At 42.3% G+C, this 144,179-nt stretch overlaps 4 protein-coding genes and 3 long non-coding RNA genes across 8 annotated transcripts; 4 read left to right on the plus strand and 3 right to left on the minus strand.

Annotated features, from left to right (window-relative positions):
* Positions 1-5,924: 5,924 nt before the first annotated feature.
* six3b (SIX homeobox 3b) lies at positions 5,925-8,002 on the plus strand. Its single transcript, XM_056430042.1, has 2 exons — positions 5,925-6,630; positions 7,274-8,002. The coding sequence occupies exons 1-2, from the start codon at positions 5,936-5,938 to the stop codon at positions 7,410-7,412; spliced, it is 834 nt and encodes a 277-aa protein (XP_056286017.1). The 5' UTR covers positions 5,925-5,935; the 3' UTR covers positions 7,413-8,002.
* An 8,764-nt stretch (positions 8,003-16,766) lies between these two features.
* On the plus strand, positions 16,767-54,198 carry prkcea (protein kinase C, epsilon a). Its single transcript, XM_056429354.1, has 15 exons — positions 16,767-17,889; positions 37,185-37,248; positions 41,811-41,976; positions 42,062-42,096; positions 42,926-43,014; positions 43,282-43,411; positions 44,355-44,497; positions 45,322-45,424; positions 45,948-46,141; positions 47,404-47,577; positions 47,677-47,831; positions 48,148-48,286; positions 49,170-49,358; positions 51,217-51,363; positions 52,376-54,198. The coding sequence occupies exons 1-15, from the start codon at positions 17,545-17,547 to the stop codon at positions 52,520-52,522; spliced, it is 2,220 nt and encodes a 739-aa protein (XP_056285329.1). The 5' UTR covers positions 16,767-17,544; the 3' UTR covers positions 52,523-54,198.
* Positions 54,199-54,661: 463 nt separating this feature from the next.
* On the plus strand, positions 54,662-59,764 carry epas1a (endothelial PAS domain protein 1a). Its single transcript, XM_056430404.1, has 9 exons — positions 54,662-54,687; positions 55,582-55,748; positions 56,015-56,271; positions 56,355-56,439; positions 56,618-56,718; positions 56,785-56,948; positions 57,331-57,437; positions 57,523-57,691; positions 58,007-59,764. Exons 1-9 carry the CDS (start codon positions 54,662-54,664, stop codon positions 58,059-58,061), a joined length of 1,131 nt encoding a protein of 376 aa, XP_056286379.1. The 3' UTR covers positions 58,062-59,764.
* Positions 59,765-66,143: 6,379 nt separating this feature from the next.
* Positions 66,144-82,792, plus strand: glud1b (glutamate dehydrogenase 1b). Its single transcript, XM_056429637.1, has 13 exons — positions 66,144-66,672; positions 69,730-69,810; positions 70,544-70,599; positions 71,116-71,179; positions 72,481-72,575; positions 73,896-74,075; positions 74,832-74,969; positions 75,098-75,235; positions 75,356-75,436; positions 76,193-76,316; positions 78,518-78,609; positions 80,115-80,177; positions 81,860-82,792. Exons 1-13 carry the CDS (start codon positions 66,276-66,278, stop codon positions 81,896-81,898), a joined length of 1,548 nt encoding a protein of 515 aa, XP_056285612.1. The 5' UTR covers positions 66,144-66,275; the 3' UTR covers positions 81,899-82,792.
* LOC130203460 (uncharacterized) lies at positions 76,323-101,929 on the minus strand. Of its 2 annotated transcripts, none has more exons than XR_008833500.1 (3): positions 101,838-101,929; positions 101,533-101,676; positions 76,323-77,077 (listed from the first exon to the last, which is right to left on the minus strand). It is a non-coding gene; the product is annotated as an uncharacterized LOC130203460 (long non-coding RNA). The 2 variants fall into 2 exon arrangements; XR_008833501.1 differs by lacking the exon at positions 76,323-77,077 and adding an exon at positions 99,630-101,425.
* Positions 101,930-122,756: 20,827 nt separating this feature from the next.
* Positions 122,757-124,324, minus strand: LOC130203461 (uncharacterized). Its single transcript, XR_008833502.1, has 3 exons — positions 124,241-124,324; positions 123,937-124,080; positions 122,757-123,834 (listed from the first exon to the last, which is right to left on the minus strand). It is a non-coding gene; the product is annotated as an uncharacterized LOC130203461 (long non-coding RNA).
* Positions 124,325-128,891: 4,567 nt separating this feature from the next.
* Positions 128,892-130,299, minus strand: LOC130203462 (uncharacterized). The gene is made up of 2 exons (XR_008833503.1): positions 130,003-130,299; positions 128,892-129,531 (listed from the first exon to the last, which is right to left on the minus strand). It is a non-coding gene; the product is annotated as an uncharacterized LOC130203462 (long non-coding RNA).
* Positions 130,300-144,179: the final 13,880 nt, after the last annotated feature.

A 144,179-nucleotide genomic window follows, 5' to 3' on the forward strand; every position in this document is an offset into this window, starting at 1 on the left:
AAAGAACACAAATTTGATCAGCAAAATTTATAATCTATAAAATGAATTGTTTTTTCTTGACTTTTTTGGTGTCATATTTGACCAAGTGATTGTGTATGTTGCATGAGAAATCAAAATAAGTAACTATGTGACTGAGAAATAAGTGTAGTAAAGTAAAAAGTCCAACAATTACCTCTGTCATGTTGTGCAGCAGCAGTATTATTAAGATTTAATTAGAAATACACATAAGTACGAGTAAGTATTTAAATAAGAGTACGTATTGACATTACACCACTACCATCAACTTGCTGAATTGGCACACATCTTCTTTTTTTACAGACGTGTATGATCCGTAAAGGATGAATCTTGATGGCTTTTCCCGAGCACCAGCATGAGATTGACATTTGTGGTTTTGCATAAAATATCTCAACAGCTAAGGCACGGATTGCCGCGACATTTGGTTCCTACATCTGTTGTGCCCAGAGGATGAATGCTGCGGACTTAATTGAATCCCTTAGTTTATTAATCTGGTGTCATCATTAGGTCAAAATTTCAATTTGTCAGATATTTATGACCGAATACCTGCCAAACCAATGACATCACCATCAGCCTCTGCTCTGTTTGTTATTTAGTGTTAATGTGTGAATGTTTGCCTGCTGACATTCTACCTGCGCGTAAAGCGTTGCTGGCGTGGCCGTCGACTCTTGTTTACCGTCATAAACGCATCGTGTATTTTCAGACTTGCCTTTTTCTTATTTCCCACTTTCAGCAGCTTGTGTGAAAAGCTCAGAGCTTCTCATTCTACGACCTGTGACCTGGAGCAGTTGTTTCAGAAACTCCATTTACAGGCCACACACACACACATGGCAACGCGGAATAATACATGTGTATGTATTGCGGCGGTTCCAGCATTGTGTTTATTCCATCCTCCGCTGATATGTTCAGGACCAGTGGTTGTTTGTGCACTCTCCATCTCAAGGTCGGCTGACCTATTAGACCCAGACATGCTCAAAAACAACCGATAGAAAAACCAACAGCTTTGTTAGCAGGTAGGAAAACACTGGCGGTGTTTCTCTTTCACCTTTTTTCACCCCAGCTCCCATGCTCTCACTCCAGTTCTTCTTATTCTCCTTCCGCCCACTCCTTCTCGTTTAACAGCGAAAGGATTTTCCGCCTGTGGCCTTGACCTCGGGGCGGGAGAAATATCGACGACGTGATTATGCTCCGGCGTCACGTTTTGCATCTGAATTTGATTTGAAGGCTCTAAACGAGAGCTCAAAGTAGTGCATTATTCACACACGGTGAAATATAGTGAAATATAATATGCTGATGGCCCTCTGTTTGTGTTGTCTCAGCATATGATTTAGTGAAGTGGAGTAATTTAGCAGATGAGCATGTGGCCATTGTTAGAGGGATAATCTGGTTTTTGCTGCTCAGATAGGTTAACATGCAGCAGATTAGACCAGATTACCCCCAACCACACCAGACAGGACAGAGCTGGCCCTGCCTCCCCTTTCCACTGCCGACGAAGCCGTCCCTCCCCTCTATGCTTCCTCTTTTCACTCATAAGGACCCCAACTTCACTCCATTTCATCCTCTTGGCTTTTTATTCCTTCATCCTTGTCTCACTTTATTTTTTGTTGTATCTGTTTATTTCGGCATTTCTTATTTCTATCTACAATTATTTCTACCCATATTAATAATTTCTTCTGAAAAACACGTACACATCCGGGTTTCTGAGTCCAAAAATTGCGAACAGAAAAATCATTATGATGACTCCCTTGATCAAGTCATGTGTATTTTACCATTAAATTCATTACAATTATCAAACGTGTATCAAACACAGACCATTTATTTTAAAAGGAGGGAAGGAAAATAATGCACACAGGTACTATTTATAGAATATATTTAATTTGGTTCAACCTGCCAGTATGTCTAATTATGGGATTGAGAATGATAACATATGTTATATAAATGAGTAAATTCGGTTTTTCAACAACCTACACAGAACACACTTTCATAACTTCACCAAAAAATGACAAACCGATTAAATCCAATATAGGATATGGATTTCTACATATACCATGTACACATAACGACAAAACTACCAAAGTGTTATGCAGAAGCACTGAAGCAAAAAAATAATGCATAAGTTTTAAAACACATTAAATTACAAAACTATGTAGATTTTTTTTTTTATACACGAGAAATCTAGATTACATTTTATGAAAAATCTAAAATATATATAATATAAGTATGAACTCCTAATATGCCACGATGAGCTCCCTTACGGATGATATCATTTAAGGTAATATTTCTGATTATTGAAGTTGTTACAGTGAAGGGACAGTACTGTACATATATAGTCGTCTTGTTGAAAATGTGCATAAACAATATATTTGTAGATTAATTCAGTAATTGCTACTTGGATGGTGTCTTATAAACCTAAAAGAGGATGTCTCTTGTTCAGGAATAAAAACAAATGAACTCAGCGATTGATATGAACCACTGCATAGAATAAACTGAGGTCATAAGGTCATGTGTCTATCTGGATCCCTCAATAAACCTCCTGAAGTAGATTTATATATTTTATTTATTTTACAGATTTATTTCAGATACCCCCGGTGGGTTCCTGAATTCGGACTATTTTTCTTTATTTGCGTATCTTCAACTTGTGTGTGTGTGTGTGTGTGTGTGTGTGTGCGTTCATCTGCATGAGCGCGTGTCGCTGCCGTGGCGGACCGACAGTCAGACCTTTGCTGAGGCGCCAGCTGTTTGTATTTTTGGCAGTTGAGGTTTGTTTTTCAGGCAGCTGCTGTCTTTGTGTCATCAAGCTATTAATTAAAATGATGTGGTGAGATGACACCAACAAAACACAGGATAATGATGTAATCGCTGCTTCACATCTGGCCCAGCTGTCCTGTAGTCTAGAAAGCATTCCAGCACAGGAATTATTAGTCAAATTATCTGATTGTTTTGTTAGTTCATCTACCAGTATCGGGTGTTTGTGCATTAATGTCGCCGCTCATCTGTCATGTGTGGACGATTGTTTGTGAACAGCTGCGTGTGTCGCAAACCTGGTTATGTGTTTACATGTGTGTATTCATGTTTCTGAAAAAAAGAGTCAGCTGTTTCACTCAGCTGGACTAACGGTTCACTAATAAAAATAGCAGGATTAACCTTTGAAGTGTTGCGTTACAAACCAATTAGGCTGCAGGATTAGTCACTCAGGTACAGTTACTGAAGTACCTGTCCTCCTTTCTGAGACAGTCAAATGGTTAGCACACACACACACACACACACACACACACGAACAAGCAGTGGCACAATATTCACGCACACACAATGTAACTCAAAGCCATATCCATTTGTCCACAGTTGTAGCTGCTTTCCATTGAGCAATATTCTAAAATCTTAATATTTGAGAGGCCAATTTTCTTTTAATTATTATTTTAGGTATCATTCAACATTTTGGGAAATGTGCTTATTTGCTTTCCTGCTGACAGTTAGACACAAGAGTGGTGTCGACCTTCTCACCTGTGTTCTTGATATGAAGCTCCAGCCAGGAGACAGTTAGCTTAGCTTAGCATAAAGACGAAGCAGGAGGGAACAGCTAGCATGTTGGATAAAACAAACGGTCTATTTCAAGTTAATAAGTGAACTTTAGAGGCACTTGTAGACATATTTGTATTTGAGCCAGGCTAGCTGTTTCCCCCTGTTTCCAGTCATTATGCTAAGCTAAGCTAACTGACGCCTGGCTGTAGCTTCATATTTAAACAGTCGTATCCTCTAACGGTAATCCAATCCGCAGCTTGGACACAAATAAGTGCATTTGCTAAAATGTTGAATTATTCTTTGAAATTACATATTCATCATCATATTTGTTGATTACTTTCCTTGCAGCCAACTAATTGACTAGCCCACTATCCGATGCACTGCACAAGCCGACTCTCTTAGCATCTATAAAAACCACTGTCCTCCCACTCTTCCCACATCTCAAATCTCATCCTTCACAGTCCGCCACATTTTACCGCCCTTATTCTTGTTTTTTGGGGTACCATTGTGCTCCAAACTCTCCCGGATCCCTGTAGGAGCACAAAAGCACAACAAAGACTCAGGAAGTGATTAGTGGCTTGACGAGGAGGAGGCTTTGCAGGGAGTTAGGGGGGCTGCGCGGCCTCTTCCATGAGAGGAGGTGAGGGGGTTAAAGTTCCAGGGCTTAAGAGGTCAGTGTTAAGTTGTGGAGGTCAGTGAAGAGGTTAATTAGGAGCAGGGCTTTTGTTCACGGGGTATAAGGAGACGCAGGAGGCGATTCACTTCGGATCCTCGCCGTGTTCCTCCCGCCACCCTGGAAGTGTCATTTACCCGTTTTTAGCCAGCTCTGCTTTCCCTCCTCCTCTCCGCTAATTGTCCTGTCGCTGAAAGGAGATGTAGCTGAATTAACTTAATTGTCACCATTAAGACACACTCGCCCCCTCAACACCACAACACACACGCACACACGCACACACACCTACACTTCGAGTTTGTTTCCATGTGTGCTTCCTGCTTCAATGAGGAGAATGTCTTTCCAACTTGAAGGAGCCCTGCATGACTGTTGTGTGTGTGTTTGTGTTTAAACCCATGCAGAGAAACATGCTGCAATCCTCTGAGGACTCAAGTATCTCAAGTTGAGCCACTCAATGTGAATGTGGGAATGGAAGAGACGCTTAACTGACACTGAAACATATTTCTTGGCTGCGTCGTTCGTCCTTGTCGATCACCATTTATCAACTTTGCTTGTGAGTATAGCTGTCGGCTTGTTTACTCTTGGTCTGAGGTTTGTTTTGTTCAGCACATTGCTGAGGAGGAGCGAGTTTGTGTGTGAGTATGTGTGTGTCTCTGCCTGTGTGTGTGTGTACGTATGTGAGTGTCTATGTGTTTCTGTCAGTGTGTGTGTGTGTGTGTGTGTGTGAAGCGATGTATTAGTTTGCATGCATATCAGTGGAAGTTGTAGGGTAAATCATGTTTTATTAACAATTCTCTAATTATTTCCCCAATTTTTCCGGGTACCTGCTCTTTTTGTTTGATGAGAAGTAAACACCTGTAAATAACGCCTTGAAGGGTTTATTGTTTTGAGTTGTTTGACTGTTTAGCATTTTCCTTATTGATTTTGATGTATGTATGACTTTTATATTGTATTGTTTGAATAAATATAGACGTTTTATACTACTTCCGCTTAACAGATAAATCGGACTTTTATTTTGAAAGGTTAAAAGGAAGCGCACTTTTTTTTAGGTTAAAATGCGAACTTTATGGTATAGATTACGGACAGATGCGCATTTTATAACAAGTTTAATAGTTGATTTGACCCGTATGGGACTAACTCTGTTACGGTGGTGATGAGGTGGTGATAGTGGCCGAGTTTTAATTCATGTATTGTCACCTAAAAGAAGAAAATAAAGGAGAGTCACCAGCAGTAAGTCTTCACGCCAATTCATATGATCCGTTACAACGCTTATTGCTGTCAGAATACGCAGGCGAAACAACATATATAACAAAATAATAAATAAGACTAGAGGACGCTTTTTACAATTCATAACAGCATTGTAGAAAAGAGAGATAACAAACGGCAAAGATACGTTCATCAGAGACGTATTTGTAATTATAATACGTCAAATACAAACGTAATCTGGAGAGAAATACGTTTCATTCTAACGTAATTTGGAGAGAAATACGTTTGAGTCAAACGTAACTGCAAATTGCATTTTAGGTCTGGGGGAACGTAATTTTTGTGATACAGGGTTGGATTGACAGTGCTGCCATGACAACCCTGCCAACTCCAAGGTATCCAATGAGGAGTCAGATCCAGGGTCCCTCCCCGACTCCCAGGTGAGCAAAAGAGTCAGACTTCAGCAGCTTTCTGTCAGACGGTTTCCGAGACGCACTTTGTCCCTGGTCTCACTCTGACGTCCAGATGGTGTTCAGATCGCCACTAGACTTCTTCTCGGCCTCCCGGATCCTCCTGCCACACTTCGCGGATGGACCCCCTATTCTGGCGCGCTCACGGTCCCCGGAGGACCCTCCATCCGCCTGTCCTCCCCTGGCTCTCCCGGGGTTGTGTTTCTCAGCGGCGCAGATCGCCAGCGTCTGCGAGACCCTGGAGGAGACCGGGGACATCGAGCGGCTGGCCCGCTTCCTCTGGTCTCTCCCGGTGACCGCAGACGGTCGAGATTCCATCTCTGAGCACGAGTCCGTGCAGCGGGCTCGCGCCGTGGTGGCCTACCACACGGGGAGTTTCCGCGAGCTTTATCACATCCTGGAGACGCACCGCTTTACGCGCGCCTCGCACGGCAAACTGCAGGCGATGTGGCTCGAGGCTCACTACCGGGAGGCAGAGAAGCTCCGGGGGCGACCGCTCGGACCTGTTGACAAGTACCGCGTGAGGAAGAAGTTCCCGCTACCGAGGACAATCTGGGACGGTGAGCAGAAGACGCACTGCTTCAAAGAGCGCACACGGGGGCTGCTAAGAGAGTGGTACCTGCAGGACCCGTACCCGAACCCCGGAAAGAAGCGGGAGCTGGCGCACGCAACCGGACTTACACCGACTCAGGTTGGGAACTGGTTCAAAAACCGGAGACAGAGAGACCGGGCGGCAGCAGCTAAAAACAGGTCAGTGACTTCGACTTGAAATAAGTTGTTCATTAAGTGTCACATGCAGCTGCGACTTATAGTGAGGTGGATGAAACGTGCAGGTTTTGATGAGTTGCCAAAATTAATGTTTATTTTATCAGTATCGAAATATTGTTAAAATCAAAAAAATCGTATGTCCAACATGTAATCTTCTTATTGATTACTCTCTGTCTCTTTCAGTCCCTCGTTGAGGCAATTTCATCTCCACATGCAGCCACGGTTGTGCGTAAAGGAGCCATTCATGCGTAAAAGTGCATGGCCATTCAGCTTGTGGGTTTTTGTTTTCCTTCAGTCAGTCTGATCTGGACGGTCTTTCTTCCTTCCCCCTCTCCCTGTAATTTGCTTCAGGGTCAGTGTGTGGGTCACCGTCCTATTGGTGAGAGCAAAACGTGCATGAATGGGCGCAAATTGCTAACCACACTGCACTGGAGATTAGTTTTGATTTGACAGGTTTTCGAGTTCTAAATATTTATTTTAGTTTTGGTGAGGGCCCTTTGCTCTTTTCCCCCCACAATAGAATAATAAGAACTGGTTTGTTGTCAACTTTAAATCGTTGCATTCTACTTCATTTTTTGGACACTTAAGCGGACTTACATGAACTTCTTTCTCTGTTCATGTTCAGGTTGCAGCACCACCGGATGTGTCCAAACGGTGCACGGTCGTTCAGTGGAGGAGAGTGCAGTCCAGACGAAAGCGGGGAACGCGCAGATGGAGAAACTCTTCTCTCAGTGACGGACAGTGACTCTGACTTGGATGTTTGAGACTCGAATATGAAATGGACTTCGGGGCCTGAGACGGTCCGTCGTGGATTACCGGAGAGGGGAGGATGCATTCAGGGAAAAAGGCTGGTCAGATTTTGGGTTGCAATAAACTATCAGGCCATAAAAGAGATCCTAAATGTAATACCGGCCCACGGAACAGCTGATGTCACAGGTCACATCAAGATTAATTTTTTTCCTGACAAAATATTTTTTTTCAAAGTTGATGGTTGTTTTTTTCTAAACACCAGACCAACATTTTTTTTAAAACTACATCTGGATGGTGCCAGTGCACATCTGTTGGCACAGCTAACACCGTCGACCTGATTAAAACGGACATCAAGCCGTGGACCCCTGTTGGATTTAAACACAGAGACCCCCACACTGGGAGGACCTTTTACAGACTGAAACCTGCCAGTGAGCAAAACACTCTTATTTTCTCTAATTATGTGTCATTGTTACTTTGTTAAATTAAGCCGTTGGAAGACCCCTGGATGTCTACTGCTAGACAATCAATATGCACTGAAGCCTGCGGCTGTTCATATGTTCATGAACTTTTTTGTTTATTTACCTTTACTTTTACTTTATTTTAAGTTCACATCGTTCACTGATGTGCAGTCTGCTTGTGATCCATGTTGTACTTTATGGTCAATTTGATGCTATGAGTAAATGTTTTGGTATTTTATATAAATAAAATAATTTAATATATGATATTGTGCCTGCTCTTCTTTTACTTTTGTAACTTGTATGAAACATAAAGACACGGTAAACAAGTTGGTGAATTATTGACAACACATCAGTAAGTGATATATAGTGATTACAAATCATTACAGATGAGATGAAACATATTTACTGTTAAAAGTCACAAGTGCAACACAAAAAACACGTTATTTTTTCAGTGAGTTCTGCGTTTAAATTCCCACGTTGTCTTTGCGATTTATTTCAATCCATTCATCTGTTACTCAAGTATTCTATTTTAAGGTATTGATTCCATGTTGTGCTCCTTTGTACTTCTAATCCACTACAATTCAAGGGTAATATATTTTCTTTAAGTATAGCAAACTTTTTTCAGTTACTTTGCAAATTTAGATTAATTATATTTAATTAAGTCAACAACTAAATAAGCAACCCTGTATCACAAAAATTACGTTCCCCCAGACCTAAAATGCAATTTGCAGTTACGTTTGACTCAAACGTATTTCTCTCCAAATTACGTTAGAATGAAACGTATTTCTCTCCAGATTACGTTTGTATTTGACGTATTATAATTACAAATACGTCTCTGATCAACGTATCTTTGCCGTTTGTTATCTCTCTTTTCTACAATGCTGTTATGAATTGTAAAAAGCGTCCTCTAGTCTTATTTATTATTTTGTTATATATGTTGTTTCGCCTGCGTATTCTGACAGCAATAAGCGTTGTAACGGATCATATGAATTGGCGTGAAGACTTACTGCTGGTGACTCTCCTTTATTTTCTTTTTTTAGGTGACAATACATGAATTAAAACTCGGCCACTATCACCACCTCATCACCACCGTAACAGAGTTAGTCCCATACGGGTCAAATAAACTATTAAACTTGTTATAAAATGCGCATCTGTCCGTAATCTATACCATAAAGTTCGCATTTTAACCTAAAAAAAAGTGCGCTTCCTTTTAACCTTTCAAAATAAAAGTCCGATTTATCTGTTAAGCGGAAGTAGTATAAAACGTCTATATTTATTCAAACAATACAATATAAAAGTCATACATACATCAAAATCAATAAGGAAAATGCTAAACAGTCAAACAACTCAAAACAATAAACCCTTCAAGGCGTTATTTACAGGTGTTTACTTCTCATCAAACAAAAAGAGCAGGTACCCGGAAAAATTGGGGAAATAATTAGAGAATTGTTAATAAAACATGATTTACCCTACAACTTCCACTGATATGCATGCAAACTAATACATCGCTTCACACACACACACACACACACACTGACAGAAACACATAGACACTCACATACGTACACACACACACAGGCAGAGACACACACATACTCACACACAGACACACTCTCACACGCACACACACACAGACAGACACACACTCACACACGCACACAGAATGACAGACACACACACACACAGAGACACACACAGGCAGAGACACACACACACACACACACACATTTACACATGCACACACACGCATACTCTGCAGACTGACCCTTGACCTCCCAATTGTCTCTCAGATATAACCCTACTGCTTTATATTTAATATATTATATTTACCTAAATATAAGACTTTGAGGTCATGAGGGGAATCCCCTCCAAAACTTTCAAAAGAGAAAATTGTCACCGTGCCAATAACCCTTGTACGATCCTTAAAACCAGACTTTTAGTAAATGTTCATACTTTCAATCAACTTAAAGATCTGGATTCTTTTCAGATCCATAGAGGGGCCTCTGAATATGAATACCCTACAGTTTTGGACCGATAGCTCTGAGTTAAGGGCCCCAAAAACAGGTCCAAAGGGTCAAATTGGGTAAACATGTCAGAGCTTAGCTTTCTTTTCCAGGTTGTAGCCACTCCCAAATGGGGTAGAATACAATTGAAATTGTTCATATAGTACAAACATGTAAGGAGTTGTTAACCTTTGAAGGAAGGAATTTTGTTTTTCGGGTTTAAACCCCTCCCAAGCAGGGATGCTAAGTGCTATATGTTGCCAGCCTACATGGTTGGACCCCATTTGGGAGTGGCTACAACCTGCAAAAGAAAGCTAAGCTCTGACATGTTTCGAAGAAAAACAAGCTAAAATCAGCCCAAGCTCACAACAGGGTCTCAGATTTGTTAAACCACACACCCTCTTCAAGTCCTGGATTTCAGACAGCCAATTAACTCTTGTGGGTGTTTTGGAGGAAATTTCACCCCATCACCTCATTGTAGGCCCTGTCCTGAGTGTCTGTGTTCAATTTGGGATTTCCAGGACGAATATTTAGGAGATTATGGCCATTTTGCACTTGTCAAAAATATGCAAATTTAAGAGAATAAGGCCCAATTTGACCCTTTGGACCTGTTTTTGGGGCCCTTAACTCAGAGCTATCGGTCCAACGCCGTAGGGTATTCATATTCAGAGGCCCTTCTTTGAATCTGAAAAGAATCCAGATCTTTAAGTTGATTGAAAGTCTGAAAAATTAACTAAAAGACTGGTTTTAAGGATCGTATAAGGGTTATTGGCACGGTGACAATTTTCTCTTGTGAAAGTTTTGGAGAGGATTCCCCTCATGACCTCAAAGTATTACATTTAGGTCAATATAATATATTAAATATAAAGCAGTAGGGTTATATCTGAGAGACAATTGGGAGGTCAAGGGTCAGTCTGCAGAGTATGCATGTGTGTGCATGTGTGTGTGTGTGTGTGTGTGTGTCTGTGTGTGTGATTCTGCCTGTGTTTGTATGTATGTGAGTGTCTGTATGTGTGTCTGAGTGTGTGTCTGTGTGAGTGTGTGTGTCTGAGTGTGTGTGTCTGTCATTGTGTGTGTGTGTGTGTCTGTCTGTGTGTGTGTGTGTGTGCGTGTGTAAGAGTGTGTGCGTATGAGAGTGTGTGTGTGTGAATATGTGTGTGTCTCTGCCTGTGTGTGTGTGTACGTATGTGAGTGTCTATGTGTTTCTGTCAGTGTGTGTGTGTGTGTGTGTGAAGCGATGTATTAGTTTGCATGCATATCAGTGGAAGTTGAAGGGTAAATCATGTTTTATTAACAATTCCCAAATTATTTCCCAGATTTTCTGGGTACCTGCTCTTTTGTTTGATGAGAAGTAAACACCTGTAAATAACGCCATGAAGGGTTTATTGTTTTGAGTTGTTTGACTGTTTAGCATTTTCCTTATTGATTTTGATGTATGACTTTTATATTGTATTGTTTGAATAAATATAGACGTTTTATACTACTTCCGCTTAACAGATAAATCGGACTTTTATTTTGAAAGGTTAAAAGGAAGCGCACTTTTTTTTTAGGTTAAAATGCGAACTTTATGGTATAGATTACGGACAGATGCGCATTTTATAACAAGTTTAATAGTTGATTTGACCCGTATGGGACTAACTCTGTTACGGTGGTGATGAGGTGGTGATAGTGGCCGAGTTTTAATTAATGTATTGTCACCTAAAAAAAGAAAATAAAGGAGAGTCACCAGCAGTAAGTCTTCACGCCAATTCATATGATCCGTTACAACGCTTATTGCTGTCAGAATACGCAGGCGAAACAACATATATAACAAAATAATAAATAAGACTAGAGGACGCTTTTTACAATTCATAACAGCATTGTAGAAAAGAGAGATAACAAACGGCAAAGATACGTTCATCAGAGACGTATTTGTAATTATAATACGTCAAATACAAACGTAATCTGGAGAGAAATACGTTTCATTCTAACGTAATTTGGAGAGAAATACGTTTGAGTCAAACGTAACTGCAAATTGCATTTTAGGTCTGGGGGAACGTAATTTTTGTGATACAGGGTTGAAATAAGGATGTACTATTACAAGACACGTTTTGATTACTGGGGTATTTTCACATATTTAAATTAATAAAAATTAGCTTTAATATTCAAATAATAAACACATTGGTGCATCAATTATATTACAATATTCTGATCTTCATTATTCTAAAATGGTCCATTGTGCATGATGAGTTCTCTGATGCACATCATACGCTTTTAATGACATTTTAAAGTAGGACTTTTACTTGTTATTGTATTGCTATGTCGTATTGGTACTAAGTGAACATGTTAAGTGAAACTTTGAATAGAGTAACCTCCTATTTAAAAAAAAAGTAAATATATCATAGTTCACAAAACCAAATCATACATTATTACAAAAAAAAGAAAATAACTAAAAAGTAAAAAAAAGTAATTCAATAAAAAGTTCCAACATGCACATTTATTCACATGTGCATATAACACACTGTTATGTGCCACGTAAGAAGACATATTAATATCTGAAACTGGACTAAATGGATTTTTCTGGAGCGCTTTGTCCAAACTCTGTATCCACCACAGTGGCGCCACCCAGTGGCCAAAGTAGAGTCGACACACTAGAGTAAAATGTCCAGAAAATAAACTGTTAAAAACACGAGCCAAGCTCTGATAAAACCGTGTTGAAATTGAGTTTTTTTTCCAGGTGAAACCAACCCGATCCACTGGGTGGGCGGCCAAACCGGAAGTTGACCTGCAACGCACGAGGTGAGGACAATGCTAGCGAGTCTGATTCGCTAGTTTAATCAGAGACAAGCTCATACAATTGATAAAATATGTTGCACAATGCTTTGGCGGACACATGAATATCATCTGATACTGCAATAAAGCCAGTAAAAAAAGAAGAAGGAACAAACAAAGAGAAGGAAAGAAGAACAACAAGTGGAGAGAGTCTGAAGGGAACTCAGGTAAATAAACATCTTATTAGTCAGGAACAGTCTGGAACATGCGGTTTGATTGGCTCTTGGTAAATGAAAAGGTTGACAGTCAAAACGCAACTCATGTGACCGAAAAGGAGAAGAAAACAATCTTCTTTTGCCCTTTTCTCAAAACATAAATGAACAGTAGAACGAGACGGTCTGCTGCTTACAGTTCAACCATGAAGAAGCAGCACGAGAAAAGAATCAAGAACCTGGTTTACCTGACACCTCGTTTGGCTTATAGACTTCCTTTATACATTTCTTGGGATATTTGCAAACCTCTTTAGATCATTCTGTAGAGATTTTAAGTTTTCCTAACATCTAAATACATTGTGCAATACACACACATGCACTATCATAAATCAATGATAAGATGTAACTTGTAAAAGAAGTATATGACACGCTTCTTTGAAATGTATAACTCTCTTTTACATGGATAGATAACATCTTAAGATATAAATGTATCATGTGTTCGGCATGAAAAAAGAAGAAGAAGTATTGCAAGAAAGTTTACACAAAGACATAACAAAACTCCCAATCTGCCCAATCCACCAGATATTGAACAGTGGTACTTTCCCTGTTTGACATTATGAAGGCTAACTATATGTACTCAAGTACTATGCTGATGATTATTCTGAATGCTTTGTACACTGCTTGATTTTAAATCCCACAACACTCCAGATGGAAATATCTTTACATGTATATATATATATATATATATATGTGTTCGACAGATAAAGATTGAAATACAAATTCAGCCATCAGTTAAAACAAACTACGATGCATCGACAGCTTTAGAAATAGTTCAAATGATCACTACTTATGTTATAATTACATGATTAAAGTGCTTTTTACACATCCATAAACCAGAGGAATACAATATGATTGAGAACTATTTGTAGTATTTAAGTAGCCTACGCTTTGCTGCTCACCCAAATATACTTTTACAATCAAATGATGATGACATGATTAGCATTTTATTTTTATTTTAGCTGATAGACATCTATATTTATGATAAGCTAAACTCAAAGATGATTTCTTCTCGCGTGACAGATAGTCATTCGATCACCGTGGAGACATGAATCTACGAGGAGCGCTTGAACGCAGCGTTCCGTGACGTTACGTCACCGTTCTTGCGATACATCCCACGAGCCAGCAGGTGGCGCAGCTGGCCAAATACTGAGTTACGATGCTCACTATTTTACTAAAGAGTAAGATTTTTTCCACGTTGACGTATTTGCAAGTGCAATACAAGTTGTAAAGACACGTAAGACAGAAATTAATAATCATGAATGTTAATTAACTTCTGCATGCAGAGTTTTTATTTTATTTTGAGATTTACTCTGAGCAGGAACATTTATTTCTTCAAAGCTGCATACTCTCCTCATATTCCTCACATGCAAACACACATCACAAACAGAAACTAAAATCCGAAACACAAATTCAGCGCACACATACATGTGGATGTTGGTGTACAACCCCGTTGCTCACATTTGTCATTACAATAACAAACTTCCATGTTCTTCCATGTGTGTGTGTGTGTGTGTCTGAGAGTGAAACATCTGGACACACTCGTGCCACACAATTCATGATGGAGAGTGACGGTTGCTATGGCGACCCCCTTTCATTCGTTGTGACTGCGACCAATCAAGCGACAAAAAGTGGAGGATCAGGGTGATGACCTCCATGGATCCAACACATGTCATGTGTATGTTTTGCAAGATGCGGTACTGAACTAAAGCCATGACCATACTCTAAATCTAAATAGAGTATAGGTTATAAGGTACTTCACTCAAGGCAACACATTAAAACCCGTCTGGAAAATGAATTAATATTTTTGTCTTGTGATTCATGTCCTTATGTGAGAATGAAAAAATCATTTAATCCTTGGAAGAGGGAAAACAGGAACAGACACAATTAAATCTTGTAAAATAACATAACGCATATGAAAATATTGTTTTTAAATCCAAAACTTATGCTTCTTACCATAACCCTCATGCAAGTTTAAGTTTATTTATTTGCTCATTAGGTATCAGAACAGCAACATGCTCCACAAAAAATAACGTTCACAAAACTGCAGCTGTCTTGTGTAAATATATAACACACAGAAATGTAATTGCAACATATAAATTACAATGAAACATATGGTATAAGTTACTGCATTGCAAATACATCATTTAATTAAATTAATACAGCTATTGATTTGACATTTTAAATAAACAGGTTCGTTGTGGAATTCATGAAAGTATCCTATAACACTAAGGATGAACACAGAGATAAAGACATTATGGTGGGCCATTTTGGATCTAAGGTCTTCCCCTCAGGCTCACACAGTGTGTTGCAGCTTTCTGTTGCAGCAACTCTCCCTGCTGACCACCACACCACCTCACCACCTCACCTCTGTCCCCAGGAGCTGCTGCTGGGAAGGACACAGAACATCAGAAGATAATCAGATCCCAGCAACTTGCATCATAATAGTGTCGTTCTCAATTCAATTCAATTCAGTTTATTTGTATAGCCCAATTTCACAAATTACAAATTTGTCTCGGAGTGCTTTACAATCTGTACACATAGACATCCCTGCCCCAAAACCTCGCATCGGATCAGGAAAAACTCCCAAATAACCCTTCAGGGGAAAAAAAGGGAAGAAACCTTCAGGAGAGCAACAGAGGAGGATCCCTCTCCAGGATGGACAGGTGCAATAGATGTAATGTGTACAGAAGGACATATTTAGAGTTAAAATATATTCAATGAATATGACAGAGTGTATGAATAGTTCATAGTAGGCATTTCCACGATGGAGACCTCCACGATCCATCAGGCAGATGGCGGTGGGGAGGAGGAGTGGGCGGAGTCTCAACAGTGGGCGGAGTCTCAACAGGACAGTGGCGTGGTGGTCGGTAGCAGGAATTCCACGACCCAGACCTCGATGATCCATCAGGCAGATAGGATCTATGCCGTCTCATAGGGTCCGATGACCCCATGAGACGTGAAGTCAAAAGGACTCCGGGGAGAAAGCAGAGTTAGTAAGGTGTGATTGAGAGATGAAAATTCATCCCTAAGGAGAGAAAGAAGAGGAGATAGGTACTCAGTGCATCCTAAAACGTCCCCCGGCAGCTATAAGCCTATAGCAGCATATCTAGGGGCTGGACCAGGTGAACCTGATTCAGCCCTAACTATAAGCTCTGTCAAAGAGGAAAGTCTTAAGTCTACTCTTAAACGAGGTGACTGTGTCTGCCTCCCGGACTGAAGGTGGAAGCTGGTTCCATAAAAGAGGACCTTGATAACTAAAGGCTCTGGCTCCCATTCTACTTTTTAAGACTAGGAACTACAGGTAGCCCCGCATTTAGTGAGCGCAGTTCTCTAGTGGGGCAATATGGTACTACAAGCTCCTTAAGATATGATGGTGCATCACCAATCAAGGCTTTGTACGTTAAAAGAAGAATTTTAAAAGTGATTCTTGATTTTCTCACATTTGTTCTTCAGACTCTAATGTTCTCTGTCTGTGTCTGTGTGTGTGTGTGTGTGTGTGCGAGTGTGTGTGCAGTCTGTGCCCATACATAATGACTGACTGATTGACTGTCTGGCCATGACACGCGCGCACACACACACACACACACACACACACACACACACACACACACACACACACACACACACACACACACACACACACACACACACACACACACACACACACACACACACACACACACACTATGCCTGCGGGTGAATTCCATCCCCCTCTTCGTCTTGCAAAAAAAAAAAACTCTTCTTTCTGCACGCATAGTCTCTCTCTCTCTCCCTCGCTCCCCCTCTCCCTCTCTCCCTTTTCTCATCCGGCGCAAGAGCCCAGCAGCGCGGGTGACGCGTTTTGCGCATTTCCTGCAGCTCGCGCTCACTCACGGATTCAGGAGCGAGCGAGAGGGGACGGGAAACAGAGGGCGTGCGCAAGGACCGAAAGGAGAGAGAGAGAGAAAAAAACGAACGGCAGCGGAGCACCGTAATGTATTTGGGGTGCTCGCGAGCCCCCAACACACTGCAGTGAGGGGGCAACAAGGCATCGCTTTCCGAAAGTACGCGCAAAATATCGCGGTGCCGGGAGGTCGAAGCAAGGAGATTATCCCGGAGAAGAGGGAAGCGAGAGGCTGGTATCGGAGCACCGATCCCGGATGGCTAGGCGCGGTTGCTCGCGCTCTCTCCCACCCTGACCCGGGAGAGACACACACGGACCGTGGGGACGCTCCGGGGCTTCACGGGAACCAAACCGGAGCTCGTAACCCCCTCCGCCCCCCACACTGCTGTTTTAAATCTCGGCCTGTCTCCGATCTTGTGGCGCACGGGACCGACCATAAACAAACAAGGCAGCCGCTCGGGTGTGTTCAGCAGAGCGACCTCTGAGGACTGTGAGTCTGCGTTGTGACTGTGTTATTCAGCCCCTTTCAGATCAGCTGGGCTGTGTGTGTGTGTGTGTGTGTGTGTGTGTGTGTGTGGATAACAGACATGGCTGTACTACACTGAGAGTCCAAGGAGCCAGCGGCATTATGGGATGTAGCAGGACTGTGCAGTGACCCGCTCATTGGAAGGAAACACTCTGTGTACAGGAGCAGGAGCAGGCAGACTAGCCTAAACACACGCACGAACGCACACACACACACACACACACACACACACACACACACAAAGCCTGCAGCCATGCCTGTGTTCAGTGGCCTGTTGAAAGTGCGAGTGTGTGAGGCAGTGGACCTGAAGCCCACACCTTGGGCACTGCGTCACGCTGTGGGGAAGAGCAGCTCATTCCTGCTGGACCCTTACCTGGCCCTGAATCTGGACCAAGCTCGGCTCGGCCAGACCGCCACCAGGACCAAGACCAACAGCCCTGCCTGGCACCAGGAGTTCTGCACTGAGGTCCGCGAGGGACGGAGTCTGGAGCTGTCGGTTTTCCACGACGCTCCCATCGGATATGACGACTTTGTGGCCAATTGCACCATCCAGCTGGAGGACCTGCTGCAGAACGGGACCCGGCACTATGAGGACTGGGTATGTGTTCCATGTGTGACTGTCTCAAGTGTGTCTGGATCGCCCACGGAGTCCCCAAAGTCACAGGTGTGCGTGTCAATGTGTGAGCAATGTGTTCGTGCAGGTGAAACTAAATTTGATTCCGGACCCTCGCTCCAACGAGGCCCGCAGTGGGACCCCACCGCTGCATCGATTGCTTTGCATATTTGGGGTGCTCAATATATTCGACTATTTTCCTCTTCGGGGAAACATTCTGATCCCTCATTTCCGGGCTCACTGACACTGAGCACCGATCAGATACCATTGACGTCTTTCTCCCACATTTAAAATCTACACAATAACTACTTTAGTGCATTACACTCACCGGGAAGATGACAATACACTTGTTACAACATCAGTGGATTTCATAAAGACAATGAATATCTCATATTAGGACCTCTGGTCAGTTCTGCTGTTGTTGTTCACAGCGTTTAGTACTTTTATTCTGCAGCTCCTCCTCTTACCGGCCACAGAGGAGCTGTTTGGACGTGCAGCTGATCGGATCTCCGGTCCAGCCGGTCGTCGTCCTCCAATCCCTCACATTCCTCATGATGTGTCCATCCTCGTCTTTCCCCCTGCAGACACTACATGTACAAAGCAAACACACAAACAATGTAGGTACTGTGAGCCTTCGCCACAACCTGGCTCCACAGAGTCTTCAACGAGTTCCCGCTCACTGCGGCTCAGCCGCTCGACGCCTTCCATTCGTTGCGGTTTCTCGTCAGTTATCTCATTTGCGTCGAGACCGCGATGTTGGACTGCCAGCCGCGCGTCTGTAGAGGGGATAAAGAGCTATTTGTTTGGGGTCCGTGAGGTTTGTCTCCAGTTCCAACATGTGATCTTGTTCCACTTTGTTTTATTCCCGTCTCGCTCGACGTCGGATGAAAGGCGGATCAAGGACAAGCTCTTCTGGTCGCTGTGGACACGCATTTTAAATAACCGCTTGTGTCTTTTGGCTTTTCAACTTAAAAATATGTGCACTCTGCAGTCAACCATTTTCCAAAGCGTAGTCAGTCAGTCTATGAGAGTACACAAACAATAATAACTTATTATGATGGTAATTCATTACAGTGCATGTGGTACTTACAACATTATTACAACTTCTTCCGTCAAAATGGCACGTTTGTAACATGGCAGTACTGTTTTGAAAACTCCTCAACGCCCGATTTTGTAACAGACTCCGCTCTCAGCTGCATTAACATATGACTGTGACATAATGTAAAAAGAGAGGCAACAAAATGGTCATTGTGGTGAGTTTTCAATCTCATATTTGAATTCTTAGGAAGCTTATTTTTATTCTGCAATGCTGTTACAGTGTTATGAAGCGTTGCTAATGTATATATGATGTAAACGTACATGTGATTGGTTGTTGCTAGACGGTTTAATTGATATTATGTAATCCTACACTGTATATGCATACAATTGGCATATGAATAGAGACACACGCACACACACCTCGCCCCTCAGACATCCAGAGTGAGGTCAGTGCATATGGATCACTGTGTTGATCGATCACATCCCATTGATCAGCCTGCCGGCTCGTCAATACATCTGCCTCACAGTCCTTCCCACTTCCATTCTGCCCCCTCCCCCCTCATTACTCACCACTTCTGCCTCCCGTGTCTCCCTCATCCCCCCCTCTCCAGCGGTGATTCCCCTCTCATCTTCCCTCCTGCCATCATCTCCCTCCTTCCTGCCTCGCTTGTGTACCTCTTTCATCTGCTGCTCCTCCTTTCATTTACTCCCCGGTCTCCACTGACGGATGTAGAGTTCAAACTCCGCAAGGAAACGGTCGGAAGTATAATATTGTAGTCAGCCGAATCCTCTTCAATATTTTAGTCATTTATTTGTACTTTAAATTGCGGATAAAAATTGTTCGTGCCAAACATGTTCAGCTCTTCCCCCCCAGTGAACCGGTAGTACTCTAATAAGTGGACTGAATATGAACATGTGATATATGAACTGACCAAATATCCTCTTTTCTTCCCTGTCGTTGTGGTTATTTCCAAAAAGAATAACCTGTTGTAGAAATAATCCAGGTAAAACCTAAAATCGAAACCTTAAAAATATGTGTTTTTCAAGGGGAATAATTATGCTTGGATGGCATTTACAATTTTATTCTGTTAGTTTCCATCTTTAAACTTTCCAGGATCCAAACTGACGTCTTCAAATTGCTTGTTTTGTCCGATCCGACGGGGCCGAAGTCCGAGAAATGTCTAGAAGGAAATAAAACAAAGAAAAGAAGCCACGTTTCACATTTGAGAAGCTTGAAAAGGCCTTGAGAATGTTGCCTTCAGAAATTATCAAAATTGTTGTCAATTGCCAAATGATTCATACTTGTTTCAGAACCAACCTTTATGTACACGTCTGTCTGGTGGTTCGTCACCACTTCGGTCTGGACTCAATTAAACCGTCAGATGCGTTGCCGTCCCACAGTGCCTCACTAGTACAAAATTGATAAAAAAACAATACAAAACGAGTATTAGCATACGGGTGAGATTCCATAGTTATGCCATAAAGTTGTATCAGACGGTAACACTGAGGTTGTGTACCTCTGCTCTGTCCGTTTCACTTCCTCCTCCCTTCCGCTGCCCCGCTCTTCTCATCCCCCCCTTCCCTCTCGCCTCAGCACCGTTACTCTCACCCTCTCCGCTTCCTGTTCTCTTTTGGTCTTCCACCACCTCTCCGTGATACATCTCCTGTGGACCCGCGCGCTGTGGGCCAGGTTGCTGCTCGGTGCCACCGGTGAAATATTAACCAGGCTTTGATGCTTAATAATTGTCCCACTCAGTAATTGAGATGCTCTGTGGACACCATCCCCATGGCGACAATGACAGCCCGTCCCCTTGGTGACAGCCTCTCACCCACAGAAACACCAGAGAGAGAAATGGGTAGGTGAGAGTTGGGGGAGTGTGTGTGTGTGTGTGTGGGGGGAAGATAAGAAGAAAAAAGTAGCGGGAGTAACGCCTCGATGGTTCTTTGAGAAGTCAGAATCATTTAATTTCAAGGCCTTCAAAGGTAGAGCAACTTAAAAGGTTTCTTGTCTATTCTTTAAAGGACATTCCCTTTGACTCACCAGCATCACTGAGGAGCTTGTGTTCACAGCCTCTCACATAACAAGCTGCACGCCGTTGTTTAAACTCACATTTGTTCTATGTAACAAGTTAAATGTCTCATGGTTAAAGCCGTGACACGTAAAGCAATTTATTCCAAATATTTATTTATTATATATATTCTGTGAGCTATCATATTACGTACTGTAATGTAGTCGTGTTTTCTCCCCCTTGTACCTTTAATGTGAAGCACATTGAGTTTACTTATGAAATGTGTTGAATAAATACAATTGCCTTGCTCCGCCTTTATATCGAGGTGAACCACACACCACTGCAAACACCACCGTGTCTCTGCGTTCCTGTGGTGACTATGGGAGAGCAGTGGGAGAACAAAGAAAAGGACGATGACAATAATGTTGATTTCACTTTTCACTCCTAAATAAGCTGTTTGGATAATTCAATTCAATTCAATTCAGTTTATTTGTATAGCCCAATTTCACAAATTACAAATTTGTCTCGGAGTGCTTTACAATCTGTACACATAGACATCCCTGCCCCAAAACCTCACATCGGACCAGGAAAAACTCCCAAATAACCCTTCAGGGGGAAAAAAAGGGAAGAAACCTGGAGGAGAGCAACAGAGGAGGATCCCTCTCCTAGGATGGACAGATGCAATAGATGTAATGTGTACAGAAGGACAGATTTAGAGTTAAAATACATTCAATGAATATGACAGAGTGTATGAATAGTTCATAGTAGGCATATTCCACGATGGAGACCTCCACGATCCATCAGGCAGATGGCGGTGGGGAGGAGGAGGGCGGAGTCTCAACAGGACAGTGGCGTAGTCATGAGCAGGAATTCCACGACCCAGACGATCCATCAGGCAGATAGGATCTATGCCGTCTCATAGGGTCCGATGACCCCATGAGACGTAAAGTCAAAAGGACTTCGGGAGAAAGCAGAGTTAGTAACGTGTGATTGAGAGATGAAAATTCATCCTTAAGGAGAGAAAAAGAGGAGATAGGTACTCAGTGCATCCTAAAACGTCCCCGGCAGCTATAAGCCTATAGCAGCATATCAAGGGGCTGGACCAGGGCAAACCTGATTCAGCCCTAACTATAAGCTCTGTCAAAGAGGAAGGTCTTAAGTCTACTCTTAAACGAGGTGACTGTGTCTGCCTCCCGGACTGAAATTGGAAGCTGGTTCCATAAAGAGGAGCTTGATAACCAAAGGCTCTGGCTCCCATTCTACTTTTAAGACTCTAGGAACTACAAGTAGTCCCGCATTTAGTGAGCGTAGCTCTCTAGTGGGGCAATATGGTACGACAAGCTCCTTAAGATATGATGGAGCATCACCAATCAAGGCTTTGTAGGTTAAGAGAAGAATTTTAAAAGTGATTCTTGATTTTACTGGGAGCCAGTGCAGAGCAGCTAGTGCAGGAGTGATGTGATCTCTTTTCTTAGTTTTAGTGAGAACACGAGCTGCAGCATTCTGGATCAACTGGAGGGACCTAAGAGATTTATTAGAGCAGCCTGCTAATAAGGAGTTGCAGTAATCCAGTCTTGAAGTAACGAACGCGTGAACCAATTTTTCTGCATCTTTTTGAGACAAGATGTGCCTGATTTTTGAAATATTACGTAGATGAAAGAATGCAGTCCTTGAGATTTGCTTTACGTGGGAGTTAAAGGACAAGTCCGGATCAAAGATAACGCCAAGATTCTTTACAGTGGTGTTGGATGCCAGGGCAATGCCGTCTACAGAATCCACATCACCAGATAATTGATCTCTGAGGTGCTCAGGGCCGATTAAAATTACTTGGTTTTGTCTGAGTTTAACATCAAGAAGTTGCAGGTCATCCATGTTTTTATGTCTTTAAGACATGCTTGAATTTTACAGAGTTGGTTGCTCTCCTCTGGTTTTATCGATAAATATAGTTGAGTGTCATCTGCATAACAATGAAAGTTTATGGAGTGTTTCCTGATAATATTGCCCAAAGGAAGCATGTATAAGGTAAATAAAATTGGTCCAAGCACAGAACCTTGTGGAACTCCGTGATTAACGTTGGTGGTTATCGGCGTCATCGTTTACAAATACAAACTGAGATCGATCTGATAAATAGGATTTAAACCAAATTAGTGCCGTGCCTGAAATGCCAATCGACTGCTCCAGTCTCTGTAACAGGATGTCATGGTCAATGGTGTCGAATGCAGCACTAAGGTCTAACAAGACCAGGACAGAGAGGTCCTTTATCTGCTGCCATTAAGAGGTCATTTGTAATTTTCACCAGTGCCGTCTCGGTGCTGTGGTGTTTTCTAAATCCTGATTGAAATTTCTCAAATAAACTATTATGATGTAGAAAGTCGCACAACTGATTTGCGACCACTTTCTCAAGGATCTTGGAGAGGAAGGGAGGTTAGAGATCGGTCTGTAGTTAGCCAATACCTCTGGATCCAGAGTGGGCTTCTTCAGGAGAGGTTTAATAACAGCCACCTTGAAGGAGTGTGGTACGTGGCCTGTTAGCAGAGACACATTGATAATATCTAATAGAGAGCCGCCAATTAAAGGCAAAACGTCTTTAAGCAGCCTCGTCGGGATGGGGTCCAAGAGACAGGTAGACGTGTTCCAAGTAGAAACCGTTGAAAATAATTGGTCACGGTTGATAGGAGAAAATCCTCAAATATACACCAGGGCATACAGCGGTTTCCAAGGCCATTCCACTTGAGGACAGATTGGCACTGGTTATGGGCAAGAGATTATTAATCTTGTCCCTAATAGTTAAAATCTTTTCATTAAAGAAGTTCATAAAGTCATTACCACTAAGGTTTATAGGAATGCTCGGCTCCACAGAGCTGTGACTCTCTGTCAGCCTGGCTACAGTGCTGAAGAGAAACCTGGGGTTGTTTTATTTTTCTATTATTGATGAGTAATAGGCTGCTCTGGCATTACGGAGGGCCTTCTTATATGTTTTAAGACTATCTCGCCAAACTAAGCGGGATTCTTCGAGATTAGTTGAACGCCATATGCGTTCAAGCTTTCGTGACGCTTGCTTCAGTTTGCGGGTCTGAGGGTTATACCAGGAGCAAACCTCCTCTTCCTCACTGTCTTCTTCTTCAGAGGGCTATCGAGTCCAGTGTCATTCTCAGAGAGCCTATGGCACTGTCAACAAGATGATCAATCTGGGACGGACTAAAGTTAGACCAGGAGTCCTCTGTTATATTGAGACGTGGTATCGAATCAAATACAGAAGGAATCGCTTCTTTAAATTTAGCTACAGCACTATCAGTTAGACATCTAGTGTAGAAACTTTTGACTAACGGAGTACACTCCGGTAGTATAAATTCAAAAGTTATGAGGTTGTGGTCTGACAGAAGAGGATTCTGTGGGAAGACGTTCAAATGCTCAATGTCAACGCCATAAGTAAGAACAAGATCAAGCGTGTGGCCAAAGCTGTGAGTGGGTTTCTGTACTCTCTGACAGAAGCCAATCGAGTCCAACAAGGAGATGAATGCAGCACTAAGGCAATCATTATCAACATCCACATGGATATTAAAATCTCCAACAATAATAACTTTATCGGTTTTAAGAACCAAACTTGATATAAATTCTGAGAATTCAGATATAAACTCAGAATAAGGACCTGGTGGCCGGTACAGAATCACAAATCGAATTGGCTGTAGTGTTTTCCAGGTTGGATGTGAAAGACTAAGAACAAGGCTTTCAAATGAGGTGTAGTGTAATTTTGGTTGAGGATTAATTAATAGGCTCGATTCAAAGATGGCTGCTACTCCACCTCCTCGACCGGTGCCTCGAGGAATGTGAGTATTAATATGACTTGGAGGAGTCGATTCATTCAGGCAGACATATTCTTCATGGCTCAGCCAGGTTTCAGTTAGGCAACATAAATCAATGTGATTATCTGATATTAAATCATTTAGTAACACAGCTTTAGATGACAGAGATCGAATATTTAGGAGACCACATTTAATAGACCTATTTTGTTGCACTGCTGAAATAATTGTGTTAACTTGTATAAGGTTATTGTGTACGACTCCTCTTCTGCTTACTTTTGATTTATTTAATTGAAGTGGCCGTGGGACAGACACAGTCTCTACTCTAAAGTCAAGGGTGGGTAACTGCTCGAATGGAAGAGCAGAGAAGGGTGTTAAACTACAACTCTGCTCCCGGTTCCTGATCTGAACCCTGGGTTGTCATAGATTAAGTCCGGTGATCAACTTGGTCATATTCGCAGAAATGAGACGCGCTCCGTCCAACGTGGGATGAATGCCGTCTCTCCTCATCAGATCAGGTTTTCCCCAGAAAATAAAAGCCTCGTATGTGGCTGCTCTCGCATTGTGAAGCTGTCGGTTGAATCCGACGTGGCCACAATGCCGCTAATGATTAAAAAACGTTTTGTGTGTCATGCCATGAAAAAAAAGGACATAAAATATCAAATTATCTTGGACAAAAAGACATTATAGTATATGAATTCATAATTCCTGTCCAATTGAATACAACTGAAAACATATTTCGACCAGATCTGTCATTATTTTTGCTGTGTTCCTGCCTTCAGCGAACACTCCTAAAACATTGTCATATATATGGTTATGGCTTTCTGTTATCAGTAGATTCATATCTCTCCACCAACCTCCGTGATCAAATACGTATTTATTGGAGGGAACACGACCAAATGAAAAAGCCACATGATCCAAAAAATGATCTGATGTCATTATTGTGATGCTTACTATGCGATGGACATTTTATGCACGTCTGTAGTAAATAACAATTAGCATTTTATTTTCACTTTACAAACAAATAAAGAAATCATATGGCAGCCACATCTTTGAAGTGGCACCAAAGATATGAACAAAGTATACAAATATGAGTCTTCTTCGCAACATGATATAGTATTTTGTGTATTTTTGATGAAGGTTTAATAGACAGAAAAGTAGAGAGAAAGCAGAGGATACATTAAGAAAAGGAGATTTGGCTTGGTGAAACAAATGAAAATACAAAAGGAAGGAAAGAGGAGGAGAAGGCTGTAGAGAAGAGGAAGATGGTGATGAAAGAGGGGTATCAGGAGATGAGGTGTAGAAATAAGCTGTGTGTACATATAAATAAGTCAAGCTGGAGGCTGCTGGGAGCTTCTTGGACATGATGACCGCACAGTGTAACGTTTCCTCGATGTCAGCCGGCCGCAGTCGGACACTTGGCATCAACACACACTCACATGGTGAAACTTACAGCTGCCAGGATTCATGACAGAAGGACGAGAATGAGAGGCCGGTCTCCATCGCGCCTTCTGTGTGATTTGTTGCCAAATGACGATATGTCGCTAAATTTATTACACTAATGTTCATAGAATAATGATATTTTTACACTTGAAATCAATGTTTGATTGAATTACAGTGGGTGTGATGTTTTTTTCTTCTTCTCCCATTTGTCTGCCCATTATTATGATGTATGATATGATATTAATTATCTTTTTTTGCAATGCGATACCATGGCCGGTGTTGGTCACCCACTGGCTTGTGAATGCCGGATCACACCTGCATTTAAAACGGCTTGATTTCACTGATTAAATCAGTTCATCATCAGTGGATGGGACGAAGTCAAGATGCTCAATTCTTAAACGTTGTCATAAACTTTGGTTCATAACCCGGACAGGCACATTATGAGATGTGTTTTTTTAACAGGAGAGCACTTGTTGTGACTGACGAGTGTTCGTATCCTCTGTTTGCTCACCAGCTGCAGCAGTCCTGTAACTACGTCACCACACCTTTAGCGGAGGCTATTCTGAAAACACAGGTGGACGAACCTTTCTGAAGTTAACAATATATTGTCATCATATATTGTCATGAGCCCGTTCCCACATCGGGACAAGTTGCATAGGACGGACTGGATTTAAGATGCGCTGTTTCCACCGTGACAATACACACACGCACACACACACGCACACGCACACACACACATAAAAGATAAGCACGGTGCTCTGCCCACTGGTGCCAAATCAGGTCAACCTTTGGTGTGTGTGTGTGTGTGTGTTTGTATTCTGGAGGGTGTTTGATGCATGTTGTTGCCTGTGATAAGCAAGAAATCGGAGGATATTTGAGAGCTCTGGGACAGCAGGTGAAATACACACTCTCTCCCTTTGTGTCTATTTTTCCATATCCACAAAGAAGATTTTAAACAAATGTTTCTTTTATTTTAGTCTTGGAAAGAGAAGGGATGACAAATATATTTCTTAACTGAATTCACAATTTTAAAAACATATGATCCAAGATTTCAATTGTAATGTAGATTAAATTTGATTCTTAACTATAAGATTAAAGAGGTGAAATAAGGTTTTATTGACAGCTATGTGTCTGTAGCACAAAGTAACTTCCATGGACTGAAATTTGGCATTTTTCTTTTTTTAGGAAGATTAAATAACTGATAATGTTTTGTCAACATTAACTATTTGAGAACTTTGTAAAAAAAAATAATTAATGAAATAACGTGTTCATTGAGCTAAGCTCTTGGTTGTACTTTCTTATTTAATGTCTATACCAGAAAGTTAATAAAGTTATTCCTCAAAATGTAGAACTTTATGCTTTAATCCAACAAAATAGAGGCAGTCTTTGTCCGTCTGTCCTTTTTATCTCTCAACAACCGTTCATCCCATCGACTTCCCTCTTGGCGGGCGTATTGCTGAGGACCCGACGAAGCTCAATGACAAGTGTGAAATTATTTGGATGAGTGTTTCTTGAGAAAGCTGCACGCAGCACCACCGATGACCATGATGTCATCTTTTACTGCACCCTTTTTCTCTTTTAATTAACCCTTGTGTTGCCTTCGGGTCAATTTGACCCGATTCAATGTTTCACCCTCCTGTCGCCTTCGGGTCAATATGACCCGATTCAATGTTTAACCCTCCTGTTACCTTTATATTTACTAACATATTTTACCCTTGAGGTCAATATGACCCCAGCTATTAAAATCTCCAGAAAATTATTAGAATTAATATTGTTTTCCAAGTTTAAGTGTGAGGTACTTTATGTTTGTTTGTTGACTCCCGAAAGAACACCGACATTAAACATTGAATCGGGTCAAATTGACCCGAAGGCGACAGGAGGGTTAAATATTGAATCGGGTCAAAATGACCCGAAGGCAACACAAGGGTTAAACAAATTAAGTTTGCGTCCATACTCGACACAGGCTCGCTTAATACTATTTTGATATGCCGAGAGTCCCGTCATGGATAGAAACAGGGCTTCCTTCACCAGCGCGAGTCTTCATGAAGTGTGTTTTCATTTTGACAGCATCGACTGTCAGCAGCTGCTCAACAGGCCGTCTGGGCGTCACGCGTCTAAGACGACTGAACAGACAGGAAGATTTGTTCGGTAATATCCATTCTCGGAAATCAAATTCTCCTCCTGTTGTGTTGATGCTACTGGACGGTTGGACCTGTCACTCATGGCAAGGGGGGGGGGGGCTTTGTTGAATCTCCTCCATCCTCCCCCCTTTTCACCACTGCCGCTCAGCTCAGCTCCACTTACATTATTAGCCATCTGTGATGTTACATTAAAGATGCATGACTCTCGTGCTGTCACACTCAGCATGGGCCTCCTGAGTGTGTCTGCAGGCGGACGCGCTCACACACCACTGAGTGATAGGAAGAAGGGCAAGCACACACACACACACAGAAACACACATGTTATTGTGTGAATTTGGTCGAGATCTCTCAAAACCCGAAATGTGTTCTTTGACAGATGGATGTGGGAGGCTGTCACTGAGACTAAACGGTCCTGAGAGAGACGGAGAGCTGTCTGGTTGGACAGAGATAGCGAACTAGATGGAGGAAGAGTGGGAGGGGGTTAGCTCCACAGTATTGATATAATACAAGCTTTGAGTGCCCCGTCTGCTTGGTTGAGTGCTTCTCTGTGCTTCTGCATACTGTGTGTGTGTGTGTGTTGGCCTTTGTGTGTGTGTTTGTATGTGTGGTGAAGAGACGAGCGCAAGAGAGAGCTTGTATGTGTGTTTAACGCTAACTTCCCTCCGAAGTCCATTTTAAAATCCCCAGACATGCACACTCAAGCTTTGTGTGTGTGTGTGTGTGTGTGAGAGAGGGTTTGTGAAGTTATCCGTCTCCTTGGCTGTATCGGTGTTCTAATTGGACTAACAAGATTAATGAGGCGAACTAGATTCTCCAGTTCTCTCTCCTCCCATCTGTGGTTGTCGGGCAGCTCAGTGCATGTGTGTGTGTGTGTGTGTGTGTGTGTGCACACAGTTTAAATCAAGTCAAGTTACAGGTACAACGGGTGGTGCTGTGGATAAAAGTCTTCTGTCGTTCTATCAGTGCTGAAGCTATTAGGCATTAATCTACTGGACTGATGGGAATTAGATCAACAGTTTTTAGGAAGTTGATGGTTTTAGGCCAAAGTTGTTTCTCAGTTTAATATAATTTTAAGTTAAATATCTTTTGGTCTTTTGGGCTCTGGGAAATTGTGGCAAGCCTTGTTCACCATGTTCTGACGTTTAATAGACTAAACAAGTATTATTAGATGCCGCCCTAAATATTTAATAATTGAGCGCATTCTCTGTAAATGCCATTGTAAAACTGTTGAGCTTAAAGGGGGAATGATATACCTGAAAGGTTCTCAGTGACTTGATATTCTAAATGCAATATTGTCAAGAAGTAATCATTAATTCACCGTTTTGCCCACAGCGGTCCAATAAAAGCACAGATATTTAAAGTTGTATTAACTGAGTCATCTGACCATCTGATTTATGGCATATAGCTCAAATAAGTTTCGTGAAATTGTTATCCAAAAGGCGAATATTTACTCGACCAGCCGTTACGGATCATCATTCATTTGGAATCATGTTTGAGGTCACCCGATGAATCTTTTAGCTCTGTTTTTGGTAAATAGGTAAATATCTCTTGTCTCTTTAGCTGCTGAATAGTCCACTAAGTTCACCAGTTCTTTCCAGAGTGGTAGAAAAGAAGAAGAACACAATGCGGTAAAAGGCTCTGAGGTGAACTGCAGAACCAGGTGATCATTCTCTGAGTTCATCACAATATTTATATTTATCATATTAAATACTTCACATTTGTCATTTGATCCATTGGGAGCAGTGCATACAAATATTGATTAGAGCAGCCTGTATAGCAAACTCTCGCTTTGTGTTGTCTCATTGCTCGATGCTGACCCGCATGAAGAGGATTTTGCATGATTAAACTATTTGACGCACCTTTGCCAGGCTAGGTTCAGCCCTCATTTGACTTGATTACATTTAGGCACGGCACTAATTTGGTTTAAATCCTATTTATCAGATCGATCTCAGTTTGTATTTGTAAACGATGACGCCTCGATAACCACCAACGTTAATCACGGAGTTCCACAAGGTTCTGTGCTTGGACCAATTTTATTTACCTTATACATGCTTCCTTTGGGCAATATTATCAGGAAACACTCCATAAACTTTCATTGTTATGCAGATGACACTCAACTATATTTATCGATAAAACCAGAGGAGAGCAACCAACTCTGTAAAATTCAAGCATGTCTTAAAGACATAAAAACATGGATGACCTGCAACTTCTTGATGTTAAACTCAGACAAAACCGAAGTAATTTTAATCGGCCTTGAGCACCTCAGAGATCAATTATCTGGTGATGTGGTTTATGTAGACGGCATTGCCCTGGCATCCAACACCACTGTAAAGAATCTTGGCGTTATCTTTGATCGGGACTTGTCCTTTAACTCCACGTAAAGCAAATCTCAAGGACTGCATTCTTTCATCTACGTAATATTTCAAAAATCAGGCACATCTTGTCTCAAAAAGATGCAGAAAAATTGGTTCACGCGTTCGTTACTTCGAGACTGGATTACTGCAACTCCTTATTAGCAGGCTGCTCTAATAAATCTCTTAGGTCCCTCCAGTTGATCCAGAATGCTGCAGCTCGTGTTCTCACTAAAACTAAGAAAAGAGATCACATCACTCCTGCACTAGCTGCTCTGCACTGGCTCCCAGTAAAATCAAGAATCACTTTTAAAATTCTTCTCTTAACCTACAAAGCCTTGATTGGTGATGCTCCATCATATCTTAAGGAGCTTGTCGTACCATATTGCCCCACTAGAGAGCTACGCTCACTAAATGCGGGACTACTTGTAGTTCCTAGAGTCTTAAAAAGTAGAATGGGAGCCAGAGCCTTTAGTTATCAAGCTCCTCTTTTATGGAACCAGCTTCCAATTTCAGTCCGGGAGGCAGACACAGTCACCTCGTTTAAGAGTAGACTTAAGACCTTCCTCTTTGACAGAGCTTATAGTTAGGGCTGAATCAGGTTTGCCCTGGTCCAGCCCCTTGATATGCTGCTATAGGCTTATAGCTGCCGGGGACGTTTTAGGATGCACTGAGTACCTATCTCCTCTTTTTCTCTCCTTAAGGATGAATTTTCATCTCTCAATCACACGTTACTAACTCTGCTTTCTCCCGGAAGTCCTTTTGACTTTCGTCTCATGGGGTCATCGGACCCTATGAGACGGCATAGATCCTATCTGCCTGATGGATCGTCTGGGTCGTGGAATTCCTGCTCATGACTACGCCACTGTCCTGTTGAGACTCCCCACTCCTCCTCCCCACCGCCATCTGCCTGATGGATCGTGGAGGTCTCCATCGTGGAATATGCCTACTATGAACTATTCATACACTCTGTCATATTCATTGAATGTATTTTAACTCTAAATCTGTCCTTCTGTACACATTACATCTATTGCATCTGTCCATCCTAGGAGAGGGATCCTCCTCTGTTGCTCTCCTGCAGGTTTCTTCCCTTTTTTTCCCCCCTGAAGGGTTATTTGGGAGTTTTTCCTGGTCCGATGTGAGGTTTTGGGGCAGGGATGTCTATGTGTACAGATTGTAAAGCACTCCGAGACAAATTTGTAATTTGTGAAATTGGGCTATACAAATAAACTGAATTGAATTGAAAAGCCTGAGGGATGTTCAATCTTACAATAGTACACGTGTATTCATGTTTGTTTTGTCTTGAATTACCTGCTAAGAGGTTGGGTTTATGTGGCAGTTCAAATAGAGACAGGTGAGCTGTGAGAATCACAGGAAGGGAGTCAGCTGAATCCTGTAGAGTTCCTCAGAGTGGATTTGTGTCAGAGAAAGAAAGACACAACTAATAACACTAAAGGACTACTTTACCCACAAAATGACCATTCGCATACGCAGTACTCATCTTGAATTCTTTGAGAAAACTTTATTTTTCTCACATGCCTCCACAGTGAACGGAGAATCTGAAAATGAATTGAAGTAAATTGTTTAACAACAGCAAAACACCCATGGGTGAACTCTGACTCAACTTGTGCAGTACAATCCAAGTCGTATTTATCCAGTCGTATGCTCACCACGTACCAAACGCATGTTAAAACACTTTGGACGAGTCCAAACTCGCAGTCGTGCGGCTGAGCGTGTTCTTTGTTCAGCGTGGAGACTCGTGGGGAAAGTGTCTTCACAAATACAAATTCAAATGGTCATTGTGTGGGTAAAGTATTCCTATGTTAATGATAGCATTATTATTATCATTAATATTATTTCTTATTTTTCTATAAATATTGAGATAACATATAGCTCTCATGAATTCTTACGGCCGTGATAATCATGTAGTGAGAATCTGTTTTGTGACAACATGAGTAAGCAAAGCCCAGTTACTGTACTGTGGTGCTCACTGACAACAATATTTTGGCCTTTTTATGATAATCACATGTCTGCTGCTCTGCTGTCTGTCCATTCCTCCTTAAAACCCAAATAACAAGAAATATATATTTTCTATTATTATTATACATTGTATAACTATTTTCTACCAATGCAGTACAGTATATTGCAACTGTGCACTGTGGATTAAAGAGACAGTTCACACATACAGTAAATAGCACTACAAGTAAGACGAAAAATTTGTATTTTTTTAAATATTGCCTGCCACTATTTTATGTTGTATTGTCTGAAACTTTGTGTAATGTGTGCTGTGCTGACACTCTTGTAACACTTGTTTTTTAAAGATTTTTTATCTCAATGAGGCATTTCCTGGTTAAATAAATTCAAAATAAAATAAAAAAATTCAAATAAATTGTGCCTTTAAGCTGGTTGTTATCACAATACCACCTTTAATAACAGTACAAAATAAGGACTCGCTTTCTCTACGTTATCTAATTTATTGAACATTTATTCATTGATTCTAAGCAATTTTCAGTATTTTACAAGCTCCCACCAAAAGCATAAAGCAGCATTGCAGCCATGGAAACGTCTGTTGCTAGGATACATGGTTACACTGTAGTAGAACGGTAACCATAGGAATATCTGCAGAGTGAACGTCATTCTCAGATATTTGAAAAATAAGAATTTGGATCGAAGATGTGAGCTTGCAGGCGACTCACAGCTCAAGTGTCCAGTAATTAGTGAAGTCAGAGCAGTTCCGGGTTTTTTGGGGGCTGGCATGCCACTTCAGGATGACGAGCACCACGTCAATGATGGTGCTGTCTATTTGCTCCACCCTGTTCCAAATCACTCTGAGTCCATCTTTCAGCTGAAATCCCCGCCGAGATGCAGCGTTATGCAAGAGGTTACATTTGGGGATTAGCACATCATTTTCAAGGGGAGACATCAAGAATCCAATGGCGTTTATAAATCACAAATCCCATGCAGTGGTTATGTGTTATCCATGTCACGAAAGGATGATACTGCACGTATGAGCGTCTGTGCTACATCCTCTGTGCCTTGTATTATATTTAGCTTCATATTCCTTAACGTAAGGGATGCAACTAATGATTATTTTCAGAATTTTACTGGTTCAATAAGTAATTAAATTGAAAGATGGCATCAAAACATGCCAGAGCCCAGGGTTTAATAATATATAAAAATAATCAAAGGTATTCACTGTACAAATGATTAAACGACAAAGTAAGGCAGCACATTGACATTTATCTCTGTTTTTGCTGTAATTTTTTTTTAATCAATTATTGTCAAAATAGCTGCAGATAAATCTTCTTTCAACTGGTCAATCGACCAATCACTTCCACGCTACTCGACATGAATCGCACCACACAAAGCTGATGTAGTAACTTTCTTCGTATCATTCAATTTGAGATAAATAGTCATATAAATGATTGCAATAAAGGAATACATTGTATATTGTATTTATTTGATGCCAGACTGTTGTGTTTGGCTTTGCAACTCGCTGCCATGTCAAGTGGTTCTTGTCTGTTAATTAATGAAGAAGGATGTTTGATTTCATCTTCAAAAATTAATATGCAACGGGGACTCGGCCTGCTTCGGCCTCCAGGCGGTGGATGAGAGGAACGGGGGAGAACGACCCCCAGGGCCGAAGGTCACCAAGAACCCCCATCACTTCCCCCAACTGGAGAAAAGCTCGACCACTTACATGCTGCCTCGGCACTAACGCCACTCATTCATCCAAACATTTGAATGTTAGTTATCTAAAATAAATAACTGGATTGGAGTGACAACTCCAGCATAACTTGGTCTCAAACCAGCGGATGCAATCGCACCTCAGACATTTTTCTGTTTGTTGGCACATTTGCAACATTTTCATTTTTCTGGACTGCGAAATCCAACATTTATGCAAAAATGGTCGCGATCAGCTCAAATAAACGGGATCAGGCGATTATGTAATGATTGCGACAGGTCTATTAGTTGACAACTTTATTTTTACGCACCAAAAAGGAAAATACAGCTTGTATAATTATAGGGAACTGAAGGTATAAGACAATATAAGTTACAATAAGTGTGTTTTAATCCTCTGGAGCTACACCGCAGCAACACACATCCAACCAAACACCAACAGAACATCGTCTCTTCTTCCTCCTCCAAACACAGCACAGTTTTTCTTCACCTGCAGGTGTTTATGTGTGTTCCAGTTATTCATCTGATTACGTAACTCATTTCAGCGTTCATAACGGAGGTTTCATATGACCTGCCATACGAGTGCTGGATCCTGCTGCAGATCTCACTGGATTCCTCTCCACGTGACTCTGTGCCTTCACCGTGAGATGTATGCAGCGTGTCTGACGCCGGCGTCTTTGTGTCTCATGTTCAGCAATGCATGGACATGTATGTGTGTGTGTGTGTGTGTGGATCTCGCTGTCTGTGTGCAAGTCTGACTGTTGCATAAGAGGATCTGCTGCTGTCCCAGAGCTTAACTGAGGATTTAAACCTCTTTCTCACTCTCTTGCACTCTCTCTTCTTGTGTCGTCTGTCTCTCTGTTGCACTCCCTCTAATCTCTCCACTTGGATATTGAAGGGGGGTGATGTCATCATTTGTTGAATAAGTCGTGTGCGTATGCAGGTTGTGTGTTTGCTTATCAGGTATTATGTTTAATCGTGAACATTTATTTTTGTCCTGTTCACAGAATAAATGAGCCTCCATTTTGATAACACCTGCTCAAACAAAAATAACTCTTTGTGACTGGTAATGTTTGAAAATAAATATCTCTTTTATAAAATGTCAATGAATAATAAAAAATTCTAATATGGTGATTTCATCACCTTTCATTCCTTTCAGTTGTTTTGTAATTTATGCCGTATATATATATAATATATATATATATCATATATATATATATGATATATATATATACGGTTCATATATACATATAAATATATATATATATAGTATATATATACGGTTCATATATATATATTTATATATATATACGATTCATTTTTATATACAGTTTATATATATAAACTGTATATAAAAACTGTATATATCACCCCTGTTCTACAGCAACTACACTGGCTTCCCATCAAACACCGCATTGACTTTAAGATCCTGCTCCATGCATTCAAGGCCATCCACAACCTCGCCCCTCCATACCTGTCTCACCTCCTCCAAATCAACATCCCCACCCGGTCTCTCAGGTCTGCTTCCTCCATCAACCTGACCGTCCCCCCAGCTCGTTTGTCCACCATGGGGTCACGAGCCTTCAGCCGCTCTGCCCCTCGCCTATGGAACTCCCTCCCCCCTGACATCAGAAACATTGACTCTATCACTTTATTCAAAACTCACCTCAAAACTCACCTTTTCAGGCAGGCCTATGGCTGACCTGTTCCCCTCTTGGTTGCTCTGCTGCAGACTGTTCTGCTTTTTAACTGTTTTGCTTTTTAACTGTTCTGCTTTTTAATTGTGTCCATTTTTAAATATGTTGTACGGCGACCTTGAGTGCCTTGAAAGGCGCCTTATAAAATGAATGTATTATTATTATTATTATTATTATTATATATATATATATAAATAGAGGATTGACGGATTATAACTCAGATACTTCCTCTTCAGTTATCCCCCAACAACTCGTCTTTTTGCCAACTCTTAACGTCCCCGGGAGGATAACACAAGAAATCAATTGCTACCATTTAACAACCTCCCTGTTGACACGGAGAGAACTGGGCTCACTGGTGATCTAAAAATAAGAAGGTTGGATGAGACTCCACAAGCAATACATTGTCCAACATGCAATGCTGCAAACATGTTGGCTGCAGACTGCAGACTCCTCAGCACCAGAACATTTGGTCAAGAAAGCGGATTTGACTCTGTTGAGGAAATCATTTTTAGTTTTTCAAATGTATTTAGCTTTATTTTTGTTTTATTGCTGCTCTAGTTAAAAATGAAAGAATATCCGCTATGATAATATGCAGAAAGTTAATGTTATACTTTATTAATCTCTGTCTGGAAATGTTATGCAGAAAGGAGAACTGGAACTGTTAAATGATTGCAACATACACTAGATAGGTGGATGAATACATGATCTGACCTGTAATCATTAAATACTCGGTAGCTTCATCAGTTATAGTGACTTTGGCTGAGGAGGTAGAGCAGGTTGTCCACTAATGCTTCGATCCCTCCGGTCTGCATATCAAAGTGTCCTCGGTCCAGATGCTGAACCCCATATTGCTCCCGGAGGCTGTGCCCTCAAGCCTTAAAAAAGCCTTCAAAAGGCTAAGAGACGTCACGTGTCATATATTTAAAGTCTGCCAACTTCTGATGGAGGAATATTAATGCAGACGAGAATGGTGGTGGGGAGTCGGGGGGGGGCGGAGCCAATGACCTCTTCCATGTGCGGTGTTGTGTTGGTTTGTGCTGGAGGGAAGCCCCCCTGCTGTGTTCACCGTTCAGCTCACTGATTTTCTTTCTGTCTCTCTCCATTTTTGTGTCCGTTGCAGATTGACTTGGAGCCGGAGGGGAAGGTGTACGTGGTCATCGATCTGTCCGGATCCTCTACTGATGGTAAAACCACCACACCGACGCGCCGGTGAAGGGAAACCACGACCACACATTAAAACACACACAGACAAGTGGCCGGAAAGTACAATTGGGGAACCATTTACACATGCAGCCACGTGAGGAACATCAGCATTCAGGAGGAGTTGTGTTTCTTAATACCTGAAATCCGATCTTCACTTCTCTTTAAGCTCTGGTTTGTTTCTCTCAACTCTTGTGGTAAATATCTATCTCTTTAGCTTCTCAGTGTTTCCCCATGTGCACCAGTTTACGAAAGCGTTATTCCCTGAAAACAGCTGCCTCCTGTGGCCGACAACCAGAGCTGTGGGAGTGAGCCGAAACGTTTCAGTGTTGGGTCACATCCACCTGATGAACAAGCAGCTGTTCACCATATCAACCTGAATGCTGTTAACACGTTCATATTGTGGTCACCACTTGTTCCTGACCATGCGGTGTGAATGCACGGTGTGCTCTTTTTTTTCACGCTAATCGCACGGCGGTCCGTGTGCGATTACGGAGCGATGGAGAGATGACTTCTTGTTTTCCCAGAAAGTTACATAACAGAATTCAGAGAACTTTCTCCTCCTCTCTCTTGCTCTCTATTTCCTTTTCCTCTATTAGTTCGTACTCATTAAACATGGAAACAGCTCTCTCAATTAGCCCTGTCCCCACACATACACACACACACACACACACACACACACACGCTCAGTCACATGCTGCCCGATAAGAGTGGTTTTCACCTGCACCTGGGTACCTTCACACATAGTTATACATAGAAACAGTTCTCTACTTTCCAGTATTATATATATATATATATATATATTAGGGCTGTGAAACGATTAAAAATTTTAATCGGGTTAATCACAAGTTTTTGTGGATTAATCATGATTAATCACATATTACCGATATTCTCGGTATATTTTGTGAGAACATAGAGATTTATGACAAAAGACGGATATATACATTTATACATTCTTCTATACAATGGTGCTGCAACTCAGCAGTTATTTAGCAGTTTTCTTCCATATGGAACATTAATACATCTTCATCCTAAACAGAATGTTTAACCCTCCTGTTACCTTTCGGGTCAATTTGACCCCATTCAATGTTTAATGTCGGTGTTCTTTGGGGTCAATTTGACCCCAGGCTGTTTTTCACTGTGTCAAACATAAGAAATATCAACTTTTTTATTTATTTAAAGGGCTATTTAGGTAGTCAACAAACAAACATAAAGTACCTCACACTTAAACTTGGGAAGCAATATTAATTCTAATAATTTTCTGAGGTTTTAATTGCTGGGGTCAAATTGACCCGAGGGTAAAATATGTTAGTAAATGTAAAGGTAACAGGAGGGTTAAACAGAACATGTTTCTCTTGTTTGTCAACCATTAACTCCACCATGATACAATCTAAAGGCCTCTAGTCTTCCTCGAGCAGCTGCTGAGGCAAACTGACTGTGTGGGTTTTCTTCATGAACTGGGCCGTGATGAAAGGGACGGCGGGACACCGCTGCAAAGCTGAAACCTCACCGCCCGGACACGGACAGGTGGACAGATTGACAAGTGACTTTTTTTGCTCGGTCGATGCGCGCACGGAGCTCTGCGGCGCGAGACGGAGATCGATAAGTGTTAACGCAACGCAAGAGACAGAAATGACATGCTGCTGTGGAGATACGATCAACAACAGACGTTTAGTTTAATAAAAGAACAAAGACGTGCTCTAGAGAACATGTCAGGGGCGGGCCAATCTCTTTAATGTCATGCGATCTACCAACACTACGCCGCGATCGACTGGCAGGTCGCGATCGACGTGTTGAGACCCTGATCTACAGGAAGTAAAAGTCGTAACAAGGTTTCCGTAGGTGAACCTGCGGAAGGATCATTACCGATGAACAGACCGTCTGCATGAGAGCGGACAGAGTTCAGATTGAAGTGGTGTATTGGAAGCTCATTTTGCAAGTGACTTTTTTTTCGTCCCGACTACCAACAACAGACGGATTGGAAGCTCATTCTGCGCATGCGTTAAATGCGTTTTAAAAAAAACTAGTTAAACCTGTAATTGAATTAACTGAGTTAACGCGTTATTTTTCACAGCACTAATATATATATGTGTGTGTGTATATGTGTGTGTATGCAGCAGTATAGTTTTTCTGTATAGTGACGGATAAAGAAAACAGTGAAGAGAAAGGGAGTAGATTCTAAAACTAGTAGGTGAGATTGAGCCACGGATTAGACACACACACACACACGCACACACACACAACCACACACACACATCCACACACCCACATGCACACACTTATGCAGACTCAGGGGTCAGAGTCTTGCCCTCCTCATCGATGATTGGACACTCTGTGGTGACCTCACGACCCACTCCCCACCCACTCCTGAACTTCAGCTGGCATGAGTGCTCGTGATGTTAATGTATGCTGATAAAAACAAATGGTGTGTGTGTATGTGTGTGTGTGTGTGTGTGTGTCTGTGTGTCTGTGTGTCTGTGTGTGCATATGCTGATAGGCGGGATGGAGAGATGGAGGGTGAGAACTAGAGGAAGAGGTGGTATTTTTAGCGGATTTCCTTTTTTTTTACCCTGGTGCAATCTGTTCTCTGCAGCTTCAGAGGCTGGGAAGAGTTGTTCCTCTCCTCTCCTCTCCTCCTCCTCTCCTTGAACATCTGTTGTTCTCAGGAAGAAAATAAAGACAATAATCTGAACTAATCTGACCATCTGCAGTCTCTCCTTCTCTGGTTCTTCATTCTTTTCTGTTCCCTTTAAATCTTGTATTCACTTTCCTTAAAGCTTAAAAGATAGCCTTCACGAATCAGCACTTAAAAATGACCAGAGAAATGTTGTTTTTTAACAAAAAAAGCATCTTATTTTTCAATGCAATATCTTTTATTTATTAAAGTTATTAATTAGCAATATGTGCTTGGAAATAAGGACATAGATGTAGAGCAGAATCTTTATTTCCTCCAAGAGCTGTAACGAATAGCCGACTAATAATGGAGATTTACCTGAATATCTTTGAGGTTCAATAAGACATTTAAAGACCTTATAATTCATAAACTGGGAAGGACATTTTTACATTACAATTTAATTTGTGCATTATTTTTTTTGTATGCTATTAGAACATTTAGGTAAATAGTACTGAGTACAGGTACTTAGTATTTATAAATTAGGAATCTACTGTTACTGTGAAACAAAACAAGACACAAGTATTACAATCTTATTCTATCCGCAGTCGTATTCTGTTTTTTAGGAGTATTTTAAGTTAACTTAAGCTTCTTTACTTCACTTCTACAGATGTATCCACAATCTCATCCATATTCGAGGAGCCGTTTCAACTGTCACTTCAACTTCCTCCACAATTTCATTACCTCAAAGCACTAAATTGAATATTGCACACACATATCAAGAATAACTAAATGTTGTTTGTCGTTTAGATCCCCTTTAATCTCCACAGACTTTCCTCCACAAATCTACAATCGCTTGAGAAGCGGTTGGATAACGGCCACGCTTCTATTGTTATAAATGTTTACGTAACATTGGTTTTAATCTCCATCTGTAGTTCAGCTCTTTCCTTCTCCTCCCCCTCCGCTGTCTGCTGGTCTTCTCCACGTTTCTGTACAACCTGAATATTCTGTCCGTCCGTATGTGTGTGTTTACTGGACGGCCATCTCCCAGTTGGTCATTCAGATGAGAACGTTCGTCTCCACGACGATCGTTCCCAACTGTTGTTAAGCCTCATCACCCCTCCTGGTCAGGACACCTGTGTGTGTGTATGTGTGTGTGTGTGTGTGTGTGTGTGTTGGTAGCGGTGGTGTCAGTGAGAGGGGGGAGACAGCTTAACAGGCCATTACTGGGATCACTTTGTTTTACATAATACATCATCCATCTGTCCTGGATACACACACACATGCAGACACACACAAGCACACGCACGCACACGCACACACACGCACACACACTCGGTCCCTAGACAGCCTGTCTGTAATCGAACTCTACAGTAACCACATCTATAACGCACCCAAGAGAGAGATGGGAGTGTGAAAGACAGGCAAACTAGGACAGGAGTGCAGAGGGAAGGAGTGCGTATGGGAGTGAGAGTGGAGGTGGTTCTCTTGTTTTAAGATTAACCTCGGAAGGCATTTATCTTTCCGGGGAGATGCAGCGAGGAAGGGAACGGCTGGTTGGATGGTGCTCGCTGAGGAGGAGTATTTTAATATGCTGTCCTTCGTTTTAGTGCCCACACATGAAGGTATAAATAGCACGCACACATACATATGCATAGGAATCTGGTAGGTGTTGGGTGGGAGGGAGGGAGGGAGGGGGGGGGTCATGAGAGTCTGTTGAATGATTCAACATTTCCAGCAACATGATGAAAATCATCCGTATTTGTGCAAAGCGTCTCAGAAAGTCAAATCAATGGGCGGGGAGAAAACATCTCTCTAAATGTGTGTGAACGCTGATTTCACACTTACTCAGCAACACAAATGGTCTGAAAGGTTTTTTCGGGGACACATTTGTGTTGATAAACTTGTGTGTGTGTGTGTGTGTTCACCTGACAGCGACCGCGACCAATGACAATGAGGAGCGGGTGTTTCGAGAGAGGATCGGCCCTCGCCGGCGACAAGGCGCCGTCCGAAGACGCGTCCATCAAGTCAATGGACACAAGTTCATGGCCACCTACCTGAGACAGCCAACCTACTGCTCACACTGCAGAGATTTCATCTGGTAGGCAACAAGGACACATGTTCGATCCCAACGCACCTGCTGCTATGTTTCCTTCAACCAACCTCCTCTGTGTGTGATCTGGTAGGGGCGTGCTGGGGAAGCAGGGATACCAGTGTCAGGGTGAGTACTTTTCTCTGGCGGCTTCCAATTTCTCTGCACATCATTTATTATTTAAGCATGAGAACTCTGGAGGGATTACACGCTGCTGAATGACAGCTGTGATTTGGTCTCAAGCCACCGTCACCCAGAGCCACAGATGACCTGCATTACACCAACAACATCTGCTATTAAAAATGCTCATGAACATTACTTTGGTTTATTTAATAAGGGACAGTGCACATTCATAAAAAAAATTGTGTGTCGATTTTTCAGAACATCGGTTCAGTTTTACCGTTTCTGAGCCGGTTTTCTTCGGTGGAATCAAACTTCCTAAATATTCAGCTCGGAGTCAAAGTGCTACTTAACTCATTTGTTGGGGCACTTAATTGCTGCTCAGGAATTATAATCGTAGCACTAATCATAATGTGATGTTGTAGAGATAATTCATTTTAAAACATTGTTATCCAGGTTTTACTGGGTCGTCCAATATTAATGTTTTGTCCGGAGAGTGTTACCATAGATACCCATCTCACAATAACCCATGTAAAAAAATATAAATCAAGTAAAGAGAGAATTTGTTCCTCAATGGAAGTTCCTCACCATTTTCTTACGGCCATTTGCGTCTAGCTTTATATTATCTTTAATAAATAAGAGTCCGTCCCCATATGGCACCGTTGTCTGGCTTCAGCGGGGCTCTATGGCGCTCTTCATCCCAGCGTGACAACAACAAAAATATTCAAAAATATTTTCCATCTAATCTCGGGGATATCATTCGTGATAACATCACATATTGATTATCAAATGTTACTGGCCAAACTCAAATGTATTGGTGTTGATGCTGTGCTTGCAGTGTGCACGTGCGTCGTCCACAAGCGCTGCCATGAGCTCATCATCACCAAGTGTGCCGGTATGAAGAAGCAGGAGGACACGCCAGAAGAGGTACATGCTAACAACACGCAGAGAGTATTGTTGGTAAAAATGAAAGATTGGTTTAGAGGGGAATATGTCCTCTTTAACATTTATAATCACGTAGGAAAAACTGAATACAGGCTCCGTTCAGGTCTTTCAGGAATAAATCGGTGTTCCTTAAGGTTACATGTGCATACTCTGTTCTAACACTTGATCCACATGTAGTATTTATACAATAATGCAACAATAACCTCTTTGTGACACTCAGTGTGTGTGTGTGTGTGTCTCCCTCTGTAGGTGGGCTCACAGCGGTTCAGTGTTAACATGCCCCATAAATTCGGGATTCACAACTACAAGGTCCCCACCTTCTGTGACCACTGCGGCTCCCTGCTGTGGGGCCTCATGAGGCAGGGACTGCAGTGCAAAGGTGAGTTCATGTGCAGTGGGGAATTGAAGGTGTCGGTGCACATGGGATGCCTTTAGAGGTGCTTGTGTTTTGCAACCCCCCTGAAGCCTAAATGGGCATGTACAGTATTTAAAGGCTGGGAACAAAGAAACTAATTACTTAATGTTTCAAGACATATTAATGCATCTTATAAAAGCACTTTAAGTCACAATGAAATGACAAACATGTTCACAGTTAACTGTTTAATAATAAATGCCAGCACATATATTTGTATCTCTGCCAAACAGGATAATATTTTTGAAGCCATGTCTATCCCATCAGTATCTGTCTAGGTGTATGAATATTTTATTCTTTAATTTATTTTTCTTTAATTAATTATTGATTTTAATAATTGTTCAAAATGTAAAATATGTTCAGATTTTATAAAGCTGCAGCCTCTCAAATGTGAGGATTTCGTGCTTTCCTCTGTTTTATAAATAATTTGAAACGTGATCGAGATGCCAACTTAGTTTTCAGAACATTTATTCAGAAAGCTTTATTTTATGTTATACACTAAGCAATTAATTGAGAAAATAATCGATAGATTAGTTGATAATTAAATCATTATTGCAGCAATAGCATCTCAAGATAACCTTCACTGTGTTCCTCCTGGATTTTGATATCTTTCAATAACTGACATCATAGTGCAACGGGTATTTCTGGAAAAAACATACCTGTGTTCTTGCAGCTGGGATGAATTCATCTTAAATCATTTTAATATTTGATATATTTATTAAACAATGTCTTTCCAAAGTAAAATAGCGTGAGCCTGCAGGGAGGTTTCTCCCCAGTGTATTGATCACACCTTCCAGCACAGCTTGATGTCTTTAACAAGGCAACATTTTATAAAAGGTCCGGTGTTTGAGCCAGAGAGCCTTCCTGAGTTCAACCTGAACCATGTCCATGTGCTTTTGTTGTCATGCAGTGTGTAAGATGAATGTGCACAGGCGATGTGAGAGCACTGTAGCTCCGAACTGCGGTGTGGACGCCCGAGGAATCGCTAAGGTCCTGGCCGACCTGGGAGTCACGCCGGACAAGATCTCCAACACCGCACTGCGCAGGAGGAAGGTGAGCGAGGAAGATGTTCCAGTGTTCACGTCTGTCCAGGTCACTTTGATGACTTCAAGTAAAACACTTCAACGGTTTTTAAATGACCCTACATACATCATCAATACGCCTCACGAGGGTGGCTTCAACCACAGGGTTTTTCAAACCAGAAATTACAATTTTGGGAGGGGGATTTAGTCCTTTTTTAAAATTAGTTTATACTTTTCTCTGATATATTATTCCTGATGTCTTTTCATCACGTTTCCCCAGAATTATGAGGCACTGCTTCTTTGTTGCCTGCGCAGATCATTTCCAGTATGCTGCATCTAACATTAGAAACCATCAACTATACGCTACCAAGTTACAAGTACAGTTTAAGTAAATGAAAACAACTTATCTGCTGTTTTCTGTTCAGATCATATCAACTATTTGTCGACTACGACCTCCAGATATCCAGCAAAAGCCACCACAAGGAGAAATAAACGCTGAATACTGTACATTTCACACTTTCATGCTGAATCCTCTCAACATGAGGCGCTCACCAACTAAAAAGCTACACACAAAACGCTTCATTCTCATTCAAAACAATGACAAAAAGTGCCGCCAGGCTGCTAGCATGTGCCTGATCATTGCCTTGTGAAGCTGGTACCTGCCTCTGATTGGTTGGACCTTCTGGTCTTTCTGACTGCAGTTTTTTAGTATTTAAAAATCTATTAATTACAAAAAATAGTAAAGCTATTTGTATCCTGCTGAAGGTGTAGCGAGTCACACACTCAAAGTGAGATTCAGCTCTCTGATTTGAAGAGTTGAGCCCAAAGGAACGGTCGTGTTGTCTCTCTCTCCAGCTGACTCCGGGGCAGGACCCTCCCCAGTCTCCTCCTGAGCTCTCCCAGACTGAGGACATCAGCTTCAGCCAGCCAGCTGTCCCCACCTCCCCCTCACAGCAGGGTGACACTGAACACAACACACAGATTTGACACAAACAGGCATTTCAAAGCCTCTCAGGATGAGTTCTTAGCAGCATGTGGTTTTAATGTGTTAATTTTACCAGTGAGAGGTAGTATTTCCATTTCAGGAATAATATTGTTGCTCCTTTGAATGTGTTATTGTCCTTGTATATATAAGTACATTATCTAAGAATTATCCCCTACCGCCCGCCACCATTTGCTTGTCACAGTTAGTCATCTCACACTTTGCAAAGCCAAGGAATGAAAGTTAACTTTCTCTTTGTGGAATGATTCCCAAACGTTGATGAACAACTGCTGCTATTTAATCACCCTGAGATCATATAACTGAGTCCTCACTGGTTTCAACAGAGGATGTTGTGGTCATCTTTTGAAAGTTTATTGAAAAGTAATCAGCCACAAATAATGAACAACATTTCTAAAAAAGAAAAGGAAAAAAAAACCTGTCAAAAACAGTCGGCCTGTTTTCGCTGATGTCGGCTCTGCTTTTCCGTCGACACCCACAGACTTGGCACAATTAGAGCGCCTGCAGGACGCGCTGTCACTCGACCAGCAGGGACCCCAACACTCCTCCTCCTCCACCACCTCCTCTTCCTCCTCGTCCTCATCGTCGGCAGGCAAGGAGAACGGACAGCTCCAGAGGAGGAGCCTCAAGGACTTCAACTTCATCAAGGTTCTCGGCAAAGGCAGCTTTGGCAAGGTGCGACGCCACAGCGGAGGCGGCTGACAGTGTTTGTTTGTTTACTGCCCATTGTGTTCATAATTGAAACAGGGTGTTTATTTTGTTCTATTAACACCCCGTTCATCATACTTCCCATTATTCAGATGAGACGTCAGTGTTTTTAGGGACCAGCATAGAACATTGATGTTGTATGGAGGCAGCTTCTTTTACACATTCCCTTGTCACTGCACAGCGAGTCTGTATTCAACTCTAGTTTGAAAACTGTCACGAACAAAATGGTGAAAACTGTCTCACATGCAGTAAGGGGTTAATATTAAAGCTAATCAATGTGTTTGTTTTAACTGAGCCTTTTAGCTTCTCTCAACTTGACTGTTTTAAGAATATACACTTTTATTAATCCCCAAGGGGAAATTAGTTCTCTGCATTTAACCATCCCTTAGTATTAGCAGGCAGTGGCTGCGTGAAGCGAAGCGGGCAAACTGGGGGTGGGTTGCTTGCCTCAGCTCAACTTGACTGCAACTAAGCGGGGGGGAGAGGACACCCCCAACCCACCTCCCCTCTCGGCCCTCCCCTTACCCCCCTAAGCCGCCCCACTCTCGCTAAATCAAATCTGATAAAACAATCGACTCATTTTAACCCCAATTCGGTTCAAATGACTTTGTTAGCAAAGTTAAAACGAAACTCACGGGACACGAACAGCTATTTGGTAACTCGATGTTGGTGTCACGCGGGACGCGAGCGGCGACCTCTTGGTTGAAAGTCTCGTGTTTGTTTGACCCACTCACCCTGTGTGGGTATTTCTGATCAGTCGTTGCACTCCCGGAGAATTTTCTTTGAGAGTCTGCGGATCAGTTTACATTGAAGTTACTTGAAAGCCTGGTGCGTCTCATGCAGGCTCTAACACGGTGCCTTGTGGAAGGGTATCGGATGCGGAGGAGCCTGACGTCGGTATTTGACGCGCTGGGAATGAGAACGGCCGTGAACGCCACAAAGCAGCTGACAGACAAAGATAGCAGCGAGCAGCTGGACATTTAGCTGCTGATGGGAGACCAAAACAGCATTTACGTTCCCCAAACGTCCATCAGGTCATCCCACGTTCCCCCAAGTCCGAGTCAACACATTCAGATGTCTTGTTTTGTCCGACCAACAGTCTAAAACAAGTATATTTTCAGTTTGATAATTTCTCACCCTGCAGTCCTGATTCTGATTTCGACTGGTTTTGTGATGCATATTTAATGCATAACGATAATTTCCCCTCCCGACTTTGATCCGTCAAACAGGTGATGTTGGCGGAGTTCAAGGGGACGGAGGAGGTTTACGCCGTCAAGGTTTTGAAGAAGGACATGATCCTGCAGGACGACGACGTGGACTGCACCATGACCGAGAAGCGCATCCTGGCCCTCGCCCGCCGACACCCCTACCTCACCCAGCTCTACTGCTGCTTCCAGACACAGGTAGGACCACCGAACTGCACACGGTGGGACGGTGTTCTCTGTCCCATAACTCACTCTCTCTCTCTCTCTCTCTCTCTCTCTGTCTCTCTCTCTCTGCAGGACCGTTTGTTTTTTGTAATGGAATACGTGAACGGAGGAGACCTGATGTTCCAGATTCAGCGATCCAGGAAGTTTGACGAGCCTCGCTCTCGTTTCTACGCCGCCGAAGTCACCTCAGCCCTCATGTTCCTGCACCGCAACGGTGTCATCTACAGGTAAACCGCCCCAGTATTGTGTGACGTGTTCCAGCAGAGGACTGCTTTGGGAAAACTAGAAAAGCTAGAAATATCAAGTAGATTCTTCATAATATTCAGATTGAGATGATTTGAAGAACTTGAGGATGATTAAGGAACTTCACAAACGATTGTCCCACCAGGAAGATGTTAGAGGGGTGCATGACAACATGTTCGATTCTTTAATTGCATTTCGTGGTGATTCTCACACTTCTTTTGTTTTTTACTTTTCATGCTCACTTCATTGAGCTGCTATGGAAACCAGACGGTGCTAATTCTCTCTGTCTTTGCCTCTCAGGGATCTGAAGCTGGATAACATCCTGCTGGATGCAGAGGGACACTGTAAACTGGCGGACTTTGGCATGTGCAAAGAAGGCATCAAGAACGGAGTGACCACCACCACGTTCTGTGGCACGCCTGACTACATCGCGCCCGAGGTGAGCTGAGCCGTCCTCAGGCCGCTCTCCAGGCCGCTCTATCGGCTCCTCTGTCGTCTCTGTACACTCAATACTGTTACTGGATTAATCACTTTGTCAAGACAATGTCAGAACATATTTAAATAAACGCACCAAGTCAACAAACAGTATGAAGATGTTTTGTCGGACCAACAGTCTAAAGCTAAAATTTTATTTTAATGTTTATTATCATAGAATACTAAGAAAACTAGTAACTACTCCGAATATTTCATTATTTGAATAGACAATTAATCCTCTTATCAATCAAATAAGTGATGAATTCTTCAGTTTTAGTTACTCATACTTAAATATGAGGGACGATGGGTACACATATTTTCATCACCTATGAAAACCAGCACAATGACTTTCATCCATCTGAATATTTTAGGGAAATATTTCAGCTAAATTTCCCTTTCCTTTTTTGTTACTATTTTCTTTTATTCCATTTTATTTCTCCTTTATTTCATATATCTTCTTTTCCTTTAAATAGGTACAAAAATAACAACTTTTTCTTTTACTTGTGATTATGTTCAGGATCAGTATTTCAGTAAACTAAATGTTAAATTAAGTTTATTCCCTGGAATGGACTTTACCATCCTGACGTGGCTCATCCTGAAGTTTTTCTCCCATTAAATGTATTATTTAATCCTTAAAATAATCTGTGAAATATCTTTTCAGAATGTCTTCTGTTGAAATACCATTTGAGTGTTTGATTTCTTGAGCACAAACATTGCAGTTAAGACGCATTTCCTGCGTGTTGGTCGTCCGAGAACTGCGGACTGGGAGTTTCCTCATCAAGTCGTTGTCCCCGTGTTACAGTTGTTCCTGTCCTCCATGTTGAACCCTGTCCTGTTGTTGGATTCAGATCCTGCAGGAGCTGGAGTACGGAGCCTCTGTGGACTGGTGGGCTCTGGGGGTGCTGATGTACGAGATGATGGCCGGACAGCCTCCGTTTGAAGCAGATAACGAAGACGACTTGTTCGAGTCGATCCTCCACGACGACGTCCTGTACCCCGTGTGGCTCAGCAAAGAAGCCGTTTCAATCCTCCGAGCGGTACGAGTCGTCTCTGCAGCATGAAACACAACATTTTCTTTGTTTGATTATTAATTAGAGTCTGATGAGCTATTCAACAACATTTAAAAATCTTCTGAAGGTATGTTCAGAATTATGAACAATTATTTTTGAATAACATATCATTTTGGTTGACAATTTAAAATCATAAGAAATATAACTGCGAACAAGCAAAGTTCTGAATGTTTGGTTCACGTTCTTTAACTTCAGGGAGGAGATTCATATCCACAGCTGCCATTTTGTTGAGATTAGATAACATTAAAAAAAAAGTATGATGCAAGAGATTGAATTTTTTTTAAATCCAGATGGTAAAATACATCAGAATGCATTGATTTTTTTGGGTGGAGGACAAGCTTGTAAGTGATAACACACGAGAGACACAAAGCAGGCCTGCTAGTGTTGATGCAACACTATTGAAAAGGCTCGATTTCAATGTTGAAATTGAGTCGTTTAAAAGCTTTTGGAACAACAAACAGGTCAATGTTGCGCTTCTCTTTGCTCTGACACCAAGCAGAATCACAAAAAGTCAGTCGAAGAGGTTACAGCAGTAATAATGCGATCATAAAACCAAAGTGCTCTTACAATACTGAACAGACAGCAGAACAAAAGAGACGCGGCTTTCAGTTGCAGTAAATAACACCAGCACTCCACTGGCCGGTTTCATCACTCTGCCACTACGCCTCTGTTTGTACCACAGAGCCATTAATGCCTCGCTCTATTATTAGCACTGAAATGCTTTTTGCTCAACCCCTCGTGCTGCTTCGGTCCTCTTCATTTTATGGGTGAAGCCACAGCTGAGCGTCCTAAAGGGAGTTGTTTTTCACACGCGGCAGACATAAATCGGTAAACGTAATAGGTGGCGCACGTGCGTGTTCGGGTCAGGCTGAACACATTCTTTTTATCTATACGCGGCACATAGGCGCGTCTGAATTTTCCCTGATGTGGAAACGACAGTGAAGTCTCTTACAGTTAACGTAGGCCGGTGGGAATGCAGCCTACGCGGACTGCAGATCAGGAAATGGAACGCAGATATTTTGCCAATATCTGGACGAGAATTTGGACCGGCAGAGCGATACACGTACACATGACATACACACTGGGGCTTTATAACATTTTTAAATAAACAATATCTATTTTGATGCTTTTTTAATGCACACTGGAACCGTTTCCCCCATATATAGCCGACATGTCTTTGAATAAAATGGTGTAATATGTAGCCCCCTAAAAAACGCTTTACGTTCTTATTAATTATGAATTGTGGTATAAATATATGTGCGCTTTGCCATTTATCCTCTCCTGTAACTTGTGACACACACACACAGACACACACACAGACAGTTATTTTAGAGAGCTGCATTCGTTTTGACAGGTTGTGTTGCGAGTATTAATCTCATATTGTCGAGTTTCCCATTGGCTTACATTTAAAATGATATGACAACCATCTTCACTTCCTCTTACACTCTTACACCTGCACAAGTGAACAGGAGACACTGAGTTTACACTAAGGATTAAGTTGCTAAAACGGATTCAAAAAGTCCAACGTGAAAGTTGGCAACACAGCTTGTGCGTGCTTATGTGTGTGTGTGTGTGCGTGTGTGTGTGTGGATGTGCGTGTCCCGCAACAAGAAACATGATATTCAACACACGCTTATGTTGCAATACAGTTGACTACAAAAGAAACTTGATGTGCTCCACTTACGACCCAGAAAATATGTATGATAATGAAACTGATTTCTCCTGGGGAGGCAAATTCCTGCCCGGCCCCCTGGAGCCGGCCCATAATGCTGGTGCAATTTTTAAATCAAGAACGTGTGTTTTGTGTGTGTTTGTTTGTGTGTAGTTTATGACCAAGAACCCGGCCAAGCGCCTGGGCTGCGTGGTGAGCCAAGGCTGTGAGGAGGGCATCAAGACCCATGCCTTCTTCAGAGAGATCGACTGGGTGCTGCTGGAGCAGAGGAAAGTCAAACCGCCCTTTAAACCCCGTATTGTAAGCAACACGCGACACAAGCACACACTCATGTTTTATTAACTGTGAATCGCTGTGACAAAACTGTGAACTGGTGGTTTCCATGTGTTCATAACATTCAAAAAGTTGCTGCAAGAACACTCTCCTCTGGTGGTGAGAACAGTCCACTGCACATTTAGTCATGGAAAAGAAAGGACATGTTCATAATATCAACATTTGTACTTATATTGGGTTGTGTAAATGTATGGCTGCTTTCTGTAAGTACAAAGTTAAGCCCTTATGCATTCAATGAGATGCTCTTATTTTGTTAAATATGAAAACGATCTTTGTGGATTTTTTTTTACATTCCTCAAAGTAAATTCCCAAAAAGTTATTATGTTGTTGTGGTAACAGAAATTAGAGCTTGGCTTTGGTTTTCAATTTTTTTCACGAGTTTTGTGTTACAATTATTCAGTATTTCACAATAAAATGCAAACAGCAAAGATCACAGGACAGTCTCCAGAAGAACCGTATTGAAAATATATAAAGATGAATAATTAAATACCAAAGGCAGGATCTGTTTTTTACATGATGCTGGGGTCGAACAAAAATTAAAATTTGTTCCCGGGTTCCATAAATGAAGCATTACTATAGCTGATTATTGTAAAGAGGAAACGAGGAGGAGAGGAAGGAGACACAGCAAGAGGCACCGACTCAGACGCCGCTGATTATGAAAGAGCAGACCGAGAGAGACCAACGGATGAAGTCCACGCCGTGCCGAAATAAAAGGGTGCGATCAAAGCGTGTGCCGGCGTGGCCAACTGACCACGTTTGTAGCACCTGTGCCACTAGTGGAAAAGTTAAAGTCTGGAGTCCTTCACCGAGAAGGCAGTGAGTCTCTGTGGTCAGAACTCAGAAGGTGTCACTCTAACCTCACTTTGGGAGCACTAGATTGAAGCGAAGTTTCCTCCTCTGACGTCTTTCCCCCGTGTGTGTGTCTGTGTCTGTGTGTGTGTGTGTGTGTGTGTGTGTGTGTGTGTGTGTGCCTCTGCAGAAGACCAAGCGTGATGTGAATAACTTTGACCAGGACTTCACGAAGGAGGACCCCGTGTTGACGCCGACGGACGAGGCCATCATCCAACAGATCAACCAGGAGGAGTTCAAGGACTTCTCCTACTGTGCCCCCGAGGAGACGCCCTAACACACACACACACACACACACATATCCAACAACACTAAACCTGGCCAGATGTATGCACACATCACTGACATTCATACAAGAAACATAAACCCCTTTACAAACACACAGACACACACACACACACACACACACAGACACACGGCCACTCCTTTACTTTTAAGCTATTGGTTGTTGTTACTTTTTTGAATATTCTTTACTTGCATTGTGTTGTTCTTGCTGCCTGAGTTTATTATGAATATAAATATTAATATGACTATGAATATGCACAGCTGCACCTGCTCTCACACACACATTCCCACGTTGCACATCTTTCATAAACATTCAGAAACACGACAATCCCCAGTTTGACTCCAACACAAACACGCTCACTGCACATGCTCAGACGACCGAAACACACACAAACACACACACACACACACACACACACACTGCTTCTCTCCCCCAGCACCAGGACTGTGCAGTGGGTGCTGTGTGCAGAGGCCTGTATATATATCGCTGTGTTGAGTGGCTGTATTGTGTCGTATTGTCTGCTAGTAAAGGAGAGTCGTGGCGCATGGACAAGCACCCTACCTGTGTTATTACTGTCCTTATTGTGGAGCAGTTAGGGCCAAATATTTGTGCAATACCCTGATTATCTATATATTTTATTTGTTTCTTCAAGTGTTATTTTTGTCTTTTCTTTTCTCCTCAAAATGTGTGTGTATTATTTGTGTGTGGTATGATTGAACTCTTGTGCTCATCATGCTGCTGTCTCGTGTGGATAGAGTGAATGTCGAGCTTACGAGTTACAGGCTATTGAACTAATTATGTGGAGCAGAGTGTTACAGGCGGCCCGTGTAGCAGCGCAAAGACCGATTTCCAGCTATTTCATCCATCTGCTAGTTTCAGTGTCCGTGGCTGTCCCGCCAGCCAGAACGTGCTGCTGGCCCGTGGGCGTTTCTTTTTTCTTTTTTTGTCGTGAATGTACATGTTTGTATGTGAGAATGCGTGATTTTTCTTTCTCCCTGTCAGTGCGTGACTTTACTCAGTATTTCTGTTTCTATAGTTACCATCAGTGTTTTCTGCCACCCCCCCCCCCCAGCCCCTTTCCTTCCCCTCTCCTCCAAAGCACCAATTCCCCTTTCCTGCCTCCAGCAGCCATCTCACTCAGCCAAAACCACTTGCTTTTCAGACTTTTGCTATTTTTACAAGAATGGCTTTTTGTTATTATTGCTCTCTTTCTTTTTTAAATTATAATTCATATTATTGTAAAGTGTATCTGGAGGAAACCTTTGTGTATAATACTATAACTATACTCTCATAGGTCTGTTACAGCCGGGCGAAAAGAAATGTGGGAAACCAGCAGCTGAATTACCTCTCATTTCCAATACACACACAAGCAAAACACCACATACAGACTCTCTCCTTTGCCTCCTCCCTCTTCTTCTCACTCTCTTTCTGACAAACACACACACACGCACACACAGAGAAGGACTGTTGTCGCGTGTACTGTACAGTGATCTGAAGGTGAGCTGGCTGCTCTGTGTGCAGTAGAGTCGGTGTGTAGTGAAGCTTTGTGTACCCAGGGGTAGGGCTGTTCCTGGTCACACTATCTTACTCTGTGCCAAAATGTAGTGCAACAGCCGGGCTAGTCCTGTCTGGTCTGATTCCAATAAAACACTGAGCTGTCTACATCACTCGCAGACTCGTCTGTGTCGTCTTTCCTCCCCTGTTTCTTGTGTCGATTCCCGCCCTGCTGCTGTTCAGAGGCAGATCTTGTTCTGTGGGATGCTTCAAAGTTTGTGTGAGAGAAGAAGAAGTGAAGGGGGAGGGGGAGAGAGGGAGGAAGGGGAGGGCTAGGGTTATGCTTTTCCTGGCCGGCTGACCTATCATCGCGCTCAGCTTCAGAGGCCCTGCAGGTGATGCACATGCAGAGGGGAGAGGAGACACTTGCTGTTGAAGTCATCTGTGCGCCGGGGGACCACATGCCTTGTGGCATTTGGCACCACTAATTGCCTCTCTGATTAATTAGACGACCTGTGATGGTGCAAATTGTAGCGGGGAGATTCCCCGCTGCGCTGTGAAATCCTACTGCCTCCATCTCTTTTATTCAGAGCCAACTTCCACCATGACGCCGGATCGAGGCGCCTGCTGGAGGCAATGACAGCCGACAAGGAGAAGAGAAGGTAAAGCTGCGTGTTGCCGGGGGGGAACTTCTATTGTTGGGCTGTAATTGAATTGTGTCTGGTTTGGTCAGTAACTGGGATGTGGCAAGCCCAAAAGATGGTGTGGCCACACTGTAGGCATCTAGATCACTTGAATCTTGACCGCAATGCTGTCCTGGCCCATCTGCTCATAAGTGATGGCAGAAACATTTAAATGAATTTAGGAAAAAGAAAAGTAATGACACCCAAAGAAATGTAAGGAAACTCCAACAATCAAAAATGTTAGGTAAAAGTTCAAAGTACTAGCTGTAAAGGTTTTCTCTGTAAAAAGTAAGAGGAAGCAAGATTACCTCAAGTTGGCGATTTCTTAATTCTAAGCATGGTCTTAATATTAATATTTCATGCTTCTCTACATTTCCTCACAGTCTCATCAGAGAATATTAAAATGTCTGTCATCAAGCGGAAAACATCGTCCTGCAGCTTCTGCAAAATTTATCAATTATGTTTTTAGGTCATGAAGGTAGAATCTGAATGAAAGTTATAGCTATTGATAAGCAAAATGTACAGTAAACAATAAGTACATGTGCAGTATTGCCTTGTGAAATGTAGTGATGTGAACTGAGAGCAAAATACCTCAAAGAGTCTGAATAAATGCACCTTGCTTTCCTGGACCTTTGCATTTCTCATTTTGACTACATTGAATTTCTGGTAGAAAATCATGAAATGAATCTTCATAGCACCAAAATAAACACAACTGTACAAATGTTCATTAGAACAGAGAGTTCAGTTACAATCTCAACTATACGGAATTATAGTATTGTGTTGGTTTCTCTTGTATGAACAGCTAAGGACATGTAGTAGAAATGCAGAACGAGTTTACAGTGACTTTATTGTACTTTTTCCTGTTCCCTGCAGGGCGATCAGCCGCGAGGCTGCCAGACGGAGGCGCCGGGTGGAGTCTGAGGTGTTTGAAGATTTGTCTCGCCTCCTGCCGCTCCCACCGTCTGTCCAAGCTCACCTGGACAAGCCCTCAGTGATTCGCCTCACCCTCAGCTACATACGCATGCACACTCTGCTCAAAGGTCATCACACACAAATCACACACTTTAAGGGGGGGGGGGGGTTGCAACATATCACACCATCGCTGCTCAAAGGGTGTATAAAAATCTTACAGAATTAGCAAAAATATAATTAGTTCAAGGAAAAGGAACCGAACACACACACGGTTTCTTACACGATATTCACAATACTCCCCCTTTTCTTTTTTTATAGGTCCCTTCTGAAAATGTAGACTATAATAAATATACAGAACAATCAATTAAACCGCTTACTCTCTTGCACTGTTTAGGGGAGGCTTGGACAAAAGCACAGGCTAGACACAGAGTAAAATGTGGACGCGTGATGAACGGTGGAGAGGAACCTCGCGAGCATGACGGAGGACGTGAGGAAGAGGAGGAAGAGGAGAAAGAAACAGAGGAAATGGAGGCCTCGGAGGAGACAAACCTCTACCTGAGGATCCTGGAGGGATTTCTGATTGTCCTGTCCACTGAGGGAGACATGATCTACCTGTCTGAAAATGTCAGCAAGTACATGGGCTTGACACAGGTACACACACACACACACACACACACACACACACTTACACACATTTCTATGTGAATGATGTGTAATGGTATATTTTCTGACAGAATGAGCTGATGGGACACAATATTTTCGAGTTTACTCACCCTTGTGACCATGAAGAAATCAGAAATAGTCTACTTCTAACACCAGGTGTGTGAGCGTGTGTGTGCGTCTGTTTGTGTGTGTGTGTTACTATCGAGGATTGTCAGCAGCAAGAATCTGTGTTCAGATTTGGTTTCACGTTCTGTGGCTGTGTGTTTTATGGGAGATCGTACAGATTTGAGCAGGTTTTTCCCTGCATAACTTATATAATTGCTGTTTTCCTCAGAGGACGTTTGGTACGGTGCAAAGAGGGACTTGGTCCTGAGGATAAAAAGCGCTCTGACACCCAGAGGAAGAAGCACCAACCTCAAGTCAGCTACGTGGAAGGTTTGTGAGAACCAATACCACACAAGAGGGTGATGACCATACTTATAACGCTGGCTGTTGTTTTAGGTTCTCCACTGCCAGGGCCGGGTAAAGGTGTGTGTCGCCCCGTCTTCAGTGTCCTGCCTGTTGCTGACCTGCCAGCCTCTGCCCCTCTCACACACACTCCTCAGCACACACACCTTCACCAGCCAGCACAGCATGGACATGAGGTTCACGTACAGTGACCAGAGGTGATTTACACAAATGTATACCCAGATACAGCTTATTTTAACTCAGATGTATTTATATATTCAGCCTTTGTGCAGTTAATAACCATCCTGTAAGCGTGCTTTATTAAATCTTCTGATTCGCATTCATTTCATATTTAATGAGTGGAGAAAGAACTGTAGAAGAATGCAAAACCAAGAGCGGAAATAGTACTGCTCGTGTTTAACTTTGTTTTGGACTGAAAAGAAAGTTAACAAGGAAGAGTTGTCATTTAGTTTTGTAATATTGTTATGATATTGTAAGACGGGTTTATTTCGCAGTATTTTGTATAAATAAATTATTATTATACAAATAGTGTTAAATATTAAATTAAACAAAAATGGTTTCTTCTTTGTGTTTTTGCAGAATTACTCTGCTTTTAGGTTTCAGTACTGAGGAGCTGCTTGGCCGTTCCATCTATGATCTTTGTCACGCAATGGACATAAACCATTTGACCAAGAATCATCTCAACTGTAAGAAGTGATGCACACACACACACACACACACACACACTACAGACCTGTAGGTATCTCATGTCACTTCTTTCTCTCTCTGCAGTGTGTTTTAAGAGTCAGTCGGTCAGCGGTCAGTACCGGATGCTGGTGAGAAGTGGAGGTTACGTTTGGGTGGAGACTCACAGCGCCGTCATCCCCGGCTGCCGACCGTCCAAGTCCAGACCTGACGCCAACCAGCCACTCTGCATCCTCTGCGTGACCTATGTCCTCAGGTGTGTTTGCCCTATTTCCATGCAACATTCATGTAGCTTAGCTCAAAGAAGGTTTCAAGTCTTTGTTGGGTTCATTTTCCTGCTTCATTGAGAATAAAGGCTTCTGATTACCTTCATTATCCATTGTTGATTACTTTCATAACATTTCACACAGTTGAACATCTCCATCTTGAATTTTTTGTTATGTCAATTTACAACTATAGAAAAGAGAATAAAGCAGCAACCTGACAATGTTTGCTTGTGTTGTATGTGTTTTACACTAGAGTCTTATTATTTATGAATGGTTAATGCTATATTCATATATGTGTCTCGCAGCGGAGTGGAGGAGCCGTCCTTGCAGCTCTCCGTAGACCAGATCGTGCACATTTGAGCCGAATGAAGAACAGTCTGCATTCTCCAAGAAACAACAACACTGTTCTCTTGCCACTTCTGTTCATGATGAAACTTTTATGAGATAGGCAACGTTCTTCTTTCTTGTTTTTGTCAACCACTGATGTTTCTGTTTAGTATTCGGATAACGCTTCGAATATTTGGACTGTCTGAATTATTGAGAAATTATACATTTTAAGCCGGTTAACTAGGCCTCAAAGTCAAAGTTTTGCATTTTTGCTTCAGTCGCACAACTTCTGTCTTCCCTATTCGACAATTGAAAGCTTTATGTGTAGACTGTGGTGGACAGACAGTTGAGAGCGTTGTGAGAGTTGAAATATGTCTCTGACAGCAAGCAGCATGACCTTTTCCTGACCTCTCTGGGCCTGAACTTGCTTCCTGTGAGGTTTCCTTCTGGGCCGCCTGACACGTGGGGGGACATCTGACTGCCAAACATAATGCACACACACACACACACACACACACGATTGATATACAAGATACGCATTGTGCTGATAAGGAGATGTGAGCAGACGCAAGTCAAAGCCACAGCTTCCTGAAAGAGACCCTCAATAGGAAAGTTCTCGTGGGAACTCTTTAAACTTTTTACCTTTCGGCTTCAGAATACATACACACACACACACACACACACACACACACACACACACACACACACACACACACACACTCACAACCTTTTTTCAAGTTTCAGTTGTGGTAGTTTTACTGATGTGAATCTGAATTGAAAAAAGGAAGAAAGGAAATGCATGATGACAATAATTATGACGAGAAAACAGTTCAGAGCTAAAAGTACAATATTACGTTACATTATGGTTTTTGCATTCCAACAATCAATCATCTCAGCCATTGTTGAGAAAACACAATCCTTTACCAAAAATAAACACATTTACGGTACTTTTGCTATACTTTTGACTTCTACTCAGATTCAGAGAGAAAGGTAGAACTTTTTACTAAACTACATTTATGTGATGCAATTACAAGTAACTCTACAGACCTAAAACATATGATGAGCTCATGAATTATGATGCATTATTAAAGAACGACAGACAGATATGCTCTGAATATATATATATATATATATTGAGCAACTTTAAGTACATTTTGATTTCAGAAAATACTTATATACTTGTATTTAATTGACATTATTAATGCAGGAATTTTTACTTATCACTTTTTAGGACCTGAATTTTTCCCACCCACGATCAGATGGTGAACAAACAAATAAAACTGAGCTCTGAATTACCAAATCAAACCTTACCGAGTGACTCCTTTGCTTTTCTAATGTGCATATTGATTTAGCGCTATATATTCATATCAAAGAGCTTTTCAATCTGCACAGCAAACAACTTCCTCTATTCTAAGGGCGAATTTAAATGAAAAGCTTCTGTTATTACTTTGGGTCTCTGTAACCTTTTCTAATAATATGTTGACTATATCCAGGGCCTGTTGTGAGACACTTAAACAATGGGTAAACAAGATATCTACTTTGTTTTTGTTGTTGTTGTTTTTTACATCAACTGGAGGCAAGTCATTTCTTATTAAAGTCATTTATTTTCTACTCTGGTGTTCTGAGGACATGGTAAACTGTCTTTGCAAACCTTTATAAACGTGTATTTTATAGACAGGTTCAAATTACTATACAATTTGGGATCATTTTTATTGGTGAATTGGTTGCTTTTTTATTCAGTTTGATATTAAAGCAATGGACGTTAGTGGATTTGTCTTCTCACTCTCACACAACATGTCGGGAAAGACTCTGCCACCATCTAGTGTTTGAGGTGGCAATCATCAAGATCGCAGTCCTGATGATTTATAATTTATATTTGAGATACAAAAATTACATTTGCGTGTGTTTACAATAAAGAAACACTGGAATACAGTATTTGTTTCCAGGAATATCGCCACAAACAGTTTGTAATACTGCAAATATAAAAATATTGTAATACTTTCATCAGGCACGTGCACAGATAGACCCCTAGTGGTGCTCGAGCACCAGCCCTTTTGCCCTGGATGAGTAAAGTGCCCTTTTTGCTGTAGCCACTTTTTTCATTCATCCGTATTTAAGAATAAAAGTTACTCTCTGTCGTCAAGTCCCCCCAAATGTGTTTTAATATCCGACGGGGCATTTATTTGAGTTCTTGCGAGAATTTCGCCCCGACCCGCTCCGCGGCGCTCACGAGCCCCCCCCCCCCCGCCGCTCCCTCCTCCTCCTCCACTTCCTCCTCCACTTGGTGCTCGCGCAGGTCTCCTCGCGCCACCAAAAGGCTGCACCTCCTTCTCCTCTGACCCGCAGCATCAGACACACAGGTCCTGACGGCGTTTGTCCCCTGACGTTGTTTTGTGATAAATCAACCACAACATTAGCGCCGCTGAAAACATGACGTCACAACTGGTCCGACGTTTCCTAAAAAAATAAAAAAAATAAAAACTCACGAAATCAGTGATTTCAAAGCGTTGCAGCTGTTTACTGACGTTAGTTATGTTTAGAGAATAGAGAGGAAGAGAGAGAAGAGAGAGAAGAGAGAGAGAAAAGAGAGAGAGAGAGATATAATTCTTATTTCGTTCGAGGATTTGCGTGGCCAGACTGAAAAAAAATCATAAGGCCTCTCTTGTTCAGAGGGCCGGGCCAAATGTGGAGGCGGGCCGTATCCGGCCCGCGGGCCTTAGTTTGAGGACCACTGCTCTTGGCTGTTGATGTCTATCAATATCGCTCATTTTGAAAATGAGGTCAGAGGGCAATACGGATCCGTATCAGACCAGCGAGGAGGGCAATACGTGGCTGGCATGACGACCCATTAGCCAATCAGAACGCTTGTACTGTTGTTGCCATATAATAATTCATCTTTATTCATAAAGAAAATGTAAACTAGCGGTCTAATCCTGCCCAGAGGAAACGCAGGTCGAGGACAGCATCATCAGTGTAATGCTGCTTATGCTTCAACTCTGTCAGAGTTGTTTTTTGGCAATGGGTGCCCTTTTTTTTGGTTTGAGCACCTGCCCCCCAAAATGTCTGTGCACGTGTCTGACTTTCATTATTGGTCCACATTGCTCAATCATCATCGTGTTACCTCCTTCGGCAACTTATCTAACTTGAAGTTAATATTTTATCAGTATTATATTTGGAACCATTAGCTGTTACCAGTTCATCAGCTCCTCTTTCAGAGAAAATAAAATATGTCATGAAAATGAAGGTAAGTAAGATTAATATCCTGTACATATGCACCAACAAATGATATGTACCAACATTTAAAAAATAAGCAGTGAATAAAATAAAATAAATCAATATTTGAAAAAGAATGAAGAAGAAGCTGAAATGAAACCTTTGGAAGATAGAAAAACCTCCACCAGCTGTTTTAAATTGGAATTTGTCAGAACTGTAGTCGTAAATAGACCATCAGTCAGCTTTTTTTACATCCTGCTGTCGGGCGACTACTGTCAGTTCAGCAAAACTCTCTGTAAAACCCAACTGCTTCTTTGTAAAATCAGCGTAATATCAATTTGCTTAATTTGCTTATTTTATGTATTTTTCCATTAATGTCCGAATTAGAGACGTCATAATAACTATGATCATTCATTTTAAGTTTGTGTTCTTTGTCCTTGAAAAACTCTGAGGACATTCTTTGAGCCTCAGTTTCCGCAAATCCTTTACAATAGAAATAGACTATGCTTTTTGGTCCCTGCCTGTCGTTGAGTAAAGTGTATTATCAATAATAATTTTATCCAACCATGTGACCATTTAAATTCTCATTCATGAAGTCACAGCAGATTTTGAGCCTTTAAATGAAAGTGAAAGAAAAGATGTTTCTTCATGAACTTATCTCAGGAAATCTTTTTAAACATTAGTTTAATGAACAGACATGCTCTGCTTGGTTGCTACCGTGCCGATTTTCATGGTCACCTTGACATTTGTGTGCCTGCACGTTGTTTCAGAAGCCCGATGACTCCAGTAAGATCGAATCTGAGGCACAAGAGGGCAGAGATTGGAGGTAGAGGAGAGGGCATGGTGGTGGTGTGAGGGCTTAAAGCAGGGCTATTCAACTTCAGTAGCAAGTGGGCCGAATAAGAAAATCACGGGGGGTGTGAGGGCCGCACAGAATATTGATAAAATAATGGCTAAAAATGAAAAACAGTAATGTATATTTCCACAGGTAAACAGTCACACACGAAAATGCGTCGGTATTGTGTGGCAAAAGTGTTGCGAACAAGCTTCACTATAAACATGTTTCAAAGTGTAAATATCCGCTCAAGGTAACCAGTTGTTTCAGATCACTTCAACCAAACTGTTCCCATGAAAACATAAGAAATGTGACTTAATGCATCAATATATAAATTACTTGAGCTGAAACTAATATCTGGTGGCGCAGCGCACAGACTGCATGTCTTTGAGTGCAGTCTCCTTTTGCGTGAAAGGGATCGAAACCAGGTCGGGCGATCTTTTTATTTTTATTTTTTCGAAAATGTATTTCTTCATCCGTGGCTGTGATGCGCTGCTCACTTATACAATCGTAATCGCCGAAATGGATATGAACGGTGGCTTAAAGATCTCCAGCAATATGTTTGTGAATGTGTGACGAATCTGGTGAGCGAGACAGAGCCCCGCTGCAGATGTGAAGAGAACACAACGCACGCGCAGGGAAACCAGTAGGTTTGAAAACCAGTAGGGGTGTAACACCGGCAACCAACACGGGTGCGTAACATAAAGATGTAACTATACAGGTTTGGTTGAGGCAACAGTGAAACTCTATGGCTCTGGGTTAGATGTCTCAATGTATAAAAGAGGCGTGTCCGTCAGTTTTATTTTTTCTTACCAAGCTATACTGATTTGCAGGCAGTCTTGCGGGCCGTAGTTAAACTCAAACGGGCCGCATCCGGCACGCGGGTCGCTAGTTGAATAGGCCTGGCTTAAAGTGTAATAGTATGAGCTTACATTTCAAAGGAGTTCACTCAGAGACAAAAAACAAAGATAGGAAGTCAGTCCTAGTTCCTCTAAACTCCCATGTGACCGAAAAGGGCCCCCATGAGCTCTTCTTTCCCTCCTCCCCCAGTCACACCCACATGGTTGGGTGGGTGTTGTCAGGCTGTCAGCCAATGAGACGACAGTGCTCACCCTTTGAGACACAACCCTGATAAATCAGTGTCAGAGCAGTCGTGGAGAGATAAAGGCTGCGATAGGACACGTTATATGAATAAAGATAAACAGGAGGCATACGAGCAGGGAACCACTGGGTTATGGAGGAGTGATTGTGTACTTATAATCAAAGGCAATGAAGTATCACAATTATTTAATTATCAAACGTCATTTATTGGTCATTGTTCAAATTGTGTAAGATATGAGGGTATATCTAGTTAAAGATAAGTTGGCAGAGAGAGTTGAATGGAAGTGTCCTCTGGTGCAGAGTTCAGAGTACTTCAACTATCTCATGTGTGTGTGTCTGCTTGAGATCCAGTTCAACAACCTCACACAGGATCTTTGTGGCGAATGAACATCCAGGTCTATGAATATTCAGATCGTGTCTACCTTCTCTCGTTGTGTCTGGTTTTATCTCAGGATATCGACCGTTAAAACGCAATCAAGCTGCACGTCTCAGTTTCTCTGTTTCAGTGCACAGAAAACACATTGAGGAAATAAGCACTATCAGTTATTAGTAAGAGTGAAACCTTGCCTTGACTCTGTGCCAGATGCAATGGACAACATGGTTACGATTGATTAACCATTTAATGATACTGGATGTTCAGACGTTAGATTTACAGCTCGACTAAACCAAATCGGTGCGTTTACATATTAAATATATGTGTACATTTTAATCAAAATGAAATGTTCTTTTCATGTTTTGAAATGATATGTTTGCATTACTGTTTAAGCATATTGTACCTATACCGGGGGCATGATCTAATCTTACCTCCTGTACAGAGTCCACAGGTGTAAGCCCAGGTCAGGGTCTTCATTCAGATGAGCTCAGCACTAAGATTCTCTCTCTGCAGAGCGACAGGCAATGTGTACGCGCCGCACATGTTGTTTATGTGTGAACTAATAGGAACATGCGATGAATGCAGTGTCCAATGAGAGCCATGCTATCCTATCTGTTCCCAGACAATGGGAACGGATGCTTAGACATGTAAACACACCATCGGTCATAGCTTCACGAGAGTTTAAGAGACGACTTCAAGGTGACCTTGGCAGTTGTTGATGAAATGTGTGTCCCTGCATGTTGTTTCTGAAGCCTGATCACTCCAGTATAACCGAGTTTGAAGCACGGGAGGGCGGAGATAAGAGGTGGTGTGAGGGTTTAATGTCATACTAGTTTGCGCTTCAAACCAGCGCACTCGGACACACAACAGGAAGTCATTCCCTGTTACTCTTCACTCCTGTGTGGCCCAATTGCCAAGTTCCTTGTTTTCAAAGAGGAAATAATAATGCATCAACTAGAAATATGTATTTGCACACTGCATTGTCAGCGACTGACAGTGGCAGATAATTACAGCGTATATTTACTGATCCTGCACTCTCGATGCAGCAACTCTATGAGGCTGAACTTCCACTCAGACAAAAGCTTCAATTCAATTCAGTTTATTTGTATAGCCCAATTTCACAAATTACAAATTTGTCTCGGAGTGCTTTACAATCTGTACACATAGACATCCCTGCCCCAAAACCTCACATCGGACCAGGAAAAACTCCCAAATAACCCTTCAGGGGGAAAAAAAGGGAAGAAACCAGCACATGCCCACAAAGTACAGCTGAGGTTGATGGGAAAGTTATTGTACATCGTCTATTATCAGAAAATATTATCGTGGCGAATATAGTAAACGTACATCAGTATGTTAGCAGTTTGATATTAGCGTTCAGCGTGTGCAGCTTCACAGAGTCACCAGCATAGCTGTAGATTTCCTTTTTTAAGGCCAACCAATATGGATTTTTTCAATGGCAACAGTCACAAATAACAGTCAATTATTTGTGCTGAGAGTCCCAAACTGTATATCACCAGATGGACCACCTTATTAATTGTTGGTGCCCATGAGGCTGCACGGTTAATGACGGATGCAAACACAATGGGCCTTTCTCACTCACTCCACAGATCAGGGAACTGCTGATGACAACAAGCCTCCCAGAAATCCTCTGAACAAACAAGTACAGAACTGTAACAGTGTAGTCATTGTTCAAAAGCTAATGACTGACCAAGCAGATGTACTTCATCTCGCTCTTCCTACAAACTTAATGCACTATTGACATAATCACATTAATTTGACATACATTTTAAAGTGATTCATCTCAAATATGTTTAATGCAGTCAGTTTAAATATTATATTAGTTTATTTATATTAACTGATCACATGAAATTATCCACAAATATTCTTTAATACAGTATCACAACCCTAAGATTGCTGACTGCATGAAAATAAATTATTATATATAATTTGACTTTTTCTTCAATGGTCTTTTCATTGAATTTCAATCATAGACTGAAATTAAATGGCGCATGCTCGGGAACGCGCGCTGTCAGTTTCCTTGCACGGGCGCGCCTCTGTTGGTCCTCCTCTTCCGCGTGCGAACGGAGGAGCCCCCGTTTACTGGCTCCTTGGCTCCTGCTCAGTGTTGCCAGGTCCGCGGTTTTCCCGCGGAATTGGGCTACTTTTGAAGTGTTGCCGCGGGTGGAATTTTTTGTCCGCTGGTTCGGGTAGACCTATTTTGCATGCAAATTACATGAATATCTTTAAATAAAAATCCATATTTAAAATGAAATAATGTATTTATACCCAAATCCTACCAAACTGACTCCAGATCAGCACGTACACGCCGACACATCCGCGCACACAGTTGAGCACACTCTCACTAGCACCCCCACCCCCCCGTCGTCGACAACGCTCGCAGTGGGTCACTTTGCTATCTCAGGGGGGCATCATGAAGGAGTTATGGGCGTATTTTGAGTTCTGATATTGGGCTGGTTTTTGGGCTGGTTTTGGGCTGGTTTTGATTGGCCATTGGGCTTGTTTTGTCACACAGACCTGGCAACCCTGCGTGTCCTGTTTAAAGTAAACTGACACCGTATGCCATTCCCCACTCGGCCAGAGGACGGGACACGGTGAAGAGTGGCTGTGTTGCTCATTAAATCCCCCGCTCCTGTCGTCGCCCCTTTGTCTTTGTTGTTTAGTTGCTTTTTCATTACTTCCTTCACCAGGTTCGCTAGTCTCAGTCATGTATCGGTATTTCGGGGAGATCCTGAGCCGCTCGGCGGGTAGCGTCCTGGCCTCCGGGTGCGTCGAGTCCGCTCTCCCGGCGTCTTCGTCCATGATGCGGGTCCGGCGCTATGCAGACGCGGCGGAACAGCCCGACGACCCCAATTTCTGCCGGATGGTCGAGGGCTTCTTCGACCGCGGCGCCAGCATCGTGGAGGACCAGCTGGTGGCGGACCTGAAGACCAAGGAGACCACGGAGCAGAAGAAGAAGCGTGTGCGTGGCATCCTGCGCATCATCAAGCCCTGCAACCACGTCCTCAGCATGTCTTTCCCCATTCGGAAAGACAACGGAGAGTGGGAGGTGGTGGAGGCGTACCGCGCCCAGCACAGCCAGCACAGGACGCCCTGCAAAGGGGGTAAGAAGTCCGCCGAACCGCCGCGGCTGGCCCCCATGTCGGCTAGCTGGAGCCAGCTAGCTCTAGTTAGCAGCGCCACTAGCATGAAATGCAACGCAGCTGTCACCAGCTGCTAATTTGAGTGCAATACACACTGCTTCTGTTTTAATCCGCAGCCGAATTTATTTCCTTAACCGCTTGCTGTGTTTACTGTATTTCACAACTGCGCACAGCTACTTCTGTGCAGTTCACGTTGACCTTCCTGTTCACCTGAAGTTATGTCACCGTGTTGTGTGAGCTTGTCAAACTGCAGCACCCCCCCATCTGATTTACTCTCATACGTATTCTTGTGTGTGTCGGATGTGTGATGCGATGGAAAGGGCACCAGGTGTTCCGTCTTTGACCATGTCAGGCCTCGACTATCACGTGCTGCACTAAACACATGGTCGACTATTGAACACTTATTGCTGGTGAACTTTTCTGCCCTATGGTGTGTGCATGGTATGTAAGGCAGGCCAAATACACACAATGTATTCATTCTTCAGACCAATGCACTGTTTAAACGAGCTTTACGTGCAATGGGCAGGGTATGGTGGATATGGGTTGACGGTGTCGCATACTTTAGTTCAAAGTTCAAAGCAGAGGCATGACGGGCTTCTGCAGCAGTGCACTCTGGGAAATTTGTGATTGAAGGGATATGATGTCTATGAGGTCTGAAGGAGTGTGAAAGCTGGGGAGGGAGTAGTTCTGTTTCCAGGCACTCCTATTTGTCAGCAGTGTGACAGGTGGGGGAGGGTACTGTCGAGAGGAGGCTTTCCCAGCAGAAAGAGACATGGGATTTAGTAACTGGCATGTTTGAACGGTGGGGTGTGGCTCTTTGCTTGGTATTACCTAAGAATGTCTTCCATTGTAGTCAATATAGACGTAGTAGGGAGGCATATTTCTGCTGGAGGGCTAGGGCGTAGAGTCGGCACATTAGCGTGGGCGCTGTGCTGAACACGCCTGAATTAACTTTTTAAAAATAGATTAGAAAACTGTCAAATTGAGTGAATCCTCTGTAACCAAGATGCATAGTCTACTGCAGATCTCCAAACCACTTAACGGTTTAAGTCTCCAGTCGGTAGAGCCAGCCATCGGATCACTCGGAAGCCATTTATTAAAATCAATAACATAAAAAAAATGGTCATTGCCTCTATTCATCTCATAAAAGCTTGAGAGCAGAACCTCTCCTCGCTCCAAAGCTAAATCCAAACCCAGCTTGGCGCTAACGGTCATACAGTGGTAGTATAACTAAATATCTTTCACTCGTGTTGCCTCTCCTAAACCAATGGTCACACATCACAGCAGTGGCCCATCAAACAAATCTGATTGTTCCTTGACGCCAACTTTCTGGATTATCGGGGTGGGATTGGAGTAAAATCACTTATATTTCACTGTGCTTAATCATTGATGTGCTGCATAGCCGATGGCTGTGTTCAGATCAAAGTGCAAAGGCTGTTTGTGTGTGCATGTGTTGCTCATGCACCCCCCTTTCAGAACGAGAGCGGCAGTTGTCCACTGAATGAACGTCCTAATTTGGGATTATCATGTGCTGTTTCTGTGTATGCAAAGTTATTTGAACGACCCTGGGAGATACTTAGTGGAAAGTGGTCTTTTATCTTGTTTATTTGACTAAATTGTCAACATCTTTCTCTCCTCTGTGTGGAAGTTCACTTTGAAAACCCAAGTGCAGCAGTGTCAAAGTTTCATGTCCCGTACTTTATGAAAGCTAAAGACAATAGTATCGTTCATAACTTTATATATATCGACTTTATTCGCTTATCTAGTGTCAATGTTATGTTCAGAATTTACACTTCTGGAGAAATAAAGAATATATTGAATGCTATTTCAGTACAGCTTCTAAAAGGCATGTATACTGTTCTTGCCTTATGACAAAAAACATTGAAATCAAAGAATTTAAATTCACTGAAGAACTCGACTAGTAATTTAAACCAAACCCGAAAAGCTTTTAAAGGATTCTAGATGCAGTGTATTATAGGCTGGAGAGGCTCTGAAGCAGTTAGCTCCGTCGTGTCGGGCCGTCGTGCCGGTCTGTGGAAATGTAACGGCCCAGTGCAGGCTCTGTTTATTTCCAAAAAAAATCTGTCTTCTATTTCAGAGGAATGTGTTTACAGCTGTTTTGAATCTGGTTGCTGTGGCGATCCGTTGGCTGGGTGGATACACCAGTGGTTGGATGAGTGTATAGGCAGCCATGCTTTTTTCTTTTTCTTCCTCCCTCTATGTTTTTATTCGATCAGCGAGCTCCAGATTGTCTTGTGATGTGATCGAGGTGACTCAGCTGATCGTTGGTAGACTGGAAATAAAATGGAAGGGGAGAGCCACAGCATTAGAGCTTTGTTTTGGGTGGTTTGATCTTTCCTTCTGACTGCAGTAACACGGAAGGAAGTAGGCGGGCACAAAAGTGGCATTTGAAGATTGACATCATTGTGGTTGGGCTTCTACTCGTGTTTCTGCTTCCAGGCGGTCGCATTACAAATGACACGTTTCTTTTGTCCGCTCAAAGAAATCCTTTTCCTTCGCTGCCGTTTGCCCTTGGGTTTCTCTGAGCTATATTTGGTACTGCCAGACAATCTCACACACACTATCCCAGTAAGATGAAGTCGTGGTTCTTGGGCTCTGGTCTCATGTAACGCAGCGAACAGGCTGGCCCACATATCTCGACAGTCGTAAACCCCAGACAACGGGAGGGAATGGATGAACCTCATTGGCAGTAGTCGGAAAGGGAAGCTGTGATTGGTTCTAGAGGTCTCCACCCGCCCAACGCTGCAACCGTGCCTGCCAGGCACAGGCCGTGATCTGACTTGCTCGTGTGGTTGTGAAAAACATGCTATGATTGCTGCTCCAGTCTTTGACTAATCTATCGCTGTTATTCAGTTCCACTTTCTGTTGTTGAGCTGCACATGAAGGCAGTACCAGTGGGCTAATGCTGTCGCCACGTTGCAGTCTAAACTGTATACAAGTACGTCAAAATACAGGATATGACATGGACAGTGTTGTAAACTCGTGCATTTCCTTTAGGTATCCGTTACAGTATGGATGTGTCTGTGGACGAGATCAAGGCCCTCGCCTCTTTGATGACCTACAAGTGTGCTGTTGTCGGTAAGTATGTTAGTCTTCCACAAGGGCTCCTTCTGGTTATCCCCTCCTCTTTCACATATTCAAACTTTTTCCTCACCAACTTCTTGTCATTTATTCCCCTTTTTTATATTTATTCTTTAGACTAATTAAAAGCCCAAAGTTTGTGGCCTTTGCAGATGCCTTTACCACTAATTCTATAAATACACTGCTCTTGGGTATTGTATATTTTAATGAGTTCCTACAAAATTGTGAACATGTAGAGCATTATTGTAAAGGAGAATTGAGCTTTTAGTGCATTGTAGTCATTGATGGCTTTTCATAGTTAAAAGTACACCTTTTCCTGACTGATCAGAACTCTTGAAATGAAGAATCTTTTATTTCATTATTGACGCCTTCGGTGTTTATCAATACATACTACAATGATGGTAAATGTATCTTTCTCCAAATAAAACTGTCCTCTTATTCAACCAAAATTCATTCAAGATTGCTTCTTTTTTTTATTTTTATCCCCAAGTCAATTGTGCACACGATTCACTGTGCGTTCATCAAGTAGCTGATGGCAATGATTCTCATCATGCTCACATTGCTTTGAAGCAGCGATAACTATTTTAAAATGTACTTTAATATTGAATCTCAACTTGTTAATCACAACTTTTGTATTGGAATCAAACATTTTATAAAATGAAGTTGTTTTCGTGCGTGTTTGGCAGAAGGTTGCCGTCTTCTCTCTTTTAAAGCTCTTACTGTTCTCCAGATGTGCCATTTGGGGGAGCCAAAGCGGGAGTCAAGATCAACCCCAAGAATTACTCTGTAAGCCTCCTCCCCACATTCTTCTGCCCGTGTACAGATGCACAGACATGTTTCACTGAAGGCAACAAGGCTTCAGACAAGCTGGCAGTCAGGGGAGGGATATCAGCTCCTCTGTGTTACTGTTTCTTCTTTCTTTTGAGTGAATTTTAGTTTAAAGCCTTTAAGAACTGTATTGCTAGTTGATACTTGGATGTGTAGGAGTATTTTTAAGTTAAGCCTTTAATAGGATTATTGGGAGTTTTTAGTGCAGCCATTGATGGACACCGTGAAATATACAGATTTGAAGGGTATTGATAGGCTGTTGCCTCAGAGGCAACCTGAAGGAAGCTCCTAAACAAAAACCTCAGTTGTCAAAATGACTAGCATGTTCCTTTGTATCAAATTAAACGGTTGCTTTATATGACCCGGTTTGGATTGCTGTTGGGAACGTACTGACTGTCTTCCTTGCTTACTTCCCTTCCTTGAACGTCTCAAACATGTTTTTCTCAAACTCTATACTGTGTATTTCTCTTGCAGGATAATGAGCTGGAGAAGATTACCAGGAGATTCACTATTGAGCTGGCCAAGAAGGGATTTATTGGTGAGTTTCTGTGGATTTATACAATCGTTTATAGTTCTTACTAAAAACGCCCTTGACGGTTGGTTCGTTATTTGACTGTCGGAGAAATCTGTGGTGGTGAGAGCTGAATGTTTCCACCCAGAGAAGTAAACATTTCCTGTCTAGTGCTGTTTATTCAGGTCGGGGTAGCTCAGGGTGTGTTACTTGCATACCCAGGGTTTTTCCTGGGTCAAAATGGGTCTTCGGTGCTCCCAAAAAATGTGTTGTCACGGTCTGTGTTTCCATGTCACCGTAATTAGCAGACATCTATGTATTTTTTTCTTTCTTTTTCCTATAAATAATGGAGGCTATGCTTGAGGAAATCTTTTTGCTTCCACTTTAGATTAAAATAGATAGGCTAATAGATTGACAATTGTCCAGGTGTATTGGTGCACGTCGGGCTGTTGAGTGATCAGCAGCTGGCCGCTCTGTTCATTCGCGCACCTCACAGTTGCATATTGATCAGACAAGAAGACACGCTTATCAACTCGATTACTATTGATCCAAACAGAACGAGGGTTGGCTGTAGCCTACTTGAAACATACTATTGAGAACATATTCGCTGATATGCACGTGATGAACACAATTTTTATTTTTTCCATCGCAGACTTTTTTTTGCCTTAGGCGCTCGGGATTTGTCATAGGCGTTCGGGAAAACGGCTTAGGCGCGCGCCCACATTTTCTCTATGCAGGAAAAACACTGATGCCCTTCAGAAGACATCTTTGTGTGTGATTTGTGAACATAATACTATTACAGAAATCATATAACTTTATGAAAAATGCTGTATTTACCTGTTAAGCAGGTTATGTGGCTTTGCTAGTATGCTTATCTGGTGTATATGTTTAACGCATGAATGCCGGTGTTTGTGTTCAGTTCAAACGCAAAGAAACGAGGGATATGAAACTGTTTGTACACGGCAATAGTTGAGCCAATAAGTGAGATTTGATAAGAGCCTTCACCACTGACTGTTTATACAACCTGGAGGGGAGCGGCACCCTTTGCACACATCACTACTGCCGCTATTGAGAAATCTCTCTCTTTTCCCATCCCCCATCTCTCTGCATGCATGCTTCCTAGTTTGGATACATTTATTATGGTGGTATATGTACATTCAACAAGGCTTATTGTTCACATTTTTTATTTAGGACGCCCCAAGGTAATTAGTTTTCGCGTCTAGGAACTTGGTTTTATGAACAATGTAGTGTGTGTGTGTCGTGATATTGAATTCCTGCACCGATTGGCGTGCTTGGTTAACTCTTTCTACCCATCAAACAAACCCCAGGACCCGGCATCGACGTCCCGGCCCCCGACATGAGCACAGGAGAGAGGGAAATGTCCTGGATCGCCGACACATACGCCAACACCATCGCACACACTGTGAGTTCTCAGGCATACACAACCAATCGGTATGACTCTCCTGGGTTTTTTTTGTGGTTACAACTTGGCCAAACTGAAAGGAAGGAGTGAGTCACATGGGAAGCATGAGCAGTGGGTTCCTGCCGCTCCCTTCCCGGCCGACCACAGAGACGGGCCTCCTCTTTCCAATGCAGCTTCACAAACTGAGGCCTGTGTTTGTTATAGTTTATCAAACGAGGCTTATTTGACGAAAGATGAAAACATATTTACCCACGTGTGTTAAAGCACATGTTAATCTGTATATCACAGCTGTTTTTAAGTACAATTATAAAATTAAATTACTTTTATTTTCACAATCTTGAAGTCAAAGTGTAATATTGACTTACAAAATAGTTGGAAAAGCCAAAGCTACCGTGTTAACAATCGAGCTGGGTGATTACTGAAGCTCAAAGTATTAGTCTTTAAACAACATTTTTATTTATGAATAACAAATTAGTTATCCAGCAATAATGTTGTAAAGTTACAGCGCCTCCATTGTCTGCTCTTCATAAACGTAAAATCTTTGTAGAAGTCGTAACTTCCAAAACCCACGGTGACGTCGGCAAAGTCTTTCCTGAATACAGTGTTTTGCTGCAATTCCTGTGGCTCTCAATCAGAGGACACTGTGACCCTTGTCCTGTAGAATTAACCGTCCAAGCGCTCTTCATACCGGCTACAATGTTAATGACGGCAAACATTGTCTTCCATTCTGCTGGATGAACCTTAGTTTTCAACTAGAAGCCAATTTGAGCTGCATTTTGTGTCTCGTAGTAATTTCTGCTTTTCTCTCACCTTACCGAGTCATGTGCCCTCTGTTCCAGATGCCCCTGGCATGGCTTTGGAGTGGGTGATGCATTCCTGCTACGGGTATCTGAGGGCAGGATCATGGTAGTGTGTAGTAGTCTGCTACTGCGGCGCTACACAACTTCTCACTCTTTAATGCAGAGATTCCACAATTTTGCCGTAAGAGACACCGTTATGCTGGCTTCGCTTTCTTAACACTGACTCAAGTGTGTAACACAACAGTGTGTAGTTAGTGTGTGTGTGTATTCTACATGTTGGCCCACCATGCCGGCTTTCCCTTTTTATACAATCATTGATTCATCCCCCGTTGCTGCCTCTTAACCACTCTCAACTCTTCCATTCTGGTTTTTGTGACATATTCAGAATGGCGATCCCGCTCAGCCACGGTAGTTGTTGCGTGCTAAAAATCTCCTGTGAGCATCGTCAACAATGCTGTGTACTTGATCTACTTCAGTTCAAGGCCTGCTGCGTGTGGTCTGATTTTCATTGTGTTTGCAGGATATCAACGCCCACGCGTGTGTGACGGGAAAGCCAATCAGCCAGGGAGGAATCCACGGCCGAATCTCAGCCACCGGTCGTGGAGTTTTCCACGGCATCGAGAACTTCATCAACGAGGCTTCCTATATGAGCATAGTGGGCCTGACACCCGGCTTCCAGGACAAGACCTTTGTCATCCAGGTACAGGCACACACAAGGTTTGATCAAAGAAGAAACGGGAGAGATGAGACTCTAAATGTGCAAAAGATATTTGCACACAGATACTCAAAGGATTTAAGTTTTCATTTTAAATCATGGTGAAGGCTTTTAGAGCTTCAATCAGGGCCACGCCATCTGCTTTAGCCGTGATCTCCTCATGCCGAGCAGACGGTAGTGAACCGAAGGATCTTTGTTTCTTTGTTCTACCTGTACAAAAGCAATGCTTTGGTAGAATATGATTTGTAGTTCAGGACAATATTACGCCTTGAAACTTTTTGTTGTTGTTGCTTTTTTCATTTAAACCTTGTGCCCAACCACCAGAGATTAAAGGATGGCAACCTGTTTTAAATCACATCCTGACGTTGTATTAAAAAGTAAACGTTAAGAGGAAAAGTGCTAGAGCTCAAATATACAATGTACGGTCGAAAAACATTTAACACGAAAATATTCAACAATATTAATTTGCCTTAAAATTATACTAGGAAATATTACATTTTGTGACTACGGTAATTTCCTTCAACTTGTACCGTTAACCTCATGACGCAGCCATGTGACGCAGAGAAGATGTCTTACTCCAGTATACTTTACTCAAACATATGGCACCTCAGATCTCATTTCAGGTCACGACGATGGTGTGAAAACTTAAACGGCCACATAGTGGCACCAGAGTATGGAGCTGCATTGGGAGAAATTGTAGTTTATTTATTTTAAACTGTGCTGATTATTAACTTTCCACAGGGCTTTGGTAATGTGGGTCTCCACTCCATGAGGTACCTGCACAGGTTTGGAGCAAAGTGTGTGGGCATCGGAGAGATTGATGGATCCATCTACAACGCAGAGGGCATCGACCCCAAAGAGCTGGAGGACTACAAACTGGTACCAGCACAACTGCCTTCCCCTCACTTCTGTCTCACTTCTGTCTCCTTTCTTTTATCATTTATTTTATTTTGTTGCCCCCGAATAGTTTGCTCTGAAAATTGACTGAGTTTGTTCCCTTTCTGTAGCTGAACGGCACCATTGTGGGCTTCCCAGGCGCCAAATCGTACGAAGGGAGCATCCTGGAAGCAGATTGCCACATCCTGATCCCTGCTGCCGGAGAAAAGCAGCTCACGCGTGTCAACGCTCCCAGGATCAAGGCCAAGGTAGACGCCCACTTTAAGTAATCCGAGGTGCCGTGCTTTAAGCTGGTAGTTTACTCCACATGAGTTACAACTTGTTTGCAGTCATGTGAAGTGTGTATGTGTGTTGTTGGTCTCTTCCAGATCATTGCTGAAGGTGCCAATGGACCCACCACTCCAGCTGCTGACAAGTACTTCCTGGAGAACAACATCATGGTTATTCCTGTGAGCACAAATAACGCACACAGAAATGCAAACTACAACATTGGAAACACTGAACATTCAGATATGAAGCTTTAAAAATCAATTATTAGTTTACTCATTTCCCTCAGCTCTGCTGAATAAATCGGTTTCTGAAATGTCAAAACAAACCATATTTTCTGCGACAATCTTATTTAGAAAACTTCACTGTGGCATCAAATTTAACTCGATTAATCAAATTGGGAGTGATGTAACTACATGAACATACACATGTTTGCCAAAGTTAGACCAGTGTTGGTTATTTCCCAAAAGTGGTATCACAAATGAATTGGCACCAATCAGGATTTTGCTTATGGAGCAGATTCACTTTAGAATTGAATTGTTACTTATTTGGTCATGAATATTTAATTCCTCAAAATAAATAATGTTAAATACACTTTGTAAACAAAAGACACAAAGGCTTAACCCGAAAGAGTGACTAGCAAATTAATCAGGAAGCAAGAGTTATGTTGACTAAAATCCATCTTTTATTGTGGAAGCAACAGATTTATATGCAGATTATGTGTTATACTTAACTTATTTAATTTTACACTGTTTCACAAAAGCATAACATCTTAAAAGAGAAAATACATAAAGTTCCAGTGTCTTTTTATTCAACAGAAATGCAGTTCTTCCCAAATAAAATCGTAAAAGAAAAAATACATGAGAAAGTTCCTAAAAAATATTTCAACACACAGAAGAGCAAAGATCAAAGTGTGTGTGACGCGTTTCATCCTGCAGGACATGTACCTGAATGCTGGCGGTGTGACGGTGTCCTATTTTGAGTGGCTGAAGAATCTCAACCATGTCAGCTATGGAAGACTGACCTTCAAATACGAGAGGGACTCCAACTACCACCTGCTCAGTGAGTACAAGACGACTCTACTTCCCCACAACATTCAGACACGGTCACCAGACTCGATCAGAAGATACGTAGTCATTATAGTTTTAACTCTTGGGACATGATTCTAAACTAATATTTGAACACCAGAAAGAAGTTGTAGCGTAAATTACAAACTGAATAACAAATCAGAAAACAATATGTAGTTGATTTTACAATCCAGTTACCTATCCATGAAATTAATCTTAATAATGAAAGCGTTAACAAGCAGTTACTTGGAATTATCCATTTTATATGTTTCTTTTCCTTCTTACTATTTTATCAAATCTATATCATCAGCTGTTGTTGGTTTGGGTTGGAAGAGCGCCCTCTGGCTGGTCGGGAGAACTGTCCTCATTCTTTATGTTTAATGCTGCCATTTCTGGGAGTGGGTTTGTTGTCTGGATATGTTGTCTCATCTCTGGAAAATCGGTCTCAAACATTCCCATTAATGTCCTGCCCATTACCACAACTTTTACAGTAGGATACAACAATATGGTACCGTTTTCCTCTGAGCTGAGTTTGATTAGGTCATCGGTTTGACTTTCCTCAAGTTCATACTGTGTCTTCATTTCGTTTAGCCATTCTCTCACTTTTTTGCTGAAGAAAATCAGGTTTGCTCTTCCACCAGTAGCATTTTCATCGTAAAAAAGAGTGTCTTTATTGACACGCAGTGTCTCGTCTTTTATCTTGTCCTTTTTCCATTGCTTAGCTCTAGCGGGGTATTCAAATGGACGAGCAGCCATCTATATCACCAAAAAAGAAAAACTTTTTGTCAAAGAACATGCTACCGATAAAAGGCACGAGACATTCAGCGCGCAGGCTTGCTGTGCCGTTATTATACCTTGTTATCTTAGCGTTGTGGTGCTCTGGATTCCTCAGTGAGATGGTGGCAACGCGGCAGCCGCTTCCTCAATGCACACGCGTCGAACGTTAACTCTACTTTCACTGCAGCTTCAGGTTGTTGCAGCACATGCTGTGGTTACTGAAATGGGTATTTTTACAAATGTTTTGTAAAACTAAATTAGAAAGTCAACAATGGACAACTGTTATTGTTGAATCCTTTCCTGACTCACTGTTTTACATTGCTGACAACAAGAGTCAACAAGAATGTGAAGGACAAATGGATGTATTCTTACCGAATCTGGGTCGACTGCAGCTGTCGGTGATGTTCTGTGTAAATTCGTTGTAAACGTGTGTCGGCTGACGTGAAGTCTCTGTCCAAGAGAGAAGATCCCTTCGTTTTTATTTATACTCACTACCTTGTCCACATGCAGCCAATCATTAAATGGCACTGTTATCCTGACGACACACATTTTTACATAAAAACAGCCCCAAACCACACTGCAGCCATGTCGTGTGTCACCGCCTGTCTTGGTGAGATAAAGGCATGGATGAGCAACTTCCACCAGGCACCATGCTTTTTTTAGACCTCTGCTCAAGTTGTATACCCAAACTTAAAAGGCAGTATCTCTGCAAACCACTAGGGCTATTTGAATAATTTTGACATTTATATTTTTGTTCAGATGTGTACATATCAGTCTCCATGTTGCTGTTTAAGAGTAAATTAAGATGGCACACAGCAAAAATACAAAAGTTTTTAGGTCCGAATTGAAAACAAATACGCGCGGCTCTAACTCAGCGGGGGATGGGTTGATCTCAGAAAACGACCACTCGTTGGAATTTCCAACGAGTGGTCGTTTTCTGAAATCTTACTCTGGGGAATAATTGAATACATATTTGTGGGAAAATATATTTAAAAAAAATTTATATTCTGATGTTTAGGCCAGCAGAGAAGGCCTTGCTGGCCCTGACGGCCCACCACTGGTTGGAAACGTCAGAGCCAGTAGAATTGGGGGCTACTAACCAAGATTTGATTGACAACACGTCACCATTTGTAAAATCCAAAAGGCTGAAATTAACTTTCCTACACCTGGTCACATGTACCTCTGCATGTCCAGGAGGAGTTGAATGAGGCGCAGGGATAGAGTGATCATATATCAGTGTGGATTTACTGGGGAAAAAACACATTTTGATTGTGCTAATCAACAAAGGTAAGAAGAATTTGCTGATTGTAAAAGGATAAAGCGTTTAATGTTGCTGTGTTCTTTGGCTCATATCTCGCTGATGCTTTGGTGTTTCTCTGTCCCTAAAATATGTCTTTAATTTCTCTTTTTTTCTTCTAGTGTCTGTGCAGGAAAGTTTAGAGAGGAAGTTTGGCAAGCAGGGTGGGCCCATACCTATCGTACCCACGGCTGACTTCCAGGCCAGAGTTGCTGTGAGTAACACTTGCTGACACACAAGTATACTCATTAATTTACAATTCTTCCTACTGACAATTTTGGCAGGTAAACTCGTAACGGGTCTGCACTGGTATGTAGCGCCCCTACGTGCTCTTCATCTTGTCAATCTTTGGATTGCATTTGATTAGTTTGAAAGGGGCTGGATGAATACAACTTGATGGGTACTATACTTGCACTAGAGTACACTGACAAAAGCTCTCGGACGCTCCATCTTTATTGGATGCGTTACAACCCGTAAACCGGTTACAGACAAATTTCGTATAGATAGTCATCACCGAGTTAAGTAAAACGCAAGTTATCAGCGGTATGTAGCCTACTGCTTCATATATTTTGTGAGGATCTTATGGCTTTACCTGCATGTCATGTCAGTGTGCCCAGCTTTCTATTACCCTCAAAGGTACGAAACATCATATGCCCGAAAAACTCATGCCTGGCTAAACGGGCAATATAACCATCAAAACTCCTGGCAATGGCACAAACACTGGATTTCTGCATGATTTAAATAAAAAAAACGATCCTGTCTCCGGCATAAGACGACATTCCAACAGTAGATGACACAAAGTGAGGAGGGTCCCCCATGTTCTCCAAATAAACACATTCCGTATTGAGCTTCCCCGACTCGGTCGCCCCTGCTCACCTGGAATAGCTTCACATGAGAATGAAGTGCAACAAAGGTCTCTCACAGTTTTGTGGATGCACTCACTGATATTTCTGTCACAGATGCCAATGCACTGTCAAAAACAATCCCAAAGGCTCATCGCAAGTCACCTGAGCCAAGTTGTGTCAGAGTATTCAATTAACCCTTGTGTTGCCTTAGGGTCATTTTGACCCGAATCAATATTACACCCTCCCCCCGCCTTAGGATTAATTTGACCCCATTCAATGTTTAATGTCGGTGTTCTTTCGGTAGTCAACAAACAAACATAAAGTCCCTCACACTTAAACTTGGAAAACAATATTAATTCTAATAATTTTCTGGAGGTTTTAATTGCTGGCGTCAAATTGAACCCAAAGGGTAAAATATGTTAGTAAATATAAAGGTAACAGGAGGGTGAAACATTGAATCGGGTCAAAATGACCCAAAGGCGGGGGGATGGTGTAATATTGATTCGGGTCAAAATGACCCTAAGGCAACACAAGGGTTAAGCAATAAGGTACTTGAGGCAGTACTTTGTGGTCAATAATGTCCGCTTCAGCAGAGGGCCGGCAAACCCTTCAAGGACATTATTGACCACAAAGTCCTGCCTCGTGTACCTTATTGATTTTATAATCCGGTTGCGTGTGACATTATAAAGGGGACATTATGGCCGTATAAAGCACAACTCGTGACTCTCTCTCAACCAATCGGAATGCTTGATTTCACCCGTATTACAATTTATATTAACATGAACACCAAATTCTCAATGGTAATTGCAGCTACGCTAATGTGTGTTCTCAATCCCGATCATTATTGTTGATAATAATAATCTTCCTTTCGCAGGGTGCCTCTGAGAAGGATATCGTTCACTCTGGTTTGGCCTACACCATGGAGAGATCTGCCCGGGTAAGAGATCGTTCGGGACATAACGCAGTCCAACTTGTTTTATCGTGAGCAGGAGCAATGTTATCTCGTCTCTCAGGCTGAGATGACTTACACTTTAGATATTTGGAAATGTTAGCTAGGTGCAATGGTCCTCAGTTTTTTGTCATGTCCCCCATCTCTCTGTAGATCAATAAGACTCAACTTTTTCCTGGGGAAATGATGGATTTAAGATAAACTTTTGTTGTTGGCTCTTAGATCTCAAACGATTCTCATTGCACAATGTTTTGCTTTAGATTGCCATTTTTACAGGCGTGAAAGTTAAAACGTAGAGATGTAGTACATAGAATGTAAATATCTAAATCATCAATAAAATCTGTCAAATCATGCATAGTAAAAATAATGTGTTAAAAACACTTACAATTGGGTATTTGCAGGTCTTGAAAAAAGTTTTAAAGCATTTATTTCTGATTCCATTTCTTTTTAAAAGGCCTTGGTTCTAAAAACAAGGAAAGAAGTGATTTAATTTCCAAACTTTTTACATGTTTCTTGCCTACTACAAGCGGTAACATTAGTTATGACTGTTTGCATTTAGTTTTTGGGACATTGAAACCAGTTGGATTGTGTTTCAGGAGGCCGTTAAATGTGTTTTAGTTGCCACTAGAAGTGCAGTAAACACTGTTGCTCCAGTAGCTAGGCAACTGTCAATTGCCTTTTTATTTAGTTAATCAATACATTTTGTGTGTCCTGATCATGTTAAATGAGGAATTACTTTGCTAGAAATTTGTGTTGCATACTTTAAAAAAAAGGTAGTGACAAAAGTGATTTTAAATGTCAAAAGATGAACCCAATACATAATTGTAGGTCTTACTGTCTAGACGACACCATAAGAGGTGGGATTGGATGCTTCGTTAACCTGCTGGCGGTCACACTGCAGTTCATCCGTGTCCTGTGATTAAAACTCTTCTGCTGTTCACATCCTGATTCCTTGTGATTGCACTATGATGACTTATGAGGACATGAACGGGTGAAAGAATTTGCATGTTAAATACAGAAAGTAGTTTTTAAAATTTTTATTTTCCTCCGAACAGCCAAAAAGCAGTAACATTTATTTTACAGAATGACGTTTACACACAGTCATGAACAAAAATGTAATATATTAATACAAGTACAAAATAAATAGATATAGATAGAATAGTTAAACATTTTCAGTGCACAAACTATGTATAATTCCTTTGAACATACTTGCATATATACTATGATGACAAATTCATCCATCCCATAGCCATAGGTCAGGTTGCAAGTCATAAATGTTACATTTTGACATGCAAAATATAATCTACGTTTTTGAATTTGGTTAGTTTTGATCCAAAAATGTTATAGTTTGCAGGAATGAGAAACTGTCTTTAAAAAAACAAACATTTTGATCAACGCTACAGAAACCACGTTTCAGGTGTTCCACCAGTCATTAGCTTGACCTTCTTTTTGCAATAGTTCCTCATTGTAATGTGCAAAGGCAAATTATTCCAATTCACAACACCACAGAGGAACAGCCCCCCGTGCCGAGGATTAATCTCCTGCTGCAATCTTGTTGCTAGTAATTTGTGCGTGCTGCTTTTCCCTCCGATGGATGGGAAGCCATCGAGTGGCTAGACTTGCTGTTTGCAAAGATTTAAATAACATGTTTTCTTCTTCTGCCTTTCTAGCAAATCATGCGCACAGCAATCAAGTACAACCTGGGTTAGGACCTTCGGACGGCCGCTTACGTCAACGCCATTGAGAAAGTCTTCAAAGTCTACAACGAGGCGGGGCTTACCTTCACATAAATGGCCAATAACGACCCACAATTCCTCTACCTCCTGCTATTGATCACCCCGTCCTGCCTCTTCCACCCTCTAAACAGCCTTCAGAACATATCACTGTTTACCGCTGCCCTTTGGCTCTTATATATGTACGCACACACTGGCTAGCCTGGTATTTGTCCTGTGATCTTTGCGCTGCCATCATTCTGTATCTGCAGTTGTTTCACTGTTGCCCTGTTTTGCCTGAGGTTATATCGAGACGGTTACATCCTCCCTCTCCCCTCATATAGACGTTCTTGATATTGTTGTATGGCAGCCGTGTTCAGATCGCCCATTTTGTTCTCGCTGAATAAACGTGCAACGGACTATTGCAGTTGGATAGCACTAAAGATGCCTTTCTTCAGAAAAAGGTCTGCTCTAAAAGAGATGGCCAATTATATTACACTTTAATGAAAAGGGATTTAGATTTATGTTCACGGATAAATGAAAGGATAAAGATTTTGTTAATGAGTTTGTAGTCAAACTCTTCAGGAGCAGTGGATAATAATAAAGATGCCAAATAAGATACATTTTTTCTTCTTCTTTTTTCCGATGGATTCTCATCCTCTTTTCAGTGCTTTCCCTTTGCTCGTCTATTAAAAGCTGCTTCACCCCGACTCCTCCGCTGGCCAAGAAAGGGGAGCAGGGAGGGCCTGAGGCGTCGCTTTCATCGCCCGTCCCGTGGTAGAACTTTCCTCACTTTTAATCATCCAGTTCTTCGACGTTGACACTATTTTGGAGGTTATTACTTTTATTTTGTTCATTTTTGGAAACTAATAAAATCTTCAGAAAAACATGCAGTGTTGTTGCATCAGTTTATTTTTGTTATATTGTTTGCTATTGCATATTACATTTAATGACATTCTATACTGTGACAAATATATTTTCAGTATGACTACAAATTATTCTTGTCATGAGACTTACTCAAAAAAACAACTCATTGGATGAAATCGATTACATTGTCGGCAGGTTTTCCATCCAATAATTATGTGCAACTCCAACTCTACTTTAGCACATCAGTGCAATAAAATGTAATAAAGTTAGTCTAACTCTTATCAAATACAGCTAAAATAACAATATTCAAGTAATTAGTTGGAATGCTTCTGCAGTCCAACTATTGTTCTTGTCTTTATTAAACTTTTTTTAAATTCTATTTCTTCCGTACCTTTTTTTGTCCGCCATATATTCAGCTATTTAAACAATTCAAATAAAAAAAAATGCAGCTTCTTCAGCAATAGAGGGGAAAGACTTTTCATATTTCAAATGTTTATCTTTAAATACTTTAATGTTTTTAATTCTTCATATCCTATGGAGAAAATCTTCAACTTTAAAAAGCTTACAGTATCTTCATATTTTGAGCAAATTCAGCCATTTAATTTATTAATGTTCACATAGCTTTCACCTATTACTGTATATTTTCAAATATTTTTTATGTTTTCAAATTTTCAAATGATTAATTTTTTTATTCCATAAAAAATTAATGGGATCCAATGGTGGAAATCTTCAAATCCGCTTAAACTTGTTCAACTTTAATAGCTTACAATATCGGCATACATTCAGCTAAAGAAACAATTCCACTGTGGCAGCTGTGTCCAATTTGGCCTCGGCTGCTGGTGATTGTCAATCAGTCAGCAGCCGAGGCCGCCCTCATAAAAGCTCTCAGGTGAGAGTGAGCAGAGGCGCAGTGTTGCGGTCTGCTCTGGGTTGTGTGAACCACAATAAAGAATATGTTGTCAAACGGAACCTCTTTGGTCATGGCTGATCCTTGGTGCTTTTGGGGGAAACCCACAGGTAACGGCGTGAGAGCTGCTACATCCACCTTTAAAATGTTGACAAGTGTTAGCTATAACTTTATAATTCATCTTCCCACAGTCCAAAGACATGCTCATGTTAATTGATCTCTAAATTGCCCATAGGTGAGTGTTTTTTAATACTTTATTACATGTTTAATACTTTTTAACTTGTTTTATAACTTTTTATAATTTTTACACTTTTTTATAACTTTTCATTACTTTTTTACTACTTTTTATCTTTGTTATTAGTATTTAACTTTTTTATATGGAGGTTAGTTTTTTAGGTTAGATGGGTGGGGCTGCACAGTGGTGTAATGGCCAGCACTTGGCGCCTCACAGCGGGAGGGCTGTGGGTTCAATTCCCGGTGGGCGTGGTCCTTCCTTCTTTGCATGTTCTCCCCTTGGCAGCGTGGGTTCCCTCTCCAGCTCCCTCCCACAATCCATAGACTTGCTCTAATTTATCTCTAAATTGCCGATAGGTGTGAATGGTTTTACATTTCTTATTACTTTTTAACTTTTTAACATTTTTTATAACTTTTTATAACTTTTATAACTTTTTTACTTTTTATGACTTTTTAGTACTTTTTAAATTTAAAAAACTTTTTAATTCCTTTTTTTTAAAATTATAACTTTTTAGTACTTTTTTACTTTTAAATATTTTTTTATAACTTTTAAACTTTTTTGTAACTTTTTTACTTTTTCATAATTTTTTATAACTTTTAAACTTTTTTGTAACTTTTTAGTACTTTTTAATAATTTTTTATAACTAAATTTGTTATGACTTTTTAGTACTTTTTAAATGTATTAAACTTTTCTTTCTAAATTTTTTTTTAACTTTTTCAGTACTTTTGTACTTTTTCATTACTTTTGTACTTTTAATTACTTTTGTATTTTTTCATTACTTTTGTACTTTTTATTACTTTGGTACTTTTTCATTACTTTTGTACTTGTTATTACTTTTGTACTTTTTTAAATTACTTTTGTACTTTTAATTACGTTTAAAAAAAATATTTTATTATTTTTTATAACTTTATTAATTTTTATTACTTTACAGTGATATTGATCCAATAACAGTTATATTTTTCCAGTTACAGCGCTCAAAGAACGATTCAAGCCCTGCTGAGAGGTGACATTTAAATATGGTTTGATACATTTTATTAAATGAATTACATAAATGAACATATTTATATTTAATGGGTGTAACACAAAATGTAGGAATTCTTTCTATTATTAGATTTTTTTTAGGTTAGATGTGTGGGGCTGCACGGTGGTGTAGTGGCTAGCACTGTCGCCTCACAGCAAGAGGGCTGTGGGTTCAATTCCCGGTCGGGGTGGTCCCTCAGTGTGGAGTTTGCATGTTCTCAGATTGGCAGCGTGGGTTCCCTCTCCAGCTTCCTCCCTGTTAATTAGTTGGAATGCACAATGGAGAAAGTCTTCAACTTTAAAAGCTTCTAAGATCTTCATACTTTCAGCTAAATCAATCTTATTTTTATTTTTATGTTCACATAGCCTATTACTGTATATTTTCAAATATTTGTTATCTTTTCAAATTTTCAAATGATTAATTGTTTTATGGAATAAATAATGAATGGGATCCAATGGTGGAAATCTTCAAATCCGCTTAAACATGTTCAACTTTAAAAGCTTACAATATCGGCATACATTCAGCAAAAGAAACAATTCCACCTTTAAAATGTTGACAGAAGTGTTATTTATTTAATTGGTATGAGTCCGTTATCTTGCCCATCTGGTCAGGTCAGTCAGAAGAGAAGGCGGAAAGACGACAGCATGAGATCTGGCATATGCAAAGGGTAGTCCCCAATTTAACACATTACATTGCGTTGATATGTACACCATCTAACCTAAATCTAATACATTAAAGAATTCCTACATGTTGTGTTGCACCCATTAAAGATAAATATCTTCATCCTTGTTATTGATTTAATGAAATGTATCAAACCATATTTAAATATTTAAATGTATCACCTCTAAGAAGGGCTTAAATAGTTTTGTTCAGTGTACTATCCCATTGCTAATTTGACATATACTCACTATTGTTATATTTTCATATTTTTCACTATTTTCCTTGGCTGGATCTACTACCTCTAGACCAGGGCTCACTAACGGCAGATTGCGGTGCGCACCCAGTCGACTTTGTCTCTGGACCGATAGATAATTGAGAATTGTTACACTTTCATTGATGCTTCTATTTAACCGGCGCAGCTGTTCTCGCCTTTACGGCTCGTTCAGCGGTCCAGGAAACACACCGACCAATTGCACGCGTTGTACATCTTCTCAAGTGATCCTACTCCAGAAAGACAAAACGTGGACAGCATAAAAATAAACTGAATTTAAAGCTGCAGGACAATTCAGTAAAATATTTTTTTTCTAAAATGAAGTCCATGTAAGACATGTAAGAGCTACCAAGTTTCTATTTTCAACTCTTGGTAACAAACATCCAAATTCAGCAAGAGTCCACAGTCTTTCTCCCCCTTCAAATAAATTCATGACAGTTGCTGGATTTCAACAAAACCTTTTTAATTTCACTGGTACTGTTTATAAAATCAGCGAGTCTGCTTTGATGCCAACATAAACATGGTGATTAGTGTTGGTGTGGTTTGTAATTGCGAGTTATATAAAGTGTACTGTGTGTGTGTGTGTGTGTGTGTGTGTTGTTAGAGGTGTGGTGCAACGTGTAGTCAGTGTGTGAATGTCAGTTTGCTTAATAAGGCAACATGCAGTCATCAGTTTCCATTGGCCTCAAAGTAAAAACACCCTAACCTGCTCCAGACACAAACACACACACTTTGCTGGCTAAACCGGTTCTATGTTAACGCAACACACCCACACACATACAGTGCATACAGACAGACACACACACTGATGACGGGCAGATGAGCAGTGAAAGGTGGCATCACACCAGTGGTGTATAAAGTACCCAAAAGTCATACTTGAGTAAAAGTAAAGATACTTGACTGGAGAATTACTCAAGTAAAAGTAAAAGTCACCTATGAGAATACTACTTGAGTAAAAGTATTAAAGTATCAGATTTTTTTTGTACTTAAGTATCAAAAGTAATTTTCTGATATTAAATGTACTTAAGTATTGAAAGTAAAAGTAAAAGTAAATGCTGTTAATAAAAAAAACAAAGGGTCAGAATGTTGAGAATTATGAAGTTTATTTGTTTGGGTGCTGTGGCCGCCATGAACAAGGAGTATGAGCTCGGATGAACTTAGCAATATATGAATATTATGAAATTACTAAAATATAAAAACACGATTAACACAGAAAAAAGCAGAACCAAAAGTAACAACCAGAATCATCACTTTAAAGTGAAAAATGTCTTGTTCATCTTCAAAAGAAGTTGATTTTCAAAATGGACAGATGTCAGTGTCGCTCTTCTGGGGCTGAAGACGAGTCCTGCGATGCTGATGAGCCGTTCACAGGCCCTGGTGCAGGTAGAGTGTGTCTAGCTTCACAGGCCCTGATGGTGCAGGTAGAATGTGTCTAGCTTCACAGACAGCAGCACACAGTTGGGAAGCATTTCAGCAATTCAACGTGATCCACGTCTTCATCCAGCTGTTTGCTGCTGTCATGCGCTTGAGATGACGAAGAAGAAGTCCTCTTCATCAGATGAACTGGACCTGGTGGCATCACCTAGCTGCAGGGAGGGTTCTTCCATGTGCTGCTTGATGTAGTCCATTCCTGAAATAAAGTGAGAGTATTACAGACATGATAGAATTAATAACACTTCCTAACATGTCATGACCCCAACCTAAAGTTTTGTACAAAATAGTTTGTTTTAATTTGAAGTTTATACATTTAGTTTCATGCACTGTCCGTGCATCCAGAGTTGATTTGTGAATATGTACTTGTATATCTGTAGTTAAACACAACAACAGTCCCAAATCAATATCGTCGCCATTACTGGACCGTCACTCTTATAATATTAATACAAATAATTATAATAATGCTGTAATGATTAGCATTATATTATAGCTAAGACGACTCAAATCAACAAATTCTCACAACTGTCAACACTTCTTCAGCTCATTAACTCGCTAGAGATCCGTCTACTCCACTCACGCTAATTGTCTCATTAATTGACGATAGCTAGCGAACGTTAGCCTAACATACAACATGCGTAGGACAATCAGACACCTGCCTCCCCCTCTCCTGCCAAAGATATATCGTACTCCAATCCTGAGGGCAACACTGCTAGATATCTTAACAGGTTTATGATGACTAAACATTAACGTTGCGACTCATGGGATTCATCTTAATTTACCTCAATGTGTTTCCTGAGGTTGGTGAGTTGTTGAAGGCCAGTATCTCCGTAGCTTTCGGTCGGCATAAGAGGCACTTCATCCGGTAGGAAGAAACTTTCACTCCGACAAAAGAAAAGAGTTCGCCCAAATATGGCCACGGACGTTCCACTGATCCCCAACCTGGTGTTCGTGCTGCGTTCAGGTGCGCTGCGGTGTGTTCCACAACAGTCCCCGATGTTTCTCATGATTATTTGTTTCCGTAGTAACGAGTAACGATACTGTTTCAGGGGAAATGTATCGGAGTAAAAGTACAAGTTTTCATTGCAAAATGTAGTGAAGTAAAAGTAAAAGTAAACAGAAATATAAGTAGTAAAATAAAGTACAGATACCCAAAAAAACTACTTAAGTAAAGTAACGAAGTACTTCTACTTCGTTACTATACACCACTGCCGGTAGGCTCGTTCGGTAATCCATCCCTCAGTAGGACTATTGGGGCCCTGTTACTGACATGAATGATTTAAGCCTAGCATATACCGGCTACGGCGCATCGTGTCATATCATCATATTCATATCAATACAATGTTAATAACAGCGACGTCACGCGCGGAGGCTCTGGCCCAGGGGCCCCCTGAGCTCATGGGCCCCTGGGCCTGGGCCCGGTAGGCCCGTTCGTTAATCCATCCCAGTCCACACGGGTTCACGTAGTCACACAGTGCGTTTACATGATGGTATAATTCGAATCTTGCTTTAGTCGGACTATGCTATCTTTTGGGGGATCTGCTGTTATCCCAATATACATGGCAGTGAGTAATTCGAATCATTGGTCGAAAGCATGTCATATCCGATACGATAGGCGGCGCTGTTTTCATTACAACTCGTGGTGATACAGCCATTTCCGCTTGACCTCTTCACCACCACCAACAACAACATTTCGAGAAAGATGGCGAACAGAGAGCAAGGCGAAGCTACATCCCTCTACTATTCTTCCATGGTGTTAATAGGAGTACAGCGAATGCAAATGGCGCTATTGGCTGAGTTGATAACGGAGAGAAGACGCCGTCGGTACACGGAGAATTTAATTTATCGTCTCTTTCGACTTCCGGGTCACGACATGGGAGGGAGGGAGGGCGGAGGGATCTCGAGCATGCGCAAAGACGCAAAGTCCAGTTGCGAATCGAATTCAGAGTTACATGCCGCGAGAGTCGAATTATCAACTGGATCGGACCGAGCTATCCAGGGGTGTTAATCGGACCGAAGTCGGACCGCACATAGTCCGACTAAGGTGTTTACATGAAACGGATAATTCGATTTCAGTCCGACTAAGCCAATAATTCGATTGCATGTAACCGCACTGACACACTGCGCATGCCTCCGCTCTCAAAGTTAAATATGAGAGGCTATCGCAACCTGCTGACAGGGCGGAGTCACCAGAGAAGTTCACAACAATAGTTTTTTTCAATTTCAATCGGCTCAGGCACCGGAAAGAAGCACCGAAACGCAACACCGGTTGTATTGGAACCGGTACCATATTAGCACCGGTCTCCGGTACCCAACCCTAGTTTCCATTGGCCTCAAAGTAAAAACACCCTAACCTGCCCAGACACAAACACACACACACACACACACTTTTCTGGCTGAACCGGTTCTATGTTAACGCAACACACCCACACATACACACTGATGACGGGCAGATGAGCAGTGAAAGGTGGCATCACACTGACTGAGAGGAGAAGGGCATCCTCTGATTGGCTGAGACCGTTGATGTGCGCGATCCTCAGAACAGCCAGGGTTCAGACTAGTTAGTGGGAAATATGAAAATAACAACCCTAAAACAAGTACACATCCCAAAATTCAAGCTATACACAGGACTACACATAAAGGTAATACTTGATAAAACCCAAACCTTCATTCTCTTCGAGTTCCGATTCCCTCACTGAATCAATGTTATTTAACACAGCAATTCAAATAACTAAGACTAATTACCACACTGCGTTGTTTCTCCGGATGGCATGCAAACCAGTTTCACAAAGACTAAAAAGCAACGAGACGATGACAAGAGGTGATCAGTATCAGCTGCTCCAACGTCCCTGAAAACGTTTCGTTTTCCAGGTTTCCCTTTTAAAAAGAATAGTCAGACGTATATTCTCTACCAGCTTGTTTGAATTCTTCATCGAAGCTATTTGATCTTTACATTGAGGGAAATATTCAAACCCGAGATGTTTTCTTTATTGCCATCAAATATAGTTGTTTTCATTGTATTGTTAAGCATGATCAGCTGATTTCACCAGAAATTCCTCTTGTGTTTGTAATAACTTGTGGAACAACTGCTGTTGTTTTCTCATGCAACACATGAACACAATTCAAGTTTCCGCACTAACAGCTGAGGAAAGATGAGCATTGGGTATTGCTTCCTGGTTAAAAACCCTGTTTCTAAACATTGAGGCCAAACACACACGAAGCCATACAAAGCTACACAGAATATCTGCTACTCTAGAGTTACAACACGAGACAAGTCATTCTACACATCTGTTCATGCGGTCTACTGTAGCCAACGAACTAACTCACTACTGCACACGAAACAGAATGATATCTGTCCTCAATGCCGTGCTTTAAGCTGGTAGTTTACTCCACATGAGTTACAACTTGTTTGCAGTCATGTGAAGTGTGTATGTGTGTTGTTGGTCTCTTCCAGATCATTGCTGAAGGTGCCAATGGACCCACCACTCCAGCTGCTGACGAGTTCTTCCTGGAGAACAACGTCATGGTTCTTCCTGTGAGCACACATAACGCACACAGAAATGCAAACTACAACATTGGAAACACTCTGAACATTCAGATATGAAGCTTTAAAAATAAAAATAAATTATATTATTTGTTTACTCATTTCCCTCAGCTCTGCTGAATAAATCGGTTTCTGAAATGTCAAAACAAACCATATTATCTGCGACAATCTTTTTTAGAAAACTTCACTGTGGCATCAAATTTAACTCAATTAATCAATTTCGGAGTGATGGGGTAACTACATGAACATACACATGTTTGCCAAAGTTAGACCAGTGTTGGTTATTTCCCAAAAGTGGTATCACAAATGTATTGGCACTGTGGCATCACAAGGGGACAGGTACTGGAGGGACGCTATGTTCCCACTCGATTACAGTGGCCACCTGACAAAATGGCCGCTCAGTTGGAAACTACATCTCCCAGACTGCCTCACCACTCACCCAGCTGCAGGTGCTTAGGACATCTAATTGAGGCAGGGCTGGGAAGCTTAAGAGGAGACAGAGGGCAGAGCACAAAGAGGGGTGAGAGCAGCTGGACGTTGGAGGAGCTGGTTCGTTCCTGCTGGTTGCAACGCGGCGGATAAGAATTGGATGGTGAAAACTACAAAACAAAACAGTGAGAGGAACCTGGCAGATGATTCTGTCGTCAAGGCACATCTGTCAGTTGGAGGTTGGAAAAAAGAAGTTTCCAAAATGAGGAAACATAAGGACATGAAGAAAATTGTGATGGGGCGAAACAACTGTGATGTGACTGGACCAGAGTGGGGAGATTCTGACCTGGGAGAAAGTGACAAATGTATGGATACTAGCCAAAGTAGGCCTACTAAGGGAAGGAGTGTGACAGGAGGGGGTAATGTTGGTGCGACTAACACGAAGAGAGACAGTCACAAGAGTAGTAGAGATGGAGGATCAGACGAGCCAGACAGTTCGGAGTTTAAAGTCATTTTGAGATTTGGAGAAGAGGGAGGGGTTTCTGCCATGAGCCCGGTGAAACTAACCACCGTGTTAAAAAATCAGATTGGAGATATTGTCATGGCGAAAGTTTTGAAAGACGGAAACTTATTGATTGTTTGTAGAAATGAAGAGCAAAGAGAGCGAGCGGACAGGATTAAGGAAATAGGACGGTGCAAATAAGTGAGCTCAAATCATATCCAAAAAGAAAGTACGTGGAGTAAGGGAGTGATTTGGGGGGTCTCGGTTGGAGTCACGATGGAGGAAATTAAAGCGAACCTTAGAGGAACTTTGAAAGGAGCCCGAAGGCTGCAGGTGACTCGAGACGGGGTCAGGAAAGACAGGGATTACGTTGTGCTGGATTTTGAGGAGGAAGAGCTGCCACAGAAAGTGTCATTAGGCTACATAAGGTACACAGTGAAGGAGTTTATACCAAAGCCTATGAGGTGTTACAACTGTCAAAGGTTTGGACATACAGCTAAAGCATGTAAAGGCAGAAGGAGGTGTGCAAGGTGTGGAGAAGATCACGAGTACGGACAATGTAGACATGAGCAACCAAAGTGTTGTAACTGTGGGGGAGAGCACAGCGTGGCTTACTATGGGTGTGAGGTGATGAAAAGGGAGAGGGAAGTACAGCAGGTGAGGGTGCAGAATAAAATCACCTATGCAGAGGCAGTGAAGAGAATGGGCCAGAGTGGAGGGACGGAGGGGAAAACTAAGGCAGTAAAACAGCCCACAGCAGTCCTAGAGCAGCCAAGTGAGGGGAAAATAATGATAGATTTAAAAAAGCTAGTCACTTTCATAGCAGGGGTAGTGAATGCTACAATGGAGGTCAAATCCAAGACGGAGAGAATCCAGATCATTGTTAAAGCAGCAGTTAACCATTTAGATATCAGAGGATTAACGTGGGAGGAAGTAAGAAATGATCTCAGTATTCAAGCAAGTCAAGAGCAAGTAGGGGACGGATAGGTTTAAAACACAATGCTTTACCTACTACAATGGAATGCTAGGAGTTTGTTGGCTAATGGACAAGAATTAAAAAAATATGTTGAAAATGTATCTATTAAACCAGATGTCATATGCATACAGGAAACATGGTTTAGGCCGAATTTGGATTTCAGAATATTTGGATACACGTGTGTTAGGGGTGATAGGGAGGGTGGTGTAGGAGGAGGAGGTGCCACATTCATTGGTGAAGACATTACATTTAGAGAAGTAAAGACAGGAACTGAACTAGAGTATGTAACAGTGGAGATCTGGGCTAGCGAAGAAAAGATAATGGTAATACATTTTTATAATCCTTGTAAAAAATTAGAGGCGAATAGAGTGGCACAAATTGAAGGGATGGGTGGCAACAAGGTGGTGCTGTGTGGAGATTTTAATGCACATAGCACACTATGGGGTGGCGTAAGAACAGATGCAAACGGAGAGGCAATAGAAGAGTTACTAGAAGAAAATAATCTAGTGTGTTTAAATGATGGCAGAGGGACTAGATTAGATGTCCACACGGGGAACACATCTGCGCTAGATTTAACTATTGTATCAAGAAATTTAGCAGCGATATGTGAGTGGGATATAGAGGATGAAACATCAGTGGGGAGAGATCACTTCCCAATAAATTGTAAAGTGTCAATACAACGGAGGAAAGAACAGAGAGACACAGTAGGTAAGTGGGTATTTAGTAGGGCAAAGTGGGAACTTTTTGAATATATATGTGAGCGTGAAATGGATACAATTGAAATCAATGAAGATATTGAGGAGATTGATACAAAAATGACACTTACAATACTGGAAGCAGCGACTCAAACAATTTCTAAAAGTAAAGGAAGGATGAAAAGAAAGGCAGTCCCCTGGTGGACTGAGGAGTGTGGGAGAGCAGTAAAAGAAAGGAACAAAGCTCTGAAGGTATTAAGAAGATCGCATAATTTCCAAACTTTAATAGAATACAAACTAGCACAAGCAAAGGTTCGTAGAATCATTCGTAAAGGGAAAGCTGGCAGAATTATTGTAGCAGAATTGGAAGAGCAACACCTGTGGGAGAGATTTGGGGGATGATTAGAAGCATGAGAGGAATTAGGAAAGTGTGGCAGTATCCAGTGTTGAAGAGGGGGGAGGAAACAGCAGCGTCAGATGGGGAGAGGGCAGAGATAATTGCAAAAGCACTAACAGAAATCCACAGCTCTGACAACCTGACGGTAGAAGGTAAGAGAGGACGGGAAAGGACACAATCAGCTCACCCCGATGTTCTTGGAAAGAGAGATGATACTAATAGTCCTAGTGATGCCCCATTTACATTAGAAGAACTGAAAAGAGCAATAGAAAGAGGAGGACTGACATCACCAGGAAAGGATGAAATTTGTTATACAATGCTTAAGCATTTAGGTAGTAGAGCAATGATGAAATTGTTAATTTTTTATAATAAGGTTTGGCAAGTGGGGACACTACCTAGATCTTGGAAAGAAGCTGTGATTATCCCAATCAGGAAACCAGGTAAAGATTCATCAAACCCAATGAATTACAGACCCATAGCATTAACATCCCATGTAGGTAACATAATGGAAAGAATGAATACAGATAGACTAGGATTTTATATGGAGTCCAGGGGAATGATAACACCTTATCAAAGTGGATTTCGGAAAGGTAGAGGTACTATGGACCCAATTATTTGTTTAGAAACAGAAATCAGAAAGGCCCAGGTGAATAAGGAGTCAGTGATGGCTGTGTTCTTTGATGTGGAAAAGGCTTATGATATGGTTTGGAGGGAATGGTTATTGATCAAATTAAATATGATGGGAATAGGGGGGAGAACATATAATTGGATTAAAGATTTTTTAATGAACAGGTTTATTCAAGTCAGAATTGGGGCAGCACTATCTAGACCAGGGATTCCCAAAGTGTGGTGCGCGCACCCCCAGGGGTGCGCGAGCTGCCTCTAGGGGGTGCGCGAGAGGAAAAATGTAATGGTGGTCTAATGGTGTAATGATGAATATTAAACATAATTTTTTTTTAATTAAGTAGGATTTGAGGCTTAAACTGTCTTCAATTCCTGCGGGTGGAAATCAGTGAGGACCTCTCGTGGACAGCCAACACTACATCGCTGGCAAAGAAAGCACAGAGGCGCCTCTACTTCCTCCGGAAACTGAGGAAAGCAGGGAGCCCCCCATCCATCATGTGCACCTTCTACCGCGGCACCATCGAGAGCATCCTGACCAACTGCATCACTGTGTGGGGCGGAAGCTGCACAGACCACAGCAGGAACGCCCTGCAGCGCATAGTGAAGGCAGCTGGAAGGATCATGGGTGCCTCACTCCCCCCCCTCCCATCCCTGCAGGACATATACAACACCCGCCTCACCCGCAAAGCGACCTCGATTGTGAGTGACCCCTGCCACCCCTCACACGGTCTCTTCAGCCTCCTGCCCTCTGGGAGGAGATACCGGAGCCTCCGGGCTCACACCACCAGGCTGTCCAACATCTTCATCCACCAGGCTGTCAGGAAGCTGAACTCTCTCCCCATCCTCCCACTCCGTCCTCTCTCAGACTCACATGTCTGAATGCTGCTAGCACAATTTATGTTGTCTATATGTTTACATGTTTTTTACTATTTTTGCACTTTCTGTTGTCTATGCACTTTATGTTGTCTATATGTTTACATGTTTTTTTAAACTATTTTTGCACTCTGTCTATATGTTGCACAATTCACTTTATGTTGGACAGAAGAGAAATGCAATTTCGATCTTCTGTATGTTTGCACATATGGAAAATTGACAAATAAAACTGACTTTGACTTTGACTTCAATTGCGCCAAACATCTGAGAGCTTTGTGCAAAGATGCAGGCCCATCCGTCGCATTAATAGATGTAAGTATGTGGCCAAATGTTACCCCCCCCCCCCCCCCCCCCGTCAACAACTCTTCTCGGCTCGCGCGCGGCAGGTGAGCACACTCTCACTTAGCACCACTTAGATTTTATGCGGCTATAAATAGGCTCTTGCGTTTTTTTTTAAAGGTGTGGGGGATTGGGGGTGCGTGAACCCGGTCGGGATGTAGAAGGGGGTGCGTGGCCTAAAAAGTTTGGGAACCGCTGATCTAGACGATACCTGGTAGAGAATGGTACACCTCAGGGTAGTGTCATTAGTCCGATACTGTTCTCCATCATGATAAATGATGTTTTCCTTCAAGTCCAGGGTGATATTGGCCGATCTCTATTTGCCGATGATGGTGCACTGTGGAAGAGGGGGAAGAACATAAATCACATTAAAGGTAAAGTACAAGAGGCTGTGAAAGTGGTAGAAAGGTGGTCTTATTCATGGGGATTCACATTTTCTGTGGGGAAAACTAAAACAATCATGTTTACTAGGAAAAGAGGAGTTGATGCTCAGATCGAGATGTACGGACAAATAATTGAACAAGTGAGAGTTTTTAGGTTCCTTGGTGTGTGGCTCGATGATAAATTAACATGGAATGAGCATATTCAGAGGATAGTAAAGAAATGTAAAACGGGCCTTTTGCTCGGCAGCGCCACGCTTGTGGAACAGTCTCCCTGACCACCTGAGGGAAACTCACACTGAACTCTTTTAAAACTGGCCTAAAAACCTTTTTATTCAGGAAGGCATTTCTTTTACCTTGAGTTAATTTATTGTCAGCTATTACATTCTGATTTTTTTTCTTTTTATGGGTTGCTTTAACTATGTTTTAATCGGTTTTATTTGTTTTTACTATATGTGTGGCACTGAGATTCTTTGAAGGAAGAGTGCGATAAAAATGAAATGCATTATTATTATTATTATTATTAATGAGGTGTCTAACAGGGTCAGAATGGGGAGCCAGCAGGGCTGCGATTAAAAATATTTATATCGCTCTGATGAGGTCAGTCCTTGACTATGGCTGTGTCGTATTTGGATCAGCTGCAAAAACTTCACTAAAGAAGCTGGAAGTGTTGCAATCCCGAGCTCTGAGACTGTGTTGTGGTGCTTTTAAGACCAGCCCTGTGGCTGCTCTGCAGGTGGAGATGGGTGAGATGCCGCTGCATTTGAGACGCAAGCTCCTAACTTTAAATTACTGGGCCAACCTGCAAGGGCATTCTGGAGAAAGGCATCCAACTAAAAAAGTGCTTCTGCCATGTTGGGAAAGAGACCGGGCCAAACAGGAGTGTTTCGCATGGAGCAGTGGAAAATTAGCCAAAGATATGTCGTTGGATCAGATAACATTCACCCCTGCAATACCGCTATCAATTACACCACCATGGCTATTTCCCTCAGTGTCAGTTGATCTTTATTTTTTAGACAAAGCCCAAGCATTTAAAGTAGTGCTGTGAAAAATAACGCGTTAACTCAAGTTAATTCAATTACAGGTTTAACTAGTTTTTTATTTTTTTACGCATTTAACGCATGCGTAGAATGAGCTTCCAATCCGTCTGTTGTTGGTCGTCGGGACGAAAAAAAAGTCACTTGCAAAATGAGCTTCCAATACACCACTTCAATCTGAACTCTGTCCGCTCTCATGCAGACGGTCTGTTCATCGGTAATGATCCTTCCGCAGGTTCACCTACGGAAACCTTGTTACGACTTTTACTTCCTGTAGATCAGGGGTCTCAACACGTCGATCGCGACCTGCCAGTCGATCGCGGCGTTATAGTGTTGGTAGATCGCATGACATTAAAAAGATTGGCCCGCCCCCTGACATGTTCTCTATAGCACGTCTTTGTTCTTTTATTAAACTAAACGTCTGTTGTTGATCGTATCTCCACAGCAGCATGTCATTTCTGTCTCTTCGCGTTGCGTTAACACTTATCGATCTCCGTCTCGCGCGCCGCAGAGCTCCCTGCGCGCGCATCGGGACCGAGCAAAACAAAAGTCACTTGTCAATCTGTCCACCTGTCCGTGTCCGGGCCGGTGAGGTTTCAGCTTTGCAGCGGTGTCCCCGCCGTCCCTTTCATCACGGCCCAGTTCATGAAGAAAACCCACACAGTCAGTTTGCCTCAGCAGCTGCTAAAGGAAGACCAGAGGCCTTTAGATTGTATCATGGTGGAGTTAATGGTTGACAAACAAGAGAAAAATGTTATGTTTAAACATTCTGTTTAGGATGAAGATGTATTAATGTTCCATATGGAAGAAAACTGCTAAATAACTGCTGAGTTGCAGCACCATTGTATATATCCGTCTTTTGTCATAAATCTCTATGTTCTCACAAAATATACCGAGAATATAGGTAATATGTGATTAATCCACAAAAACCTGTGATTAACCCGATTAAAATTTTTAATCGTTTCACAGCTCTAATTTAAAGACAATAATAACATGGGAGGAATGGTGGAGGATAGACTGGAGACGACATACTTATCATTTATTCCAGCATTTACAGATGGATCAAAAGACCCTGATACAGGGAGAACTGGGTTTGCAGTCACCATACCGTCCTTAAGATATGAAGTTAAAAGGAGAACCTCAGAGCATCTGTCTGTTTATACAGTTGAGACATTGGCCATTTTAACAGCACTGCAGTGGGTAGAGGAGGTTCGGGTCGAAAAAGTCATTGTCTGTTCAGACTCTAGTTCAGCACTATTCTCATTACAATCATTCACTTCACATAGCAGGCAGGATTTAATAAATGAAATATATGAAACACTGTTCCGTCTAAAGAATATGGGTATTGTCGTAGCATTTATGTGGGTACCAGCACACGGGGGTACAAGGAAACGAAAGAGCAGATACACTAGCAAAACAAGCGTTAGAAAGGCAGCACAAGATGGACATTTTACACAGCAAAGCAGAAGTTAAAACAATTATCAAAAGAAACATTATTAAGGAATGGCAGCATAGTTGGGATGTAGGGGAAACAGGAAGACATCTGTATGCTGTGCAGAGGGAAGTTGGCAAAGGGAGGCCAGCTAGAAGAAGCACCGCAGAAGAACACATAGAAACCAGGCTGAGGATCGGGCACACAAGGCTGAACAAAACACTGCATCTCGTAAATAAACACCCAACAGGACGATGTGAGCACTGTCAAGTACCAGAATCTGTAGAGCATATAATTTGTCATTGTCAGAGATACACACTTGAGCGACACATGTTGAAGAGGAAGCTGGGAGTGGAGGAACTAAATCTAGCAGATGCGTAAAATTTGGGGGCAGGACAGGTATTACAATATTTGAAAGAAACAGGATTAAGCAATATAATTTAAAGCACTGACATTTTTTAATCTCCCTTTTGTTTTGTTTGTTTTATTGATTTTGTTTTGTGGGTATTTTGTTTTGTTTTGTTTGGTTTTGTAAGGGGATAGGGTCTCTGGTCCACACTCCACTACAGCAGGTGGCGGAAATGCACCGTTCACTGGATGCCATCTGCCAAAAAATCTAAAAAGAAGAAGAAGAAGCACAAAGAGGGAAGGAGCTGGACAAGCCAGGAGTGGAAGGGCCTCCCGGATGAACCCCAGCCCAAGAGAACAACCCAGAGGAGGACTTTGATAAGTGGACTTTCTTTGAAGATAAGTTTTGTTTAAAGAACCTTTTTCTCCCCCGGGATGCTTTTTGTTGGACTATGGACTTTTTCTTATTTTTGTTGGAATGAATAAACCTTCCTGTTCATTTTAAACATTGCATTTTGCCAGTTTTTATTGCTCCCTTGCACTGCCCCACCCTAGACGGCACTAGGGACAGCCCGTGACGTGACAGCACCTATCGGGATTTTGCTTATGAAGGAGCTTCACGTTAGAATTGAATTGTTAGTTATTTGGTCATGAATATTTTATTCCTCAAAATAAAAAATGTTAAATACACTTTGTAAACAAAAGACACAAAGGCTTAAACCAAACAAGTGACAAGTAAATTATTCAGAAAACAGGAAGCAAGAGTTATGTTGACTAAAATCCATCTTTTATTGTGTAAGCAACAGATTTATCTGCAGATTATGTGTTATACTTAACTTTTTATTTTATTTTACACTTTCACAAAAGCATAACGTCTTAAAATACATGAGAAAGTTCCAGTGTCTTTTTATTTAACTGAAATGCAGTTCTTCCCAAATAAAATCTTAAAAGAAAAAATACATGAAAGTTCCTAAAAAATATTTCAATACACAGAAGAGCAAAGATCAAAGTGTGTGTGTGTGTGACGCGTTTCATCCTGCAGGACATGTACCTGAATGCTGGCGGTGTGACGGTGTCCTATTTCGAGTGGCTGAAGAATCTCAACCATGTCAGCTATGGAAGACTGACCTTCAAATACGAGAGGGACTCCAACTACCACCTGCTCAGTGAGTACAAGACGACTCTACTTCCCCACAACATTCAGACACGGTCACCAGACTCGATCAGAAGATACGTAGTCTGTATAGATTTAACTCTTGGGACACGATTCTAAACTAATATTTGAACACCAGAAAGAAGTTGTAGCGTAAATTACAAACTGAATAACAAATCAGAAAACAATATGTAGTTGATTTTACAATCCAGTTACCTATCCATGAAATTAATCTTAATAATTAGAGCGTTAACAAGCAGTTACTTGGAATTATCCATTTTATATATTTATTTTCCTTCTTACTATTTTATCAATCTATATCATCAGGTGTGGTTGGCATGGATGGGTTGGTTTGGGTTGGAAGAGCGCCCTCTGGCTGGTCGGGAGAACTGTCCTCATTGTTTATGTTTAATGCTGCCATTTCTGGGAGTGGGTTTGTTCTCTGGGTACGTTGTCTCATCTCTGGAAAATCGTACTCAAACCTTCTCATTAATGCCATGCCCATTACCACAACTTTTCCAATATGATACAACGATATGGTACCGTATTTCTCTGAACTGAGTAGGATTTGGGAATGTGTCTGACTTTCCTGAAGTTCAACATACTGTGTCTCCATTGCGTTTTGCCATTCTCTCAGGTTTGTGGTGAAGAAAATCAGGTTTGCTTTTTCACCAGAATCATGGTTATCGTAATAAAGAATGTCTTCATTGCCACGCAGTGTCCTGTCTTTAAACCTCTTCCTTAGCCCTTTCGTAGCGCCATTGGGGTATTCAAATGGAAGAGCAGCCATCTATATCACTGTTACGTCCCCTTTTGGTCTAAGGGATAAGCGGGGGGAACGAACACAGGACAGTCAAAGAATAAGTGGAAACGCTCAAAATTAGGAGTATCGTGGTCAAAGAATATTTATTTATAATACACAAGACAAAGGTTCAATAACGTGGGAGAGATCGGGACAGTTGCGCCAAACAAATGAACTCAAGATAACAAAACTAGGCCTGGCTATCTACCTCTGAAAAGAAACAAACAAAATGGCTCCACTAGCATCTCTAACAAAGTTTGCGTCAAAACAATACAGAGGCAGCAACAACCATTAACCTAGTGTTTCTAGACACATAGTACCTACATGAGTGCATAAATGTACAGGGTACCCCAAACTTACCTACTGTCCACAACCTCTCACCACAAACCTTCGATCACTCGGTGGCAGTGTCCACATTAACACTCTCCCCAAAAACCACCACCCCAAAGTCTTCCGTCTTCTCGGCTTTAAACAGGGCCCTCTCAGCCGATTGGCCAGCTCGCCTTCTTGCACCCAGGTGAGTTGGATTGGCCGGTTTAGGTGGCGATTGATTTCACCTGAAGAGAACACAAGGGGGGGAGGGGAACACACACATACAACACTGACACGTAACAATCACCAAAAAAGAAAAACGTTTAGTAAAAGAACATGCTACCGATAAAAGGCACGAGACATTCAGCGCGCAGGCTTGCTGTGCCGTTCTTATACCTTGTAGTTATCTTTGCGTTGTGGTGCTCTGGATTCCTCAGTGAGATGGTGGAAACGCGGCAGCCGCTTCCTCAATGCACAAGCGTCGAACGTTAACTCTACTTTCACTGCAGCTTCAGGTTGTTGCAGCACATGCTGTGGTTACTGAAATGGGTATTTTTTACAAATGTTGTTTTGTAAAACTTAAAATTATAAAGTCAACAATCATGGACAACTGTTATTGTTGAATCCTTTCCTGACTCGCTGTTTTACATTGCTGACAACGAGTCAACAAGAATGTGAAGGACAAACGGATGTATTCTTACCGAATCTGGGTCGACTGCGGCTGTCGGTGATGTTCTGTGTAAATTCGTTGTAAACGTGTGTCGGCTGACGTGAAGTCTCTGTCCAAGAGAGAAGATCCCTTTGACAACTTGCCTTCATTTTTATTTATACTCTCTACGTTGTTCAAATGTAGCCAATCATTAAATGGCACGGTCAGGAAATGGCGCTGTGCCAACGGCTGCTTGTTCCAGTAGTGGCGTTTTGCTTTTATTTTATTGTCTTTTTTTTGCACTTTTCCTCTCTTTTTCTTTTTCTTTTCTTTCACGTTTGTCTTAGTTACGGTCGGACACTGGACCATAACTACTTTTTTCGATAATTCTACTGTGGCTTTTGTTCACTTTGTCGTGTGTATCGGAGAGCTACAGCAAAACAATGACGGGGCCCGTCGTCTACTCGCGTGCTCAGCTGATCGCGCTGTGCAGGCCGAAGCTTCTGCCTGGAGACAGACCTGTGATCCCGCTGGAGCTACGGAGAAGGGCTCGCGGTTGCAGATCGGGTGTCAAGCGGAGGGCTAAAACGAGGAGATACAAACCCTCGGTACCGTCGATCATAACGGGGAACGTGAGGTCTTTGGCGAATAAGACGGATGAGCTCGGCGCGCTGGTAATGTCCGAGAGGATCTTCCGTGAGAGCAGTCTCCTGTGCTTCACTGAGACGTGGCTGCACGCGGACTATCCGGATCACAGCGCGTCTTTGCCCGGCTTCAGGACTGTTCGGGCTGACAGAGACGCTACACAGAGCGGTAAGAAGAGGGGGGGCGGGATCGCTGTTTATGTGAATGAACGGTGGTGCCACCCGGACCATGTGTGCGTGAAGGAGCGCTTCTGTAGCCCGAACATTGAACTGTTGGCCGTGGGGATGCGCCCGTACTATTTGCCGAGAGAGTTCACGTCCGCCATTGTGGTTGTCGTGTACGTGCCGCCATCAGCTGACGCTGAGGAAGCTGTGGACACCATCCACTCCACTGTGTCTGCTCTGCTGAATCATCAGCCTGGAGCATTCATGGCTATCACTGGTGACTTTAACCACACCACACTGGATAAAGCTCTGCCAACCTTCCATCAATACATAGACTGCCCAACAAGGAACAATAAAACTCTGGACTTGCTGTATGCTAATACTAAGGACGCATACAGCGCCACTGCCCTTCCCCTCGGCAGGTCTGATCATGACCTGGTCCGCTGACACCCAGGTATGTTCCTCTGGTGAAGAGGCTGCCGGTGACCACCAGGACTGTGAGGAGGTGGTCTCTGGAGGCTAACGACGCTCTACAGGACTGCTTGAGTCAACGGACTGGGATGTGTTGTGTGGACCGCACGGGAGGACATCAACAGTATGACCGACTGCATCACGGAATACATCAAGTTCTGTGAACACACCACCATCCCATCACGGACTGTGCGCTGCTTTCCCAACAACAAGCCCTGGATCACCAGGGACCTGAAGGCGCTTCTTAACATGAAGAAAGCTGCTTTCAGGTCTGGAGACAGGGATGAGCTGAGGAGAGCCCAGCGCAACCTAAAGGTGAAGCTCAGGGAGGTCAAGGACTCCTACAGGAGGAAGCTGGAGGCCAAACTCCAGCTGAACAACACAAGGGAGGTGTGGTCTGGCATGAAGCAGATAACTGGCTTCAAGGTGGGAGGGAGACAGCCAGGGGGCTCCCTGGAGAGGGCCAACGAGCTGAACTGTTTTTCAATAGGTTCAGTTCACAGCCCTCCCCGTCTCCTCCACACATCACACCTCCCAAACACCTCCTCCCCTCTGTCCCCCTGCTGAGCTGCACATCGACCGAGCCCTCAATAACAATGGGCTCCTCCTCCCCTCTCTGTGACGACTGACCAGGTGAGAAGACAGCTGGAGAAACTACACCAGCGCAGAGCTGAAGGTCCTGATGGCATCAGCCCCAGGGTCCTAAAGACCTCGCCACCCAGCTGTCTGGTGTCCTGCAGCGCCTCTTCACCCTCAGCCTGAGGCTGGGGAAGTCCCGTGCTGTGGAAGACGTCGTGCCTGGTCCCTGTCCCAAGAAGTCAGCACCATCTGGCCTCAACGACTACCGACCGGTCGCCTCACCTCCCATGTGATGAAGGTGCTGGAGAGGCTGGTCTTGGCCCACCTCCGGCCGCAGGTGAAATCGTCGCTGGACCCTCTGCAATTTGCTTACCAGCCTCATGTGGGAGTGGACGACGCCATCATCTACCTGCTGCAACGAGCTCAGTCGCACCTGGATGGAACCGGTGTCTCTGTGAGAGTCACTTTCTTTGACTTCTCCAGTGCATTTAACACCATCCAGCCACTGCTGCTGAGTGAGAAGCTGCGGGTGGCCGGTGTGGACGCGTCCACCATCTCCTGGATCACTGACTACCTCACAGGCAGACCACAGTTTGTCAGAATGGGCCGTGTGCTGTCTGGAACGGTGGTCAGTGATGTTGGAGCCCCACAGTCACCCTGTACACCAGTGACTTCCAGTACAACACGGAGTCATGCCATCTGCAGAAGTACTCTGATGATTCTGCAGTGGTCGGGTGTATTAGGGATGGACGGGAGGAGGAGTACAGGGCAGTGGTGAGTGACTTTGTAAAGTGGGCCGATGAGAACCACCTGCGGCTGAACGTGGCCAAGACCAGAGAGATGGTGGTGGACTTCAGGAGGAAGGCGACAGCTCCTACACCTCTGAGTGTCCTGGGAGTGGACGTGGACATGGTGGAGGAGTACAAGTACCTGGGCGTCTCCATCGACAGCCGACTGAACTGGAAGGCCAACATCAACGCTGTGTACAAGAAGGGGATGAGTCGACTCTTTTTCCTGAGAAAGCTTTGATCCTTCAACGTGTGCAGCAAGATGCTGGAGTTATTCTACCAGTCGGTTGTGGCCAGTGTGCTGCACTTTGCCATTGTCTGCTGGGGGAGCAGCATCGAGCCGGTGACACCAGCCGTCTTAACAAACTGGTTAGGAAGGCTGGCTCCATCATCGGCTGCCAGCTGGAGCACCTGGAACAGGTGGTGGAGAGGAGGACGTTGAAGAAACTGGTGTCCATATTGGACAACCCGGACCACCCTCTCCACCACCTCCTACAGGGACAGAGGAGTACTTTCTCCAGACGTCTCCTCACGCTCCGCTGCCACAAGGAGAGATACAGGAGAACATTCCTGCCGACGGCTATGAGGCTCTACAACAGTTCACCTCTTGCCAGATCACCCTAACCCTTCTTATATTTGTGTTTTTTATTTTTATTTTTATTCTTGTGTGTTGCTGCTACTGGCTCGACAAATTTCCCCTTGGGGATTAATAAAGTATATATCTATCTATCTATCTATCTATCTTACCGGTTACAGACAAATTTATTATCGATAGTCATCACACAAACCTGCTCCAAACACACACACACATACTTTGCTGGCTGAACTGGTTCTATGTTAACGCAACACACCCACACACATACAGTGCATACAGACAGACAGACACACACACACACACACACACACTCAGTGTGTTTACATGATGGTATAATTCGAATCTTGCTTTAGTCGGACTATGCTATCTTTTGGGGGATCTGCTGTTATCCCAATATACATGGCAGTGAGTAATTTGAATCATTGGCCGAAAGCATGTCATATCCGATACGATAGGTGGCGCTGTTTTCATTACAACTCGTGGTGATACAGCCATTTCCGCTTGACCTCTTCACCACCAACAACATCAACATTTCGAGAAAGAACCATGAACTTTAGTATGTTCAACTCCTTCAAAACATTAAGCATAAATTCTGTCTGCTCTTCGGTCCAGAAATGTGTGGTGGCTCTTGTGTTCTCCATAGCGTTGTTTGTTTTCTGCCGGCCAGGCTCCCGGCAGTGACAACTTATCGTCTCTTTCGACTTCCGGGTCACGACATGGGAGGGAGGAGGGCGGCGGGATCTCAAGCATGCGCGAAGACGCAAAGTCCAGTTCCTAATCCAATTCACCGTGACATGCCGAGATAGTCGAATTATCAACCAGATCGGATCGAGTTCTCCAGGGGTGTTAATCGGATCGTAGTCGGACCGCACATAGTCGAACAAAGGTGTTTACATGACACGGATAATTCGATTTCAGTCCGACTAAGCCAGTTATTCGAATGCATGTAAACACGGTCACTGATGACGGGCAGATGAGCAGTGAAAGGTGGCATCACACTGATTGAGAGGAGAAGGGCATCCTCTGATTGACTGAGACTGTTGATGTGCGGGATCCTCAGAACAGCCAGGGTTCAGACTAGTTAGTGGGAAATATGAAATAACAACCCTAAAACAAGTACACATCCCAAAATTCAAGCTATACACAGGACTACACATAAAGGTAATACTTGATAAAACCCAAACCTTCATTCTCTTCGAGTTCCGATTCCCTCACTGAATCAATGTTATTTAACACAGCAATTCAAATAACTAAGAGACTAATTACCACACTGCGTTGTTTCTCCGGATGGCATGCAAACCAGTTTCACAAAGACTAAAAAGCAACTAGACGATGACAAGAGGTGATCAGTATCAGCTGCTCCAACGTCCCTGAAAACGTTTCGTTTTCCAGGTTTCTGACAGAGATATAAATGTATGTTATGTTATTGCTTACCATATCTTAAACTAAACAATCAGAGGAGCTTCCCGAACTCCGCGTTCCCACCCGAAGGTTGTGTTATGGGTTTGGGGAGTCGGATAAGGAAGTGATAATAAACCAGACGAAAGGAATATGTCAACATGTCCTCAGTTCCACTTCTCCTTTGTTGTTGTGTGTGTGTGTGATTAAGCTTTCAATAAAAGGCTGGACCAAAGGGGTGCTCGGCGGAATGTCTTGGAGGTCGTCGTGCTCGAAGCACGTGCGTCTGAGCTTCCCCTTTGTACAAAGCTTTCAAAGATACTACGTTGTCTGTGATTCATTTCTCACCTCCTTGACCGTGAATATTTTACATGATATAGAGAGGAAAAAACCTATCAGTTTCCCTTTAAAAAAGAATAGTCAGACGTATATTCTCGACCAGCTTGTTTGAATTCTTCATCGAAGCTATTTGATCTTTACATTAAGGGAAATATTCAAACCCGAGATGTTTTTTTTTATTGCCATCAAATATAATTGTTTTCATTGTATTGTTAAGCATGATCCGCTCATTTCACCAGAAATTCCTCAAGTGTTTGTAATAACTTGTGGAACAACTGCTCTTGTTTTCTCATGCAACACATGAACACAATTCAAGTTTCCGCTCTAACAGCTGAGGAAAGATGAGCATTGGGTATTGCTTCCTGGTTAAAAACCCTGTTTCTAAACATTGAGGCCAAACACACACGAAGCCATACAAAGCTACACAGAATATTCTGTCAAATCATGCATAGTAAAAATAATGTGTTAAAAACACTTACAATTGGGTATCTGCAGGTCTTGAAAAGCTTTTAAAAGCATATATTTCTGATTCCATTTCTTTTTAAAAGTCCTTGGTTCTAAAAAAAAAAGAAAAAAAGAAAGAAGTGATTTAATTTACAAACTTTTTTAATGTTTCTTCTTTAGTTTTTGGGACATTGAAACCAGTTGGATTGTGTTTCAGGAGGCCGTTAAATGTGTTTTAGTTGTTGCCACCAGAAGTGCAGTAGACACTGTTGCTACAGTAGCTAGGCAACTGTCAATATATACACACACACACGTACACACACACACACACACACACACACACACGCACACACTGGCTAGCCTGGTATTTGTCCTGTGATCTTTGCGCTGCCATCATTCTGTATCTGCAGTTGTTTCAATGTTGCCCTGTTTTGCCTGAGGTTATATCGAGACGGTTACATCCTCACTCTCCCCTCATATAGACGTTCTTGATATTGTATGGCAGCCGTGTTCAGATCGCCCATTTTGTTCTCGCTGAATAAACGTGCAACTGACTATTCCAGTTGGACAGCACTAAAGAAGCTCAGACAGCTATGCTAGTTAGCCCGCCCTCTCCCGTAGTCGGCGCGGAGCTACAGTCAGCTGATAGCTGTTCTCCGGCAGCGCCCGAGCAGCCGGGAGGGTGGGTAACTGTTCGCAGGAGTAGTAAGTCTATACAGAAGCCCGCTGTGCACCAACCACTTCACGTTTCGAACCGGTTTTCCCTGCTCAGCGACACACCCGCTGAGGAACACACCCTGGTTATCGGGAGCTCTATAGTCAGGAACGTGAAAATAGCGAAGCTGCGGACCACAGTCGTGTGCCTCCCGGGGGCCAGAGCGGGCGACGTGGAGTCTTGTTTGAAACTGCTGGCTAAGGACAAGCGGAGATACAGTCAGATTGTAATACACGCCGGTGGTAGTGATGCCCGAGCCCGTCGGTCGGAAGTCACTAAAATTAATGTGGAATCGGTGTGCGCTTATGCCAAGACTTTATAATAACTTTTCATTACTTTTTATCTTTTTTATTACTATTTAACTTTTTTATATGGAGGTTAGTTTTTTTAGGTTAGATGTGTGGGGCTGCACGGTGGTGTAGTGGCTAGCACTGTAGCCTCACAGCAAGAGGGCCGTGGGTTCAATTCCCAGTTGGGGTGGTCCTTCTGTGAGGACTTTGCATGTTCTCCCCTTGTCAGTGTGGGTTCCCTCTCCAGCTCCCTCCCACAGTCCATAGTCTTGCTCAGGTTAATTGATCTCTAAATTGACGATAGGTGTGAATGGTTTTGAATTTGTTATTACAGTTGAACTTTTTAACATTTTGTGTAACTTTTGTAAAACTTTGTAATTCCATTTTTACCTTTATATAACTTTTTAATTACTTTAAAAAAAATAACTTTTAAGTACTTTTTTACTTTTTAATATTTTTTTAATAACTTTTAAACATTTTTGTAACTTTTTTATAACTTTTAAACTATTTTGTAACTTTTTATTACTTTTTAATAATTTTTTATAACTTTTAAACTTTTAAATAATTTTTTATAACTTTAAATTTGTTGTGACTTTTGAGTACTTTTTAAATTTATTAAACTTTTATTTACTTAAAAAAAAACCTTTTCATTACTTTTGTACTTTTTCATTACTTTGGTACTTTTTCATTACTTTGGTACTTTTTCATTACTTTTGTACTTTTTCATTACATTTGTACTTTTTCATTACATTTGTACTTTTTACTTTTTTTATTACTTTTGTAATTTTTCATTACTTTTTACTTTTTTATTACTTTTGTACTTTTAATTACGTTTTAATGTTTTTCTTTTATTATTTTTCATAACTTAATTAATTTGTGTTACTTTACAGTGATATTGATCCAATAACAGTTATATTTGTCCAGTTACAGCGCTCAAAGAACGATTCAAGCCCTGCTGAGAGGTGACACATTTAAATATGGTTTGATACATTTAATTAAATGAATTACACAAATGAACATATTTATATTTAATGGGTGTAACACAAAATGTAGGAATTCTTTCTATTATTAGATTTTTTTAAGGTTAGATTTGTGGGGCTGCACGGTGGTGTAGTGGCTAGCACTGTCGCCTCACAGCAAGAGGGCTGTGGGTTCAATTCCCGGTCGGGGTGGTCCCTCAGTGTGGAGTTTGCATGTTCTCAGATTGGCAGCGTGGGTTCCCTCTCCAGCTTCCTCCCTGTTAATTAGTTGGAATGCACAATGGAGAAAGTCTTCAACTTTAAAAGGTTCTAAGATCTTCATACTTTCAGCTAAATCAATCTTTTTTTTATTTTTATGTTTACATAGCCTATTACTGTATATTTTCAAATATTTGTTATCTTTTCAAATTTTCAAATGATTAATTGTTTTATGGAATAAATAATGAATGGGATCCAATGGTGGAGATCTTCAAATCCGCTTAAACATGTTCAATTTTAAAAGCTTACAATATCGGCATACATTCAGCAAAAGAAACAATTCCACCTTTAAAATGTTGACAGAAGTGTTATTTATTTAATTGGTATGAGTCCGTTATCTTGCCCATCTGGTCAGGTCAGTCAGAAGAGAAGGCGGAAAGACGACAGCATGAGATCTGGCATATGCAAAGGGTAGTCCCCAATTTAACACATTACATTGCGTTGATATGTACACCATCTAACCTAAATCTAATACATTAAAGAATTCCTACATTTTGTGTTGCACCCATTAAAGATAAATATCTTCATCCTTGTTATTGATTTAATGAAATGTATCAAACCATATTTAAATATTTAAATGTATCACCTCTAAGAAGGGCTTAAATAGTTTTGTTCAGTGTACTATCCCATTCCTAATTTGACATATACTCACTATTGTTATATTTTCATATTTTTCACTATTTTCCTTGGCTGGATCTACTACCTCTAGACCAGGGCTCACTAACGGCGGACTGCGGTGCGCACCCAGTCGACTTTGTCTCTGGACCGATAGATAATTGAGAATTGTTACACTTTCATTGATGCTTCTATTTAACCGGCGCAGCTGTTCCAGCCTTTACGGCTCGTTCAGCGGTCCAGGAAACGCACCGACCAATTGCACGCGTTGTACATCTTCTCAAGTGATCCTACTCCAGAAAGACAAAACGTGGACAGCATGAAAATAAACTGAATTTAAAGCTGCAGGACAATTCAGTAAAATAATTTTTTTCTAAAATGAAGTCAATGTAAGACATGTAAGAGCTATCAAGTTTCTATTTTCAACTCTTGGTAACAAACATCCGAATTCAGCAAGGCTCCACAGTCTTTCTCCCCCTTCAAATAAATTCATGACACAGTGGCTGGATTTCAACAAAACCTTTTTAATTTCACTGGTATTGTTTATAAAATCAGCGAGTCTGCTTTGATGCCAACACAAACATGGTGATTAGTGTTGGTGTGGTTTGTAATTGCGAGTTATATAAAGTGTACTGTGTGTGTGTGTGTTGTTAGAGGTGTGGTGCAACGTTTAGTCAGTGTGTGAATGTCAGTTTGCTTAATAAGGCAACATGCAGTCATCAGTTTCCATTGGCCTCAAAGTAAAAACACCCTAACCTGTTCCAGACACAAACACACACACTTTGCTGGCTGAACCGGTTCTATGTTAACGCAACACACCCACACACATACAGTGCATACAGACAGACACACACACACACACACACTGATGACGGGCAGATGAGCAGTGAAAGGTGGCCTCACACTGACTGAGAGGAGAAGGGCATCCTCTGATTGGCTGAGACCGTTGATGTGCGGGATCCTCAGAACAGCCAGGGTTCAGACTAGTTAGTGGGAAATATAAAATAACAACCCTAAAACAAGTACACATCCCAAAATTCAAGCTATACACAGGACTACACATAAAAGTAATACTTGATAAAACCCAAACCTTCATTCTCTTCGAGTTCCGATTCCCTCACTGAATCAATGTTATTTAACACAGCAATTCAAATAACTAATAGACTAATTACCAGTGGTGTATAAAGTACCCAAAAGTCATACTTGAGTAAAAGTAAAGATACTTGACTGGAAAATTACTCAAGTAAAAGTACAAGTCACCTATGAGAATACTACTTGAGTAAAAGTATTAAAGTATCTGATATTTTTTGTACTTAAGTATCGAAAGTAATTTTCTGATATTAAATGTACTTAAGTATTGAAAGTAAAAGTAAAAAGTAAATGCTGTTAATAAAAAAAACAAAGGGTCAGAATTGTGAGAATTCTGAAGTTTATTTGTTTAGGCCGCCATGAACAAGGAGTATGAGCTAGGATGAACTTAGCAATATATGAATACTATGAAATTACTAAAATATAAAAACACGATTAACACAGAAAAAAGCAGAACCAAAAGTAACAACCAGAATCATCACTTTAAAGTGAAAAATGTATTGTTCATCTTCAAAAGAAGTTGATTTTCAAAATGGCCAGATGTCAGTGTCGCTCTTCTGGGGCTGAAGACGAGTCCTGCGATGCTGAAGAGCCGTTCACCTGGTGCAGGTAGAGTGTGTCTAGCTTCACAGGCCCTGATGCAGGTAGAGTGTGTCTAGCTTCACAGGCCCTGGTGCAGGTAGAGTGTGTCTAGCTTCACAGGCCCTGATGCAGGTAGAGTGTGTCTAGCTTCACAGGCCCTGGTGGTGCAGGTAGAGTGTGTCTAGCTTCACAGGCCCTGGTGCAGGTAGAGTGTGTCTAGCTTCACAGGCCCTGATGCAGGTAGAGTGTGTCTAGCTTCACAGGCCCTGGTGCAGGTAGAGTGTGTCTAGCTTCACAGGCCCTGATGCAGGTAGAGTGTGTCTAGCTTCACAGGCCCTGATGCAGGTAGAGTGTGTCTAGCTTCACAGGCCTGATGCAGGTAGAGTGAGTCTAGCTTCACAGACAGCAGCACACAGTTGGGAAGCATTTCAGCAAGTCAACGTGATCCACGTCTCCATCCAGCTGTTTGCTGCTGTCATGCGCTTGAGATGACGAAGAAGAAGTCCTCTTCATCAGATGAACTGGACCTGGTGGCATCACCTAGCTGCAGGGAGGGTTCTTCCATGTGCTGCTTGATGTAATCCATTCCTGAAATAAAGTGAGAGTATTACAGACATGATAGAATTAATAACACTTCCTAACATGTCATGACCCCAACCTAAAGTTTTGTACAAAATAGTTTGTTTTAATTTGAAGTTTATACATTTAGTTTCATGCACTGTCCGTGCATCCAGAGTTGATTTGTGAATATGTACTTGTATCTCTGTAGTTAAACACAACAACAGTCCCAAATCAATATCGTCGCCATTACTGGACCGCCACTCTTATAATATTAATACAAATAATTATAATAATGCTGTAATGATTAGCATTATATTATAGCTAAGACTACTCAAATCACGCTAATTGTCTCATTTAATTGACGATAGCTAGCGAACGTTAGCCTAACATACAACATGTGTAGGACAATCAGACACCTGTCTCCCCCCCTCCTGCCAAAGATATAACTTACTACAATCCTGAGGGCAACACTGCTAGATATCTTAACAGGTTTATGATAAACATTAACGTTGCGGCTCATGGGGTTAATCTTAATTTACCTCAATGTGTTTCCTGAGGTTGGTGAGTTGTTGAAGGCCAATATCTCCGTAGCTTTCGGTCGGCATAAGAGGCACTTCATCCGGGAGGAAGGAACTTTCACTCCGACAAAAGAAAAGAGTTCGCCCAAATATGGCCACGGACGTTGATCTTGGTCCCCGTGGTTGTTCGAGTAGCTTCCATTGCTGCTCCACATGAAATGAGTCGTATCTGTAGCCGCTCGCATCCTGGGCATCACTGGGAAGAGAAAACACGCGGCAAGCACCACTGATCCCAAGGTGTTCGTGCTGCGTTCAGGTGCGCTGCGGCGTGTTCCACAACAGCCCCCGATGTGCTGCGTTCAGGTGCGCTGCGGTGTGTTCCACAACAGTCCCTGATGTTTCTCATGATTATTTTTTTCCGTAGTAACGAGTAACGATACTGTTTCAGGGGAAATGTATCGGAGTAAAAGTACAAGTTTTCATTGCAAAATGTAGTGAAGTAAAAGTAAAAGTAAACAGAAATATAAGTAGTAAAATAAAGTACAGATACCCAAAACAACTACTTAAGTAAAGTAACAAAGTACTTCTACTTCGTTACTATACACCACTGCTAATTACCACACTGCGTTGTTTCTCCGGATGGCATGCAAACCAGTTTCACAAAGACTAAAAAGCAACTCGACGATGACAAGAGGTGATCAGTATCAGCTGCTCCAACGTCCCTGAAAACGTTTTGTTTTCCAGGTTTCCCTTTTAAAAAGAATAGTCAGACGTATATTCTCTACCACAGCGGTTCCCAAACTCAAGAATGCCGCGGCCCAATTTGAAATCTGAAAATCTTCTGCGGCCCACCCAAGCCTTAAATTACAACCAGCGTTGACGACGACGGGGGGGGGGGGGGGGGGTTCCTGCATAGAGAAAATGTGGGCGCGCGCCTAAGCCGTAATTTAACACTGAGGTGTGCGCACCTGTGTGCGCCTCCCGGCTGAGGGAGGCGCGCGCCGGCATCGGAGCTCTGGCGCGCGCGAGCCGAGAAGAGTTGACGGGGGGGGTAGACGAAAATTACAGGGTGACGGCCCGGGTGGTCAGATTTCCCCCTGTTATAATAGTAGGGGAAACACTGGAGTTGATACGCGTGTCTTCTTGTCTGATCAATACGCAACTGTGAGGTGCGTGACTTGTCAGAGCGGCCAGTTGCTGATCACTCACTCAACAGCCCGACGTGCATGAATAGATGGTGCGCGCGAAGACCCATTTTGACCCAGGAAAAACCATGCTGTGTTCGCGGATGTGGCGGCGCGCATCACGGCAGACAGAGCGATGCGACCCGAGAAGTGTTAACAGGGGGGGTGGGGTGCTGAGCGATTACATATATCTCTTGTTCTGCCTGTTTTGTGATATACAGGACTGTCTCAGAAAATTAGAATATTGTGATAAAGTTCTTTATTTTCTGTAATGCAATTAAAAAAACAAAAATGTCATGCATTCTGGATTCATTACAAATCAACTGAAATATTTCAAGCCTTTTATTCTTTTAATATTGCTGATTATGGCTTACAGCTTAAGAAAACTCTAAAATCCTATCTCATAAAATTTGAATATTTCCTCAGACCAAGTTAAAAAAAGATTTATAACAGCAAAACAAAATCAAACATTTGAAAATGTGTTTCCAGGTGTTTCGAGTTAATTAGACGATTCAAGTGATTTGTTTAATACCCTACTAGTATACTTTTTCATGATATTCTAATATTTAGAGATAGGATATTTGAGTTTTCTTAAGCTGTAAGCCATAATCAGCAATATTAAAAGAATAAAAGGCTTGCAATATTTCAGTTGATTTGTAATGAATCCAGAATGCATGACATTTTTGTTTTTTTAATTGCATTACAGAAAATAAAGAACTTTATCACAATATTCTAATTTTCTGAGACAGTCCTGTACATGCCTAAAAGGCGCCTAATATTTCTAGACTGAAATAATATCGGCATTATAATTATTATAACTGTGGATTGTGGAGCCCTCAGAACGTGGTGCCCTACGCGCAGCGCGTAGTGCGCGTTATGGGAGCGGCGGCGCTGATCACAACTCTGATCAAAACATAAACTAATACTACAAGAGGGCGCCCCATTTGACATTGTTTTGTTTGGCGGTCAGAAAAATAGGTCAGATAAAAGAATAACACGTAATTTAAATCATAAATATTTTTATATTAATTTCAAACTTTTCAAAATTGAAAATTAAAAACATTTTATTTATTAATTGTAAATGACCTCTCGCGGCCCACAGTTTGGGAATCGCTGCTCTACCAGCTTGTTTGAATTCTTCATCGAAGCTATTTGATCTTTACATTGAGGGAAATATTCAAACCCGAGATGTTTTTTTTATTGCCATCAAATATAATTGTTACCTTCGCATTGAAAATACGGAAGGTTATGTTTTGATCACCATTTATTTATTAATTACCTTCGCATTGAAAATACGGAAGGTTATGTTTTGATCACCATTTATTTATTAATTACCTTCGCATTGAAAATGCCGGAAGGTTATGTTTTGATCGCCATTTATTTGTATGCGTGTTATTCGCAAAACTCAAAAAGTATTGAACCGAATCGCATGCAATTTGGTGGGATGATTGTTTATTATCCGGGGACCAGTTGATTAGATTTTGGGATCGGTCGGGTCAAAGGTCATGAACAGGTCAAAATCTTTCGCAGAACTCAAAAAGTATTGAACCGAATCGCATGAAATTTGGTGGGATGATTGTTTATTATCCGGGGACCAATTGATTAGATTTTGGGATCGATCGGGTCAAATGTCATGAACAGGTCAAATCTTCTTGAATCACATGGAATTTGGTGGGATGATTGGTTATTATCCGGGGACCATTTGATTAGATTTTGGGATCAATCGGGTCAAAGGTCAAGGTCATGGAAAGGTCAAACTCTTTTTTTTTACCATAGCACGGTACATTTTTGTCCAATTGGCATGCAACTAATGCCAAAATGTTCATAATTCAATGCCCAATCTTGTGATATGCGAAGGTATGCGCTCTACCGAGTGTCCATTCTAGTTTTCATTGTATTGTTAAGCATGATCAGCTCATTTCACCAGAAATTCCTCTCATGTTTGTAATAACTTGTGGAACAACTGCTCTTGTTTTCTCATGCAACACATGAACACAATTCAAGTTTCCGCTCCAACAGCTGAGGAAAGATGAGCATTGGGTATTGCTTCCTGGTTAAAAACCCTGTTTCTAAACATTGAGGCCAAACACACACAAAGCCATACGAAGCTACACAGAACATCTGCTACTCTGGAGTTACAACACGAGACAAGTCATTCTACACATCTGTTCATGCGGTCTACTGTAGCCAACGAACTAACTCACTACTGCACACGAAACAGAATGATATCTGTCCTCAATGCTGTGCTTTAAGCTGGTAGTTTACTCCACATGAGTTACAACTTGTTTGCAGTCATGTGAAGTGTGTATGTGTGTTGTTGGTCTCTTCCAGATCATTGCTGAAGGTGCCAATGGACCCACCACTCCAGCTGCTGACAAGATCTTCCTGGAGAACAACGTCATGGTTATTCCTGTGAGCAAAAATAATGCACACAGAAATGCAAACTACAACATTGGAAACACTCTGAACATTCAGATCTATTTCGACCTCACTCTGACCGTCACCACGGTCTTCACCTTGAATGAAGCCTTCTTCCTATCTGCGAGATCATAATATCAACAATGTCATATGACTGACCGTAAGAGGCTGGCCGTAGGCTATAAAGCAACCGGAAACCCACGCCTCTTCCTCTTTGCCTTCTCGCCTCATCGGAGATCGTTAAGTATGTCGGGAAGCCAATAATCCGTCACTTAGTGTGCAGGTGCCTTGTGTCCCTGAGGATTTCTGTGGTTTTTCCCATGAGTTATGTATGTAACTCTCTGGCTGTTGCAGGTAAGATAAATGATATCACCTGCGGCTGATTGCCCATAGCCTGTTTGGCATTTTTGCATAAGCTGGCGTTTGGGTGAGTACCTTTGCTTATTTCTCCTCTTGGGCAGTTGCAAGAGAGGAGTTATTGCTTTCAGCTGTTTCGCAAATTAAGTTTCTGCTCTTCGTACACATGCGTACACGAGTGGTCTGTATTTAAATAGTGGCGCGCAATTATTTGCCACTGAGTGTTATAGCTCACCCGGTAGAGCGAGCGCTCTAGCTGCGGTAGGCCGAAGTTTGAAACTGGCCTTGGCATTTCATATTTTAGCCAAGGATTTTGCCTTGCATTCCCCTTGTATTTAAAAGGGTGTTTTCATTTTACCCTTAAACCGCTGTGCACAGTAGGTGGGTCTGGTCATTTGTTCCCCCTGGTACGTCCGCGTACAGGAAAGGGGTGATTTTGAGTTCTTATGAACTGTATTTTTGTTTATACTTCAAGCCAGTGAGCATATATCCCCATTGACGTGGGTTTGGTCATTTGTTCCCCCTGGTACGTCCGCGTACAGGAAAGGGGTTATTTTGGGTTCTTATGAACTGTATTTTTGTTTATACTTCGAGCCAGTGAGCATATACCCCCATTGACTACTGTTCGCAGCAGGAGGGGATACTTGGTACTATTATGGCTCCCCAGACTTGTCGGTTCTGTGGGGCAGCCATGGACATTCGTGACGGTCACCGTGAGTGTCCGTCTTGTTTGGGCATGGCCCATTCAATGGATGACGTTGATTGCCCATGTCCAGCAGCCATTGATCTGCCTCTGGAAGAAAGGGCCTGAAGGGCTAGGCTTGAGGGGCATTCCCAACACACTGTGGCAGCTGCTCCCCCTAGTAGGGAACGAGAGCGTTTCATGGAAAGCCGCTCCCGCAAGCGTAAACGGGGGCACTCCCAGGGGAAAAAACGTGCCCCAGAGACTACCTCTAAGCCACTGCAGAGTCCAGCCCCACCTATAGATGGGGCAGGGGGGCAGGAGGATACTCAGTGTCAAATCCTGGCTGCCATTCGTGGTCTGGCAGACAGGGTGAGTAGAATGGAAGCTCAGAGAGCAGCTCCACTGACTGCGGCTTGTTCGGGGGGGATCTCCCCTAGGGACTTGCCGGCATATGAAGAACATCAGACAGATCACCCTGATGCTTTATCGCTTTATGCACAGGTTTCTCTCTTGGGGGACGAGTGCCACCCAGAGTTTGCCGAAGAGTCACATTGCCTTAGCCTATCTAACGCAGGTGAGTCTGCGTCCATAGACAATGGTACTGGCGATGGTGTTCCCAGTGATGTGTTTTCAAGGGTTTTGAGTGCGGCTAAGATTACAGGTTTTTCATTTCCAATTGAAACCCCTAGCTCACCGGAGGGAGTCTGGGCTGGCATCTCGCAGTCTCGCCCCTCAGTGACTATTCCTGTAGCAGAGGATTATTGTCAGATGCTAAGGAGGTCATGGAATAATCCTGGTGGCGCCCCTCAGTTTAATTCAGGGTGCAGGAGGCTAGCCAAGGCACAGTACCCCCATGAGTCTGGTTTGGGTGATATGACGCCTGTAGAGAGGGAAATGGCAGCTTTAACCCCTCTAGGCCCAGATAGGGTGACCACTGATCCACACTGTCCTCGTAAGGAGTGCAAGAAGACAGACCAATTGGTTTGTAGGTCCTATAATGCAGCAACCCGCACGTGCAGGAAATGCACTCGCGCTCTTGTTAGCAGCGCTCAGAAGGACCGCTAGTGCAGGTGATCAGGACACCAGAAACCTGATAGATGCGGCCCTGTCCACACACTCTCAGCTTACTCGTGACATCGGTTCCGCTATGTCGTCAGCCATGATGGCCCGCAGACAGATCTGGCTAGCTCAGACAACCCTCCCCGAGAACATCAGGAAGGAGCTTACCAACATGCCAATGGTACCAGGTAGAGTCTTTCACCCTGACTCCCAGAGTGTCTTGGAGAAAGCTGAACAGTCTCTGCGTACTCGAGAGAGCGTGCAGCGCACTTTCAGTCGGCCTGCAGTGACAAGGCAGAGACCAACGGGCCAGCAGCACCAATTCCAGGCTGCCTGGGGTCATCCACAGCGCTGGATGCGTGGCAGGCGCACATGGTTCAGGTGATGCTGCAGGAAGACTTTGACTGCAGCATCAAGGGTTTCAGCCCCGGCCTACAGCAAGAGGGGCTCCTCAAAGGAGACGCCCCCCCCCAAGGGTCCAGGGACCCAGGGGGCCTCTGCATAGGAGTGGTGGGGCAGCCGCCAAGGTTCACTCCCAGCTACGCCTGGACAGCTGGGAGAAGGAAGTCTCAGACCCCTGGGTAGTGGCTACTATTGCAAGGGGTTACAGAATTCAATTTCGGCGGCGGCCCCCACCTTTTTCCAGGGTCCATATGACGTTAGTCAAGCACCCAGTCCAGGCAAAAGTTCTGTCCGATGAGATTGCAAACCTCCTTCGGAAGAAGGTAATTGCGAAAGTAAGGCCTAGCGAACAGCAAGCTGGCTTTTATTCGACATATTTCCTTGTTCCCAAAAAAGATGGTGGGATACGTCCCATCCTGGACCTCCGGCGCCTAAATTCTTACATAAAGGTTCTGCCGTTCAAAATGCTGCACACACGGCACATTTTAGAGTCGATAGAGCAAGGGGAATGGTTCACCACTATCGATCTAAAAGACGCGTACTTCCACGTCCACATTTGTCGGGCACATTGGCAGTTTCTACGGTTCGCTTTTCAAGGGCAAGCTTACGAGTTCAAGGTCCTTCCGTTTGGTCTCTCCCTTTCCCCTAGAGTCTTCACCCGAGTGGTAGCAGCCGCTCTGTCACCACTCCAGAGGGCAGGTTTAAAGATCCTGCCATACCTGGACGACTGGCTGGTCTGCGCTTCATCTCGCGAACAGGTCATGAAGCAGACCGGGAGGGTCTTAGCTCATGTCCAAGCCCTTGGTTTCAGGGTGAACTTAAAGAAAAGCAACCTCGAACCGAGGCAGGAAACTGTATTCCTGGGGCTTTGCCTGAACTCTCTTATGATGAAGGCGTCCCTTACCCCTCAGAGGGTGGCGAGAATCCTAACGGTCTTGCGTATCTTCCAACTGGGCAAACGCCTACAGTTGGTTCACTTTCAGAGACTGCTGGGATTGATATTAGCAGCAGTGTTGGTGATTCCGCTGGGCCTGCTCAGGGCTCGGCCCCTACAGCGGTGGCTGAATGCATTCAACCTCCATCCACGGAGGGACAGGCAGGTGAAGCTCAGAGTGACTCAGTCATGTCAGAAAGCTTTGAGGCCATGGTGGGACCACAAGTTGCTCACACAAGGTGTAACCTTGGGCAATCTGCCTTCAAGGAGGACGTTGGTGTCCACAGATGCCTCCATGACAGGCTGGGGATCAGTCTGGGAGGGCAGAATGGCGAGAGGTGTTTGGAAACCTCCATGGGACACCGAACACATCAATGTGCTCGAGCTGAGGGCTGTGCATCTGGCTCTCACGCCTTTTCTCCCATTCATACGTGGCAGGCATGTCCTGGTGAAGTCGGACAGCTCTGCCGCAGTTTACCATGTCAATCATCAAGGAGGCACGAAGTCTCTTCGTTGCCTCAAGGTTGCACAGAGGCTTCTGCCTTGGGCTTTTCCACGCCTGGCCTCGCTAAAGGCTGTCTATGTACCAGAGGTGCTGAATCAGGCTGCAGACCTCCTCTCCAGATCGGGGCCTCTCCCGGGGGAATGGAGACTACACCCAGAAGTGGTAGCGAGTTTGTCGACTCAATTTGGCATGGCTCAGGTAGACCTGTTCGCATCCAAGGAAACAGCCCATTGCCAGCTGTGGTTTTCCCTGAGGCCCCCAGGCGGTCCTCTGGGCCTGGATGCTCTGTCTCACGAGTGGCCGAAGGGGTTACTGTACGCTTTCCCCCCACTACCATTGATTCCTCATGTGTTGGACAGAATCAACCGGGGGCACTACAAGGTTCTGTTGGTAGCCCCAAGGTGGCCGGGGAGACATTGGTTTCCGGCCGTCCTTCGCCTGGTTCACGGCCGACCTTGGCCCTTGCCACTCAGGGCGGACCTTCTGTCCCAGGCGGGAGGAAACATTTGGTACCCCCAAGCCAGCTGTAATGCAGCTGTGGGCTTGGCCCCTTCTCAGTCCGTCTCTCATGACCTGAGTGAAGCTGTTCGGGAGACCATAGATAATGCTAGAGCACCCTCCACACGCTACAATTACAAGCAAAGGTGGAAATTGTTCTCATCATGGTGCCACCATAAAGGGGCAGATCCCGTCACCTGCCCGGTGGCTTTGGTACTTGACTTCCTCCAGTCGCTGCTGGAGGCAGGTAGGGCAGCTAGCACCCTGAGGGGCTACACTGCGGCTATTTCTACTTTCCATGACACACTGGGGGGGCTGTCGGAAGGGAAGCACCCCATAGTGTCCCAGTTTCTAAAAGGTGCTAACCGCCTGCGCCCAGGCAGGAGTTTACGGGCTCCATCATGGGACCTACCCTTGGTGTTGAGGTCCTTGGCTACAGCCCCATACGAACCACTGGAACAGTCAGATTTTAAGTTTCTGTCACACAAAACTGCATTCCTTTTGGCCATTTGCTCTGCCAAGAGGGTGAGCGAGCTACACACACTGTCTGTGAGCAGCGAGTGCTTGAGGTGGAGAGCAGAATATGCAGGGGTGTCCCTGTGGCCGAACCCGTTCTTCCTCCCTAAAATGGTAAGCCCTTAGACAGTGAATCAGGCGATTGAAATGGAAACATTCCAGCCTGATCCATCTAGCCAAGAGGGAGTGGCTCTTCATACATTGTGTCCAGTAAGGGCACTGAAGGCCTATGTTGATCGTACTCGGACGCTGAGGCAGGCACACACTCAGCTGTTCGTTTGTTATGGGGGCAAGAAGTTTGGTCACCCCCTGTCTAAGCAGCGTCTGTCCCACTGGTTGGTGGAGACAATTGCTCAGGTTTAATCTAACCAAGATTTCCCGGTCCCAGAAGGTCTGGTGGCCCACTCCACATGCAGTGTGGCCACTTCATGGGCAGCTCTAAAGGGAGTTGCTGTTGGGGACATTTGTGCAGCAGCATCATGGAGTACTCCATGCACGTTTGCAAGGTTTTATAGAGTCAATGTGACGTCTATGGCAATTGGTGCCACAGTTCTCATGTCGGCCGCCGAGCATGTTGTTGAGGCGGTGGAATTTTCCGTTCCTCGCGACATTGCTGATATTAGTCATCCAAGGTGAAGACCGTGGTGACGGTCAGAGTGAGGTCGAAATAGATCGTAAGTTATGTCCATAACTATGGATCTATGAGACCGAAGGATGACCGTCACCATCTCTTGTCGCTCAGAATGGGCTGAGGCGTTTCAGGCAGGAGGAAGAGGCGTGGGTTTCCGGTTGCTTTATAGCCTACGGCCAGCCTCTTACGGTCAGTCACATGACATTGTTGATATTATGATCTCGCAGATAGGAAGAAGAAGGCTTCATTCAAGGTGAAGACCGTGGTGACGGTCATCCTTCGGTCTCATAGATCCGTAGTTATGGAAATAACTTACGATATGAAGCTTTAAAAAAAAATTTTATATTATTTGTTTACTCATTTCCCTCAGCTCTGCTGAATAAATCGGTTTCTGAAATGTCAAAACAAACCATATTTTCTGCGACAATCATTTTTAGAAAACTTCATTGGTATCAAATTTAACTCAATTAATCAATTTTGGAGTGATGGGGTAACTACATGAACATACACATGTTTGCCAAAGTTAGACCAGTGTTGGTTATTTCCCAAAAGTGGTATCACAAATGTATTGGCACCTATCAGGATTTTGCTTATGGAGGAGATTCACTTTAGAATTGAATTGTTAGTTATTTGGTCATGAATATTTAATTCCTCGAAATAAATAATGTTACATACACGTTGTAAACAAAAGACACAAAGGCTTAACCCAAATGAGTGACAAGTAAATTATTCTGAAAACAGGGAGCAAGAGTTATGTTGACTAAAATCCATCTTTTATTGTGTAAGCAACAGATTTATATGCAGATTATGTGTTATACTTAACTTTTTATTTTATTTTACACTTTCACAAAAGCATAAAATCTTAAAAGACAAAATACATGAGAAAGTTCCAGTGTCTTTTTATTTAACAGAAATGCAGTTCTTCCCAAATAAAATCTTAAAAGAAAAAATACATGAGAAAGTTCCTAAAAAATATTTCAAAACACAGAAGAGCAAAGATCAAATAGTGTGTGTGTGTGACGCGTTTCATCCTGCAGGACATGTACCTGAATGCTGGCGGTGTGACGGTGTCCTATTTCGAGTGGCTGAAGAATCTCAACCATGTCAGCTATGGAAGACTGACCTTCAAATACGAGAGGGACTCCAACTACCACCTGCTCAGTGAGTACAAGACGGTCCCCACAACATTCAGACACGGTCACGAGACTCGATCAGAAGATACGTAGTCAGTATAGTTTTAACTCTTGGGACACGATTCTAAACCAATATATAAACATACACTTTTATTAATCCCCAAGGGGAAAAGAAAGAAGTTGTAGTGTAAATTACAAACTGAATAACAAAACAGAAAACAATATGTAGTTGATTTTACAATCTAGTTACCTATCCATGAAATGAATCTTAATAATTAAAGCGTTAACAAGCAGTTACTTGGAATTATCCATTTTATATATTTCTTTTCCTTCTTACTATTTTATCAATCTATATCATCAGGTGTGGTTGGCATGGATGGGTTGGTTTGGGTTGGAAGAGCGCCCTCTGGCTGGTCGGGAGAACTGTCCTAATTGTTTATGTTTAATGCTGCCATTTCTGGGAGTGTGTTTGGTGTCTGGGTACGTTGTCTCGGTTTTACTTTCCTCAAGTTTATACTTTGTCTGCATTGCGTTTAGCCATTCTCTCACTTTTTTGCTGAAGAAAATCAGGTTTGCTCTTCCACCAGTATCATTTTCATCGTAAAAAAGAGTGTCTTTATTGCCACGCAGTTTCTTGTCTTTTTGCTTCTCCATTGTCTTAGAGTCATCGGGGTATTTAAATAGACGAGCAGCCATCTATATCACCAAAAAAGAAATAAAAACGTTTTGTAAAAGAACATGCTACGGATAAAAAGCACGAGACATTCAGCGCGCAGGCTTGCTGTGCCGTTATTATACCTTGTAGTTATCTTAGCGTTGTGATGCTCTGGATTCCTCAGTGAGATGGTGGAAACGCGGCAGCCGCTTCCTCGATGCACAAGCGTCGAACATTAACTCTACTTTCACTGCAGCTTCAGGTTGTTGCAGCACATGCTGTGGTTACTGAAATGGGTATTTTTACAAATGTTGTTTTGTAAAACTTAAAATTATAAAGTCAACAATCATGGACAACTGTTATTGTTGAATCCTTTCCTGACTCGCTGTTTTACATTGTTGACAACGAGTCAACAAGAATGTGAAGGACAAATGGATGTATTCTTACCGAATCTGGGTCGACTGCGGCTGTCGGTGATCTGTGTAAATTCGTTGTAAACGTGTGTCGGCTGACGTGAAGTCTCTGTCCAAGAGAGAAGATCCCTTTGACAACTTGCCTTCGTTTTTATTTATACTCTCTACCTTGTTCAAATGCAGCCAATCATTAAATGGCACTGTTACCGGTTACAGACAAATTTAGTATCGATAGTCATCACACAAACCTGCTCCAAACACACACACTTTGTTGGCTGAACCGATTCTATGTCAACGCAACACATACAGTGCATACAGACAGACACACACACACACACACACACACACTCGGTGTGTTTACATGATGGTATAATTCGAATCTTGCTTTAGTCGGACTATGCTATCTTTTGGGTCATCTGCTATTATCCCAATATACATGGCAGTGAGTAATTCGAATCATTGGCCGAAAGCATGTCATATCCGATACGATAGGTGGCGCTGTTTTCATTCCAACTCGTGGTGATACAGCCATTTCCGCTTGACCTCTTCACCACTACCAACAACAACATCAACATTTCGAGAAAGAACCATGAACTTTAGTATGTTCAACTCCTTCAAAACATTAAGCATAAATTCTGTCTGCTCTTCGGTCCAGAAATGTGTGGTGGCTCTTGTGTTCTCCATAGCGTTGTCTTTCGACTTCCGGGTCACGACATGGGAGGGAGGGGGGAGGAGGGCGGCGGGATCTCAAGCATGCGCAAAGACGCAGAGTCCAGTTCCTAATCCAATTCACCGTTACATGCCGCGATAGTCGAATTATCAACTGGATCGGATCGAGTTATCCAGGGGTGTTAATCGGATTGTAGTCGGACCGCACAGTCGGACCGCACAGTCGGACCGCACAGTCGAACAAAGGTGTTTACATGACACGGATAATTCGGTTTCAGTCCGACTAAGCCAGTTATTCGACTGCATGTAAACACGGTCACTGATGACGGGCAGATGAGCAGTGAAAGGTGGCCTCACACTGACTGAGAGGAGAAGGGCATCCTCTGATTGGCTGAGACCGTTGATGTGCGGGATCCTCAGAACAGCCAGGGTTCAGACTAGTTCGTGGGAAATATGAAATAACAACCCTAAAACAAGTACACATCCCAAAATTCAAGCTATACACAGGACTACACATAAAGGTAATACTTGATAAAACCCAAACCTTCATTCTCTTCGAGTTCCGATTCCCTCACTGAATCAATGTTATTTAACACAGCAATTCAAATAACTAAGACTAATTACCACACTGCGTTGTTTCTCCGGATGGCATGCAAACCAGTTTCACAAAGACTAAAAAGCAACGAGACGATGACAAGAGGTGATCAGTATCAGCTGCTCCAACGTCCCTGAAAATGTTTTGTTTCCCTTTTAAAAAGAATACTCAGACGTATATTCTCTACCAGCTTGTATGAATTCTTCATCGAAGCTATTTGATCTTTACATTAAGGGAAATATTCAAACCCGAGATGTTTTTTTTTATTGCCATCAAATATAATTGTTTTCATTGTATTGTTAAGCATGATCCGCTCATTTCACCAGAAATTCCTCTCGTTTGTCATAACTTGTGGAACAACTGCTCTTGTTTTCTCATGCAACACATGAACACAATTCAAGTTTCCGCTCTAACAGCTGAGGAAAGATGAGCATTGGGTATTGCTTCCTGGTTAAAAACCCTGTTTCTAAACATTGAGGCCAAACACACACAAAGACATACAAAGCTACACAGAATATTCTGTCAAATCATGCATAGTAAAAATAATGTGTTAAAAACACTTACAATTGGGTATCTGCAGGTCTTGAAAAGTTTTTAAAAGCATATATTTCTGATTCCATTTATTTTTAAAAGGCCTTGGTTCTAAAAAAAAAGAAGGAAAGAAGTGATTTAATTTACAAACTTTTTAAATGTTTCTTCTTTAGTTTTTGGGACATTGAAACCAGTTGGATTGTGTTTCAGGAGGCCGTTAAATGTGTTTTAGTTGTTGCCACCAGAAGTGCAGTAAACACTGTTGCTACAGTAGCTAGGCAACTGTCAATATATACACACACACACATACACACAAACACACACACACACACACACTGGCTAGCCTGGTATTTGTCCTGTGATCTTTGCGCTGCCATCATTCTGTATCTGCAGTTGTTTCAATGTTGCCCTGTTTTGCCTGAGGTTATATCGAGACGGTTACATCCTCACTCTCCCCTCATATAGACGTTCTTGATATTGTATGGCAGCCGTGTTCAGATCGCCCATTTTGTTCTCGCTGAATAAACGTGCAACTGACTATTGCAGTTGGACAGCACTAAAGAAGCTCAGACAGCTATGCTAGTTAGCCCGCCCTCTCCCGTAGTCGGCGCGGAGCTACAGTCAGCTGATAGCTGTTCTCCGGCAGCGCCCGAGCAGCCGGGAGGGTGGGTAACTGTTCGCAGGAGTAGTAAGTCTATACAGAAGCCCGCTGTGCACCAACCACTTCACGTTTCAAACCAGTTTTCCCTGCTCAGCGACACACCCGCTGAGGAGCACACCCTGGTTATCGGGAGCTCTATAGTCAGGAATGTGAAAATAGCGAAGCCGCGGACCACAGTCGTGTGCCTCCCGGGGGCCAGAGCGGGCGACGTGGAGTCTTGTTTGAAACTGCTGGCTAAGGACAAGCGGAGATAGTCAGATTGTAAAACACGCCGGTGGTAGTGACGCCCGAGCCCGTCGGTCGGAAGTCACTCAAATTAATGTGGAATCGGTGTGTGCTTATGCCAAGACTTTATAATAACTTTTCATTACTTTTTATCTTTTTTATTACTATTTAACTTTTTTATATGGAGGTTAGTTTTTTTAGGTTAGATGTCTGTGGCTGCACGGTGGTGTAGTGGCTAGCACTGTCCAGGAGGCAGCCGAATCAGATGCCCGAACCACCTCAGCTGACTCCTTTCGATGCGAAGGAGTAGCGGCTCGACTCCAAGCTTCCTCCTGATGTCCGAGCTCCGTACCCTATCTCTAAGGCTGAGCCCGGCCACCCTACGGAGGAAACTCATTTTGGCCGCTTGTATTACTTTTTCATTACTTTTGTACTTTTTATTACTTTTGTACTTTTTCATTACTCTTACTTTTTTATTACTTTTGTACTTTAAATTACGTTTTAATTTGTTTTCTTTCATTATTTTTCATAACTTAATTGATTTGTATTACTTTACAGTGATATTGATCCAATAACAGTTATATTTTTCCAGTTACAGCACTCGAACGATTCAAGCCCTGCTGAGAGGTGACATTTAAATATGGTTTGATACATTTAATTAAATGAATTACACAAATGAACATATTTATATTTAATGGGTGGAACACAAAATGTAGGAATTCTTTCTATTATTAGATTTTTTTAGGTTAGATGGGTGGGGCTGCACGGTGGTGTAGTGGCTAGCACTGTAGCCTCACAGCAAGAGGGCTGTGGGTTCAATTCCCAGTCGGGGTGGTCCCTCAGTGTGGAGTTTGCATGTTCTCAGCTTGGCAGCGTGGGTTCCCTCTCCAGCTTCCTCCCTGTTAAATAGTTGGAATGCACAATGGAGAAAGTCTTCAACTTTAAAAGCTTCTAAGATCTTCATACTTTCAGCTAAATCAATCTTTTTCTTTTTTTAAATGTTCACATAGCCTATTACTGTATATTTTCAAATATTTGTTATCTTTTCAAATGATTAATTGTTTTATGGAATAAATAATGAATGGGATTCAATGGTGGAAATCTTCAAATCCGCTTAAACATGTTCAACTTTAAAAGCTTACAATATCGGCATACATTCAGCAAAAGAAACAATTCCACCTTTAGAATGTTGACGGAAGTGTTATTAATTTAATTGGTATGAGTCCGCTATCTTGCCCATCTGGTCAGGTCAGTCAGGAGAGAAGGCGGAAAGACGACAGCATGAGATCTGGCATATGCAAAGGGTAGTCCCCAATTTAAGACATTACATTGCGTTGATATGTACACCATCTAACCTAAATCTAATACATTAAAGAAATCCTACATTTTGTGTTGCACCCATTGAAGATAAATATCTTCATCCTTGTTATTGATTTAATGAAATGTATCAAACCATATTTAAATATTTAAATGCATCACCTCTAAGAAGGGCATAAATAGTTTTGTTCAGTGTACTATCCCATTACTAATTTGACATATACTCACTATTGTTATATTTTTCACTATTTTCCTTGGCTGGATCTACTACCTCTAGACCAGGGCTCACTAACGGCGGACTGCGGTGCGCACCCAGTCGACTTTGTCTCTGGACCGATAGATAATTGAGAATTCTTACACTTTCATTGATGCTTCTATTTAACCGGCGCAGCTGTTCTCGCCTTTATGGCTCGTTCAGCGGTCCAGGAAACGCACCGACCAATTGCACGCGTTGTAAATCTTCTCAAGTGATCCTACTCCAGAAAGACAAAACGTGGACAGCATAAAAATAAACTGAATTTAAAGCTGCAGGACAATTCAGTAAAATATTTTTTTTCTAAAATGAAGTCCATGTAAGACATGTAAGAGCTATCAAGTTTCTATTTTCAACTCTTGGTAACAAACATCCGAATTCAGCAAGGGTCCACAGTCTTTCTCCCCCTTCAAATAAATTCATGACACAGTTGCTGGATTTCAACAAAACCTTTTTAATTTCACTGGTACTGTTTATAAAATCAGCGAGTCTGCTTTGATGCCAACATAAACATGGTGATTAGTGTTGGTGTGGTACCGGTGGAACCGGTTCTATGTTAACGCAACACACCCACACACATACAGTGCATACAGACAGACACATTGATGACGGGCAGATGAGCAGTGAAAGGTGGCCTCACACTGACTGAGAGGAGAAGGGCATCCTCTGATTGGCTGAGACCGTTGATGTGCGGGATGCTCAGAACAGCCAGGGTTCAGACTAGTTAGTGGGAAATATGAAATAACAACCCTAAAACAAGTACACATCCCAAAATTCAAGCTATACACAGGACTACACATAAAAGTAATACTTGATAAAACCCAAACCTTCATTCTCTTCGAGTTCCGATTCCCTCACTGAATCAATGTTATTTAACACAGCAATTCAAATAACTAAGACTAATTACCACACTGCGTTGTTTCTCCGGATGGCATGCAAACCAGTTTCACAAAGACTAAAAAGCAACTAGACAATGACAAGAGGTGATCAGTATCAGCTGCGCCAACGTCCCTGAAAATGTTTCGTTTTCCAGATTTCCCTTTTAAAAAGAATAGTTAGACGTAGATTCTCTACCTGTCAGGTCCTTGTGACGGGGTGAGGCTCAGGTGCAGAGAGACAGGCTGGCCGCAATATAAATAACAAAAAGCACTCTTTAATGAGGCAAAACAGTTTACACAAAATAACAAGGTCCAAAAGGGGCAGGCAGAGGATCGTCGGTCAGGGCAGGCAGGCAGGCAGGCAGGCAGGCAGGCAGGCAGGCAGGCAGGCAGGCAGGCAGGCAGGCAGGCAGGCAGGCAGGCAGGCAGGCAGGCAGGCAGGGTCGAAGCAGGCAGGATCAGGAACACGGAACCAGAGACGACAATCCGACCGCAGACAAGGGAAAGACTGACACAATATATAGGGCGGGAAACAGGTGTACGACATCAGACAGTAACGAGACAAGAGTGGCTGAGGGCAGGTGCAGGAAGTTAAACAATTCAGAAGACACAGAGGAGACATAGGAGACACGGAACACAGGAGAAACAGAACAGGGTGTTACACTACCAGCTTGTTTGAATTCTTCATCGAAGCTATTTGATCTTTACATTGAGGGAAATATTCAAACCCAAGATGTTTTTTTTATTGCCATCAAATATAATTGTTTTCATTGTATTGTTAAGCATGATCAGCTCATTTCACCAGAAATTCCTCTCGTGTTTGTAATAACTTGTGCAACAACTGCTCTTGTTTTCTCATGCAACACATGAACACAATTCAAGTTTCCGCTCTAACAGCTGAGGAAAGATGAGCATTGGGTATTGCTTCCTGGTTAAAAACCCTGTTTCTAAACATTGAGGCCAAACACACACAAAGACATACAAAGCTACACAGAATATTCTGTCAAATCATGCATAGTAAAAATAATGTGTTAAAAACACTTACAATTGGGTATCTGCAGGTCTTGAAAAGTTTTTAAAAGCATATATTTCTGATTCCATTTCTTTTTAAAAGGCATTGGTTCTAAAAAAAAAAGAAGAAGGAAAGAAGTGGTTTAATTTACAAACTTTTTAAATGTTTCTTTAGTTTTTGGGACATTGAAACCAGTTGGATTGTGTTTCAGGAGGCCGTTAAATGTGTTTTAGTTGTTGCCACCAGAAGTGCAGTAAACACTGTTGCTACAGTAGCTAGGCAACTGTCAATATATACACACACACACGTACACACACACACACACACACACACACACCCACACACACACACACTGGCTAGCCTGGTATTTGTCCTGTGATCTTTGCGCTGCCATCATTCTGTATCTGCAGTTGTTTCAATGTTGCCCTGTTTTGCCTGAGGTTATATCGAGACGGTTACATCCTCACTCTCCCCTCATATAGACGTTCTTGATATTGTTGTATGGCAGCCGTGTTCAGATCGCCCATTTTGTTCTCGCTGAATAAACGTGCAACTGACTATTCCAGTTGGACAGCACTAAAGAAGCTCAGACAGCTATGCTAGTTAGCCCGCCCTCTCCCGTAGTCGGCGCGGAGCTACAGTCAGCTGATAGCTGTTCTCCGGCAGCGCCCGAGCAGCCGGGAGGGTGGGTAACTGTTCGCAGGAGTAGTAAGTCTATACAGAAGCCCGCTGTGCACCAACCACTTCACGTTTCGAACCAGTTTTCCCTGCTCAGCGACACACCCGCTGAGGAGCACACCCTGGTTATCGGGAGCTCTATAGTCAGGAACGTGAAAATAGCGAAGCCGCGGACCACAGTCGTGTGCCTCCCGGGGGCCAGAGCGGGCGACGTGGAGTCTTGTTTGAAACTGCTGGCTAAGGACAAGCGGAGATACAGTCAGATTGTAATACACGCCGGTGGTAGTGACGCCCGAGCCCGTCGGTCGGAAGTCACTAAAATTAATGTGGAATCGGTGTGTGCTTATGCCAAGACTTTATAATAACTTTTCATTACTTTTGTACTACTTTTTATCTTTTTTATTCCTATTTAACTTTTTTATATGGAGGTTAGTTTTTTTAGGTTAGGTGTGTGGGGCTGCATGGTGGTGTAGTGGCTAGCACTGTAGCCTCACAGCAAGAGGGCCGTGGGTTCAATTCCCGGTTGGGGTGGTCCTTCTGTGAGGGCTTTGCATGTTCTCCCCTTGGCAGTGTGGGTTCCTTCTCCAGCTCCCTCCCACAGTCCATAGTCTTGCTCAGGTTAATTGATCTCTAAATTGACGATAGGTGTGAATGGTTTTAAATTTGTTATTACAGTTTAACTTTTTAACATTTTTTATAACTTTTTAACTTTTTGTAACTTTTTTATAACTTTTAAAACTTTTTAAAACTTTGTAATTCCTTTTATAACTTTTTTACTTTTTATGACTTTTTAGTACTTTTTATATTTTTAAAACTTTTTAATTACTTAAAAAAAAACTTTTTAGTACTTTTTTACTTTTTAATATTTTTTTCTAACTTTTAAACTTTTTAGTAACTTTTTAGTACTTTTTAATAATTTTTTATAACTTTTAAACTTTTTAATAATGTTTTTGTACTTTATAACTTTTTAATAATTTTTTTAAACTTTAAATTTGTTATGACTTTTTATGACTTTTTTAATTCATTAAACTTGTATTTACTTTTTTTACTTTTTCATTACTTTTGTACTTTTTATTACTTTTGTACTTTTTATTACTTTTATACTTTTTTTTTACTTTTGTACTTTTAAATACGTTTTAATTTTTTTCTTTTATTATTTTTGATAACTTTATTAATTTGTATTACTTTACCGTGATATTGATCCAATAACAGTTATATTTTCCAGTTACAGCACTCAAAGAACGATTCAAGCCCTGCTGAGAGGTGACACATTTAAATATGGTTTGATACATTTAATTAAATGAATTACACAAATGAACATTTATATTTAATGGGTGTAACACAAAATGTAGGAATTCTTTCTCTTATTAGATTTTTTTAGGTTAGATGTGTGGGGCTGCACAGTAGTGTAGTGGCTAGCACTGTCGCCTCACAGCAAGAGGGCCGTGGGTTCCTTCTGTGTGTGTCACACCGTGGTGAAGCTTGTCTTGTCTTGGGGTTTTTGTCTCGTAACTTCCTGTTTTATTTTGAAGGCTAACTCTCCTCTCGTTTCAGGTCACTTGCCCTTCCTCATGTGTCACCGGTCTGATTGTCTCCCCTGATTCCTGATTGTTTCCACCTGTTCCCCATTACCCTCATGTGCTTATAGTCTGCGTCTTCCCTCTGTCCTGTGCCAAAGTGTACTGTCAGGCCGAGATTCCGATCAGGACTCAAATGCTGAGGCGTCAGTGAGCAGTTTACTAAACACAACAAAAACTCTCCTAAGAGGTGGGAAATAACTTTCCAAAAAGGTTCGGTGGCTATGAATGTGGCCTTGGTGAACGACCATGAGACGAAACACTTTGGCACAGGACAGAGGGAAGACGCAGACTATAAGCACATGAGGGTAATGGGGAACAGGTGGAAACAATCAGGGATCAGGGGAGACAATCAGACCGGTGACACATGAGGAAGGGCAAGTGACCTGAAACGAGAGGAGAGTTAGCCTTCAAAATAAAACAGGAAGTTACGAGACAAAAACCCCAAGACAAGACAAGCTTCACCACGGTGTGACAGTGTGGAGTTTGCATGTTCTCCCCTTGGCAGCGTGGGTTTCCTCTCCAGCTTCCTCCCACAGTCCAATGACATGCTCATGTTAATTGATCTCTAAATTGCCCACCCATAGGTGTGAATGCGAGTGTGAATGGTTTATAATATATTATTACATTTTAAAGCCCCATAATGGAGTTTTTCCCTTGGAGCGCCCCCTTCAGTATTTAACGTTTACTTCAGTGTCGTAAATACCCAGTTACGATAGATGCAGCCTCGCATACACTTGTATTGATGACCAGACGAAGTCAGAAACCAAGAATTGATGTCAACCGATAAGGTAAGAATATTCAAAGATTTTACATAAATATGACTGCATAGTTTTATTCATTGTGATATCGGAGATGAATGCTAACATAACCAAAAGAATGACAACATTTAGTTTTGATGAAATACCGGTCGCATTTTCAGCCTATATACGTTGTTTTCTAAATGTTTGAATGTGGAGTACGTGTGATCGAATACAATATTGTTGACAACACCAAAAAGCTACATATTCATAATTTACATTGGAACGTGTAATTCATTACAAGAGACTGCGCTTGCTTCGCCCTTATACTGTAGCTGCGAGCGTGGACTGGCACATATCGTCAAAACAGATCCACCGACGACGCAATTGCCATGGTACTTCACACCGCCCTTTCCCACCTGGAGGGGAGGAACTGTTGTGTGCGAATGCTGGTTGTGGACTACAGCTCAGCGTTCAACACTATTGTTCCCGCCAAGCTCGACACCAAGCTCAGAGGTCTAGGCCTGCACTCTACCATGTGCAGCTGGATACTGGACTTCCTGTCGGGCCGCCGCCAGGTGGTGAGGATGGGCAGTATCACCTCAGAGCCGCTGACCCTCAACACGGGAGCCCCTCAGGGATGCGTGTTGAGCCCTCTCCTCTACTCCCTGTACACCCACGACTGCACGGCCATGCACAGCTCCAACGTCATCATCAAGTTTGCTGACGACACAACAGTGTTGGGGCTGATCACCCACGACGAGACAGCCTACAGGGAGGAGGTTGGATCACTGGTACAGTGGTGCCAGGAGAACAGCCTCGTCCTCAACGCCAAGAAGACCAAGGAGCTGATCGTGGACTACAGGAAGCGGAGAGGAGAGCACACCCCAACTCCATAGACGGAGTTGCAGTAGAGGGTCAGCAGCTTCAAGTTCCTCGGCGTACATCTCCGAGGACCTCACATGGACCACGCACACCACTCACGTGGTGAAAAGGGCCCAACAACGCCTGTATTTCCTTAGGCGACTGAGGAAATTCAACATGGCCCCTGCATCCTCAGAACATTCTACACCAGTACCATCGAGAGTGTTCTGACAGGTTGCATCACCGTCTGGTACGGGAACTGCACCGCCCTGGAGCGTAGGGCACTACAGAGGGTGGTGCGGTCGGCCAGTACATCGGTGGAGGGGAGCTTCCCTCCCTCCTGGACATATACACCAAGCGGTGCGTGGCCAGGGCCAAACGGATGATGAAAGACAATAACCACCCCGGCCACAAACTGTTCACCCTTCTACCGTCAGGCAGGCGATACCGCAATATCAAGTGCCGCACAAACAGACTGAGGGACAGCTTCTTCAGTCAGGCCATCAGGCTGCTGAACAAGGACTGAGACCCTCATTAACACTACACACCAGAACATATTCTGTGAATATCTATGGCCATGGGGTATATTTTATTACATTGTTTATATATATATATTGTATATATATATTGTATGTATATACATATATATATATATATAGTCTCAAAAAAAGTGTATATTTTATTACATTGTTTTATATATATATATTGTCATGATGTATATTCTATTACATTGTCTTATATATATATTGTTAATACTTTCTTCTTTTTTGTGTGTGTGGATATTGTATAGTTTATTCTCATTCTTATTCTTTTTTTAGTTTGCTACTGCTGTCGGGTGTTTTGCACATAAGAATTTCACGAACCGATTATACTTGTATAAAAGGGGATGTGACAATAAAAACTTGAAACTTGAAACTATATGACATTGCGTAATCACTGCCAGAAAGCAGGTCGAAGTACATCCGCCTCGGATCGGGCGGCCCCAGAATCCTACATAGCGGAGTTATTTCCCCACAGACCCCCGATGGCAATAGCGGAGGCGCAAATCGCCATATTAAAAGTCATTGTAGCAGCACAATTTTTTTCAAGCTGTTATTTTAAGGTACAATTGTTGCATAATGTTACTTTAACTTTTTAAAATTTTTTATAATTTTTTAATAACTTTTTAACTTTTAACTTTTGGACTACTTTTTATCTTTTTTATTACTATTTAACTTTTTTATATGGAGGTTAGTTTTTTAGGTGTGTGGGGCTGCACGGTGGTGTAGTGCAGCGGTTCCCAAACTCAAGAATGCCGCGGCCCAATTTGAAATCTGAAAATCTTCTGCGGCCCCCACGGCGAGCGTTGTCGGCGGGGGGGGGGGGGGGGGGCTAGTGAGAGTGTGCTAGTGAGTGTGTGCTCACCTATGCGCGCGGATGTGTCGGCGCGCATCACGGCAGAGCGATGCGACCCGAGAAGTGTTAACGGGGGTGCTGAGCGATTAAATATATCTCTTGTTCTGCCTGTTTTGTGATATACATGCCTAAAAGGCGCCTAATATTTATAGACTGAAATAATATCGGCATTATAATTATTATAACTGTGAGGATTTTTTTTGTTGCCTATTTTGTGGTGCCCCCTCAGGACACGGTGCCCTACGCGCAGCGCGTAGTGCGCGTTATGGGAGCGGCGGCGCTGATCACAACTCTGATCAAAACATAAACTAGGGATGATTAAATGACCTTCAGAATTTAACCGATTAAAAATGTATTAACCGACAATGTATGTTTTGTATACCATTTTCTCCGGAGCTCATATATATTTACTTTAATACTACAAGAGGGCGCCCCATTGGACATTGTTTTGTTTGCCGGCGTCTTTTGTTGAATAACGACAGGCGGACAAGAGCAGCCGTTTCGAGCGAGAGCCTTATTGTTTTATTAATCTGTTCGTTTAAATTGTTTGTGCTTCATCAATTAATGTTTCACATAACTAATGTGCCGCTAGAATTGTTCAAATAATACTTAAACTAAGAAAAAGATGTACGTTTTGTATCTTATCAATTATCAATCGTTTTAAGTAAAATACAGACATTAAAAACATTTTATCTATTTATTGTAAATGACCTCTCGCGGCCCACACTTTGGGAATGGCTGGTGTAGTGGCTAGCACTGCATGTTCTCCCCTTGGCAGCGTGGGTTCCCTCTCCAGCTCCCTCCCACAGTCCATAGACTTGCTCAGGTTAATTGATCTCTAAATTGCCAATAGGTGTGAATGGTTTTAAATGTATTACTTTTTAACTTTGTAATTTTTTTAATAACTTTTCAAACTTTGTAATTCCTTTTTTATTTTTTATGACTTTAGTACTTAAAAAAAAAATAACTTTAGTACTTAATATTTTTTTAATAACTTTTAAACTTTTTTGTAACTTTTTTACTTTTTAATAATTTTGTATAACTTTTAAACTTTTTAATAATTTTTTATATAACTTTAGTACTTTTTAATTTTTTTAAATAACTTTTAAACTTTTTAGTACTTTTTTTAGAACTTTTAAACTTTTTATGACTTTTTAAATTTATTAAACTTTTATTTACTTTTTACTTTTTTACTTTTTTATTACTCTTGTACTTTTTATTACTTTTGTACTTTTTTTTCTTTCATTATTTTTCATAACTTTATTATTTTGTATTACTTTACAGTGATATTGATCCAATAAGTTATATTTTTCCAGTTACAGCACTCAGCACTATAGCACTGTTGCCTCACAGCAAGAGGACTGTGGGTTCAATTCCCGGTCGGGGTGGTCCCTCAGTGTGGAGTTTGCATGTTCTCAGTTTGGCAGCGTGGGTTCCTTCTCCAGCTTCCTCCCTGTTAATTAGTTGGAATGCACAATGGAGAAAGTCTTCAACTTTAAAAGCTTCTAAGATCTTCATACTTTCAGCTAAATCAATCTTTTTTTTTAAATGTTCACATAGCCTATTACTGTATATTTTCAAATATTTGTTATCTTTTCAAATCATTAATTGTTTTATGGAATAAATAATGAATGGGATTCAATGGTGGAAATCTTCAAATCCGCTTAAACATGTTCAACTTTAAAAGCTTACAATATCGGCATACATTCAGCAAAAGAAACAATTCCACCTTTAAAATGTTGACAGAAGTGTTATTAATTTAATTGGTATGAGTCCGTTATCTTGCCCATCTGGTCAGGTCAGTCAGGAGAGAAGGCGGAAAGACGACATCATGAGATCTGGCATATGCAAAGGGTAGTCCCCAATTTAACACATTACATTGCGTTGATATGTACACCATCTAACCTAAATCTAATACATTAAAGAATTCCTACATTTTGTGTTGCACCCATTAAAGACAAATATCTTCATCCTTGTTATTGATTTAATGAAATGTATCAAACCATATTTAAATGTATCACCTCTAAGAAGGGCATAAATAGTTTTGTTCAGTGTACTATCCCATTACTAATTTGACATATACTCACTATTGTTATATTTTCATGTTTTTCACTATTTTCCTTGGCTGGATCTACTACCTCTAGACCAGGGCTCACTAACGGCGGACTGCGGTGCGCACCCAGTCGACTTTGTCTCTGGACCGATAGATAATTGAGAATTGTTACTTTCATTGATGCTTCTATTTAACCGGCGCAGCTGTTCAATTCAATTCAATTCAGTTTATTTGTATAGCCCAATTTCACAAATTACTAATTTGTCTCGGAGTGCTTTACAATCTGTACACATAGACATCCCTGCCCCAAAACCTCACATCGGACCAGGAAAAACTCCCAAATAACCCTTCAGGGGGAAAAAAAAGGAAGAAACCTGGAGGAGAGCAACAGAGGAGGATCCCTCTCCAGGATGGACAGATGCAATAGATGTAATGTGTACAGAAGGACAGATTTAGAGTTAAAATACATTCAATGAATATGACAGAGTGTATGAATAGTTCATAGTAGGCATATTCCACGATGGAGACCTCCACGATCCATCAGGCAGATGGCGGTAGAGAGGAGGAGTGGGCGGAGTCTCAACAGTAGGCGGAGTCTCAACAGGACAGTGGCGTAGTCAGGAGCAGGAATTCCACGACCCAGACCTCAATGATCCATCAGGCAGATAGGATCTATGTCGTCTCATAGGGTCCGATGACCCCATGAGACGTGAAGTCAAAAGGACTCCGGGGAGAAAGCAGAGTTAGTAACGTGTGATTGAGAGATGAAAATTCATCCTTAAGGAGAGAAAAAAGAGGAGATAGGTACTCAGTGCATCCTAAAACGTCCCCCGGCAGCTATAAGCCTATAGCAGCATATCAAGGGGCTGGACCAGGTGAACCTGATTCAGCCCTAACTATAAGCTCTGTCAAAGAGGAAGGTCTTAAGTCTACTCTTAAACGAGGTGACTGTGTCTGCCTCCCGGACTGAAATTGGAAGCTGGTTCCAAAGAAGAGGAGCTTGATAACTAAAGGCTCTGGCTCCCATTCTACTTTTTAAGACTCTAGGAACTACAAGTAGTCCCGCATTTAGTGAGCGTAGCTCTCTAGTGGGGCAATATGGTACTACAAGCTCCTTAAGATATGATGGTGCATCACCAATCAAGGCTTTGTACGTTAAGAGAAGAATTTTAAAAGTGATTCTTGATTTTACTGGGAGCCAGTGCAGAGCAGCTAGTGCAGGAGTGATGTGATCTCTTTTCTTAGTTTTAGTGAGAACACGAGCTGCAGCATTCTGGATCAACTGGAGGGACCTAAGAGACTTATTAGAGCAGCCTGATAATAAGGAGTTGCAGTAATCCAGTCTCGAAGTAACGATCGCGTGGATCAATTTGTCTGCATCTATTTGGGACAAGATGTGCCTGATTTTGAAATATTACGTAGATGAAAGAATGCAGTCCTTGAGATTTGCTTTACGTGGGAGTTAAAGGACAAGTCCCGATCAAAGATAACGCCAAGATTCTTTACAGTGGTGTTGGATGCCAGGGCAATGCCGTCTACAGAATCCACATCACCAGATAATTGATCTCTGAGGTGCTCAGGGCCGATTAAAATTACTTGGTTTTGTCTGAGTTTAACATCAAGAAATTGCAGGTCATCCATGTTTTTATGTCTTTAAGACATGCTTGAATTTTACCGAGTTGGTTGCTCTCCTCTGGTTTTATCGATAAATATAGTTGAGTATCATCTGCATAACAATGAAAGTTTATGGAGTGTTTCCTGATAATATTGCCCAAAGGAAGCATGTATAAGGTAAATAAAATTGGTCCAAGCACAGAACCTTGTGGAACTCCGTGATTAACGTTGGTGGTTATCGAGGCGTCATCGTTTACAAATACAAACTGAGATCGATCTGATAAATAGGATTTAAACCAAATTAGTGCCGTGCCTGAAATGCCAATCGACTGCTCCAGTCTCTGTAACAGGATGTCATGGTCAATGGTGTCGAATGCAGCACTAAGGTCTAACAAGACCAGGACAGAGAGGAGTCCTTTATCTGCTGCCATTAAGAGGTCATTTGTAATTTTCACCAGTGCTGTCTCGGTGCTGTGGTGTTTTCTAAATCCTGATTGAAATTTCTCAAATAAACTATTATGATGTAGAAAGTCGCACAACTGATTTGCGACCACTTTCTCAAGGATCTTGGAGAGGAAGGGGAGGTTAGAGATCGGTCTGTAGTTAGCCAACACCTCTGGATCCAGAGTGGGCTTCTTCAGGAGAGGTTTAATAACAGCCACTTTGAAGGAGTGTGGTACGTGGCCTGTTAGCAGAGACACATTGATAATATCTAATAGAGAGCCGCCAATTAAAGGCAAAACGTCTTTAAGCAGCCTCGTCGGGATGGGGTCCAAGAGACAGGTAGACGTGTTCGAAGTAGAAACCGTTGAAGATAATTGGTCACGGTTGATGGGAGAAAAGCCCTCCAAATATACACCAGGGCATACAGCGGTTTCCAAGGCCATTCCACTTGAGGACAGATTGGCACAGGTTATGGGCAAGAGAATATTAATCTTGTCCCTAATAGTTAAAATCTTTTCATTAAAGAAGTTCATAAAGTCATTACCACTGAGGTTTATAGGAATGCTCGGCTCCACAGAGCTGTGACTCTGTCAGCCTGGCTACAGTGCTGAAGAGAAACCTGGGGTTGTTTTTATTTTTTTCTATTACTGATGAGTAATAGGCTGCTCTGGCATTACGGAGGGCCTTCTTATATGTTTTAAGACTATCTCGCCAAACTAAGCGGGATTCTTCGAGATTAGTTGAACGCCATATGCTCAAGCTTTCGTGACGCTTGCTTCAGTTTGCGGGTCTGAGGGTTATACCAAGGAGCAAACCTCCTCTTCCTCACTGTCTTCTTCTTCAGAGGGGCTATCGAGTCCAGTGTCATTCTCAGAGAGCCTATGGCACTGTCAACAAGATGATCAATCTGGGACGGACTAAAGTTAGACCAGGAGTCCTCTGTTATATTGAGACGTGGTATCGAATCAAAAACAGAAGGAATCGCTTCTTTAAATTTAGCTACAGCACTGTCAGTTAGACATCTGGTGTAGAAACTTTTGACTAACGGAGTACACTCCGGTAGTATAAATGTCTTTACGGCTCGTTCAGCGGTCCAGGAAACGCACCGACCAATTGCACGCGTTGTAAATCTTCTCAAGTGATCCTACTCCAGAAAGACAAAACGTGGACAGCATAAAAATAAACTGAATTTAAAGCTGCAGGACAATTCAGTAAAATAATTTTTTTCTAAAATGAAGTCCATGTAAGACATGTAAGAGCTATCAAGTTTCTATTTTCAACTCTTGGTAACAAACATCCAAATTCAGCAAGGCTCCACAGTCTTTCTCCCCCTTCAATTAAATTCATGACACAGTTGCTGGATTTCAACAAAACCTTTTTAATTTCACTGGTACTGTTTATAAAATCAGCGAGTCTGCTTTGATGCCAACATAAACATGGTGATTAGTGTTGGTGTGGTACCGGTGGAACCGGTTCTATGTTAACGCAACACACCCACACACATACAGTGCATACAGACAGACACACACACTGATGACGGGCAGATGAGCAGTGAAAGGTGGCCTCACACTGACTGAGAGGAGAAGGGCATCCTCTGATTGGCTGAGACCGTTGATGTGCGGGATGCTCAGAACAGCCAGGGTTCAGACTAGTTAGTGGGAAATATGAAATAACAACCTTAAAACAAGTACACATCCCAAAATTCAAGCTATACACAGGACTACACATAAAGGTAATACTTGATAAAACCCAAACCTTCATTCTCTTCGAGTTCCGATTCCCTCACTGAATCAATGTTATTTAACACAGCAATTCAAATAACTAAGACTAATTACCACACTGCGTTGTTTCTCCGGATGGCATGCAAACCAGTTTCACAAAGACTAAAAAGCAACGAGACGATGACAAGAGGTGATCAGTATCAGCTGCTCCAACATCCCTGAAAACTTTTTGTTTCCCTTTTAAAAAGAATATTCAGACGTATATTCTCTACCAGCTTGTTTGAATTCTTCATCGAAGCTATTTGATCTTTACATTGAGGGAAATATTCAAACCCGAGATGTTTTTTTGATTGCCATCAAATATAATTGTTTTCATTGTATTGTTAAGCATGATCAGCTCATTTCACCAGAAATTCCTCTCGTGTTTGAAATAACTTGTGGAACAACTGCTCTTGTTTTCTCATGCAACACATGAACACAATTCAAGTTTCCGCTCTAACAGCTGAGGAAAGATGAGCATTGGGTATTGCTTCCTGGATAAAAACCCTGTTTCTAAACATTGAGGCCAAGCACACACAAAGACATACAAAGCTACACAGAATATTCTGTCAAATCATGCATAGTAAAAATAATGTGTTAAAAACACTTACAATTGGGTATCTGCAGGTCTTGAAAGCATATATTTCTGATTCCATTTATTTTTAAAAGGCCTTGGTTCTAAAAAAAAAGAAGGAAAGAAGTGATTTAATTTACAAACTTTTTAAATGTTTCTTCTTTAGTTTTTGGGACATTGAAACCAGTTGGATTGTGTTTCAGGAGGCCGTTAAATGTGTTTTAGTTGTTGCCACCAGAAGTGCAGTAAACACTGTTGCTACAGTAGCTAGGCAACTGTCAATATATACACACACACACATACACACACACACACACACGCACACACTGGCTAGCCTGGTATTTGTCCTGTGATCTTTGCGCTGCCATCATTCTGTATCTGCAGTTGTTTCAATGTTGCCCTGTTTTGCCTGAGGTTATCAGAATCAGAATCAGAAACAGGTTTATTGCCAAGAATGTTTTCACAAACAAACGAGGAACTTTTTTTGGCGGAAGGTGCAAGATTCGCGCACCAAGACACAGAGGCGCCGTCCGCGGCGCCATCTTGGAAAGGGTGGATGAAAGATTACAGCATAACATGAGGGAAGAGAGGCGAGAAAAAGAAAAAGCCACCCCCCGACTATGCCCCTAGAGGGGTACAGTGTGGGAGCAGGAGAAACAAAAAACACCATTGCACATAAGCACATACATCTTAGACATGACTTGCAACGAGTAGGAAGGGGGGGAGGGGAGGTAATCCAAAGACTGGGTGATAGCCCCGTCATTGGGGGCAGAAGGTAACCAGCACCGACAAGCAGCCAGCCCGGTCCTTCGCCACGGCGCGGACGAGACCCGTCCTGTCACCCTGGGGGCAAAGCAGGCGAAGGCGTGGGATGGGGGGGGGGGTAGTGAGTGCATTTCAGTGTGTTGAAGTTCGTGTGTGAGTGGCCTGATGTATCGTCCTCCCCCAGTCCACAACAGACAAAGTTCCCAGACCGCAAGATGGTCGTTGTCATGGAGATGGCCTTGAAGGGTCCTGGGGAGAAAACAACCACAGGTGTCTGTGGATAGGGGGAAGGGAATGAGAGAGAGTCTCGCTTCAGTGATCTTCGGGGGAGTTGTTGTTCCAGTCACGGCCTTGGCCAAGGCCCGTCCTGGTAGAGGGAGCCGAAAGCAGATAAGATTGGGATTGTTTGGTCTTCCAGTAGCTGCAATTCAATTTTGCGCACCTACTATTCCTCCATTTTCCTCCCGTTTGCCAATAGGATTTCAAATCGATCCAATTTCATTTGCAGAGCCATCAGCTTCTCCACGATGTTGTCATTCTGACGGTTTAATGCCAAAGTCTGAGTGCCAACAACTCGAGATGGTTACATCCTCACTCTCCCCTCATATAGACGTTCTTGATATTGTTGTATGGCAGCCGTGTTCAGATCGCCCATTTTGTTCTCGCTGAATAAACGTGCAACTGACTATTCCAGTTGGACAGCACTAAAGAAGCTCAGACAGCTATGCTAGTTAGCCCGCCCTCTCCCGTAGTCGGCGCGGAGCTACAGTCAGCTGATAGCTGTTCTCCCGCAGCGCCCGAGCAGCCGGGAGGGCGGGTAACTGTTCGCAGGAGTAGTAAGTCTATACAGAAGACCGCTGTGCACCAACCACTTCACGTTTCGAACCAGTTTTCCCTGCTCAGCGACACACCCGCTGAGGAGCACACCCTGGTTATCGGGAGCTCTATAGTCAGGAACGTGAAAATAGCGAAGCCGCGGACCACAGTCGTGTGCCTCCCGGGGGCCAGAGCGGGCGACGTGGAGTCTTGTTTGAAACTGCTGGCTAAGGACAAGCGGAGATACAGTCAGATTGTAATACACGCCGGTGGTAGTGACGCCCGAGCCTGTCGGTCGGAAGTCACTAAAATTAATGTGGAATCGGTGTGTGCTTATGCCAAGACTTTATAATAACTTTTCATTACTTTTGTACTACTTTTTATCTTTTTATTACTATTTAACTTTTTTATATGGAGGTTAGTTTTTTTAGGTTAGATGTGTGGGGCTAAATGGTGGTGTAGTGGCTATCACTGTAGCCTCACAGCAAGAGGGCCATGGGTTTAATTCCCGGTTGGGGTGGTCCTTCTGTGAGGGCTTTGCATGTTCTCCCC

The sequence above is a fragment of the Pseudoliparis swirei genome, chromosome 13 (assembly GCF_029220125.1).
Source record: "Pseudoliparis swirei isolate HS2019 ecotype Mariana Trench chromosome 13, NWPU_hadal_v1, whole genome shotgun sequence".
NCBI classification, from domain to species: Eukaryota; Metazoa; Chordata; class Actinopteri; order Perciformes; family Liparidae; genus Pseudoliparis; species Pseudoliparis swirei.

Bases quoted from the DNA above. Each gene is read 5' to 3' on its own strand.
- six3b (XM_056430042.1), top strand. From the start codon at position 5,936: ATGGTGTTCAGATCGCCACTAGACTTCTTCTCGGCCTCCCGGATCCTC. The intron at 6,631-7,273 runs GTCAGTGACTTC...GTTCATGTTCAG, and splicing joins GCGGCAGCAGCTAAAAACAG to GTTGCAGCACCACCGGATGT.
- prkcea (XM_056429354.1), top strand. From the start codon at position 17,545: ATGCCTGTGTTCAGTGGCCTGTTGAAAGTGCGAGTGTGTGAGGCAGTG. The intron at 37,249-41,810 runs GTAAAACCACCA...TTCACCTGACAG, and splicing joins GTCCGGATCCTCTACTGATG to CGACCGCGACCAATGACAAT. The intron at 44,498-45,321 runs GTGAGCGAGGAA...CTCTCTCTCCAG, and splicing joins CCGCACTGCGCAGGAGGAAG to CTGACTCCGGGGCAGGACCC.
- epas1a (XM_056430404.1), top strand. From the start codon at position 54,662: ATGACAGCCGACAAGGAGAAGAGAAG. The intron at 56,440-56,617 runs GTGTGTGAGCGT...TGTTTTCCTCAG, and splicing joins TAGTCTACTTCTAACACCAG to AGGACGTTTGGTACGGTGCA. The intron at 57,438-57,522 runs GTAAGAAGTGAT...CTCTCTCTGCAG, and splicing joins GACCAAGAATCATCTCAACT to TGTGTTTTAAGAGTCAGTCG.
- glud1b (XM_056429637.1), top strand. From the start codon at position 66,276: ATGTATCGGTATTTCGGGGAGATCCTGAGCCGCTCGGCGGGTAGCGTC. The intron at 69,811-70,543 runs GTAAGTATGTTA...ACTGTTCTCCAG, and splicing joins CTACAAGTGTGCTGTTGTCG to ATGTGCCATTTGGGGGAGCC. The intron at 75,236-75,355 runs GTAGACGCCCAC...GGTCTCTTCCAG, and splicing joins CTCCCAGGATCAAGGCCAAG to ATCATTGCTGAAGGTGCCAA.